Source organism: Muscardinus avellanarius (genome assembly GCF_963383645.1).
Source record: "Muscardinus avellanarius genome assembly, chromosome: 13".
Lineage (NCBI taxonomy): Eukaryota > Metazoa > Chordata > Mammalia > Rodentia > Gliridae > Muscardinus > Muscardinus avellanarius.
In genome coordinates this window covers 86,289,474-86,433,652 of record NC_137799.1, presented here as the reverse complement: position 1 = coordinate 86,433,652, position 144,179 = coordinate 86,289,474, and the positions used below count along the sequence as shown (strand labels likewise).

At 40.6% G+C, this 144,179-nt stretch overlaps 1 protein-coding gene across 2 annotated transcripts; it reads left to right on the top strand.

Moving 5' to 3' along the window:
• Positions 1 to 70,557: 70,557 nt before the first annotated feature.
• CEP78 (centrosomal protein 78) lies at positions 70,558 to 130,206 on the top strand (the record flags this gene model as incomplete). 2 transcript variants are annotated; one of them, XM_080708542.1, is made up of 16 exons in its annotated part: positions 70,558 to 70,810; positions 76,026 to 76,198; positions 76,297 to 76,369; positions 77,631 to 77,734; positions 82,961 to 83,135; positions 86,505 to 86,618; positions 88,251 to 88,315; positions 88,593 to 88,704; positions 98,486 to 98,621; positions 99,669 to 99,714; positions 101,510 to 101,638; positions 119,397 to 119,474; positions 122,937 to 123,103; positions 128,328 to 128,499; positions 129,080 to 129,127; positions 129,655 to 130,206. In XM_080708542.1, the coding sequence occupies 16 exons, from the start codon at positions 70,558 to 70,560 to the stop codon at positions 130,204 to 130,206; spliced, it is 2,397 nt and encodes a 798-aa protein (XP_080564668.1). The 2 variants fall into 2 exon arrangements, with proteins under 2 accessions (XP_080564668.1, XP_080564669.1); XM_080708543.1 differs by lacking the exon at positions 129,080 to 129,127.
• Between the last annotated feature and the right edge of the window lie 13,973 nt (positions 130,207 to 144,179).

Here is a 144,179-nt window from a genome sequence, read left to right as displayed (position 1 = left end):
CTATTCCTTCCCCAGGTTTTCTATAATCTGCCAGGACTCTATTAATGCTGGCCAGCACAAAATTTGCCCATATTCTTTCCCACCATAACTGCCAATACATCCGCTCACCTACCTGGCACACAAATTTAGAACCTGGGGTCAATGAAATGGTCACTTTTATTTTTCTTTCCAAGCTGTTATATTTAGTTATCTCCAGCTCTATTGCAACATGCAACAGATGCACCCTGCAAAGTGACCAGTCTTTACCAGCTCACCTATGCTGAGGGTCCCTAATTCATCCTTATTTTTAATCATTCCTTTGACTCAGACACTACTCTTCAGCCCCATTTGGGAAGCCCAGTGGGAAAACAGCAGAGACCCTCTCTCTCTGATACCACTCCTCATGCAGTCCTTCCATGTAGAATCATGGCTTCTACAATCACCTCCATTATACTACTCAGAGACTCTTCAATATCATCTTCCATGTCTGCCATTGGCATTGATGACATGGATATAATATCTTCTTGCAAACTCTCACCTTAAAAATTCCTTCTGTCTACAAGGACAATAACATTCAATTTGACATTGTGTTTTCTGGTACTGGGAATCTATAACCCAGCAGTAGCATTACTTCAGCCTGAATATCCACTATCTTGTGACCATAAGTTCTGGAACTAATCACAACTTTCAACCATTCTCTTAGTAGATTGAAAATCCACATTTTGGGCACCTAATCAAGTTTTATGTTAGATATTTTTTCTCTTTGGGGAACCCAGCAATCCCAGCACCAGCTATGGCCTTAATTCTTCTATAGCCCAACCACTCAATGGCAGCATAATGAGAGCAAGACCTGTGGGTAGAGCCTCACTCTGTTTCACATTTGGCCATTGAGTCAGCACCAAGACAGTCCTTGATAAGAACCTAGATGCTTACACACTGCTACACTCACAACTTCTGGCTCCAAATTTCCTACCAGGATGACCATTTCTTGGGACTGTACATCATTTTTGCTATTATCAATCCTAGGCCAGTGGTGGTCATGGAACCTTAGCTCCTATTATGGAAGGGATTTGTGTTGATGGGCCAAACTGTGTCAGTCACAGTTTCATTTCTATGACTAAAATGCCTGACAAGAACAACCTAGAAGAGGAAAGGTTTATTTATTTTGGCCACAATTTTAGAGATTCAGACCATGGTCAGTAGGTGGCAAGGCAGGAACATTATGGAAGAATAGCATAGCAGAGAAAAGCAGTGAGAAAGCATTGATAGAGGAAGCGACCAGGGACAAGATAAACCCTCCCAGAGCATACTCCAGTGACCCACTTCCTCCATCTAGATCCTACCTCCTGCTAGTCCATTCAACTATCAACTATCAAATGATTAATCCATTCAGTGGTCTAATCCTTGAGGACCATGAGGTTAATACATTATGATCTGATCATTGCCTAAAAGGCTCACCTCTGAGTCTTGATGTATTAGAGATCATGCTTTCAATGCTTGAGCTTTAAAGGACATTCAAGACCAAACCATAACAACCAAAGGCCCCCATTCAAAGAGCAGGGTACTTAACTTCAGAGTAGATTGATGTAGAAAGACAGAACCACTCTTCTTCCTCCTTTTGTGGCACCTATAGTCACAGAAAGTCTTCTAAAGTTGGAGAGGTCATCTCCATCTCTGTATTTGAACATGCTTCCAGCATTATCTATATTCTGGTCACCTAGAGCTCACTTTTCTAGAACCCAGGTAGTGCTGTGAAAGGGGATGACACAGTAGTAAAGATTATATACTACTTCTCCTGCTGTTTATCACTGAATCAGGAAGACAGAAGTACAGAAAAAAACTTTCAACACTTAATGGAACAACCATCATGTTCAAGAAACACCATGTCTGTTTCTGCCCTTCACTGTAGCTTTTAGGGATCACTTGCCTGTACCATGTCTTTGTTGTTGCCAAAACTATCACACACTCCTCTATGGATTGCGCCTACAGTGTTACTTTTATTGCAGGCACCCGGGCGCCACACACCCAGAACACCAGGAGTGCCATAATCCTTATTGTATGCCCATATCCTCTTGCTATTCTTCAGTGGACCTTAGAATAATACAAAAGAAAAACAAACAGAAAAATCCTAATTTCTTCGAGAAGCTACCACCATGGCCAGGAAATACATAAGAAGACATATTTGGTTTCAGATCCATTGTATCATCATGGCTCACCTGGTCATACCACTTCTTTGTGGCTTCACATACCAGCACCAACCCTGTATTGGGAAACACTTCCAGCTCTACTTTTATTCTATCTGGAGACCACCTGCTAATAACATAGGAAGGACTAGAATAGGGAATGGTGTTATACTTCTGGTTGTAAAATTTCTCTTCCTGTTCATCAGTACACCTGTATATATCTGAATGAATAAAAATTCTTTATCCCCTAGAGAAGCCATCTCCATGGCCTGGAAATGTATTTTAGGAGATATATTTAGTTCCATCTTCTATCATAGAAACCGGGCCTCATCAAGCCATTCTTCAAGTGACATTGCAAATATAAGCATCATCCCTGTGTTGGGACACAATTTTAGTGCCACCTTCATTTTAGGCACCTTGGACCCAGATAACAGGAAATGCCAAAGGAAGAAATAACACCATATCTATGATTATAAGCCCTTTCTAAGGCAATTGAAACTTTCAGCCTCTAGAGTAATTGCCTTAAGGCCAGAAAATGTGCCATAGGACATATGTCTGGTTTTGCATTCCACACTACACCTGAAGCTCACCTGGTCACACTGTGAGAACATAAGGCTGAAAGTACCAGCCTTATGTTCTTACGTTATGATAAGTCCTGTATCAGGACAAAATAAAATCCAGAAACATAGGACTCACCTTCAAAAAACACTGGTAATGCATGTGAAGAAATGTTAATTATAACACTTGTCCAAACTTTTACACCTTACTCTAATGCACATAAAAGCTTTAAGCTAAACCCAATGCAAACCCTAACCCTAAGTCTAACTGAAACTAAGAGCTCACTAAACTGGAACATCCCTTACTAATAGCAATGATAATTAAAACACTTGGCCAAAATTTACACCCAGCCCTAACTCTAACACACATGATAGCTTTAAATTGAACTCCATGCAAACCCCAACTGTAATCCTACACCTAACCTATGTCTAATTGAATCTCTAAAAGCAAACTAAACCTGAACATTTTTTGCTAATACCAATAATAATTATAGCAACTTATCCAAACTTTTACACCTTGTCCCAACTCTAACACAAATAAAAGCTTTGAGCTAAATCCCATGGAAATCCTAACCCTAATCCTAATTCTAATTGAATGTCTAACATCACACTGAATCTGAATATCTTTTGCTAATACCAATGATAATTATAAGACTTGTTCAAACTTTTAAACCTTGCCCCAACTCTCAAATACATAATAGCTTTAAGCTAAACCCCATGAAAACCCTAATTCTAAGCCTAACCCTAACCCTAACTCTAACCGAATCCTTAACAGTACACAGTCCAAACACTTGTCCAAAATTTACACCTTGCCCTCACTCTAATGCACCTGGAATCTTTTGCTAATAGCAATGCCATTTGTAACACTTACTCAAACTTTTACACCTAGCTTTAATTGTAGCACACATAAAAGCTTGAGACTAAACCCCATGCAAAACCTAACCCTTGCCGGGCGTGGTGGTACACGCTTGTAATCCCCATGCTTGGGAGGCAGAGACAGGAGGATCGCACAGGTTCGAAGTCAGCCTCGCTGGCTTAAGAGACCCTGTTTCCAAATATAAAATATGTCTGGGAGTGTAGCCCGGACATAGAAGGGCTTCCAGGAACCCCAGTACCACACAAAAAAAAAAACCCTAACCCTAGTCCTAACCCTAACTCTAAACCTAACATTAACATCTCCTTTTGTTCACAACAATAATTTTAACAATGGTCCAAACTTTTACACCAAGCACTAAGCAGAACTCAGACAAAATCTTTAAGCTAAACTCCATGCAAACACTAATCCTAAACCTAATCTTAATTCTCTTACCCTAACACTGACATTGAATGTGAACATATGCTTTTCCTAAAAACAATGATAATTCTAACAGTGGTCCAAACTTTTACACCCAGCACTAAACATAATATATACAAAAGTTTTAAACTAAAACCCACACAAAACAATCCTAAACCCTAACTCTAACTCTAACCCTAACTGAAATTCTAACAGCACATTTAACCTGAACATCTTTTGCTAATAACAATGATAATTAAAACACTTTTCCAAAATTTTATACGTAGCCCTAACACTAATGCACATAAAAGCTTTAGGATAAACCCCATGCAAAACATAACCCTAACCCTAAACCTAATTCTAACATAAAGATTGAACATGAGGACTTCCGGGAAGATGGCGACCAAGAAAAGCGGGGCTTAAGAGTCCCGCTAACAACCAATCTCCATTACCACAAAATCAGCGCCTTTCATAGCCAGAAAACACCATCACAAGAGAAACAAAAAAATCACCAGGCTCCAGAGAGAAAGTGGACTGAGAACAGAGCTCAAAGACATAGAGGAGATACACCGACTTCACGCCCGAGGACGCGGCAGCAGCGTCATACTGCCGGTGGCAACGGCAAATTCACCGGACAGCTACAGCAAGCCGAGGTGAGCTGCTGCAGAACAGCCAGGCGGGATTTCTCACCGCAGGTAAAATCTAAAGCTCCCAGTGGCTGAGCTCAGCACACGCCTCAGGGATTCAGAGTGGAAATCAAAACCAAGAAGAAATACGCCAGCCTCACGGCCGAGGGCGTAGCAGCAGCACCATATTGCCACCGGCGGCAGCAGCAGAGAATTCACCGAATCCAGTACAGCTACATCTGCATACTCAAGAACAGTGAGTCAAATTGCGGGCCACAGAGGAGAAATTCCAGTACTGTACTCCCTGGGACTTGACCCAGTGGGGGAGGGGTGATGGCAGAGATAGCACACCATAGGAGAATGTGCAACCTGGCACCCCCCACAGTCTAAAGCAGCCTCTATCGACTCTCTGGGTCGGAGACTCTGTGATAAAACCCAGTAAAGGAGTAGTGGGGTCTGAGATACTACTGACTCGAGATCCAGAACACCTTAAGTGAAGTCATAGTGACCCAAGGGAAGAACCCAGAGAAGGCACAAACTTCCGAAATCATGGGAAAGAGGAATAATACTGGAGCAATGAATGCCCACAACCCCACAACATCAGAACACGATAAAACTGAAAATCAGAGATATCTAGAAGATCAAATCAGGAAAATAACTATAGAAATAATAGAGGTGCTTCGAAAAGAACTCAGAGAGAGCCAAAAAGAGATAAAGAATGCGATTAATGAAGTAAAGGCCTCAATTCAAAGCACAAACAACCAATTAGAACACATGGAGAACAGAATCTCGCTCCTAGAAGATGATCATTTCAAAAATGAACGCATAGTTTCTAATCTAGGAAAAAATATCCGACAGCAGGAATCTGATATTGAAGAAATATGGGCCCATTTTAAGAGAGCTAACCTAAGAATAATTGGAATAGAGGAGGGAAAAGAAAGTGAAACCAAAGGGATCAACAATCTCTTCAAGGAAGTAATAGCAGAAAATTTTCCAAATATAGAGCAAGAGGTCGATACGCAGGTCCAGGAAACTTATAGAACTCCCTTTAGACAGGATCAGAGAAGAGGATCTCCATGCCACATAATTGTCAAAATGACCAATGTGGAAGCCAAGCAGAGAATCTTAAAGGCAACAAAAACAAAGGACCAAGTGACATTCAGAGGCAAACCAATTAGAATCACTCCAGACTTCCCAAACCAAGTCATGAGAGCCAGAAGGGCTTGGAGTAACATATTCCAAACTCTGAAAGAAAACAACTTCCAGCCAAAAATTTCCTACCCAGCAAAACTTTCTATCAAATTAGATGGAGAAATAAGAAGCTTCCATGACAAACAGAAACTGAAGGAATTTATGTCTTCAAAACCAGCGCTAGAGAAAATACTCAAAGAGATTAACTACAAAGAAGAAATAGGTAACACTCACCAGAACCAGAGAAACAAGAGTTTCCATCCAACAGACAACTAAGATTGGTTATCTGTGGAGATTCATTATTTATGTTAGTCTTTTACCTATCTCTAAATGGTATTGTTTGCCTTTATTGTTGTTAATTTTTAGGATTTCTAGTTGGAATATTAATTTACCTTCAGATATAGCATTTGGAAATATTTTATCCCATTCTATTAGTAACTTTTAACTCTGTTTACATTGTCTTTGGATATACAATATTTTTTTTAATTTTTAGGGAGTTTGTATACTCTTCTGTTGCCTGTGCCATTGAAATCATATCCAAGAAATCACTGCCAATTTCAATGTTGTGAGGTTTTATGACCCAGATTTTCACCTAAAAGTTTATAGTCTTAAGATTTATATTTAGGTCTTTTATCTATTTTGAGTTAATATTTGTATATGGGATTAGGTAAGGGTCCAACTTTATTCTTTTCCATGTAATTAATATTTTTCAACAATATTTAGTTAAAAGATTATTATTTTCACCACCAAATGTTCATGGAAACCTTGTCAAAAATAACTTGACAATATAGGGAAAAATTTAGCTCTAGGCTTCTATTTAACTCCAATGGTTTATATATCTGCCTTTAGAATAGTACTACACTGTTTCAGTTATTGTAGCTTTATATGGTTTGAAATCAGAAAATATATATCTTCTAGCTTTGTTCTTTTTCAAGATCATTTTGGGTATCTAGAGTCCATATTCCATATTAGGATAGATTTTTTTCTGAAAAATAAATATATAAATATATGATAGTTTCACCTAAAAAATAGAAAAAAAATATTCTCTGGTAAGAAAGAAAGTAAAAAGAAATATTGAAATGTTATCTTTAAGTCATCAAAAGCTTGGTATCAGACAAATGAAACTGTTATGTGAGATTATCATTTTTAATTTTGGATAAATTGCTATAATACTAGATCTCAACTACTAAGCCAAGCATGGGAGGGAGGGATGGGGAGAGAATGGGGTGGGGATCGGGTGGGGGCTGACTGGGCAATGTGTGCATGTATGTCTACAAAAGTTTGTATCCCACTATGATGTATGAATACAGTGCACATATATATATATATATATATATATATATATATATATATATATATATATATTCATGTTTATTTTCTTAAAAAAAAGGTTTAAACTCTTTAGACTATCTTGAAAATTTTTCATTATTAAATAATGTAGTAAATACTCTACATGGTTCTGTAATAAGAATTAAGAAAACCCATTTTCTATGCCTTATGTGATTCAGCAACATATTTAGTTAAAATCTTCGAGCTAGAATTATTTAAAAAATTTTCATAGAAAAACTTAATAAAGGCCCATATTTAGAAAAAAAAGATTGAACATGAATATCTCCCTTTAATCAAAGCAACAATAATTTTAACACTGGTCCAAACTTTTACACCTAGCACTAAGCAGAACACATGCAAAAGCTTTAAACTAAACCCCACACAAACACTAACCCTAAACTTAACTCTAAGTCTAACTCTAATTCTAACCTTGATATTGAACATGAACATCTGCTTTTTTTAACAACAACAATTTTAATCATAATCCAAATATTTACATCCAGCCCAAAGCATAATGTACACTAAAGTTTTAAGCTTAACCCCACACAAACCCAAACCATGACCCTAACCCTAAGTCTAAACAAAACTCTAATAGCACACTGACCTGAACATCATTTGCATTAACAATAATAATTATAACACTTGTCCAAACTTATAAACCTAGTCCTAACTTAATGCATAAAATGCATTAAGTTAAACCTCATGCAAACACTAAACATAACCCTGACCCTAATTCTAAACAAATCTCTAACATCACACTGAAACTAAATACCTTTGCTAATAGAAATAATTCTAAAACTTGTCTAAACTTTCACACCTTGCCCTAACTCTAATGTACATAAAAGCTTTAAGCAAAAAACCATTCAAACCCTAACCCTAACACAACCCTAACACTAAGTCTTACAGTATCTAACAGCACACTAAACCTGAACATCTTTGCTAAAAGCAATGATGATTATAACATATGTCCAAACTTTTACACCTTGCCCTAACTCTAATGCATGTAAAAGCTTTAAGCTAAGCCTCATGCAAACACTAACCCTAATGCTAATGCTAACCCTAATTCTAAATGCATCTCTAACAGCACACTGAACCTGAACACCTGTGCTAAAAGCAATGATAATTATAAAATTTGTCCAAACTTTTACTCCTTGCCCTAACTCTAATGCATCTAAACGCTTTAAGCTAAACCCTATACAAACCCTAAGTCTAACTGAAATTCTAACAGCGCACAAAATTTAAACATCTTTTGCTACTAGCAATGATAATTAAACACTTGCCCAAATTTTACACCTAGCCCTTACTCTTATACAAATAACAGCTTTAACCTAATTCCCATGCAAACCCTAAACCTAACTCTAACCCTAATATAAATACTGAACATGAGCATCTTTTTTTTACAACAACAATTATTTTAACACTGGTCCTAACTTTTACACATAGATCTAAGCAGAATGCACACAAAATCTTTAAGCTAAATCCCATGCAAAAGATGAATCTAATTCTAATTTTAAATCTAACTCTAATCTGAACCTTGACATTGAACATGAACATCTGCTTTTATTAACAAAATGATAATTTTAACATAGTCCAATCATTTACACCCAGCATTAAGCACAATGTACACAAAAGTTTTAAGCAAAACTTCACAGAAACCATAACTCTAACCCTAAATCTAACTGAAACTTATCAGCACACTGAACCTGAACACCTTTTGCTAATAGCAATGATAATTATAACCACTTGTACAAACATTTACACCTAGCCTTAACTTTAATGCACAAAAATGCTTTAAGCTAAACCCCATAAAAACCCTAACACTAACCTGAGCCCAAATTTTAAGTCTATGTGAAACTCCACTGAACCTGAAAATCTTTTTAATATCAATGATAATTATAACACTTGACCAAACTTTTACACCTAGCTCTAACTCTAATGCACATAGAAGCTTGGGCTAAGACTTCATGCAAAACCTAATCCTATTCCTAACCCTAACCCTAAGTCTAACTGAATCTCTAACAGCACAGTGAAACAACTTCTTTTACTAATAGCAATGATAATGAAAACATTTGACCAAACATAAGACTGAACATGAACATCTCCTTTTTCTCAAAACAACAGTAATTTTAACACTGATTCAAAATTTACACCTAGCACTAAGCAGAATGCACACAAAAGCTTTAAGATAAACCCCATGCAAATGCTAACCCTAACCCTTAACTCTAATATAAGACTGAACATGAATATATCCTTTTCCTCAAAACAACAATATCAACACTGACCCAAACTTTTACACTTATCAATAAGCAGAATGCATGCAAAAACTTTAAGTGAAGTCCCATGCAAACGCTAGCCCTAACTCTAATCTTAGGTCTAACTCTAATCCTAACATTGACATTGAACGTGAAAATCTGCATTTCCTAACAACAACAATAATTGTAACAGTGGTCCAAACTTTTACACCCAGCACTAAATATAATGTACAAAAAAGCTTTAAGCTAAACCCCACAGAAACACAAACCCTAACCCTAAGTCTAATTGAAACGCTAACAGCACACTACACCTGATCATCATTTGCAATTAGCAATAATAACACTTGACCAAATTTATAAACCTAGCCCTAATTCTAATGCACAAAAATACTTTAAGCTAAAACCCATTCAAACCTTACTCTAACCCTAAGTCTAACTGAAACTCTAACATCACACTGAACCTAAACATATTTTGAATGTAACAATGATAATTATAACACTTATCTAAACTTATAAACCTAGCCCTAACTCAAATGCACAAAAAAATGCTTTGAGTTAAAGGTTAGGTTTTGTGTGTCATTTAGCCTAAAGCTTTTATGTGCATTAGAGTTAGAGCTAGGTGTAAAAGCTTGGACAAGTGTTTTAATTATCAGTGTTATTAGCAAAAGATATTCAGGTTCAGTTTGCTGTTAGATATTCAGTAAGAAATTGGATTATAGTTAGTGTTAGGGTTAGGCTTTGCATGGGTTTTAACCCAAAGCTTTTATGAGCTTTAAAGTTAGGACTAGGTGTAAAAGTTTGGACAAGTGTTATAATTATCATTGTTAATAGAAAATATGTTCAGGTTTATTGTACTGTTAGATATTCGGTTACAGTTAGGGTTAGGGTTAAGGGTAGGTCTAAACCCTGTTTGCATATGGTTTAGACCAAAGCTTTTATGTGCTGTAAAGTTAGGACAATACTTGTTTGGACAAGTATTATAATTATCAGTGCTATTAGAAAAGATATTCAGGTGCAGTGTGCTGTTAGAGATTCAGTTAGAATTAGGTTTAGAGTTAGGGTTAGGGTTTCCATGAGGTTTAGCTTAAAGTATTATATGTGTTAGAGTTAGGGTAAAGTATAAAAGTTTGGACAAGTGTTATAATTATCATGGCTATTTGCAAAATGTATTCAGGTTCAGCTTGCTTATAAAAATTTGCTTAGAATTTGGGTTATGGGTAGGGTTAGTGTTTGTGTTTGCATGGGATTTAGACCAAAAGTTTTATGTGTTAGAGTTAGGGCTAGGTGTTAAAGTTTGGACAGTTCTATAATTCTCATTGTAATAAAAAAAAAAAGGTGTTCAGGTTCAGTGTGCTGTTAGATATTTGGTTAGAATTAGGGTAAGGGTTATGGTAAGGGTTAGGGTTAGGGTTTCCATGGAGTTTAGCATAAAACTATTCTTTGCAGTACTATTAGTGCTAGGTGTAAAAGTTTGAACAAGTGTTATAATTCTAATTGCTATGAGACCAAGATGTTCAGATATGATATGTGGTGAGAGCTTTAGTTAACAATAACCTTAAATATAACTGAAACACTAACAAAATACTGAAACTGAACATCTTTGCAAATAGATACAAGTATAACACTATTCAAAACCTTAAGACTTAGAGGTAATTCTAATGCAAATAAAAGCTTTAAGGTAAACTTTATGCAAAATCTAACTCTAACTCTAACCCTAACCTTAACCCTAACTCTAATACAAACCCTGAAAGTAACCCTTACCCCAACTCCAATCCTAACACTAATCCTAACCCCTGAGACTAACCCCAAATTTAACCCTAATCCCTAACTCTTACCCAAACCCTAACCTATGTATAACTGAAACTCTAATGAAACACTGAAACTGAACATCTTTGCAAATAGATATGACAAGTATAACACTATTCCAAACTTTTACAGAAAGAGGAACTCTAATGCACATAAAAGCTTTAAGCTAAAGCTTATTCTATGCTTAACCCTAACCCTATCTGTATTGCTATCCTTGAATATAACTGGAACTCTGACAAAACACTGAAACTGAACATCTTTGCAAATAGATATGACAAATATAACACTATTCCAAACTTTTACAATTAGTGGTAACTCTAATGTTCATAAAAACTTTAAGGTAAACCATATGCAGAAATTAACCCTGACCCTAAACCTAACCCTAACCCTACCACTAGCCTTAAATCTAACCCTAATCCTTACCCCTAACCATAAGCCTAACATTAACCCTAAGTGTAACTGAAACACTAACAAAACGCTAAAACTGAACATCTTTAAAAATAGATATGACAAGTATATCACTATTCCAAACTTTTACACTTAGCTGTAAATTTAAAGCACATAAGAAGATTAAGCTAACACTGGTGCAAAGCCTAACCTTAACCCTAAACGTAACCCCTAACCATAACCTCTAATCATAACCCTAACACTAACCCTAACCCTAAGTATAACTGAAACTCTAAAAAAAAAAAAAACACAGACAAGTATAACACTATTCCAAACTTTTACACTTACAAGTAACACTAAATCACATAAGAGCATTAAGTTAAAATGTATGCAATGCCTAACCCTAACCCTAACCTAACCCCTAACCCTCACCCTAATCCCAGTCTCTAACACTAACCCTAACCCTAACTGAAACCCTAACCCTAACATTTAACCCTAAGCCTAACACCTAATCCTAACACTAACACTAATTCTAACCCTAAGTATAACAGAAAATCTAATAAAAAGCTGAAACTGAAAATCTTTCCAAATATATATGGCAAGTATAAATATATTCCAAACTTTTACAGTTAGTGATAACTCTAAAGCACATAAGAGCTTTAAGCTAAACTTATGCAATGCCTAACACTAACCCTAAACCTAATCCTAACTCCTAACATTAACCCTAATAAATAACCCTAGCCCCAATCCTAACCCCTAACCCTAACCTTAACCCTAAGTATAACTGAAATTCTAACAAAACACTGAAACTGAACATCTTTACAAATAGATATGTGATGTGTCCAGCTCGTCAGCGGTGGGGCTTAGCAGGAAGGTGGGTGCTGATGGCCTGAACAGAACCACACGAGCCAGGAGACGTGTCAAGCAGGATCACAGGGCCACCCCATCCTTTTATTAAGGATCTCTCTTGCCTTACCTGGGTCACAAAATCCTTGTATACCATACCTTATTTGTACTAATAGGATCAGACTGATGAGGATTTTCATCTCCATTTTGTATCTCTCTATTTGCAATTAAGAAGAGAGAGCTAATCTCAGGGATCTCTTTTTCCCTGGAATCACAATTATTAGTGCATGGCAGAAGATATTTAATGTCCCTTGCTGGAACCCACAGGGGTCTTTTTTCATCTGGAGGGAAGATGCATCCAAATCCCCTTCCCGCTGTAATCAATGGGTTTGGCCCTCTCCATATGCCTGTGAGTGGGTCTTTCCATTTCACCAAGACAGATGTATATGTGATAGAGGATGACCAATGTTTCTGCAATGGTGAGAGTTCTGGGCTGTATTTTGAAATTTTTAATATATCTAAAGTAAGTAATGCTTTTCTAAGCTGATCATGTGGGGGTAATGAATCCCCCCTTTGTTTTTGTAATTCAACCTTTAAGGTATGATTAAATCTTTATATAATGGCCTATCCTCTAGGATTATATGGAATGTCCATAGTATGGGAGATATTCCAGGTTTGGAGGAAAACAGCAAAGGCCTTGCCCATAAAACATGGTCCGTTATCTGTTTTTATCTGGTCAGGCAACCTGAGAGTGGCAAAACATTGTAGCATATGACTAATAGCATGTTTGGTCTATTCTCCTGTATAGGCTGAGGCCCAGGACACTCGAGAGTAGGTATCAACTGATACAAAAATGTATTTTAATTTACCAAAGGGGGAATAATGAGTTACATCAATTTGCCAAAGATTCTTGGGGCACAATCCTTGAGGGTTGCTGCCTGAGATTTGTAGGGGGATATTTGAAGGAAGAGTTGGCAGGATCAACAGGTCCACACGATTTTTTTTAGATCTGTTATTGGTATGTGTGAATATTTGTGTTTTAACCCCCTCCAGTTTGTATGAGTAAGATGATGGAATTTGGTAGCCTCGGTAACAGAGAAAATAGAGGAGGCTAATTTGTCTGCAGTTTGATTGCCTTTAAAGAGAAGGCCCGGTAGATTTTGGTGGCCTCGCAAATGTTGTAAAAATATAGGATGTATTTGTTGTTTTAAAATTGTTTGTGTTTGAATCATTAGAAGGGTAATAGGATTGAAATCTGGTTTAATATGGGCCTCCATCAATAAAGGTAACAGATTAGCCACATATTGGCTATCTGAAAATAAATTGATGGGTTCATGAATGGCATTTAACACTAATACTATTGTAAATAATTCCTTGAACTGGGGGGAGCCTTCTATTGGATGGGATATTGTTTGAATTGGCTGTGGATCTTGTCTGTTGACAAATGAAGGATATATAACCACGGCTGCCCCCATATGCCCCCCCATCGGTAAATACCATCAGGAAATTTGGATTAGGCTCTTGGATAAAGTTTTTGGGGGCCTCCACACCAATGTAGTAAAAGAGCTCATCCACTTATAGGGACAGGGACCATAATGACAATCAATGTTACCCAAAATCTCTCTAATGTTATTACCACTCTTTTATTATTTTTTGTAACCAGGTGAAATCAGATAATTGGTAGGGGATAATTATATCTTGAGGGTCCATTCTAAAAAGCCTATTTGCTATGTCTCTTCCTTTAATAATGCAATCTGCTACTTGATCAATTATGGAATATACCCGGGATGCTCCTCCTATGGAGATGTGTATCAAACGAATGGGCTCTCACATCTGGGACAAAAGAGCCAAGCATAGGGTGCTTCCCATGAAAACACATAAAATTAAAGGCAGCGTGGGATTAAATTGCCTTAAGGATGTCTCATTAATTGACTTTTGTATTTTTGGTTTTTGGGTTATCCCAGCGATAGGGGCTTCAGTAGGCCCTACATCTAATTTCCTCCACACTGTCAAAGTAGCTGTGCGTACCTGGTCTTGGTAGGGGGTGTGGGGTGTAAGGCAGCCTGTTGGAGGCCAGTGGTGAATTGATCACCTATATTAGAGAGCATGTCATAATTTAGAGGTATAACAGGCTGAGCAGCTTGATTCTGTTCACCCTGGATTTTACACTTCTCCTGAAAATAAGCTGTCCACTTAAGAAAAAGAGTCCCAGGGAGCACAGCCTTAGTGAGGTCTCTCCAGTTGTGTGGGACAAGCACCTGGTGGGCTAATGCTTCTATAAGGGTGTCTGCCCAAGGTGATTTAGGCCTGTCCTCTGCCACAGCCTGTCTAAGCACATTTAGGTCTTGTGGTTCCCAGGGGTACCAGGCTGTAGGGCGGTTTTCTCCCGGGTTGACATTGGCAGAAAAGAGGCCCACAGTTTCTCTGGCTCCCCCTTCACCGGCATATGGTGGCAGAGCCAAAGGTATAGAGAAGGAATTGGCTGGGGAAAGGGACTGTGGGGAGCCCTTACCGGGCCATGGAGCATCCCTAAAGGGATCAAAGGAGGGATTGGGAGGTTTCTTAGGGGCTTCAGGACCGGAGGAGGGTGTATGCTCAGTGGCCCCTTTCACTGACCTGGCTTGGGGCCACGGTCAGTGATCTCCCCACCATCTCCCCTTGCTCTGTCTAGGCTCGCCTAACCAGTCCCTCAACTTGATCCCAGGTATCCCAATCAAAAAGATGACTTTTGGGGAGCCATGGGGCAGATTTTAAAAGGTACCCCCAGGCCCGAGTGGCTTGGTTATCAGTGAGATCAAGTCCTCGGTTCTTGAGAAAGAGTCAAAGGGATTCTAGGGCAGGGTCAGGTTTAGAACTGGACTTCCCCATAATTTATGAGGGGACACTCACCCACGGACCAATTGGCCTGTCAGCATTTCCTCGAGGAAGAAGTCCTCACATGGGGCACCAGACTGACAGGTCCAGCCCTTCAGCAGTGGGGCTGAGAAAGAAGGTGGGTGCCAATGGCCTGAACAGAACCACATGAGCCGGGAGATGTGTCAAGCAGGATCTCGTTTATTTCTCTCAGGCTACCCAATTTAAAACAAAAAAACGCAAGGGGGATTTCCAACAGGAAACTATTCTAACCTATCAAGCTAAAGGTCACCCTTGCATGTGCAAAGCACATAACTTGCAGCCAATCATTATTCAATGCACGAGGGGTTCATGAGCACGGAAGCATTATTTGAGCCAATAAGGCTCAACATTACCAAATTGGGCTAGCAGGGGCAAGGAGAGTAGTTATGCCCTCCATATCTGCTCAGTGCTACCTGTTGCCGATTCATTCATTGGAAGTTCAGGCGGTTGTGCAGACCTGCACTCGATGCTACATGTAGCTGATTCATCGGAAGTTCTGTCGGGCGGTTGTGCAGACACCAACGTGCTTGGCACTACATGTAGCTAATTCATCAGAAGTTCTGTCAGGCAGTTAAGCAGATCCTAACAGATATGACCAGTATAATATTATTCTATAATTTTACACTTAGTGGTAATTCTAAATCACATAAAAGCTTTAAGCTAAACCTTATGCAAAGCCTAATATTAACCATTACTCTAACCCTAACCATAACCTTAAGTATAACTGAAATTCTAACAAAACACTGAAACTGAACATTTTGCATATATATATATATATATATATATATATATATATATATATATATATATATATATCAAGTATCACACTATTCCATACTTTTACGTTTAGTGGTAATTCTAAAATACATAAAAACTTTAAGCTAAACCTAATGAAAAACTTAACCCTAACACTAACCCTAAGCATAATCATAACACTAACAACTAACATTAATCTTTTCCCTTACCCTAACCCCTAAACCTATCCCTTACCCAAGCCCTAAATTTAACCCTAACCTTAACCCCTAACTCTAACCCTAACCCTAACCCTAACAATAAGTATAACTGAAACTCTAACAAAACACTGAATATAAACATCTTTGCAAATAGCTATGACAAGCATAACACTATTTCAAACTTTTACAGATAGCAGTAATACTAACATATAAAGATGCTTTAAGATAAACCTTATGCAAAGCCTAACCCTAAACCTAACAGTAATGCTAATTATAACTGAATCTCTAACAATAGCACATAAGAGCATTAATATCTTAAATCTTAATATCTTAAATTAAATAAAATTAAAAACTGAATCTTTTCAAATATATATGACAAGTATATTTCTATTTCTAATGTTAACACTTAACGATAACTTTAATGCACATAAAATGTCGTGTCCTTCGACCAGCGATTAAGACACGACACGAAGCTCTTCTTGCAAGCCGTTTATTCAGGATACTCGTAATAACGGAATGGCGAAGATCTGCCTCGCGCAGGGCATTATAAACATTAACTCCCCCAATCACTTCTTGCCACATCTCACTCACTCACTGGCTCACGCTCGTCAGGTCACCACCACGTCATGTGTTACGCAACCCTAGCCTCCAAATATGGAGTTGCTTCCTGCACAGCCATGTGCCTAATCAAGCTCAGAGGCAGGAAGCCGGCGCCATCTTTCAATGGCGGCTCACCACAATTCCCCCTTTTTGTTTTTATAGGCAACAGGTAAGAGCAGAGGTTTGACCCCTATTAATCACTGGCACCTTTTTCTAGGGACGGGTACTTGGGTGCCTAACCCGTGTGCAGTCAAGCGTACTCTTCCTGAGGACCAAACTTGTGCCCTCAGCTGCAGTGCTTTGTCTTGCAACCTGAGCCACTATGCCTTAGCTGCCGCGAGCCAGGCTTGGGGTGATTGTCCTGCCTCGATAGCCACACAGGCCTGTATAAACATGGCTGTATTATGATTAAAACTTTGGCGAAGACGAGCAATGCACCAGACACAAAACAACACAGCCACAACCAATAATCCCATCAAGGCCCCCAATCCAGCCCATTCCTTTAGATGATTCATGGCACGAGTTATCCAAGATGACAGTCCTTCAGCCAAACTGATATCCACACGAGTCAAGTTGACGGTGACCACGGCAGTGCGTAATCTCTCTAGTTGGGTTTCAAATTCTCCCGTCCAGTTGCCTAAAAGATAAATTGACAACTACCGAGATAGGTTAGCGGCTTTTGTAAAGTTTTCATATTGAACGCTGGTAACACAGAGACCAGGATATCTCCATTCACATCCAAGCTGAGCAAGCTGCCATAATACCTCAACTTGTTCTTAATTTTGGTTAGATTACCAGCAGATTCCCCTGAGCTTTTAAGGGATTTCCATGCTCTAATAGCACAAAAATTTATTTGATTATAAACTTCCAAAGGAAGTCGGGTTTGGTTTTGGGCATGTAGCCCTTGTCCTAAAATCATATCTCTATCCCATTGAGGATTTCCAGCAAGAGCATTAGTAGCAGCCTGATCAGAGGCATATTCTATGTTAAAGGCCTTCCATTCCAAAAATTGTCCAGGGGTGAGGCACGCTCGTGTTAATCCATTCCAGTCCCCTGGCGTCATGCAGTTTCTAGCCAGAGCTTCCACTTGGGCTAATGTAAAGGAAGCTGTGACCCCATACATGCGAACTGATTCTGCTAATGCCTTAATGACCTTAAAATCAAGGGGTTCATAAAAACAAGCACCCTGTGTATCTTGAAAAATAGGAAAGGCCAACGGGAGCTCAGTTCTAACACGTGACCAAACTTGAGGGCAAAAGGAATTATGAGATCCCTGAGTGGAGGATGGCGGTGGCCCAGGAGGAGGATCTTGTAAACCTGAGGGCATAGGAAAGTCCGGATCTAATTTAGGCAAACGAGATTTTTTCGAGGCTGAATGAATTGACACACAGGCCATTTGTTTCTTTAACGAACCCTTTTCTTCATCAGAAGAATCAGAAGAGGAGTCTGGCCCTTTAAATTCAGACAAATTCGGATAGAGTGAGGAACGGACAGGTTCCTTTGCTTCACTAACTGCCCGTTCTGACTTATGCTTTTCAGATTTCTGTTCTTTGAGTAACTCGAGGGCGGTTTGCCCTTCCTTAATAGCATCATCATATTTTTGATCTTCTAAACAACCTCTGACCAATTTCCAAATAGGTAGAACACAGGGATTAAGGCTTCCCTGTTGCTTGGCATATTCAAGATCTCGACCAAGCTTTTCCCAACTAGGAACTGTCAGGTTACCTGAGACAGCAAACCATGGAGCGGCTCTGTCACAATCATTTAAAAATTTCTCTAAAGTAGACTCTCTAAATTCTAAACTTCTAGAATAAAGTAGCTCCTGGAGAGCCAAAAAAAATTGGATGAGACTGCGAAGCCCCCATCCCAAAACTAAGCTCAAAATGAAATTCAAAAATGGTCCGCCTTGATCGCGGCTTTACCTTCGCGTTCCCGCGTCTGCTTTGACCGCAACTCCACTTTCACTTTTTCGCGTCTGCTTTAACCGCAACTCCACTTTCACTTTCCCGCGTCTGCTTGACCGGGGCTCTACTTCCACTTTCCCGGTCTGCTTTGATCGCAGCTCTACTGTCACTTTCCCGCGTCTGCTTTGATCGCAGCTCTACTGTCACTTTCCCGTCTGCTTTGATCGTAGCTCTACTGTCACTTTCCCATCTGCTTTGATCGCAGCTCTACTGGATTTGCTCTCCCCTTATCCACAGGTGAGAGCGGTTACCCGCATTTTTCGCGGACCCCCCAACTTACCAGGTGACTTACCGGTGCACCTTCCCTGACTACAGCAAGTTCTGAGCTTCATGCACGGGAGCTGTTTTTTTCCCCGTACGGGCCACCAGTTGTCGCGTCCCTTGACCAGCGATTAAGACACGACACGAAGCTCTTCTTGCAAGCCGTTTATTCAGGATGCTCGTAATAACGGAATGGCGAAGATCTGCCTCGCGCAGGGCATTATAAACATTAACTCCCCCAATCACTTCTTGCCACATCTCACTCACTCACTGGCTCACGCTCGTCAGGTCACCACCACGTCATGTGTTACGCAACCCTAGCCTCCAAATATGGAGTTGCTTCCTGCACAGCCATGTGCCTAATCAAGCTCAGAGGCAGGAAGCCGGCGCCATCTTTCAATGGCGGCTCACCACAATAAAAGATTTAAGCTAAGCTAATTCAAAGCCTAACCCTAACCCAAGCCCTAAATGTAAGTATAACTGAAAATCTAACAAAACACTGAAACTGAACATCTTTCCAAATAGATACAAGTATAACACTATTCTAATTTTTAATCTTAGCAGTAACTCTAAAACAGATAAGAGCTTTAAGCTAAATTTTATGCAAATCCTAGCCCTAACCCTAACACTACCCTAACAGCTAACCATAAACTTAACTGTAAGCCTAATCCTAAACCTTATGCTTATGGTAACCCTAAACCTAACCCTAACTCTAACCCCCAATGTAACGCTAAAAACAAACCTAACCCTAACCATAACCCTAAGTATCACTGAAACTCTAACAAAACACTGAAACTGAACATCTTTGCAAATAGGTATGACAAGTATAACACTATTCCAAAATTTTACACTTAGTGGTAACACTAAAGAACATAAGAGCAGTAAATTAAAACTTATACAATGCCTAACCCTAATCCTAACCCTAACCCTAATCCTAACCCTAACCTGAACCCTCAGTATAACTGAAACTCAACCAAAATACTGAAACTGAACATCTTTGCAAATGGATATGACAAATATAACATTTTTCCAAACTTTTAAAATTAGCGGTAACTCTAATACATATAAAAACTTTAATCTGAACCTTATCCAAAGCCTAACCCTTACCATAACCCTAACTCTAACCTTAATGTAACTGAAACTCTAACAAAACATCAAAACTGAACATCTTTCCAAATAGATACAAGTATAACACTATTCCAAACTTTTACACTTAGCAGCAACTGTAATGCCAAAAAGAGCTTTAAGCTAAAACTGCAACGCCAAGCCGAGGTGAGCCGCTGCGGAACAGCCAGGCGGGATTTCTCGCCGCAGGTAAAATCTAAAGCTCCCAGTGGCTGAGCTCAGCAGATGCCGCAGGGATTCAGAGGGGAAATCAAAACCAAGAAGAAATACGCCAGCCTCATGGCCAAGGGCGTAGCAGCGGCACCATATTGCCACTGGCGGCAGCAGCAGAGAATTCACCAAATCCAGTACAGCTACATCTGCGTACTCAAGAACAGGAGTTTGTATACTCTTCTGTTGCCTGTGCCATTGAAATCATATCCAAGAAATCACTGCCAATTTCAATGTTGTGAGGTTTTATGACCCAGATTTTCTCCTAAAAGTTTATAGTCTTAAGATTTATATTTAGGTCTTTTATCTATTTTGAGTTAATATTTGTATATGGAATTAGGTAAGGGTCCAACTTTATTCTTTTCCATGTAATTATTATGTTTCAACAATATTTAGTTAAAAGATTATTATTTCCACCACCAAATGTTCGTGGAAACCTTGTCAAAAATAACTTGACAATATAGGGAAGAATTTAGCTCTAGGCTTTTATTTAACTCCAATGGTTTATATATCTGCCTTTAGAATAGTACTACACTGTTTCAATTATTGTAGATTTATATGGTATGAAATCAGAAAATATATATCTTCTAGCTTTGTTCTTTTTCAAGATCGTTTTGGGTATCTAGAGTCCATTTTCCATATTAGGATAGATTTTTTTCTGAAAAATAAATATATAAATATATGATAGTTTCACCTAAAAAAATAGAAAAAAAATTCTCTGGTAAGAAAGAAAGTAAAAAGAAATATTGAATGTTATCTTTAAGTCATCAAAAGCTTGGTATCAGACAAATGAAACTGTTATGTGAGATTATCATTTTTAATTTTGGATAAATTGCTATAATATTAGATGTCAACCACTAAGCCAAGCATGGGAGGGAGGGATGGGGAGAGAATGGGGTGGGGATCGGGTGGGGGCTGACTGGGCGATGTGTGCATGTATGTCTACAAAAGTATGTATCCCACTATGATGTATGAATACAGTGCACCAATAAAAAATAAAAAAATAAAAAATAAATAAAAAATAAAACTGCAAAGCCAAACACTAAGCCTAACCCTAACCCCTAAGCCTAACCATAATTCTAACCCTTACTGTAATACTAAACTAACCCTAACTTTAACCCTAAGTACCTGAAACTCTACAGAAAACTGAAACTGAACATCTTTGCATATAGATATCACAAGTATAACACTATTCCAAACTTTCACACTTAGCAGTAACTCTAAAGCACAAAAGAGGTTTAAGCTAAAGCTTATACAAAGCTAAACCCTAACCCTAACCACTAACCCTAACCCCAATTATAACCCTAACTATAACCCTGATCCTAACTCTAACCCTAAGCTTAACCTTATGCAAAGCCTAACCCTGTTTTAACAGTAATGCTAATTATAACTAAAACTCTAACAAAACACTGAAAGTGAATGTTTTGCCAATAGATATGACCAGTATAACACTATATCTAACTTTTAACCTTAGTGCTAACTCTAAAGCACATAAAATCTCTAAGGTAAAACTTATGCAATCCCTAACCCTAACCCTAACCATAACACTAATTATAACTCAAATTCTAACAAAACACTGAATCTGAACGAACATCTTTCTAAGTAGATACAACAAACATAACACTATTTCAAACTATTAGACTTACCAGTAACTTTAAAGCCCATAAGAGCTTTAAGCTAAACCGTATTCAAAGCCTAACCCTAATTCTAACTCTAATGCTAATTTTAAATAAAACTCTAACAAAACACTGAAACTGAATATCTTTGCAAATAGATATGACCAGTATAACACTACTCCAAACTTTTACACTTACTCTAAGGCACATTAAAACTTTAAGCTAAAGCTTATGCAAAGCCTAACTCTAGACCTAACTGTAACAGTAAATATAATTGAAACTCTAACACTGAAACGGAATATCTTTACAATGTATATTGAGTGTAACACTATTTCTAACCTTTACACTTAGCAGTAATTCTAATGCACATAAATGATTTAAACTAAAGCTTATTCAAAGCCTACCCTAACCCTAACCCTAACCCCTAGCCCTAACCCTAATTCTAACCTTAACTGTAACCCTAACTCTAACCCTAACATTAAGGCTAAGTATAACTGAAACTCTTAAATAACAATGAAACTGAATATCTTTACAAATAGATATGATGAGTATGACACTATTTTTAACTTTTATACTTAGTGGTAATTCTAAAGCACATAAATGATTTAAGCTAAAAATTTTACAAAGGCTAACACTAACCCTAACCCTAACTCTAACCCTAACCTTAACTTTAAGTATAACTGAATTTCTAAAAAAATACTGAGCCTGAACATCCTTCCAAATAGATATGACACATATAACACTATAACACTTAGTGGTAAATCTAAAGCACATAAAGCTATAAGCTAAACCTTATGTCAAGCCTAACCCTAAACCTAATACCTATCCCTACCCCTACCCCTAAATCCTAACCATAACCATAAACATAAACATAACTATAACCCTAACCCTTAATTTTAACCCTAACCCTAATTCTAAACCTAAATATAGCTGAAACTCTAACAAAACATGGAAGCTGAACATCTTTGCAAATACATATGACAAGTATAACACTATTCCAACCTTTTACACTTAGTGGTAACTCTAATGCACATAAAAATTTTAAGCTAAACTTTATGCAAAGCCTAACCCTAACCCTAATTCTAACCCTAACTGTAACCCTAACCCTAACACTAACACTCAGTATAACTGAAACTCTAAAATAACACTGAAACTGAACATCTTTGCAAATAGATATAAGTATAACACTATTCAAAACTTTTACATTTAGCAGTAACTCTAAAGCACATAATAGCTTTAAACTAAAACTTCTGCAAAACCTAACACTAACACTAATATGAGAGTAGTGAGATGCAGGCTCCTGCTTAAAAGGTTAACAAAGCAACTCTGGCTCCTGAGAAGCAGCTTCAAATGCCAGGGTGGGATGCAAGCATACTTCCTCTAATCAGTAAGCTACATGATTTGCCAAGTTCCCTTGAAGGTCAGGTAGCAGCTCCAGGCCTCTTTGCATGTCGTTCCCAGCCTAGACATCTCTACAAAAATGTTATTGGTATGATAAACAGCTTGAGATGTTATGAGCGGTCACAGGTATTCCCTGTTTCTATTTGTAAAACAAAGAGTTGTTTTAAGTTTGAGATTATATTGTTTGGCTTTACTTACACACATCCATTGTTGCTTTAAGATAACCTTGTAATATCTGAAATAGCTAACTTGTTAATATAATCTGTAGAAACTTTCTCTATAAAATTCTTATTGCTCTCTCAATAAAGCATGCAGTTGTACATGATACTCTGAATCCCCTGTGTCCTGTGTTCAATGCAGCTGTACAATTGGGTCTCCAGTGCAGTAGACACTGACACCCTAACATTAACCCTAACTCCTAACCCTAACTGTAACGCTAACCCTAATGCTAAGAATAACTGAAAATCTCTAACATTGAAAATGAATATCTTTACAATAGATATGATGAGTATAACACTATTTCTTACTTTTACACTTAGCGGTAATTCTAACACAATAAATGATTTAAGCTAAAGTTTATTCAAAGCCTAACCCTAACCCTAATCCTAACTTTAAGTATAACTGAATTTTTAAGAAAATGCTGAGCCTGAAAACCCTTCAAAAAAGATACAACATGTATAACACTATAAAAGTTAGCAGTAACTCTTTAAGCTAAACCTTATACAAAGCCTAACCCTAAACCTCACTCTAAACCTTATACCTAACCCTAAACAAAACCCTAATCCCTAACTTTAACCCTAGCCCTAACCCTAACCCTAACTTTAACCCTAACCCTAACCCTAATTCTCACCCTAAATATAGCTGAAACTCTAACAAAACATGGAAACCAAACATTTTTGCAAATAGACATGACAAATTTAACACTATTCCAACCTTTTCCTCTTAGTGGTAACTCTAATGCTACAAAAGCTTTAAGATAAACATTAGCGCACGCTTGTAATCCCCGCGCTTGGGAGGCGGAGACAGGAGGATCGCGCAGGTTCGAAGCCAGCCGCACGCTGGCTTAGGAGACCCTGTTTCCAAAATGAAAGTAAAAATAGGTCTGGGAGTATAGCCCCGAGGTAGAAGGGCTTCCAGGAACCCCAGTACCACCACCAAAAAAAAAAAAAAAGATAAACATTATGCAAAACCTAACCCTAAACTTAACCCTAATGGCAACCCTAATTCTAACCCTAACTGTAATCCTAACCCTAAACCTAATCCTAACCCTAAGGCTTAGTATAACTGAAACTCTAAAATAAAACTGAAACTGAATATCTTTACAAACAGATGTGATGAATATAACAGTATTTTAACTTTTACACTTAGTAATTCTAACGCACATAAATGATTTGAGCTAAAGCTTATTCAAAGCTTAACCCTAACCATAATTTTAAGTATAACTGAATTTTATTTTTGGTGTTACTGGGGTTCCTGGAAGCCCTTCTACCTCCGGGCTACACTCCCAGACCTATATTTTTATATTTTGAAACAGGGTCTCTTAAGCCAGCATGGCTAGCTTTGAACCTACACAGTCCTCCCATCTCTACCTCCCAAGCATGGGGATTACAAGCGTGTACCACCACGCCTGGCAAGTATAACTGAATTTTTAACAAAAACTGAGCCTGAACCTGAACATCCTTCCAAATAGATATGACACATATAACACTATAACATTTAGCGGTAACTCTAAATCACACAGAGCTTTAAGTTAAATCTTACGTAAAGCCTAACCTTAAACCTCACCCTAGCCAGGCATGGTGTCCCACGCTTATAATCGCCATGCTTGGGAGGCAGAGAGAGGAGGATTGCGCAAGTTCGAAGCCAGCCTTTCTGGCTTAAAAGACCCTGTGGGAACAAATCTAATATTTGATCCAGTAATACCACTTCTGAGTATCTAGCCAAAAGATAGGAAACCAAACTACCAAACTAATGCATATGTATCTATGTTCATAGCTGCACAATTCACCATAGCCAAACTATGGAACCAGCCAAGATGTTCATCAACGAATGAATGGATTACAAAACTGTGGGATATGTACACAATGGAATTTTACTCAGCCATTAAAAAAAAACTCAATTACATCATTTTAGGGAAATGGATGGAACTGGAGGACATTATGCTAAGTGAAATTAGTCAGTCACAAAAAATAAGAAATCAGATGCTTTCCCTAATATACGAGATCTAGGGAGAAACGGGTCATAGGAGGAACTCTAGATGAAAAAAGGAAATCCTATAGAGGAGCAAACAAGGCAACCTAAAGAAGGAGAAAGGAGGGAGGAAGAGGAAAATCTCTAAAACATACAATGTACTTAAACATATCAAAGTCAACCACTAAGCCAAGGAAGGGAAGGAGGGACAGGGAGGGAATGGGGTGGGAATTTGGTAGGGGTTAAATTGGTGATGTGTACATGTATATACACACAACCTGTTTACCCCAATATGATGTATGAATATAATGCACCAATAAAAAATTAAAAAAGAATAAAATATATAAAATAGATCTGGGAGTGTAGCCTAGAGGTAGAGGGTTAGGATTAGGTATTAGGTTTAGGTTTTTTGTTTGTTTGATTTTGTTTGTTTGTTTTGTTTTTGGTGGCACTGGCATTCCTGGAAACCCTATCTTAACAATAACACTAATTATAACTAAAACTCTAACAAAACACTGAAAGTGAATATTTTGCCACTATATATGACCAGTATAACACTATATCTATCTTTTATCCTAGCTTTAACTTTAAAGTACATAAAAATTTTAAACTAAACCTTATGAAAACCCTAACCTTAACCCTAACAGTAATGCTAATTATAACTCAAACTCTAACAAAACACTGAATCTGAACATCTTTCTAAATAGATATGACTAATATAACACTATTCCAAATTTTTACACTTAGTGGTACCTCTAAAGAACATAAGAGCCTTAGGCTAAAAGTTCTGCAAAGCCAAACCCTAAACTTAATCCATAACCTCAACCCTAATTCTAACCCTAACTTTAACCCTAACCCTAACTTTAACCCTAAATTTAACCCTAACCCTAAGTATAACTCAAACTCTAACAAAACACTGAAACTGTACATCTTTGCAAATAGATATAACAACAATAACACTATTCCAAACTTTTACACTTAATGATAACTCTAATGCACATAAAGGCTTTAAGCTCAACCTTATGCAAAGCCTAACCCTATCTTAACGGAACACAAATTATAACTGAAACTCTAACAAAAACTGAAAGTGAATGTTTTGCCAATAGATATGACCACTATAACACTATATCTAACTTTTACCCTTATCATTACCTCTACTGCACATAAAATCTTTGAGTTAAACCTTATGCAAATCCTAACCCTAACCATAATGCTAGTTATAACTCAAATTCTAAGAAAACACTGAAAAGCCTAACTTTAATGGTAACTCTAGAGACTTCCGGGAAGATGGCGACCGAGAAGAGCGGGGCTTAAGAGCCCCGCTAACAACCAATCTCCATTACCACAAAATCAGCGCCTTTCATAGCCAGAAAACACCATCACCAGTGAAACAAAAAATCACCAGGCTCCAGAGAGAAAGCGGACTGAGAACACAGCCACAGAGGAGATAATCGGCCTCACGCCCGAGGACGTGGCAGACGCGGCAGCAGCGCCATACTGCTGGCGGCACCAGCGAATTCACGGGACGGCTACAGCAAGCCGAGGTGAGCCACTGCGGAACAGCCAGGCGGGATTTCTCCGCGCAGAGAGCATCTAAAGCTCCCAGTGGCCGAGCTCAGCACACACTGCAGGGATTCAGAGTGGAAATCAAAACCAAGAAGAAAAACACCAGCCCCACAGCCGAGGGCGTAGCAGCGGTGCCATATTGCCACCGGCGGCAGCAGCACCGAATTCAGCGAGGCCAGTACAGCTACATCTGCGTACTCAAGAACAGTGAGTCAAATTGCGGGCCACAGAGGAGAAATCCCAGTACTGTACTCCCTGGGACTTGACCCAGTGGGGGAGGGGCGGTGGCAGAGATATCACACCACAGGAGAACGTGCAACCTGGCACCCCCCACAGTCTAAAGCAGCCTCTATCGACTCTCTGGGTCAGAGACTCTGTGATAAAACCCAGTAAAGGAGTAGTGGGGTCTGAGATACTACTGACTCGAGATCCAGAACACCTTAAGTGAAGTCATAGTGACCCAAGGGAAGAACCCAGAGAAGGCACAAACATCCGAAATCATGGGAAAGAGGAATAATACTGGAGCAATAAATGCCCACAACCCCACAACATCAGAACCCGATAAAACTGAAAATCAGAGATTTCTAGATCAAATCAAGAAAATAACTGTAGAAAAAATAGAGGTGCTTCGAAAAGAACTCAGAGAGAGCCAAAAAGAGATAAAGGATGCAATTAATGAAGTAAAGGCCTCAATTCAAAGCACAAACAACCAATTAGAACACATGGAGAACAGAATCTCGCTCTTAGAAGATGAGCAACCCAAAAATGAACGCATAGTTTATAATCTAGAAAAAAATATCCGACAGCAGAAATCTGACATTGAAGAAATATGGGCCCATTTTAAGAGAGCTAACCTAAGAATAATTGGAATAGAGGAGGGAAAAGAAAGTGAAACCAAAGGGATCAACAATCTCTTCAAGGAAGTAATAGCAGAAAATTTTCCAGACATAGAGCAAGAGGTCGATACACAGGTCCAGGAAACTTATAGAACTCCCTTTAGACAGGATCGGAGAAGAGGATCTCCACACCACATAATTGTCAAAATGACCAATGTGGAAGCCAAGCAGAGAATCTTAAAGGCAACAAAAGCAAAGGGCCAAGTGACATTCAGAGGCAAACCAATTAGAATCACTCCAGACTTCCCAAACCAAGTCATGAGAGCCAGAAGGGCTTGGAGTAACATATTCCAAACTCTGAAAGAAAACAACTTCCAGCCAAAAATTTCCTACCCAGCAAAACTTTCTATCAAATTAGATGGAGAAATAAAAAGCTTCCATGACAAACAGAAACTGAAGGAATTTATGTCTTCAAACCCAGCACTAGAGAAAATACTCAAAGAGATTAACTACAAAGAAGAAATAGGTAACACACTCCAGAACTAGAGAAACAAGATTTTCCATCCAACAGACAACTAAGATTGGTTATCTGTGGAGATGCATTATTTATGTTGGTCTTTTACCTATCTCTAAAGGGTATTGTTTGCCTTTATTGTTGTTAATTTCTAGGATTTCTAGTTGGAATATTAATATACCTTCAGATATAGCATTTGGAAATATTTTATCCCATTCTATTAGTAACTGTTAACTCTGTTTACATTGTCTTTGGATATACAATTTTTTTTTATTTTTTAGGGAATTTGTATACTCCTCTGTTGCCTGTGCCATTGAATTCATAACCAAGAAATCACTGCCAATTTCAATGTTGTGAGCTTTAATGACCCAGATTTTCTCCTAAAAGTTTATAGTTTTAATATTTATATTTAGGTCTATTATCTATTTTGAGTTAATATTTGTATATGGGATTGGGTAAGGGTCCAATTTTATTCTTTTCCATGTAATTATTATTTTTTAACAATATTTAGTTAAAAGATTAATATTTCCACCACCAAATGTTTGTGGAAACCTTGTCAAAAATAATTTGACAATATAGGGAAGAATTTAGCTCTAGGCTTTTATTTAACTCCAATGGTTTATATATCTGCCTTTAGAATAGTACTACACTGTTTCAATTATTGTAGCTTTATATGGTTTGAAATCAGAAAATATATATCTTCTAGCTTTGTTCTTTTTCAAGATTGCTTTGGGTATCTAGAGTCCATATTCCATATTAGGATAGATTTTTTTCTGAAAAATAAATATATAAATATATGATAGTTTCACCTAAAAAATAGAAAAAAAAATATTCTCTGGTAAGAAAGAAAGCAAAAAGAAATATTGAAATGTTATCTTTAAGTCATCAAAAGCTTGGTATCAGACAAATGAAACTGTTATGTGAGATTATCATTTTTAATTTTAGATAAATTGCCATAATACTAGATGTCAACTACTAAACCAAGCATGGGAGGGAGGGATAGGGAGAGAATGGGGTGGGGATTGGGTGGGGGCTGACTGGGAAAAGTGAGCGTGTATGTCTACAAAAGTATGTATTCTACTATGATGTATGAATACAGTGCACCAATAAAAATAAATAAATAATTAAATAAATAAATATGGTAACTCTAACCATATATATGACTGAAACTCAAACAAAACACTGAAACTGAACATATTTTCAAATAAATATGACAGTCATAACACTATTCAAAGCTTTTGCACTTAGTGGTAACTCTAATACACGTAAAAGCATTGAGCTAAATGTTATTAAAAAAAAAAACTAATCCTAACCATAAATTTAACTGTGATAATAGCTTATGTTTGTACAAAATGATGAAATTGAACATCTTTGTGAATAAATATGTCAAGTATAACACTATTCCAAAATTTACACTTAGTGGTAATTTTTTTTTCTTTTGGTGGTACTGGGGTTCCTGGAAGCCCTTCTACCTCCGGGCTACACTCTCAGACCTATTTTTACATTTTTATTTGGAAACAGGGTCTCCTAAGCCAGCGCACGTGGCTGGCTTCGAACCTGCGCAATCCTCCTGTCTCTGCCTCACAAGCACGGGGATTACAAGCGTGCACCACCACGCCCAACACACTTAGTGGTAATTCTAATGCACATAAAAGCTTTATGCTAAATCTTATGCAATGCTAACCATAAACCTAACTCTATACCTAAATATAACTGAAACTAAAAAACATTGAAGCAGAACAATTTTGCAAATAGTTATGACCAATATAACAGTATTCTAAGCTTTTACACTTAGCTGTAATTCTAATGGACATAGAAGCATTGAGCTAAATGTTATGCAAAGCCTAACCCTAACAGAAACTCTAATTCCAACCCCACCCCTAATCCTAAACTTAACCCTAATCCCAACCCTAAACATGACCCTAACCCTAACCCTAATTCCAACCCTAACCCTAACCCTAAAACTAATGTCCAACCTAATGCTAACTTTAACCATAAATATAACAGATACTCAAACAAAACACTAAAACTGAACATCTTTACAAATAGATACGACAAGTAAATCATTATTTCAAGCTTTTGCACTTAGCTGTAACTCTAACACACATAAAAGCGTTGAGCTACTTGTTATATAAAGCCTAACCCTAACCCTAACCATAAATATAACTGATACTAAAAAAACACTGAAACTGAATATCTTTGCAAATAGATATGTGAGTATAACACTATTCCAAGCTCTAACACTTATACCAAATAAAATTTTGAGAAAAACCTTACAAAAGCTTAATTTTAATGGTATCCCTAATCATAATTATAATGGAAATTCAAACAAAATACTGAAATTGAACATCTTCACAAACATATATGACAAGTATAACACTATTTCAAGCTTTTACACTTAGCTATCACTTAGAAGTATTGATCTAATGTTATGCAAAGGAGGTTCCAAGAGGGCGATGGAGAGACACAGCGTCCCTCAGTAGCTGAAGAAAATTAAGTTCAACTACTGAGACAGAAGTGTCTTATTAAAGAAAAAATTAAATGTATGATCCAAAACAGACTTGTGGAGTACAAAAGAAAAAATCTAGCAACTGAACTGCAAGATTCACCACAACACACTAAGAAAGCAGTGAGCTGAAGACTCAGCTGCCGGCGGAGTGCAGGTGCAGGTGCAGTCGGCCTCAGCGCCACTCAGCGCCACTGGCCCAAACGGGATTTTTGGGTCTTTAACATTCCCAGAGAAGCTCTAAAGTCTGAAAGTGACCAGAGAGTTCCAATACCTGAAGTTGCTAGCTATCTGGAGCTCCTGAGTGGCTCTGTTCACCCAACAAAGGCGGCCCCGCAGACACGCCTGGAGATCCACAGGGACCAGGAAGTGGACCTGCTCACCACGGGAGCGAAAAGTCAGCAGGATACGGGAGAGCTGCCAGAGCTTCAGAGCCACAGATTGGACTGCCAGCGTGAATTCAGAGGAGCCACAGACCCAGCGAGCACACAATGAGTACGATATATGTGAGTGCGAGTGTGCGTAAAGTGGGCCAATTCAACTCCAGGACCAAAGAAGAGTGCTTAAGGTGCAATACCTGCACGGGGCCACAAGGGGACACTCCAAGCAAATACAAGATTCACCATATATCGGAAACAGAGTAGGACTGTTATCTCTCTCTCTCTCTCTCTCTCTCTCTCTCTCTCTCTCTCTCTCTCTCTCTCTTTTACTATTTTTTATCCTTTTATATTTTATTTTTTACTATTGCGGTTTGGTATTGTTTGTTTTACTTTTTGGGTCTTTGGGTGTGCTTTGGTTTTTGGTTTTCTGGGGGGATAAGTTTTTTTTTTTTTTTCCCTGGGGGGATAAGTCTTTTCTAAAGTCCTAATACAAAGACTGGCCTAAAAATAATACCCACTAATGATGGGAAGGCAGCAGAAAAGCAGACATGAGAACTCTGAAAGTTTGAGAACTAGGAATAATGGAGAAATGACAGAAATCACTAATACTGACCTACAAGAAATGCAAGAAGGGGAGTTCCAAATCTTGATCTATAGTATGATGAAAGGATTTAAAACAAGTTTAGAAGAGATGAGAGATGAGTTAGAAATACTAAAAAAGAATCAGAAAGAGGCTTAGAATGAAATGAAAGAGTCAATAAATGAAATGAAGTCAGCAATAGAAAGAAATTCTGGAAGATTAGATGAAATGGAAAGTAGAATATCACTGTTAGAAGACAGTTCATCCAACACTGAAAACACAGTCAATAGTAAGCAGAAGTCATTACAGCAACAAAACCTAAACATACAGCAAATTTGGGACAACATGAAACGCCCTAACTTACAGATAAATGGCATTGAAGAAGGGATAGATGTACAGACCAGGGGCATCTGTAATCTCTTCACAGAAATAATTTTGGAGAATTTCCCAAACATGGAATGAGAGATAGATCTTCATGTTCAAGAGACATACAGAACACCATTAAGACAAGATCAAAGAAGAACCTCTCCACGCAACATAATAGTCAAAATGAATAACATAGAGGCCAAGGAAAAGATCTTAAAAGCAATGAGAACAAAAGGTCGGGTGACATACAGAGGCAAAACAATAAGAATCACCCCAGACTATACAACCCAGGTCATGAATGCCAGGAGAGACTGGTATGACGTGATCCAGACATTGGAAGAAAATAACTTCCAACTGAAACTGCTCTATCCAGCAAAACTACTATTCAAAGTCGACGGCGAAATAAAAGTGTTTCAAGATAAACAAAATCTCAAAAAAATTATGAATTCAAAGCCAACACTAGAGAAACTACTTAAAGAAATAAACCATAAAGAAGAAAAAAGAAGCAGACTTCAGAACCAGAGAAGAGAGGAAAGTGATCAGAGGGGCTTCTAAGTAAGGAAGAAAGAAAAAGCTACCAAACAGATGACAGAACACAAAATGACAGAAAACAAAAATTATATTTCAGTAATAACTCTTAACATCAGAGGACTTAACTCACCAATCAAAAGACATAGATTGGCAATATGGATCAAAAAACACAACCCAAATATAAGCTGTTTGCAAGAAACTCACCTAAGAGCCAAAGACACTCACAGACTGAAAGTGAAAGGATAGAAAAAGATATACCATGCTACTGGAGAACAAAAAAGGGCAGGGGTAGCAATCCTGATATCCAACAAAACAGATTTTAAACTAAGACACATCAGAAGAGACAAATCAGGTCACTTCCTTTTATTAAAAGGAACAATACAACAAGATGATATAATCATAGTAAATGTTTATGCTCCAAATGTGAATGCAACCACATTTGTAAAACAAACCCTTCAGGACATCAGATCTCGAATAGACCCAAATACAATAATTCTGGGAGACTTCAATACACCTCTCACACCACTGGATCGATCTTCAAGGCAAAAGATAAGTAAAGACTCTTTAGAACTAAGGAAAACTATAAACCAAATGGACCTAATAGACATATACAGAACATTTCATCCAGAAATTACAGAATACACATTCTTCTCATCAGCCCATGGAACCTTCTCCAAAATAGATCACATCCTGGTACACAAAGAAAGCACCAGCAAATTCAAAAGATGTAATATAATTCCTTGCATCTTTTCAGACCATAATGGAATTAAAGTAGAAATCAACAACAGGAAACTCAAAAGAAACTATGCAAATACGTGGAAATTGAATGATACACTATTGAATGATGAATGGGTAAGAGCAGAAATTAGGGAAGAAATAAAGAAATTTTTGGAAATAAATCAAAACAGAGACACAACTTACCAAAATCTCTGGGAAACTATGAAGGCAGTATTAAGAGGAAAGTTTATTGCATTGAGTGCCCACATAAGAAGGACTCAGAATCACCAAGTTCAGACACTATTGGCACAACTCAAGGACCTAGAGAGACTGCAACAGTCCAACCCCAAAGCCAGCAGAAGACAGGAAATTATTAAAATTCGAGCTGAAATAAATGAAATAGAGAAAAAAAATTCAAAGAATCAACAAAACAAAAAGCTGGTTCTTTGAAAAGGTTAATAGAATTGATAAACCCCTGGCCAACCTAACCAAAGAAAAAGAGAATCAATGCAAATTCCTAAAATCAGAAATGAAAAAGGAGACATCACCACAGATAGTGAAGAAATTCAAAGGATTATCAAAAACTACTTTAAAAATTTATACTCCAACAGACAAGAAAACATGGAAGAAATTGATAGATTTTTAAACACAGTTAACCTACCTAAACTGAACCAAGAGGACATAGCAAGCCTAAACCAACCAATAGCAAACAATGAAATAGAAATGGCAATAAAAATTCTTCCATCAAAGAAAAGCCCAGGCCCAGATGGGTTTCCAGCTGAATTCTACAAAGCCTTCAGTAAAGAACTAATGCCAATAATTCATAACTTATTCCAGGAAATTTAAAGAGATGGAACTCTCCCAAATTCCTTCTACAAGGCCAGTATCACATTAATCCCCAAGCCAAATAAAGATACCTCAAGAAAGGAAAACTACGGACCAATATCTTTAATGAACATAGATGCAAAAATTCTAAACAAAATACTAGCCATACGCATTCAAAACCATATCAAGAGAATAATACACCATGACCAAGTTGGTTTCATGCCGGAAAAACAAGGTTGGTTCATACGCAAATTAATACATGTCATCCACCACATAAATAGAATCAAGAATAAAAACCACATCATCATAGCAATAGATACTGAAAAAGCCTTCGACAAAATCCAACACCCATTCATGTTAAAAAAAAAAAACACTACAGAAAATTGGAATAAAAGAACATACCTCAAATCATTAAGGCAATATACAACAAACCCAAAGCCAACATTATACTGAATGGGGAAAAACTGCGAGAATTTCCCCTAAAATCAGGAACAAGACAAGGATGTCCACTATCACCACTCCTCTTCAATATAGTCCTTGAAACTCTTGCCACAGCAATAAGACAAGAGAAGGAAATCAAAGGAATTCAAATAGGAAGAGAGGAATTAAAATTATCCTTATTTGCAGATGACATGATCATTTACCTAGAAGACCCTAAGAACTCAACCAGAAGACTTCTGGAGTTAATTAACAAATTCAGTAAAGTTTCAGGATACAAAATCAACCTAAAGAAATCAGAGGCTTTTCTTTATACCAACAATGAATCCACAATGAAAGAAATAAAACAATCAATTCCATTCACTATAACCTCAAAACCAATAAAATACCTAGGAATAAACCTAACCCAAGATGTAAAAGACCTCTACAACAAAAACTATAAAACATTAAAGAAAGAAATTGAAGAAGACCTTGAAAGATGGAAAGACCTCCCATGCTCGTGGATAGGCAAAATAAATATCATCAAAATGGCCATTCTGCCAAAAATGATTTGTAGATTCAATGCAATTCCAATTAAAATACCAACTACATTCTTCACAGACCTAGAAAAATCAATCATGAACTTTATATGGAGAAAGAGAAGACCCAGAATAGCCAAAGCAATTCTCAGCAATGAGAATCACGCAGGAGGCATCACATTCCCAGACTTCAAACTATACTATAGATCAATAGTAGTAAAAACAGCATGGTACTGGCACAATAACAGGTACACTGACCAGTGGAACAGAATAGAAGATACAGAAACAAATCCACACACCTACAGTCAATTAATCTTTGACAAAGGGGCCAAACTCATAGCTGGAGAAAAGACAGCCTTTTCAACAAATGGTGCTGGGAGAACTGGCTATCCATTTGTAGAAAGATGGAACTAAACCCTATATCTCACCATGGACAGGAATCAACTCAAGATGGATCAAAGACTTAGAAATTAGACCTGAGACTGTGAAGTTATTAGAGGAGAGAATAGGCTCAACACTACAACATATTGGCACAGGCAGTAACTTTCTCAACAAAACCTCCAAAGCTCAGGAAAATAAAGCAAGAATTAGCCAGATGTGGTGGCACACACTTGTAATTCCTGCGCTTGGGAGGCAGAGACAGGAGGATTGCGCAGGTTCAAAGCCAGCTGCGCTGGCTTAAGAGACCCTGTTTCCAAAAATAAAAAAAAATAGGTCTGGGAGTATAGCCTGGATATAGAAGGGCTTTCAGGAATCCCAGTACCACCAAAAGAAAGAAAGAAGAAAAGAGAGAGAGAGGGGGGGGATTAACAAGTGGGATAGCATCAAACTAAAAAGTTTTCTCTCATCAAAAGAAACCATCAGTAACCTAAAGAGGAAGCCTACAGAATGGGAAACGATCTTTACCAGCCACCACTCTGATAGGGGGCTATTATCCAGAATATACAAAGAGCTCAAAAGACTCTTTACTAGCAAAACAAACAACCCAATCAAGAAATGGGCAAATGAACTGAATAGACACTTCACAAAAGAAGAGATACAAAGGGCCAATAGATACATGAAAAGATGTTCTACATCACTGGCCATCAGGGTAATGCAAATCAAAACTACACTGCGATTCCATCTAACCCCAGTCAGAGTGGCAAGCATAAAGAAATCAAATAACAACAAATGCTGGTGAGGATGTGGGGAAAGAGGAACTCTTTTACACTGTTGGTGGGAATGCAAACTAGTTCAGCCACTATGGAGATTCCTAAGAAAGGTTTGAATAGATCTACCATATGATCTAGCTCTACCACTCCTGGGTATCTTTCCCAAGGGGTTGAATTCAGAGAACTACAGCAACATATGCATACCTATGTTCACAGCAGCACAATTTGTAATAGCCAAAAGATGGAACCAACCCAGAGATCCATCAACAGATGAATGGATAGCAAAACTTTGGGAAATACACACAATGGAATTCTATTCAGCAATAAAGAAGAACAAAAGTATATCATTTGCAAGAAGATGGAAAGCCCTGGAGAACATTATGTTAAGTGAGATCAGCCAAGCACAGAAGGAGAAGGTACATATGTTTCCTCTAATATGCCCAAACTAGGGAACACAGAGGATACCAGTGGGACTCCAGATAATGGAGGGGAAATATCAGCAAAGTTTGAATGGAAAGATAGGAGAGGAGGGAGGCTGATCTTGATTAAAGAGGGTCTACATCTGAATATGTGTAAAATTATGAATATGACATGGTTACCCTGGACAACCATTGGTGGGAGGGGGGAAGGGAAAATGGGGTCAGGGGGAGAGGGCACCAAATATAGTTTAAATGTATACCATTTATGTTCAATTAAAAAAATTGTTTAAAAAATAGATCTGGGAGTATAGACTGGAGGAAGAAAGCCTCTGGGTTCCACCCGCAGTACCACCAAAAAAAAAAAAAAAAGTTAATCTAAGCAAAGCATATGAGCATATGAGGAAAATACACCTTTGTTATGCAGGAAGGTGTTCAGATGCTCACACATAAATATCCTATTGTTTTGAACTTTAATTTTCACTAGTACTAATGTAAGTCTCTTTTTCTCCTAAATGATAGAAGGCTCTGAGATTCCTTTCTGGCTCCTGTACTTCTGAGGAAAATAAATAAATAAATAAATAAATAAATAAATAAATAAATAAATAAATAAATAAAATCCTGGGGCAGTGTTGCACGTTCCCCAATAAAAATAGCCTGAGAATGTTTATGATTAGGTCTCCTGTGATAGACAATTTCCATTTTTATTCTTGACATTTATTCCTAAAATATCAATCTGGGGTGTTGGTACATCAACCATTTCTAAGCTGCTCCTACTATTGATTTTTGGAATTTGAGCATGAGATATCTTGAAAGTCATCTCCCCACCTATGATCTGGAGACAGAGAGAATAAGCCACGAAGCACTGTGTCTGAATTACAATTTCCAATACTATAAAAAAAAAGAGAGGCCACATCAGTGGGAGAGAGCACAGAGGAAAATGGCCTCGTGGGAGCAATGCTGAGACTCATTAATGTGCCTTATCATTGATTCCAAAACAGAACCAGCGGGAATCTTCCTAGCTCCCTGTCTAGGAGCAAATAATTATTCACTGCAAAAGGTAATTTAAATGTGGCTCTTATAGAAAACAAATTAGCATAGGAAAGTCATAATATTAGATTAAAAAACCTTGGGAACAAAACGAATAAAATCTAGAATAAAACATGTGAGCTACGATGATATAAATTTCCCCATTTTCCTTTGCTTGTTTTCTCCTTCTGATTCCAAAATTACCTCTAAACTAATGGTGGAAGTGACAAGCATCACAAATCAAAGTAACATGAAAGGAACCCTTGTTCATGTTTACAAATATATAAAACACTGAGGATTATAAAGAATACCAATTATCTTGAAATATAGCTGGCTAACACATCTGTTGCTGGTGTATGGCTGCCTTAGAAGGAGAAGCTTTAAGGGTGCCCCAGACCACTCAGTCCTTCCTGCAGGGTTTCTGAACCTTTGATGGGGTCCTGACTATGGACTCTTTTGAGGGTGCAACCCATCATTAAAGGTACCTTGAGACATCTCATAAAATAAGCCTGAAGACTCTTGCAATCTGGTGACCAAAACTCAGTGCCAACTGGAAGTTGCCTCTTGTCGGGGCCCACTTGGCTAGACCAGGATGGGGCGGTGGCTCAAGATGGCACCTAGGCATGTTGCCAAGTCACGAGGCTCACAAGGCTGGAGGTGCCCTGAGCCTGTGCAGTGAGCCCTATCAGATGCCCTACGGATGATCAGTGACGCAGCGCCTCGTGCTACCACCAGCCCGCCTATGAGAGGGTTAGAAATGTGCATGCCCTAGCTGTGGGAAGCTTGGGGTTGGTGGAGTGATGAGGGAGGGGTTATGAGACTGATATATATTTGCCTGCTGTGTGCATTGGAGGGGAAGCATTAAAGAGGAAGCATCATCATCAGACTTGGCATTTGTGTCTTCTTTCCTAGGGCTCTGCAGGACAGAGCCTTAGGGACGTGACAGCCTCTGAATTTAAAGACCTTTGCAATTCTGACTTGTGACTATAAGAGAGCCAGGGCTGCTGCAGTGATTTTACTTGCAGTTATTCTTGCCACACAAAAAAAATAAACTAGTCAGGGAGTCGGAGAATGTGCAGCAGGCCTCGTGAGGACAAGGGATCCAACCTTTTCCCATCATCATTATGCAGTTGTAGACATTCCTCCAATATAAACCCCCAAGTAGAGTCTTCCCTTATATGTTAATGCACGTGGGGGGGTTACCGGAGATTTGGGGATTGACCCCAGGTGCATTCTATCTCTGAGTTACACCACTGGACCTATTTTTTACTTTGAAATAGGGTCTCAATATGTTGCTGAGGGTCTCACTAAGTTGCTGAGGCTGGCCTTGAACCTATGATTCTCCTGCCTCAGCTTCCCAAGTACTAGGAATACAGGCAAGCACCACCACACCTGGCAATACATTTGACTATTATTTATTCCCAATGGATTATAGAACCCTTTCTCCAAGATTTAACCAACCACAACTACAGAAAGAGTGTGAAGAACAAGTGTTTAATTGTTTGAGGAGATAAGCCAAATGGTGACCATATTGAGCAGTTTTCCTAGTATTATATGTCTGTGGATGAGTCAGGAAATTTATGAAAGAGGCTGAAGCACTAGTCCCTACTTTCAAAGAAGGTAACAGTGCCCACACTAATGTGGAGTAAAACAAGTACATGGTTTTCGTGGGACCATCAGTGAATGCTACCAAAAGACGTCACATGCACACTCTACAGGTTTATGGCTGGCGTGAAATGATGATTGTGTGACAAGAACAAATACCTCTTTTTTCTTGCAATGGTTTGCCACTCAGAGGCCACCTTTAATTAATTAACTAATTAACTAACTTATGTAGGTACTAAGAATTGAACCCAGGGGCATTCTATTTCAGAGCTACACCCCAACCCCTTTTTATTTTTATTTTGAAACAAGGTCTCATTAAGTTGCTGAGACTGGCCTAGAACTGCAATCCTCCTGTCTCTGCTTCCACATACTAGGATTACAGGTGTGCACCAACACACCCAGCTAGGAACAAGTATTTCTTAATGTAATAGGCAGTTCCTTGAAAGTTTTGACTGAGAAAATTAGATACAATATATTGCATTTCAAAGGGAGCTACCAAATACAAATTTAAATTGAAATATAAATTTTCAAAAATAAAAATCATAAAAACTGATGAACTCATCTCTCACATATATTGAAAATATGAAGTAAGCTGGGCATGGTGGCACACACTTGTAGGGAGGCTGAGACAGGACGATCACAAGGGTCAAGGACAGCCTTAGCAAGTAATGAGACTTTCATCAACCTAGGGAGATCCTGTTTCAAAATAAGAATAAAAGAGGGATAGGAGTATAGCTTGGAGGTAGGGTACCTTGAGTTCAATCCCCAGAACCACTATATATATAAAAGATTAAGAACATGGCATTTGAAGGAGAAGCAGGGAAGAATTTTGGAGATGGATGTTGGAGAAGGATTTTGGAGTGCTGAATCCTTCCACAAGGGAGAGAACAGAAGATACGTCCCCTTAGTCTCAAGTGAAGAGATGGTTTTACGCAGCTTACATAGAGAACTTAAGAGGTGCCACACTCCACTTATGGGACTATCCTAGTGTCTGATTCCCACTAAAAATTCAAACATAGCCAGGCACTGTAGCACATGCCAATAATCCCAGTAGGTAGGAGGCTGAGACAAGAAGATTGCAGGTTTGCATTCAGCCTCAGCAACTTAGCAAGCCCCTCAGCAACTTAGTGAGACTCTATTTCAAAAACAGGGAGGAGGCTGTGGGTGTAGTACAGAGTAGAATGTCCTGGGTTCAATTCCCAGAACCCCTCCCCAAAAAAATTCAAACATAAAAACAGATATGCGTGGAAACTGACTGGTGAGCTAGCAGAGGTGGCTATATAAAAAGGAAGTGTGTTCCCCAAGGATGACACTTGTGCCTGGAAGCACCAGGAGTCTAGAAGACTATGAACCTTAGCAGAGGGAAACGACTAGTGGACCACTGGATGCTTGGGGTTGAAGGAAGAGTTGCAAGTGACTAGCTAGGGGAGACATCCAGTCACCTCTGTTGAGGAACTGGAAAGAGAAGGATGCCCATCAATGGCAGTTCTCACGAGAGCCAGCAAACGTATACCCAAGAGAAAAAGGCAACCTGCCAAAGCCATCCATTGATGATACCAACAAATAAGAACTTCGTCACTCTCATCCCTTCCTCTTCCACATCCAGCCCCAAGGGAAACAAGACAGTCCTGATGGCAGAAAAAGTAAGTGCCATGAGGTAGCAGGGAGATGGTGATGTGTCTTGAAATGAGACCATGTTAGGAGAGGCAAAAAGGTTTACCTTTGAGTGAACATTTAAAAGTTTTTGTTTGTTTTGCTGTGCTGGGGATGGAACTCACAAGCTACACCCCCAGCCCCATTTTTTATTCTTATTTTGAAATAGGGAGAGTCTCACTAAGTTGGAGAGGGCCTCACTAAGTGTCTGAGGCTGGCCGAGAACCCAAGAGCCTCCTGTCTCAGCTTCCCAAGTACTTGGATTGCAAGCATGCACCAGCACTCCTGGCTTCATATGAGAGTTTTGATTCTAGTGGGGGGGGGGTGTCTGCAGGAATTTTCAATCAGGAGAGAGGAAGAATAGAAGATTAAGGTTTACAATGAGATCATAGGAGCTGTGTTTATTTCAACCTACTGGCTATACACAAGAGGGTCTTCCACCCATCACTCTCCATGGAGAAGAGATCCTGCAAAGGCGTGTTGCTGGGCAACAGTTTCCATTTCATTGTTTTTGAGGTAGAAGATGATCATCTTTTCTCGGGGAATGTTACTCTGAGGCTTTCTTAGACAACCCCAATGAAGGAGGAAGACTCCATTATCCTATGATTAATGCACAAAAACTTTTATCTTCAGAGAGAAAGTGGACCAATACTTCCTCAACATCAGCCTTCCCTCATGAATTAAAGGTATCCACAGAAGTATACAGGGCCGGTAGCAGGCTAGCCAGTTGAGTTGTTAAAATAAATTGATCATAGTATGTCTCAAGAAGTGGTCATAGCTATAAACCTTAAGTGCTGGTCAGCAAATGCACAAGTCTGAAACTCAGGCCAGTTCCAGCCCTGGGAAGACAATGTAGTAGGATGGTCTTCCTTTATAAAAAAGCAGAGGTGATGGAAGTGGGCAAAAATTGCTCATCAGTTGAGAATCAGACCTAAAATGAGAACCTCTGTCTTAACAACCATCTTTAAGTGTATGATTCCACTATTTTTGTATAAGTACAATATTTCTTCTTTCCTGCAATATGTCTCATTGCAATCCTTCTCTTCCTTCATATGATTTGATTAACATTTAAGATGACCTCTCTGTGGTTCAAAATCAGTTCTCCCCTGGTGTGGTGGCACTTCTGTAATCCCAGGACTTGGGTGGCTGAGACAGGAGGATCACAGGCTAGAAGCCAGCCTCAGCAATTTAGTGAGGTCCCTATCAACCTACTGAGACCCTGTTTCCAAATAAAAAATTTAAATAGAGCTTTGGATGTAGCTCAGAGGTAGAATGCCCCTGAGTTCAATTCCTAGCAACACACACACACACACACACACACACACACACACACACACATATTCTCTCTCTCTCTCTCTCTCTCTCTCTCTCTCTCTCTCTCTCTTCATATATATATATATATATATATATATATATATATATATATATATATATATATGCAGGAACAGGTTCTGACTCAGATATTTTCAGTTAAAAAACAAATGCTTTTTTAGTACAGTTGTCTCTTGGTATCCATAGGGCTTGCTTTCAAAACTGTCCCTCTTACCACTCCCATCCCTAGAGAACCCAAAATTCATGGATGCCCCAGTCTCTTTCTTATATAAAATGACCTAGTATTTGCATATAACCTATGCACATCTTTCCACATACTTTAAATCACCCAATTATTAGGCACATCAAATACAGATGTTTAGTAACCACAATGCAAGAGCCATTTAGCCAGAAATAAAGTTAATGTTCTGCTGCCAATCATTGGGCAGGTAAGATTGTCTCGCTTCTTTATTAGGGTCTGACATTGACTACAGTCCCTGTCAAGAGAGGCTTTTCTCAGTTGCTGGAAGCAACCATGCAAATTGACCAGTTTTGCAACTGACGGTGGCCAGCAGGAAGAACTCTTTGTTCTAAGCACCGTAGTCTCACAATTGCTATCTGCTGTTGCTGATGTATCTTTGTAGGCTGAAACCAGGAAGTCTGGCTAAAATGCAGCTAATGAAGAGGTAGTAAGGCCATGTTTTCCTTTCTGTTTAAGAAGGGACTCTCAGATTCTAAGGACCATGCCTTTGGTAAAGGAACATTGCCATCTAGCAACATGATGGAGTATTTCCCCCTGGCTCCAGGATTTGACTCCAACTACACACTTCCAAGTACATAGATTTGCATGTTTCAGTTTTGGTTGCTTCCCAGTTACCATTTAGAGTCTGAAAACTTTAGTGGGTTGCTGGGAGAAAAACCCATTTACCAGTAGAGCCTAGGTTTGTAAAAGCCAAGTGGGAAAGATGTCTTAAAAAGGACAGAAATATATGGGAAGAATGGATTACTTTAGTAGATATGATAAGTATGAGACTAAAACAAATAAAACTAAGTGGATTTTGTTGAAAGAAACTTCTTTCTGCCAAAAGCTATATGGATGAAGGTCACTTATATTTTGCATTCACAAAATTTCCAAGTTTCTGATACATGCTCAAAGCTGAATAAAAATTTCCAGTAAACACAACCATCCTAAAGCTTAGTGGATTAAGAGTAACTACACACTCGCAGAGTCAGGCTCCAGAGAGGAGGGGGACTCAAATGGAGGTCAGAACCGGAGAGGAGATACGCCGGCCTCACGGCCTGGACACGGCAGCAGTGCCATACTGCAGCTGGCAGCGGAGAATTTACCAGAGGGCTCCAGACCAGCGCACTCAACCAGCCACCAGGATCCAGAGAGGAGGGGCGGACAGCAAGCTGAGGTGAGCAGCTGCGGAACAGCCGGGTGTAATTCAGCAGTTTTGTTAGTTCAAGGAGCATCTAAATCTCCCAGGGGCTGGGCTCATCACACCCTCCAGGAACTGAGAGTAGAGCTCAAAACCAGAAAAGAAATACGCCAGCCTCACGGCCAAGGGTGTGGCATCAGTGCCATATTGCCTTTGGTGGCAACAGCAAGGTACTGTTTGTTGTCATTTTGTGAAGTAGAGAAACAAAATGTTGGTGTTCATGGTTCCTGATTTCTGACCCCTGCTACTTCACCATCACCTAACCCTCACCACTTGAAAAAATACTGTTTACCTGTTTACCTGTTAACTCTTCTAAATCCATACTACTAAGATTGGACTATACACAATACCTAAAATCAATGGGAAGACAGCAGAAGAACAGGCCTGAGAACATTGAAAATATGAGAACCAGTAATAGTGGAGAAATGACAGAAGTCACAAATACTGACCTACAAAAAATGCAAGAAGGGGAGTTCCAAATCTTGATTTACAATATGATAAAAGGATTTACAACAAGTCTAGAAGAGATGAAAGATGAGTTCAAAACACTAAGAAAGAATCAGAAAGAGGTCTGGAATGAAATGAAAGAATTAATAAGTGAAATAAAGACAGCAATAGAAAGAAATTCTGGAAGATTAGATGAAATGGAAAACAGAATATCAATGTTACAAGACAGTACATCCAAAACTGAAAACATGGTCAGCGATATACAGAAACCTTTACAGCAACAAAACCTAAACATCCAGCAAATATGGGATAATATGAAGCATCCTAACTTACAGATAATAGGCATTGAAGAAGGGATAGAGGTACAGACCAAGGGCATCCGTAATCTCTTCAAAGAAATAATTTCAGAGAATTTTCCAAACATGGAAAGAGACTTGGATCTTCATGTCCAGGAGGCATACAGAACACCATTGAGACAGGACCAAAGAAGGACCTCCCCACACCACATAATAGCCAAAATGACCAACATAGAGGCCATGGAAGGAATCTTAAAAGCAGTTAGAACAAAAGGACGGGTGACATATAGAGGCAAAATAATAAGATCACCCCAGACTATACAACCCAGGTCAGGAATGCTAGGAGAGACTGGTATGATGTGATTCAGACCCTGGAAGAAAATAACTTCAAACCAAAACTATGCTATCCGGCAAAACTACTACTCCAAATCAGTGGGGAAACAAAAGTATTTCAGGATAAACAGAATCTTAAAAAATTCATGAATTCAAAGCCAACACTAGAGAAAATTCTTAAAGAAATAAACCATAAAGAAGAAAAAAGAAGCAGACTTCAGAACCAGAGAAGAGAGGAAGTCCATAAGTGGGCCATTTAAGTAAAGAAGAAAGACAAAACCACCCAATAGTGGACAGAACACAAAATGGCAGAAAACAAAAATCATATTTCAATAATATCTCTTAACGTCAAAGGACTTAACTCACCAATCAAAAGACATAGACTGGCAACGTGGATTAAAAAACATTATCCAAATATATGCTGTCTGCAAGAAACTCATCTTATAGCCAAAGACATTCACAGACTGAAAGTGAAAGAATGGAAAAAGATATACCATGCTACTGGAGAACAAAAATGAGCAGGGGTAGCAACCCTGATATCCAACAAAACAGACTTTAAACTAAAACACATCAGAAGAGACAAACCAGGGCACTTCCTTTTATTAAAAGAAACAATACGCCAAGAAGATATAATGATAGTAAATATTTATGCCCCAAACGTGAGTGCAACCACATTCATAAAAAAAAAAAAACCCTTCTGGACAACAGATCCCAAATAGACCCAAATACAATAATTCTGGGAGACTTTAGTACGCCTCTCACACTGGATCGATCTTCAAGGCAAAAGACGAGTAAAGACTCCTTAGAACTAAAGAAAACCATAAACCAAATGGACCTAATGGACATTTACAGAATATTTCAGCCAGGAACTACACAATACACATTCTTCTCAGCAGTCCATGGAACACTCTTCAAAATAGACCACATCCTGGGTCACCAAGAAAGCGCCTGAAAATGCAAAAAACGTAATATAATTCCTTGCATCTTTTCAGACCATAATGGAATAAAATTAGAAATCAACAGCAGGAAACTCAAAAGAAATTATTCAAATGCATGGAGATTGAATGATACACTATTGAATGATGAATGAGTAAGAGTGGAAATTAGGGAAGAAATAAAGAAATTTATGGAAACAAATGAAAACAGAGACACAACTTACCAAAATCTATGGGACACTATGAAGGATGTATTAAGAGGAAAGTTTATTGCATTGAGTGCCCACATAAGAAGGACAGAGAATCACCAAGTAAAGAACCTAATGACACAACTAAAGGACCTAGAAGACTGCAATAGTCTATTCCCAAAGCCAGCAGAAGGCAAGAAATTATTAAAATTAGAGCAGAAATAAATGAAATAGAGAACAAAAAACAATTCAAAGAATCAATAAAACAAAAAGCTGGAGCCAGGCATGGTGGCGCACGCTTGTAATCCCTGCGCTTGGGAGGCTGAGACAGGAGGATTGCACAGGTTCGAAGCCAGCCTCAGCTACTTAGTGAGGCTTTCAGCAACTTAATGAGACCCTGTTTCCAAATAAAATATTAAAAAAAGGTCTAGGAGTATAGCCCAGAGGTAGAAAGCCTCTGGGTTCCACCCCCAGTACCAAAAAAAAAAAAAAAAAGTTGGTTCTTTGAAAAGATTAATAGAAGGCCCTGGGCCAGACCGTGCAGAGCATGCCAGACTGCCAGACCTCTGGAAAAACCAGGGCCCAGTCGCAAGGCCCTTGGTCCCAGGCAGGGTCAGGCGAGGCACGCCAGAGCCCAGAAGAGCCAGGGCCCGGGTCGCAGGACTCTGGGCCCAGGCCAGACTGCGCAGAGCATGGCAAAGCCCTGGAGAAACCTGGGCCCGGTCACAAGGCCCTGGGTCCTGGGAGGGGTCAGGCGGGGCACGCCAGAGCCCGGAAGAGCCAGGGCCCAGGTTGCAGGACTCTGGGCCCCAGGCCGGACCGTGCAGAGCACGCCAGACCCCTGGAGAAAACAGGGCCCAGTCGCTAGACCCTGGGCCCCAGGCGGGGGTCAGGTGGGGCACTCCGGAGCCCAGAAGAGCCAGAGCCCGGTTTTCAGGACTCTGGGCCCCAGGCCAGACCGTGCAGAGCATGCGAGACCCCTGGAGAAACTGGAGCCTGGTCGCAAGGCCCAGGGCCTCAGGTGGGGGTCATGTGTGGCACACCGGACCCCCTGAGAAAGCGGGGCTGGGTTCACCACATAAATAAAACCAAGAACAAAAACCACATCATCATAGCAATAGATGCTGAAAAAGCATTCGACAAAATCCAACACCCATTTATGTTAAAAAAAAAAAAAACACTGCAGAAAATTGGGATAGAAGGAACGTGCTTCAACATCATTAAGGCAATATACTGTAAACCCAAAGCCAACATTATATTGAGTGGGGAAAAACTGCAAGAATTTCCTCTAAAATCAGGAAAAAGACAAGGATGCCCACTATCACCACTCCTTTTCAGTATAGTCCTTTAGAACCTTGCCACAGCAATAAGACAAGAGAAGGAAATCAAAGGAATCCACATAGGAAGAGAGGAATTAAAATTATCGTTATTTGCAGATGACATGATCCTTTATCTGGAAGACCCAAAGAACTTAACCAAAAGACTTCTGGAGCTGATTGACAAATTCAGCAAAGTCGCAGAATACAAAATCAACCTAAAGAAATCAGTGGCTTTTCTTTATGCCAACAATAAATCCACAATGAAAGAAATAAAACAATCAATTCCATTCACTATAACCTCAAAACCAATAAAATACCTAGGAATAAACCTAACCCAAGATGTAAAAGACCTCTACAACAAAAACTATAAAACATTAAAGAAAGAAATTGAAGAAGACCTTGGAAGATGGAAAGACCTCCCATGCTCATGGATAGGCAGAATAAATATCATCAAAATGGCCATTCTGCCAAAAGTAATCTATAGATTCAATACAATTCCTGTTAAAATATCAGCGACTTTCTTCAGAGACCTAGAAAAATCAATCATGAACTTTATATGGAGAAAGAAAAGACCCAGAATAGCCAAAGCAATTCTCAGCAATAAAAAACATGCAGGAGGCATCACAATCCCAGACTTCAAATTATACTATAGAGTAATAGTAGTAAAAACAGCATGATAGTGGCACAGTAATAGATATACTGACCAGTGGATTAGAATAGAAGATACAGAAACAAATCCACACATCTTTAGTCAATTAATCTTTGACAAAAGGGCCAAACTCATACGCTGGAGAAGAGACAGCCTTTTCAACAAACGGTGCTGGGAGAACTGGCTATCCATTTGTAGAAAGATGGAAGCAAACCCCTATATCTCACCATGCAGAGGAATCAACTCAAGATGGATCAAAGACTTAGAAATTAGACCTGAGACTGTGAAGTTATTAGAGGAGAGCATAGGTTCAACACTACAACATATTGGCACAGGCAGTCACTTTCTCAACAAAACCTCCAAAGCTCAGGAAATTAAAGCAAGAATTAACAAGGAAGGGAGGGACGGGGAGGGAATGGGGTGGTATTTGGGTAGGGGTTAAATCAGCGATGAGTACATGTTTATACACACAAGTTTTTTACCCCAATAAGTTGTATGAATATAATGCACCAATAAAAAAATAAATTAAAAAAAAGTGGGATAGCATCAAACTAAAAAGTTTCCTCTCATCAAAGAAAACCATCAGTAACCTAAAGAGGAAGCCTACAGAATGGGAAACGATCTTTACCAGCCACCACTCTGATAGGGGGCTATTATCCAGAATATACAAAGAGCTCAAAAGACTCTACAGTGGCAAAACAAACAACCCAATCAAGAAATGGGCAAATGAACTGAATAGACACTTCACAAAAGTAGAGATACAAAGGGCCAATAGATACATGAAAAGATGTTCTACATCACTGGCCATCAGGGAGATGCAAATCAAAACTACACTGAGATTCCTCCTAACCCCAGTCAGAGTGGCAAGCATAAAGAAACCAAATAACAACAAATGCTGGTGAGGATGTGGGGAAAGAGGAACTCTTTTACACTGTTGGTGGGAATGCAAACTAGTTCAGCCACTATGGAATCTGTGTGGAGATTCCTAAGAAAGGTGGGAATAGATCCAGCATATGATCCAGCTATACCACTCCTGGGTATCTTTCCCAAGGGGTGGAATTCAGAAAACTACAGCAACATATGCATGCCTATGTTCGTAGCAGCACAATTTGTAATAGCTAAAAGATGGAACCAACCCAGATCTCCATCAACAGATGAATGGATAGCAAAACTTTGGGAAATACACACAATGAAATTCTATTCAGCAATAAAGAAGAACAAAAGTATAACATTTGCAAGAAGATGGAAAGCCCTGGATGCCAAGACATCCTGCTGCCTCGGCATCTATGTGTTGAGACCCCACTCCACATAGTTAATTCGGCAAAAAGCCCCGAGAAGGAGGTGTTGTCTCTGGCCAAAGTACCCCCCACTTTTACTATTATTCTTTTAACTCTCTACACGAATTGCTCCAATGATGTGAAATCAGGACTATGAAAGAAATTGAGTCTGAGGAAATAAATTCTCTAATAATTTGTCTAAACATCCTTGGCTCTGCTCAATAATAATAAAAACTGGCCAGAACTCAGATGCTGTGATAAGCATTCCAGCTGCAGCAATCACAAAGGGTCTCTGACCCTCACTCCTATCACTAGGTTAAGCTATTAACTCCGGTAACCGGTAGCTCAGTTTAAGGAAACTTTGCTTACCCCTGAGATCCTGCCTAGAGACAGAGAAGATAAAATTTTGTGTGTGACTTCGAAGCAATTTAGTTGATGAACAACTTAGTTGCCCAAATACAATAGAGCCAAGGAAAAAGATTGTTGACTTTTACGCCCAGTGTAAATATTCCTGAAGAAAAAAGGCATTTTTGCATGAAGAAGAGCTTATCATAAGAAAGTCCCAACTGGGAAAGAAAGGAATTAGAAGGTTAAGAGCAGGTTGCAGAGGGCTTGTGACAGGGAAATGGATTATTAAAGATGGTTAGACTTTTAATAGGCTCGTTGTCTAAAGAAGAGTGTTCAGCAGTTAAGGAAATACATCTGACAGTTAAAACCAAGAACTTTGTGGTGTTGTTTGTGGTATTTTGTCTACCAAACTGTGTTGTGAGTTTGCTTAAGCTTTCAGATTTAGAAGGTAAAATGCCAACACCTGGAGAAACTCTATCACATCCACCTGAATCACCACATCTCCCCACACTTGCTATATGGAACTGAGCACAAAAGATGGAAAGTTCCAGGAAAGTTAAAGAAGATTCCCCGAGAAGCCTCCAAGCCTTGGGTGTGCCCGTTTTCTTCTGAAAGATTGCCCTTTGGAACTGCTTGACTGCAAGATCTGGGAGAGATCCGGAGTTAATCCCTTGAAAACCAAAAGCCAGCTGAAAACCGGACTAGTTTTTTTACCTCTGTTTACGTGTCATTCACTATTGTTTCACAGTGATTACATTCACTTCCTTTCCTCTTACTATTAACTTTACTGGTGAAGGGTATAAATTTCTTGGGGTTTTTGTAATAAAGTGTCATTGGCTCAAGAAGCCTTTGTCCATCTCAGGTTCTTTCCAAAGCGTCGTACCTAAAAACTTAGGGAATTCATAGAGGGGAAAGAATCGCTGCAGATAAGTTTCTGCAGAACTCCACCTGCCTTTTGCCCCATCTTTCTGAGGATTTGACCGGGAGCTGACAATAACGACCCAACTGAGATTAGTCGGCAACACCTGGAGAACATTATGTTAAGTGAGATCAGCCAAGCACAGAAGGAGAAGGTACATATGTTTCCTCTAATATGCCCAAACTAGGGAACACAGAGGATACCAGTGGGACTCCAGATAATGGAGGGGAGATATCAGCAAAGTTTGAATGGAAAGATAGGAGAGGAGGAAGGCTGATCTTGATTAATGAGGGTCTACATCTGAACATGTGTAAAATTATGAATAAGACATGGTTAACCTGGACAACCATTGGTGGGAGGGAGGAAGGGAAAATGGGGTCAGGGGGAGAGGGCACCAAATATAGTTTAAATGTATACCATTTACGTTCAATAAAAAATTTGTTTATAAAAAAGAAATTGAAAAAATAAAGAGTAACTACACAACTCAGTGGGAGAGCACTTACTTAGCATGCTTGAATCCCTGTGTTCCATCCCCAGAAACACACACACAAAGACACTCAAAACAACAACAACAACAACACAATACAACACAGTAAATTATACCTAGAATCTCATATTTGAAAGTAACATGAAGCTGGGCACAGTGGTATACAACTATAATCTCAGTACTTAGGAGGCTAAGACAGGAGGATCACAGATTTGAGGCCAGCCTTAGCAACTTAGCAAGACCCTCAGGGACTTAGCAAGACCCTGTTTCAAAAATAAAAAAACAGAGCCAGGCGTGGTGGTGCATGCTTGTAATCCCAGCATTTGGGAGGTTGAGACAGGAGGACTGAGGTTCTGGGACATCCTCAGCTACTATTTATGTCCTTTGCAACTCAGTGAGACACTGTTTCAAAATAAAGAATTAAAAATAGGGCTGGAGGTTTAGCTTGGAGGTATAATGCCCCTGGATTTCATTTTCAGTACTGAAAAAAAAGAAAAAGAAAAAGAAAAAGAAAACCGAGCATGGTGGCTCACACTTGTAAACTCAGTACTTGGGAGGCTGATACAGGAGGATCACAGGTTTACATCCAGTCTCAGCTATTTAGTGAGACCCTGTTTTAAAATAAAAGAATAAAAAAATGGGTCTAAAGGTATAGCTTGTAGGTAGAATGTCCCTGGGTTCAATCCCCAGTACCACAAAAATAAATAAATAAATAAATAAATAAATAAATAAATAAGTCTCTAGAGGTGTCACTCAGCAATAGAATGCCCCTGTTCAGTCCTTAATACCAATAATTAATAATAAATAAATAAATAAATAAATAAATAAATAAAAGCAACATGACTCAGAAGCATCAAGCTTGGCTTCTGTTTGAGATTCCCAGATCAGCTTTGTGCTCCCTAAATCTAATTAATTCTATGGTTTTCAAACTCATCCCAGCAAAATTCTCAACATCTCATCATCTCACATGTGTTTCCAAGCATCTGATGTAGATTTTTTGGGGAGGGAGAGGGGTCTTCTTTTGCTTTGCAAGCAGGCTGTGAGAAAATTATTTTCAACTTGTCAAATTAACAATCACTCTTGGCTAAGTGCCACCTATTTTAATAAATATTCCCTTGTGAGCTATGATAAGGAGTATTATGTTGCTATTAAAAATATTTATTGCCACCGGGCATGGTGGCACACGCTTGTAATCCCCACACTTGGGAGGCAGAGACAGGAGGATCACTCAGGTTTGAAGCCAGCAGTGCTGGCTTAAGAGACCCTGTTTCCAACTAGGTCTGGGAGTATAGCCCGGAGGTAGAAGGGCTTGTAATCCCAGCATTCTGGAGGCTGAGACAGGAGGATCTGGGTTCGTGGAGAGCCTCAGCTACTACTTAGTGAGGCTCTTTACAACTCAGTGAGACCTTATTTCAAAATAAAAATAAATAATAATAATAATTATTATTATTATTATTATTAGTTTAAAAGTGTGCACATAGTATGTTTATATTTGGACTGCTCTTCATATAACATATGAAAATGTAGCGTATTTGACAATAAACCCTAAACCCAAAAGTGACGGTGAGAATTAAGAAGTAATTTGGATTCCAATAGAATGCTCCTGGGTTCATTTCCCAGTACAAAAAAAAAAAAAAAAAAAAAAGGAACTACTAACAGAACCAAAGGGAGAAATAGAAATAGATAATACAACATTAGTTAGTGACTTCAATATCTCACTGTCTATAATGGATAAAACAACTAAGCAGAAGATCAACAGGATATAAAAGCCTTGGGCATACTGTACATTAATTAGATATAACAAGCACCAATACAACACTCAACACCAACAAAATACATATTCTTCTCAAATGCATATCAGACTTTCTCCAGGCTAGATCATATCATAGGGCAAAAGGCAAGAAATAGAAATCATACATTGCTGATGGGAATGCAAAATGGTGCAGCCATTTTACAAAACATTTTAACAGTTTCTCAAAATATTAAACATGAGCCGGACATGGTGGTGCACACCTACAATCCAGTACCTGGGAGATCACAGGTTCAAGGACAGCCTAGGCAAGTAATGAGGCTCTCATCAACCTAGTGAAACTGTGTTTAAAAATAAAAAATAAAATAGGGCTGGGGGTGTAGCTCAAAGGTATAATGACTTTGGGTTTAATCTTCAGTACCACACATACACACACACATAAAAATATTAACATGGAGTTACCCTATGTCCCAGCAATTCCAAAAGAAATAAAATCTTATGTTCATAAAAATGCAATTGTATTAAAATCTGGAAATAACCCAAATGGCAATCTACAGATGAATAAATAAAATAAAAATTATAAGTAGGATGTTATTCAGCCATTAAAAAGAAATGAAATGTTGATAGGTGTTACAACATGGATGAACTATGAAAACATTATGCAAAGTGAATGCAAGTTGACACGCTGCTTTTTTTTTTTTTTTTTTTTTTTTTTGCCTTAAAAAGGATTGAACCCAGGGACATTCTACCTTCAAGCTATACCCCCAGCCCTACTTTTTATTCAAATCCCCCAAAATAAAACAAAGCAAAGAACACTGACTAAAATAATTGTGTATATAATTATAATATAACATATTTATAATACATATAATATATTTATAATATATAATAATATATAATTATAATATATAATTATATGTTCTTTGCTTTGTTTTATTTTGGGAGATTTGAATTTCTGTCTGCTATCATTTGAAGAACTCCATGAGTATTTCTTGTGAAGCCGATCTTCTGGCCACAAATTCCTCTAGTTTCTTTGTCTATCTGTTCTAGTACAACATGGATGGTTAACATGTAACATGAAATGCTATCATGTGATGCACTGCATTAGGTAAGTGTTGCCTAACGGATTTAAATTTTTGTGTGTATATTTGGTGGTAGGGATTAAACCCAGGGGTATTCTATCTTCGAGTTACATCCCTGGCCCTTTTTATTTTTTATTTTGAAATAGGATGTTGTTAGGTGTTGAGGGTGACTTCGAACCTGCAGTCCTCCTGTCTCACCCTCCCAAGTACTGGGATTATAGCCATGTGCCACCATGTTCAACTTAAAATGTTTTATGATAGGAATTAGAGAAAACTACTGTTTTTATAGTTCTCTACGAATATTAGTTCTCTACTAGTATGCTTGGTGTTACTGAAGATTTCGTGAATCTCAAAGTTTTAGTTTGTATTTGACTTTTAGTTTATATTGTATCACCACCAATTCTTCTCCCAACATTGTAATGATAATAGTTGAGTATGCCTTTTCTTTTTTCTTTTTTTTTTTTTTTTTTTTTTTTTTTTGCAGTACTGGGGATAGAACCCACAGGCATCCTACCTCTGAACTCTACCCTCAGCCCTATTTTTTATTCTTTATTTTGAAACAGGATATCACTAAGTTGTGGAGAGCCTCACTAAGTAGTTGAGGCTGGCAGTTGTCGGGGCTCGCTCGGCTAGACCGGGATGGGGCAGTGGCTCAAGATGGCGCCTAGGCATGTTGCCAAGTCACAAGGCTCACGAGGCTGGCGGTGCCCTGAGCCTGCGCAGTGTGCCCTATCAGGTGCCCTACGGATGATCAGTGATGCAGCGCCTCGTGCTACCACCAGCCCGCCTATGAGAGGGTTAGAAATGTGCATGCCCTAGCTGTGGGAAGCTCGGGGTTGGTGGAGTGATGAGGGAGGGGTTATGATACTGATATATATTTGCTTGCTGTGCACATTAAAGGAAGGAAGCATCATCAACAGACTCGGCATTTGTGTGTTCTTTCCCAGGGCTCTGTAGGACGGAGCCTTAGGGACGCGACAGGCAGTGAACCTGTGATCCTCCTGTCTCAGCCTCCCAAGTACTGGGATTACCAACAGGTGCCACTATGCCTGGTTTGTCTTCCTCCTTTCAAAAAAGCCTTTGAAAATATTAATGTCCAAGAGGCAGTACTCTTCTGTGAGTCTACCCAACATGAACTATCTGCACAGTGAAGAGAGGATCTTATCGTGTAGGTGGCTGCTGCTATGCCTACATGAGAAGCAGATGTGTGTTCAAGATTTTTGAGAATCCCAAAACTTTTGGTATCTACCTCTCCAACACATTCACATGGCTAAAATTTCCCCACTAAATTTTGTAATGTACCATAAAAACGTCTTTCTGGACTTTTATTAAATATAAAGCAAAGTTATTTGATTCAATTTCTTTTTTGTATGCAACGAGAATGATGTTTTTTAGTGACTCTAAATAGATTTTAAAAAAATGTACCAGAACTTCCTTGTAAATAGTGGTTAATCCCAGGAGACAATTACAGCCAATATGGGAATTTCTCTGAGTATAGGACCCTGCTGAAAGCCAGTGAACAAAGGCATTTAAATAGTGGGTCTTTCTCTCTCCACTTGAGAGGAAGAACAAGCTGTTCTAAAGAGATTCAGGGTTGCTCCCTGCAACTCTGAGCCTGTGTTAACTGTGAAACAGCACTTTGTCTAAACACAGTCCTAACTATGACAACTTCAAAGTGGAAAAAGAAAGAGCCAGAGAACACATTCTCATAGAAACTCATTCATTCACCAAATATTTACCGACCAGGTCGGCCATGTGAACGATACTGTGATGGGGACTCACAGAACAGAAATTCCAGGTCCTGGGAGTTTAGATTCCAGAGGGAGAGATAAGAAAGAGACACCTCTGGTGGTTTCAGATGTGTCCTGTGGAACCATTTGCAAGTTCAGAGGAGAGAAGCAAGTCATATTTTGCTTGGATTTTCAGTGAAGTTTTCCCAGAGAAGGGGGTATCTGGGTAATGGCTGAAATAATATGTATTTCAGTATATACGTGTGTGTGTGTGTGTGTGTGTGTGTGTGTGTGTGTGTGTTACTAGGGTTCCTGGAAGCCCTTCTACCTCTGGGTTACACTCCCAGACCTATTTTATATTTTTGAAACAGGGTCTCTTACGCCAGCGTGGCTGGCTTTGAACCTGCGTGATCCTCCTGTCTCCGCCTCCCAAGCACGGGGATTACAATCGTGCGCCACCACACCAGGCTTATATACATATTTTTAATAGATACATTCTGGAAGGTGGAAAAATGTAGAGACAATTAGGCCTACAAAAAAATGGAAAAGTGAGATTATGAAGGGTCTTGGATGTCAATCTTTTTTTTTTTTTTATTGGTGATGGAACCCAGGGGCATTCTATCTGAGTTACATCCCTGCTCCCCCTTCTTTTTTGCAGTACTGGGGATGGAACCCAGAGGCATTCTACCTTCGAGCTACACCCCCAGCCTTATTTATTATTCTTTATTTTGAAACAGGGTCTCACTGAGTTGCAAAGGGCCTCACTAAGTAGCTGAGGCTGTCTGCAAACCACAATCCTCTGGTCTCAGCATCCCGAATGCTAGGAATACAAGCTGTGCCACCATGCCTGGCTCCTTTTCATTTTTTATTTTGTAGAAGGTCTTGATAAGTTTCTGAGACCTCACTAAATTGCTAAGGCTGGCCTTGAACCTGCAATCCTGCTGTCAGTCTTAAGAGTTTGGCTTACATTCTGTCAGTGTCATGGGAAGTTTTATAACACAGAGTAATGGCATAATCAAGAAAACTGGGGAAGTGTGGTAAAGGATGTAAGGATAGAAGGGAAAGAGGAAGACATTCTATTCTCTGAAGCAATAATTGTAATTTAGGGGTAAAATAATAAATGCTAGAACTAAAGTAATAGCAATTTGACTAGAAGGAAGGGAGTAATCAGATAAACTATTGAGTCTTGGCCATTAACTAGATATGTCCATTTAATCACTTAACAGATACTATACCTGTGCTAGCTTCTGGGGATGCAAGAGCAAGCAAGAATACACTTGATCCAAAGTCCTCTGGACAATATAGTAAATATTTATCTTTTATCTTTTGTTTTGTTTTGTTTTGCAGTACTGAGATTGAACTCAGGGACTCAGGGGCATTCTACCTCTAAGCTACACTCCCAGCCCTATTTTTTTTATTCTTTATTTTGAAACAGAATCTCACTAGGTTATGGAGGGCCTCACTAAGTAGCTGAGTCTGGCCACAAACCTGTGCAATCCTCCTGTCTCAGTACTGGGATCACAGGCATTCATCGCCATGCCTAGCTTAAATATTTATCTTAAAAAGGAGCCGGGCGTGGTAGCGCACGCTTGTAATCCCTGCACTTGGGAGACAGAGACAGGAGGATCGCGCAGGTTCAAAACCAGCCGTGCTGGCTTAAGAGACCCTGTTTCCAAATAAAAAATATAAAATAGGTCTGGGAGTGTAGCCCGGAAGTAGAAGGGCTTCCAGGAACCTCAGTACCACCAAAAAAAAAAAAAAAAAAAAAGTTGTGAAACAGGATGAATATATGAGTGAGAGTTACATGCTGCTGTGAGAGCTTGTGGCAGGGGATTTGATGCATCAGGGAGGAAAGGCAGGAATGTGCCTTGAGGAGAGTGAGTGGAGATGCGCAGGATGTGGAGGCGTTGACTGGGTGCAGATGGAAAGGAAGAACATTTCCTGGCAGAGGAAGTAAGCAGGGCTGAGCGAGGTCACTGTGTGTCGGGAATCCAGCCTGACAGCTGACAGGGCTTGACGAGATGATGAGTACCGAACGACTCGAACACAAACCCACGAGCCGGGAGTCAAGTCAAGCGAGATCTCATTTATTTCTCTCCAAGCCATCCTTTATATAGTACCAAGCCACGAGGGGAATTTCCATGAGAAATAGCCTAGCCTATCCGGGATAAAGATCACTAGCACGTAGTTTACAGCCAATCCCAGGCCAGTACATGAGCCATTCATGTGTGCGGAAGCTCCTTTAAAGGTAGAAAGGGAAAAACCGCTCAGTCTCCCCACCCATAATGAATGGGGAAGCCACGCCTTCCTAGCTTCCTCCAGGTGCCATCTTGACCCTTTTTTGCTGAATCACTTTACTTAAAGTTTTGCCTTAGGCCTTTGGCCGCTCAGGCCAAATCTCCTTAGGCACTGTATAGACACACCCCATCAACTGTGGGCTGGACTTCTGAGAGTGGAAGGGGCTGGGTGCAAGATGAGGCTGTAAGGATCATGCCCCATCCTGTCCTGAGGATGCAGCACCCCAAACATGAGTGCTGCTCTGTGTGCCAGAGCACAGTGAAGTGAGGAGCTTGTTCTAAAATGCGAGTCAGCACACTGCTTTTTTTTTTTTTTTTTTTTTTTTTTGCCTTACTGGGGATTGAACCCAGGGACATTCTACCTTCAAGCTATACCCCCCAGCCCTAATTTTTATTCTTTATTTTGAAACAGGGTCTCACTAAGTTGTGGAGGACCTCACTATAGCTAGGCTGGCCCCAAACCCAGACCCTCCTGTCTCAGCCTCCCAAATTCCGGGATTAAAAGCATGTGCCATTATGCCTGGCTATCACACTGCTTCTTTAATCAAGAAAAAAAAGATTGAGGGAAAAATCACTTGCTTAACTTCACTACTGTAAATGTGATTTACACTCTGAAGTATGCTCCATGTATGTGTGTGTGTGTGTGTGTGTGTGTGTGTTTGTGCACGCACACGTGCACATGTGCATACAGGAGGGTATTTGGGATTGAACTCAAGGGTGTTCTCCTTTGAGTTGCATCCCCAGCCCTTTTTAATTTAATTTAATTTAATTTTGTTTTGAAACGGGCTCTCACTAGTTTGATGAGGGTCATGCCAAGTTGCTAAGTCTGGCCGCAAATGTGCAATCCTCCTGGCTTAGCCTCCTAAATACTGAGACAACAAGCATGTCTTACCACACCCAGCTGTCAGCTCCTTATTTTATGAGAACTAAAAGTTCCCAACTAGTCTGTGGCCAAACTGTGGCCTCCACATTGAGCAAAGACCATTATGAATTTTGTTTTATCCTGAGGATGATGGGACCTTTCAGAAGGGTTTGAAGAGGAGATAGAGGTGTGATCGAACATGTCTTGGAAGGCAACCAGATTCAGAGGAGGAAAGACAAGGAAGGTTGTGTCCTATCAAAATGAGAGGCCAGGATGCAAAAGGGAGTCTAGTGAGGAGACTGGGAATAGGAGAAGAAAAAAAGCAACGTGCCTGCCAGTTAAAATAAGCAGCTTGCATGATTACCAGGTTGGCATTCCCTGAGACTGGAGCCAGGAAACTGGTTGGCCGCCCTGGAGCAGATGTGGAGAGGGTCTGTCTCAGAGGAGAGCAGATGCTGTGTGCATGGCATTCCCGGGAAAGAGTGGCTAGGAAGTGGGTGCCAGGTGGCTCAGGATTGAACAGGAGTAGAGTACAGTTCATAAGAGGCACAGCAAACCATCCAAGCGACAGTCACACAGCAGCTCCCTGAAAGAGGAGAGGAGTGTGAACCTCACACGGCCTGTGGCACCCCACTCCCATGCCCGACCCGTGCAGGGAGACCGAGTCATTTCGTCTTGGGCCGGGTGTGAGCCTGTCTTGTCCAAGTGTCCTGGAGATGACGTGGTGTTCAGGGAAGCATGGGAGTGGCCCTACCAGATGCCAAAAAGAGAGCTGAAACAGATAAGAAGCTGTCATTTGTTTGAAGTAGAGAAGAGGTGGCCAGGCAGTCCTCGAAAGAAAGCTTGTCGCACTGAAAATAAGTGACTTCAGGAAAAATCAATTTCTACATTAAAATGTTAAATGATTAGTTAATGTGATGAGGGCCCCCCTGTGCTGTGTCCAGAGGCAGAAGCTCTAAGGTGATAATGACAATTTGTAGGAAGGAAAGAGGAGACTGTTTCAATAACTAGTCATAGCTGGGCATGGTGGCACACACTTGCAATCCCAGTACTTTGAGAGGCTGAGACAGGAGGATCACAGGTTCGTGGCCAGCCTCATCTACTTAGTGAGGCCCTCCGCAATTTAGTGAGATCTTGTTTCCAAATAAAAAATAAATTAAGGCTGGGGATGTACCTCAGAGGTAGAATTCTCCTGGGTTCCATCCCTAGTAACTAATACACACACACACACACACACACACACACACACACACACACGACAAGGTGCTAGGTAGGCTTAGGGAATTTAAGCATGAATAAGACATGGTCCTTGACTACACAAGGAAAAGCATCTGAAGAGATGCTTATAACTGGATATACCAAATGTTATGATACAGGGCTGTCAGGGAGCGAAGTGGTGAGACAGTAAACAAGCAAGGGAGTAAACAAGCAAGAGTAAACAAGTAAACTTGCTTGACAGTAAACAAGCAAGAGATGAGGGTTAGGAGGAAAAGCCTCCTTGGGACAGGCAGCAAGCCATGATTGGGAGAAAAAATTGACAATAGCTCCCTAAGGAAAGGAGTAGCATATAAAAAGGCCCAGGTGGGAATGATGAATATCAGAATCTTTTCAAGCAGTTCTGTGAGTCTAAAGACAGCAGGAGAAGTAGTAGTAAGAAATAAGACAGCAGATGTACCCTGCTATGAAGGCACACAAGTGCCAAGCTCAGGAATGCAGAGCTGATCCTAGTGGAACAAGGAAGCTTTGCGTTCCAAAGACAGTGCATGGAGAGAGAGATATCTTGTCAGAAGCCATTAGTGTCGAGAAGAAGGTAAAATGGAGCTGGAGGTAAGATCAGAGAAACTGAAATGTCAGGAGAGATGGAACCTGAAGAACACCATCATTCAAACTGGGTAAGCAAGAGAAGACTAAGAGGGAGACTAAGGGAAAATCAGAGAGATCTAAGATCATTAGATCTGCTTCACAGAAAACAGAGAAGAGGGAGCTTTAAGAAGATAAAGGATAACTACATTAAATGATGCTGGAAATGTTTTTGTTTTTTTTTTTAATGGTGTAACTTGTACCAGTATTGGAATGGCCTAGGAATGGGAGACCGGGAAGGTCACTGTAGGGGTGCTGGAAAGCAGGTTGGAAGAAGCGCTCCCCCCGCCCCCAGCATGAGAAGTTAACTAGAGAAGTCTTCTCCCATATTAGGATTAGAAATAAGATACTAGAATATAGAGTTAAGATATAGAAGTAAGGTAGGATTAGAAACAGAATGAAGATCCGTAAGCCCAGCTGCCCAGGTTGCAGGATTCAAGGACCAGGGCAGGGGACCCACCAGGTCAAAGCCTCTAATCTCCAGCTTGCCAGCCAAGGTCTTTGAACATGGGCCCCATCCCCATATCTCTGAGCCGGATCAGCAAACAAAGCCATGCTAATCTGCTCTCCAGGCAGAGTCCTCAGCGCAGAGATAAGCCTGGCCCAGCCAAGGTGGGTGGAAAAGGCAGCCCTAGGGAACAAACACATACCAAAAGGGAGATAAGCAGTCTTTAGCAGGCTCTGACGTGTGTGGATGCATGTTTTAAAATTATTGGTTGTACTTGTTTGTCCTTGTATCTGATTGTTGTATTCTAAGGTTGGTGGGCTCAGACTTTTGATGGGCTCTGGCGTTGTAACCACTCCCTCCTGGGGTTATAAATCCAGACTATGGAGTGAGCCCGGGGTCGAAACTCGACCCCTGGCTAGCTGGGACAGAGCTGCAGCACAATAAACCTCACTTGCATTTTACATCTCTTGTGAGTCCTTCGTTATTTGGGTTGGTGGGCTATTCTCAGACCCTTCATATAGGGGTGCGTCCGGGATAAGCCCCTTCCCCATTTAGCGAATGGCACCAAGGGGCAGAGGGGCTCTCAGGCCACGAGACATCATTGTAAGTCCTAGGATGAGACAAGGGAAAAGGCTCGGGCATCAGGACGCTGTGTTAGGCCCTTGTGACCCTTGATCGAGTCTGGAGGCGATGGCCTCAGACGGGGGAAAAGGCTCAGGTGGCAGGACACTGTGGTAAGGCCCTTGTAAGCCCCTGGGCTGGAGGAACAGGCTTGAGTATAAAGTCCCTTGTGACCTCCAGTGGTGGTGCGGAGCCCGAAGGCACCACCCAGGCCCCGACGCCGGGACGCCGGGTCGGAAGTTGGAGGAAGACCCCAGGAGCAGTGCGACGGCACGTAAGACCAGTGACCTCCAATAGGAGGCTCTTGGTGGAAGTCTCTCTGTGAGAGGGGGAGCTCCATTCTTGAGTTTCTTCATGAGAAGGGAGTTAGAGCTGTTTTGGAATTTTTTTAGAGGAACAGTGTCCTCTGTGCTCGAGCAAAGAAGGTTTTGAGAGAGGAACAGTGTCCTCTGTGCTCGAGCAAAGGTTTTGAGAGAGGAACAGTGTCCTCTGTGCTCGAGCAAAGAAGGAATCTTGGCACCCAATGAAGAAGTAATCGAGTTGGTCCATCTGCCACCGGTGAAGTGGACTCCATTCAGCCACATCAAGGATCCTAACTGTGAGTGCATGAGTGTGAAAAGGATCGGTCCGTATGATTGGAAAAAGTGGAGTGAATGGAAATAACTGGGATATGTGATTGGATTTGCAATTTTGTTGTTTTTGTTGTATGTTATTTTGGAATATTGGTACCAGTAAATGTCTTATAATCAGTGGTTAATTATAATTTTTCTAAATTTAGAAATTGCTCTTTTAGTGATAGTGATAATTTGCATGCTTAAGTTTTTATGATATCCATTCAATATTCATTGATTGCGATTCTAAGGTATTTGGCTAGGGAAACAGCCAATTTGGGGTGGGGTTGAGCAACGACATCTGTTAAAAATAAATTCTAACAGTCCGCCAGGGGAGTGCACATAAGGGGTGGTCGCCTGGCACTCCAGACTAGCCTACCTCTGCTAGAGAGGGCAGGTTTGCCTGAGACATCGTGGAGGCATATGGCATCAGGATAACAACCTTGTAAAGTCCCCTCCTTAATACAGCACACTTACAGACCTGAAACACTAGGAGAGCCCATCCCAGACTCTGGTCTAGGTGAAGGACTTCTACCAGTTGCCCAGGTGGCTTTCCGACCACCTGTAGCCCTTAAGGACTGGGGGGAGCAATTCGGGATGAAGGACTAGCTACCAGAGTTCTAAAATCATACCCCTAGACTTATAACTCCCCCATCCCACTCAGCTGAGAATAATAAGGATTGTGGTTATAAAGCTTTGTAAATACAATATTAAGTGGTTTTAAGAGAAAATATAGAATAAGTTGTTTAATTTTAACAATGGGACAAGCACACGTAACTCCCAAAGGTCTCGTCCTCTCCCACTTTTCTGAGGTACAGAAGGAGGCTCGGGAAATGGGCCTGGCTATCAAGAAGGGTAAGTTTGACCCTCTGTTCAGCTGAGTGGCCATCCTTTGGATAGGTGTTGGCATTCTTAAATCTTTACCTGGTAGAGCGGAAGGCCATCCTCAGACTGCAGGCTGCCAATTTGGTTTAGTAAGGACTTGAAAAGGGAAAGAGATGGACAAAAGCTATGTAAGAACTCTGGCTGAGCACAGAAACCTAGGCTCAAGTCTGCTTAAGGATGGAAAGCAAGGGCATCACTGGAGTAATGCTCTCAACCAGGAGGTCTGGCTCACGGTGCAAAGGGGGACCATTAAATGGCTGAGCGCCCCTAATTCCGAAGGGAAATGGGGTCCCCAGAAACTAGGTTCCCAGTAAATTACTACCACCTGAGTTGACTAAAAGAGCCTTAGGCGATCATGCAGTGAGATCTCAGAGGCCAGTTCTAAGGTGTTGCCCTTCTTTCCTGACCCAAGATCCAAAATCTTAGCCAGGGTGGGGAGGGCTTAACAGGCCAGCCCTGAGCCATCTCTTTACTCAAGATTTAGCCTGTGGCATCCAGAATGACCTTCTCCATTCTACCATTCTTGGCCACACCAGAGAATTGGGTGGCAGCCACAGGGAACGTTTTCCCAGACCTAATTTCTAAGGACAAGGCCATCATTACTCGTTCTGGTAACCAGGGCCATCCTGATCAGTTTCCATACATTTTAGTTTGGGAGGATTTAGTCCAGAAGCCCCATCCTGGCTTAGGCCTTTGGTACAAGCTGGTGGCACTCCAGCATTGGTAGAGAAAAAGGGACCCCCAGGTGTCTTTAATACTTATGGAGAAAAGTCTTCTGCCCCAGTGCTTCCAGAAAGTTCATCTCTATATCCTTCTCTACTAGATTTTGAGACAGTTAGGCCACCTCCATATGCCCAAGCAGGTCGAGTAGCTGGGGCAGCTGCCCAGGCAGACCAAGCACCTAGTGCCACAGTTAGGCCAGTGTCTTCAACGACTGGGGGGCAAGAAAGAGGACATAGACCAAGGACTAGAGGGCTTCAGAGAACAGGAGCCCATCTCCTCAACTCCAGAGGAAGACATCCCAGTCTTCCCAGTTCGTGCTATAGGACAGGGGGGACCAAAGGGGGAGCAACATTACCAATATTGGCCTTTTTTTTTTTCCTCCAGTGATCTCTATAACTGGAAAACCCAAAACCCCCCTTTTCTCTGAAGATCCTAAGTGTCTTATAGGATTATTAGAGTCCATCATGCATACCCATTGCCCAACCTGGGACGACTGCCAGCAGCTGCTAAAGACGCTTTTCACCACAGAAGAAAGGGAGCGTATCCTCAACGAGGCCAGAATGTCTGTCCTCAGCGAAAACGGGAGACCCACCACACTTCAGAATGAAATCGATGATGCCTTCCCACTCACACGTCCAGATTGGGACTTTAGGGATGCACGAGGTAGGGAGCATCTCCGAGTGTACCGCCAGACTCTAATGACCGGTCTCCAGGCGACTGCTAGACAGCCTACAAATTTTTCTAAGGTAAAGGCTGTTGTTCAAGGATAAACAGAAAGCCTGGCCGCATTTTTAGAATGCTTGTATGATGCTTATAGGCATACCCAATAGACCCAAAGGCAGATGTACACTAGTCAGCTGTTATACTTTCTTTTATTAGGCAGCCCCCGATATCAGGAAGACTGAGAGGGTCGGGGCTCAGCTCCCCTCCCCTGAGTCTTGGGTAACTTTAATGATGGAGGGGAAACCAATGGGATTCATGGTGGGTATTGGAGCACAATTCTTGGTGCTAAACCAGCCTTTGGGAATGCTAAATAAGCAGAGAACAAGCATAGTCCAGGGGGCTACAGGATCAAAACTTTGCTCCTGGACAAGTGAGCATGCTGTTAATTTAGGAAAACACCAGGTCACTCATTCCTTCCTGGTGGTTCCTGGAAGCCCAGCTCCATTATTGGGAAGAAACTTGCTCACTAAAGTAAAGGCTCATATCCACTTTGAACCAGAAGGAATTAGAGTTACTGATGGTGAAGGACAACCATTACATATATTGACTCTATCACTGAATGATTAATACCGTTTATTTAAAGAGCAAAGAAAAGAACTAAAAGAAAAAGAGGAAATGACTGTATGGCTAGAACATTACCCCAACACCTGGGCTGAAATAACAGACATAGGACTGGCCAAATATATGGCTCCAATAGTCATAGAGCTAAAAGCTACCGCCCAACCTATACGGGTTAAGCAATATCCAATGCCCGAGGAAGCACGACGGGGGATAGCACCTCATATCCATAGACTGTTGGAAGCTGGAGTCCTCAGGCCCTGCCATTCGGCATGGAACACCCCTCTCCTCCCAGTCAAAAAGCCAGGAGGAACAGATTATCGGCCAGTGCAGGATCTTAGAAAGATCAATGAAAGAACTGAAGACATACACCCAATAGTGCCTAATCCCTACACAATCTTAAGCCATCTTTCCCCAACACTAATTCGGTTAAGATTGGCTGAAGTCAGCCAACCATTGTTTGCTTTTGAGGGGCAAGAAGAAAAAGGGGGAAAGATAGGCCAATTAACATGGACCAGGCTTCCCCAGGGATTCAAGAATTCCCCAACTCTTTTTAATGAGGCCCTTAGCATTCCCTGGACCTGGAGCATTCCCAACAGACTCATCTTCACGTGACTCTGCTACAGTATGTTGATGATTTGCTGTTAGCGGCAGCCACTAGAAAAGGAATGCTTGAAAGCAACAGGCCAGCTGCTTGAGGAGTTGGGGACCCTGAGGTATTGTGCCAGTGCTAAAAAGGCACAGATTTGCCAACAGACTGTCACCTACCTGGGATACAAATTAAGGGATGGAGCACCATGGCTAACTGATGAAATGAAGAAGACTGTTCTTCATATTCCAACACCTACCACCACTCGGAAGGTGAAAGAATTCTTGGGTTCTGCAGGGTTTTGCCAACTATGGATACCAAATTTTGCAGAGGTGGCTAGGCCCCTCTATGAGGCCACCAAAGAGACTAAAAAGTGGCAATAAACTGGGGAACATCAACAGGCCTTTGATCATCTTAAGAGAGCCCTGTTGCAGGCGCCTGCTCTAACCCTGCCTGATCCCCTGAAACCCTTCACTCTGTTTGTGGATGAGAGAGAAGGAGTAGCTAAAGGGGTGTTAACCCAGCAGCTAGGACCATAGAAAAGTCCAGTAGCCTATTTGTCAAAAAGACTGTATGCAGTAGCGGCAGGATGGCCCCTGTGCCTCCGCATCATTGCAGCCATAGCTGTGCTTGTCAAAGATGCAGATAAATTGACTTTTGGGCAAAATCTGCAAATTACGGCTCCCCATCTGGTGGAGGGAGTCCTAAGACAGCCGCCAGGCAAATGGATGACAAATACCAGATTAACTCATTACCAGGGACTGTTACTGGACTCGCCTAGGATTACCTTCACAGATTCAGTGATTCTGAATCCAACCACCCTGCTGCCAGCACCGGACCTGCAATAGCCTCTTCATGACTGTGCAGAAATCCTGTCTGAAGTCTCCCAGGTGCGAGCTGATCTGCAGGATGTTCCACTGCCTAACTGTGAGTTGAACTGGTACACGGATGGCAGCAGCTTCGTACAGAATGGACAACAGTGAGCGGGGGCAGCAGTGGTGAATCAAGAAGGAGAGGTAGTCTGGAGCAGTGCCCTACCCCCCTGGAACGTCAGCCCAAAAGGCTGAGCTGGTAGCACTAGCCAAGGCTCTTGAACGGGCTGAGGAAAAATGCGTCAACGTGTATACCGACAGCAGATACGCGTTTGGAACTGTACATGTGCAAGGCACCATCTACCGGGAATGGGGGTTTCGCACATCAGAAGGCAGAGAACTTGCACATTCCAGGACATCAATCTGCCAACACCTCAGAAGCAATCAGTAATCGAGCAGACACAGAGGCCCAGAAGAGTGGCAGCAGAAAGCCAGGAAACATCATCACTGTGGCCACTATGAGTCTGCCCCTACCAGAGATGCCCGCATTGCCGCCACAGCCAAACTACTCCTCAGAGGATTTGAATTGGATAAAAACTCACCTATGAGTTTATGGACCTATAAATTCCAACGAATGGCAAAGAGACTGTGAAAAAGGCTAATTTTGCCACAAGAATTAGGACTCTTTCTTCTCACCAATCTTCATCAAACTTCCCACTTGGGCTGGAAGAAATTATTGACTTTGTTTTCTGCAGCACAGATCCGGTTTCCCCACCAAAATACCATCGCATAGCAGGTAGTAGAACAGTGTGTGAGCTGTGCCACGATGAGGCCAGCTTTACAAAAAAGTCTGCATACAGGTACTCGGGTATCGGGAAGGTCTCCAGGACAGAGTTGGGAGGTGGACTTCACTGAGGTAAAGCCTGGCAAGTTTGGGTATCGATATTTATTAGTGTTAGTAGATACTTTCTCTGGGTTGGGTAGAAGCTTTTCCTACAAAAAGGGAAACAAGTCAGGTGGTAGCCAAAGCCTTACTAGAAGAAATAATTCCCCGATACGGGGTCCCAGAGACAATAGGGTCTGATAACGGTCCGGCTTTCATTAGTAAAGTCCTCCAAGGACTGGCCTGAGCAATGGGGTTGGATTGGAAATTGCATTGTGAGTATAACCCCCAAAGCTCTGGGCAGGGAGAAAGGATGAATCGGACTCTAAAGGAGATCTTAACTAAATTGGTAATAGAGACTGGTGGTGACTGGGTGACACTCCTCCCTCTAGCCATTTTTCAGGTTTGGAATTCTCTATATATTCATGGCCTAACTCCTTTCGAAATTTTGTATGGAGCACCTCCCCACATCATCCAGCGTGCTGTAGCACCACCAGGGGAGGAAAAGCTGTCCTCAAATTACCTAACTATGTTGCAGGCTCTGTTCAGGGTCCAGCAAACAATTTGGCCCTTAATTCAGGCCTATCATGAAAAGAATACAGAACCAAACCCAAAACATGGTACCATTCCAGGGGATATGGTCTGGGTCAAGAGACACCAGTCAAAGACTTTAGAACCTCGGTGGAAAGGGCCTTATGTTGTCTTGTTAGCTACCCCTACTGCTCTGAAGGTTGATGGTATTGGACCTTGGGTACACTTTTCCCATGTGAGGAAAGCACAACCTGGTGAGGCAAGAACAACCGACGAGTGGACTGTCCGACGACATCTCTCCAATCCACTGAAGTTACACCTAACTAGAAAGAAAAATGCTCTTAACTTCATAAGGTTGAAAGTAACACTTAAGTCTTGTAAATGGGTTTCTTTAACTGCTGGTATATGAACAACATTATTAAATGGTATTTTTTTTTAGGCTTTCTTGTACATAACAACAAAAGACATATTTAGAGAGACTATAGATTTATTTCTTTATATGTTGATAAATACAGAGAAAGGAAATGTTGTGAGACTAAGAAAGCATGTTATAATGTTGCAGGGGATAGGTTGGGGGGGAAAGGTGTGTGGTGTGAAATAATCCCCCCCCACCACCAGACACACAGAGACAAACAGAAAAACCGTGGATTCTTGTCCTAAGCTAAGAATAAGTATTCATCGCTTGGACAGCTGCTGCAGATTTAAAGAAGTTTATTAAAAAGATAGAAATATAGAGATAGTTACAGCCCTGTGCCGGAGCAAGGCACAAGGGGGCAATTTGAACGAAAATGCCAACGAACTCCAGTTTACTGAATTTTTATCCTGTCTAAGTCCAGCAGGTCCCTCTGATTTTGGAGATCATGTTACCCCTTCTCTCCAACCCCGGCTCTGCTTCTGTTATCTCTCCAGCCGAATTTATGGCCTAAAGGGGGAGACATCTCTGTCTCCAAACACAGGCCCAGATTTATGGCCTGAGAGGGAGGCATCTCTGTCTCCAGACACAGGCTTTTACCTTTCGTCTTCTCCCCCAAAATGTGTTAAATTGTTCTTAGGAATGCAAGGACATGTTAGCTTAACCCTGGCTTTCTTAGTAAATAAGACATATTTCAAGATTGGACATCTTTCCCAGTATTGACACATTAATACATTTTTAAACTCTCTTCCCAATACCAGTACAATAAGGTTTATCCTGATTGTCCCAAATGGGAAACAAGGACCAGGATAGAAAAATCAGAAGGTTAAAGTAAGTTGTAAAGCATTGGTGGAATTGTAAGTTTTATCCTAAGATTGTCCCAAATGGGAAAGAAAGGACCAGGAAAAAAAAAAATTAAGAGGGTTAAAGCACCCCTACAGTAGCTGAGGCTGTCTGCGAAACACAATGCTCTGGTCTCAGCCTCCCAAACATTGGGCACCACACCCGGCCTAAACCATGTTTTAAAAATATGCTGCTAGGCGGTTGTAGAGGCGTGTACATGTAACCCCATCACTTGAAAGGCTGGGGAAAAAGCCCAGACTGGTGGCAAACGTTTGTAATCCCAGTATTTGGGAGGCTGAGACAGGAGGCTCACAGGTGTGCAGCAAGCCTCATCTATTTAGAGAGACCCTGTTTCAAAAACAAAAAATAAAATATAGGGCTAGGGGTGTAGCTTGGAGGTAGTATGCCCCTGGGTTCCATCCCCAGTACCAAAAAAAAAAAAAAAAAAAAAAAAAAGGCTGAGGATCCCAGGTTTGAGGACAACCTAAGCAATGTAGCAAGACTGTCAGTAACCTTAACTTAGGCCAGGTTTCAAAACAAAAAATAAACTGGACATGGTGGTGCACGCTTGTAATCCCAGCATTGGAGAGGCGGAGGATCTGTTCGGGGATACAGCCTCAGCTATTTAGCGAGGCCCCTCTTAATTCAGTGAAACCCTGTTTCAAAATAAAGAATAAAAAACAGGGCAGGGGGTGTAGCTCGGAGGTCGAATGCCCCCAGAACCACACACACAAAACAGGGCGGGAGGCCTAGGGTGTAGCTCAGAAGTAGAAGGCTCCTAGGTTTAATCCGCAGTACAACAACCAACCCTGCAGGCGCGCCTCATTATCATTCAGATCAGTTAGCCTTTGTTGCTAGGGCCACATTCCCTGTCCTCAACTCGCACCGCCAGGCCCCGCCCACTCGGGGGCGTGGTCGCGTGCTGACGTACGCGGCGTGCTGACGTCGCCTCCCCCGCCGCCCGCGCCGCGCAGGGATGGGGCTGGCGCCAACGGCCGGGGGCGGGCGCGGGCGGCGGCGCGGGAGCGCGGCGGCGGGGGGCGGCCTAGCGGGGCACGAGGCTCCCGCCCGGCACACCGGCGCGGCGCCGGGCTCGGTGGGCGCGGCGGCCATGATCGACTCGGTGAAGCTGCGGCGCGACAGCGCGGCCGACTTCTCGTCGCACTACGAGTACCTGTGCGCGCTGCAGGACTCCGTGCCGCTGCCCGCCGTGCGCGCCTGCCTGCGGGAGGGCATGCTGGACCTGAACGCCGACCGCCTGCGCCTGGCCGACTGGGCGCCGCTGCTCAGCACCCTCAAGATCAATAAAGACCTGCCGCTGGTCTCCGTCAAGAGCTGCTTCCAGCCCTGGCTCGGGGAGACAGGTTAGTCAGGGACTCGGAGGGGGCCCGGCCTCGGGGTCGTCATCTGCCACACGGACTTAGCAGGAGGTCTGCCTCCTGTGATTGCAAGGATCCCCGAAGTTTAACAGTGCTTGGGGAACTTTAGTTAAATACTTGGGTAGCCGGGCGGGTTGGCGCACGTCTGTAATTACAGTACTTCGGAGGCTGAGACTGGAGGATCGCAGGTTCGAGGACAGCCCAGCAACGTAACAAGAGTCAAAGCAAGTAGCTCTTATTTTTTATACTTTTATTGGTACATTATAGTCTTATAGGCTCATAATGTAGTTTGTATAAGAAAATCTTTTGGTTTTGTTGCGCCTGTTTCAAAATCAAAATGAACTAAAATAAAGGGCTGGGGATGTACCTCGCAGGTAGAATGCCCCTGGGTTCAATCCCTAGTAACCCCCCACACACACACAAGAAAAAGGACAGATGTTACTTTTCATCGAATGGCTTTATTATTCTCCTGATACAGAAGTAAGTGATTAGGAAATACTCTTCAGCCTTTAAATTTTTTTTTTTTTTTTTTTTTTTTTTTTTGCTCGTGTGAAAGCACTTCGTAAAGCCCCTACAAACACAAGCCATTTACAAATGCAGGGTAGTAAAATTGGGGCTCCAAGCCCTATTATTCAGAAAGAACGTAAATCATGACGTGACAAAAATATGTTATTTCTTCTAGGACTTAACACAAACTTTAGTACCTTTTAGGGACTTAGATCATACTTGCTAAATTAAACTGAAAGAGAATCACATCTAGCAAGGAGTAATCCCAGTGTTTGGGAATCTGAGACAGGAAGGTCCCATTCTGTTGGCTCTCGATTGAGGTTCTTCACAGTTTTCTTTGCTGAACATAAGTTCTTCAGTTTCATGCAATCCCACGTATTGATTTGCCTTTTACTTTGTTGTGCCTTTGGGGTTTTGTTGAGAAAGTGTTTATCTGTGCCTATGTGTTGCAGTGTTGGACCTATGCCCTCTTCAAGGAGCTTCAAGGTCTCTGGTTTAATTTCCAAGTCTTTGATCCTTCTTGAATTGACTTTTGTACAGGGTGAGAAAGTGGGATTAATTTCCAATTTTCTGCATATAGCTAACCAGTTTTGCCAACACCATTTGTTGAACAGGCTATCTTTTTTCCAGTGTATATTTTTGGCCCCTTTGTCAAAAATCAATTGGCTGAAAGTGTGTGGACTTGTTTCTGGGTCTTCTATTCTGCTCCATTGGTCTATGTATCTGTTTTTGTGCCAGTACCATGCTGTTTTTATTACAGTGGCTTTGTAGTATAGTTTAAAGTCAGGTATTGTGATTCCTTCTGCATGGTTTTTGTTGCTGAGAACTACCTTGGCTATTCTGGGCTTTTTGTTATTCCAAATAAATTTAAGGACTGATTTTTCTTTGTCTGTGAGGAATGATCTTGGTAGTTTAATGGGCATTGCATTAAATCTGTAGATCACTTTTTGAAGGATGGCCATTTTAATGATATTTATTCTGCCAATCCATGAACGTGGAAGATCCTTCCATCTTCTAAGATCTTTTTTGATTTCTTTTTTCAGTGTTTTATAATTTTCTTTGTAGAGATCTTTTACCTCCTTGATCAAGTTTATTCCTAAGTATTTTATTTTTTTGTGGGAGATCCTGAGTGGAAGTGTTTTTGGAATTTCTTTCTCAGTGGATTTATGATTGGTGTACAGGAAAGCGTCTGATTATTTAAGATTGATTTTGTATCCAGATACTTTGCTGAATTTGTTGATCAGTTCTATAAACCTTTTGGTTGAGTTTGTTGGGTTTTCCAAATATATTATCATGTCATCTGCAAATAGTGAAAGTTTGAGTTCTTTTCCTATTTGTACTCCTTTGATTTCCTTTTCTTGCCTTATTGCTCTGGCTAGAGTCTCTAGTACTATATTGAAGAGAAGTGGTGATAATGGATATCCTTGTCTCGTTCCTGTTTTTAGGAGGAATTATTGAAGTTTTTCCCCATTTAATATGATGTTGGCGGTGGGCTTATTGTAGATTGCTTAATAATGTTGAGATATGTTCCTTCTATTCCAATTCTCTGCAGTGTTTTTATCATAAATGGATGTTGAATTTTATCAAATGCTTTTTCAGCGTCTATTGAAATGATCATGTGATTTTTGTCTTTGATTCTGTTTATATGATGAATTACATGGAATGATTTTGATGAAAGGCAATCTTAGAGCCGGGTGTGGTGGCACAGCTTGTAATCCCAGCATTCGGGAGGCTGAGACCAGAGAGGATCACGGTTCGCAGACAGCCTCAGCTACTTAATGAGGCCCTCCACAACTCAGTGAGACCCGGTTTCAAAATAGGGCAGGGGGTGTAGCTCGGAAGTCGAATGCCCCTGGCTTCCATCCCCAGACCCGGGGGGGGGGGGGGGGGGCGGCAATCCTTCACCTATCATTCAAGGACTTTTTTTTTTAATGGTACTGGGGATGAAACCCAGAGTCTCATTGAGTTGCAAAAGGCTTCACTAAGTAGATGAGGCTATCCACGAACCTGGATCCTCCTGTCTCAGCCTCCCAAATGCTGGGATTACAAATGTGCCCCACCACACCAAGCATGTCTTCTTAAAACAAACAAACAAAAAACCACAAATTTTGTTTTAAAAAAAAAAAATTCTAAAGAGCACTCACTGTCAAATGAGAGAAGTACCCAAGTAGCCAAACATGATGCTATTCTCTAGTCCAAGTACTTGCTAGACTGAGACAGGAGGATAGCAGGTTCACAGCTAAGTTGCTGAGACCCTGGTTCAATTTTAAAAATTAAATTGGAGGCAGTGGGGGTATAGAAGTTCTCAGGTGTTGGCAGCCTAGGGTTTGAACTCCCTGGTTTACAATCTGTGGGATCTGGGACTAGTTAACTTTTTGAACTACAATTCTCACACTTATAAAAAGGAATTAAAAGAGTTCTGACGGTGGATTCTAAGGATGAAGGAGGATTCTGGGGGAGGCAGCAAGTGAGCATGAGCACCAGTATTAGTGATACCCTGTTTCAGAATAAAAAATAAAGTAGGGCTAAAAGTATTGTTCAGAGGTAAAGTGCCTCTGGGTGGTTCAATCCCCAGTCTCACACACACACACACACACACACACACACACACACACACACACACCATCCGTATTTGTCTCCTTTAAGCAGGTCTGGGCCCAAAAGTATAGTTCAGAAGTAGAATGCCCCTGGGTTCAATCCCCAGTGATGCACATATCCACATACATACACACACACACACACACACACACACACACACACACACAACATCCATGTGTCTAAGTTAAGCAGGTCTAGGCCCAAAAATATAGTTCAGAGGTAGAGTGCCTCAGGGTTCTGTCCCCAGTGCCCCCACACACACACACACACACATGATATACATATGTGTCTCTGTTAAGCAGCTTTGGCCCAAGATACAGATACAGTTTGGGCTTCGTGAAAGACATGTTTGTGAAGACAGACCTAAGTTACCCACAGAGAAGGCAGAAAATTATAGACCTGAAAGATGTTTTTTAATGAATGGACATGAATGTGTTTAAAAGCAGAGAGAAAGTAGCCAGCTGAGAGGGAGGGTATGAAGATCTAGGAGAGGAAGTGGTTGTTGTTTATTTAAAAACCTGACCGTTTGCTGTGTGCATGACCCTTTTCAAGGCTTTGAAGTTAGTACCATCTACAATCTTTTCTGCAAAGACAGTTCAACACATCTGCTGCTGAAGAGAAGCACATTATTCTCTGCACCTCATTCAGGTGTTGGAACTATTCTGTACCTCTGAAGAGACTTAACCAAAGTAATAACAAATCAGAAGAAATGATAGATTAGAGGGACCTCTAGTCAAGGGTAGCATACTTGATCTTGCTTGGTATTTTACAATGAATGTAAGAAAAATGTATTACAGAACATTTCTCTTTAGATATCCTTTGCTGAATCTTCATCACTTGCATCCTGTGGGTCTAGATTTTAAGCACCTAGCTTTTTCGCTGCCCCTGAACTCAGTTTTTCTCAGTTCTTCCTACTTTGATTTGAGTGATATTAATTATATGCTTAAAATAATGTATAAAGTGACTTGCTCACACAGGACCAGTGAGTGCTGGCTGCACAGCTTGCTCTTCACAAAGGCCCTGGGATCCAAGCTGTGCTCTCCCTCATGGGGCTTGTTAGCCTCAGGAGCGAGTGTTTTCCTAACCTGTCAGAAGTAGGTACCTTTTTCTAGTCATTTTCTTTCATTGATCCTCCACGTTTTTCTGACCTGCCAGGGGCACCCTTAGTGTGCCAGTAATAGCCCTGGTCCTCATCACTTGTGAGATAAACCTCAACTTTTTCAGGCTTGCTTCAGCCTCCTCTCTCAAATTTCCATCTCTTCTTTTCTACCCTGTAGGGTAGTCATCCCACCTGCACTACTTACAGTGCCCAGCAGGTGGCAGGCCTGTGTGATCTTCTACTCCCTCTTACTAGTCATATGACTAATAAGTCATAGAGGGAGTAGAAAATCATGCACACACTCCCCCTTTTTTTCGTTGTTACTGAGGATTGACGATTGAACCCAGGGGGCATTCTGTTTCCAAGTTATGCTCTCAGCCTTTTATTTTTACAATTTTGAAACAAGGTCTTGTCAAGTTGCTAAAAGTCTTGCTAAGTGCCAAGGCTGGCCTTTAACCTGGGTTCCTCCTGTCTCAGCCTCCCAAGTACTGGACTTACAGGTGTGCACTACCACCCTCAGCTTTCAAGGTTCTCTTGAGGTGTCATCCCTTAAGCCCTTACGTACAACTTCTTTGTGTGTGTGGTGTGTGTTTGTGTGTGTGTGTTTTACTGAGATTTCAACCCAGGGATATTCTACCTCTGAGCTACATCCCCAGCCCTATTCTATTTTTTATTTTGAAACAGAGTTTCACTAAGTTGCTGAGGGCCTTGTTAAATTGCTATGGCTGTCCTATATCATGTGATCCTCCTGTCTCAGTCTCCCAAGTACTGGGACTATAGGCACTGCCATGTCTGGCTTTAGGTACAACTTCTCTGCCTCCATAAGAACCTGTGTGTACATGGTTTGTATTTGTGTAGGTCATGTGGCCTTTAGGTCTCATGTGTCTTTCCTTAAAAAAGGTCTTTATGGCCATGTTTGATTTCACACTGAGCAGATGATTTTTAATGATAAATTGTATTATTGATATCACTAATTTTACAACAACTTTGTTTTAGGTTCTGATAGAAATAAAATTTGCAGAAGTCGTGTTCCTGCGATAATATCCAAAGACGTGACCTTCCAGTTATGTAAAGCTCTTAAAGGTTGTTTAAGTGCATCGAGTGTGCTAAGGAACCTGGAGCTAAATGGACTAGTTCTGAGAGAAAGAGATTTGACTATTTTAACAAAGGTAAGCCTTCTCCAGTGTGGCCTCCAAACATTTGATAGTTGTGTTGGGGCAGAGGAGATACTTAATAAATTTTTTAACTTTTACTCCTATTTATTCAGGGACTGAATAAATCAGCTTCTTTGGTACACCTGTCTCTTGCAAACTGTCCAATTGGGGATGGAGGCTTGGAAAGTGAGTTTAAGTCTTATTTAACTCTCATCCTATCAAATTGGTGTCATGTTTGTGTACCTGCCGTGTTAATTAATCTGTCCGTGCCCCCTCCTGGCTATTGCCTCCTGTCCTGCTTCAACCCTTGATCCATTCTCATTTCTCCCATGAAAGCTCGTAATGCTGAATATTTTCAGAACTGACTTAAGGGAGGTCCCAGATCACACGAAATGTATACTCTGTTGATATTCTCTGTGTTTTGAGTTTGTTCACCTTCTAAGGTTTTTCTTTAGGAAATATTGTTGGGAAAGGGCAAAAGCAAGATGTAAACAGAAAAAAATCATAATCTTTAAATAGGTAAAACATCTGTAATGCAGTTTTTGTGTGCTGTGTTATGTGCTAAAATCAATAATAAATGCAGAATGCTATGGAAACATACAACAGAACAACAGCCTCTTTGCAGGGGATGGTTACAGAGATCATCACAGAGGGTGGCTGTTGATCAGGGTCCTGAAGAATTAGTGTGTGCTCATTGTGTGAAATTATGGTCTGGAGAAGTAAGGATGCCTGCATTTCAATTGTTCTGGTGTATTAGATGCTCTGATATAGCACCTCGTATGTAGTTGACACTTAAATTACTGATTGATGATCCAAGCATGTCATTGGAAATGAAAACAAGAATCATACCTTTAAGGCTTTTATTCTTTCAAATATCTCAAAAAGTATACTTCACTGTGCTTTCAAGAATAAATTTGTAATAACAGAATATTCATTTTTTCATCTAAACAATTATACTATTGCTAAAAGCTGAATTACGTTTCTGATACATTTTAGAATGCACCAATCCTCAGTTGTTTGGGAAGATTATAGAAAGTGATCTTAAAAATACAACTATAAGCCGGGCGTGGTGGCGCATGCTTGTAATCCCTGCGCTTGGGAGGCTGAGACAGGAGGATCACGCAGGTTCGAAGCCAGCCTCAGCTGGTTTAAGAGACCCTGTTTCCAAATAAAAATATAAAATAGGTCTGGGAGTGTAGCCCTGAGGTAGAAGGCCCCTGGGTTCCATCCCCAGTACCACCAAAACTAAATAAATAAGTAAGTAAATAAATAAATAAATAAATACTTTTGTGAGGCTCTCAGCAACTTAGCGAGACCGTTTCCAAATAAAATATTTTAAAAAATACAACTATAAAGTAGAATAGACTCAAGAAAGCTGATAGTCAAAATTGACCAGGTTAATTAGGTGCTTTATCTTATATGTGTGCTTTTTTTCTTTCCCCTTTAGTTATTTGTCAAGGTATAAAGAACTCTGTCACTCTTAAGACAGTCAACTTCACGGGGTGTAGCCTGACATGGCAGGGAGCAGATCACATGGCCAAGATCTTAAAGGTGATTTTATATTTAAGTAGTTTTGTGAAAATGTGTTATGTGAGATGGGAAGATGGAAGGTTCTTGGCCAGCCTCAGCTACTTAGTGAGGCCCTTTGCAACTTAGTGAGACGCTGTTTCAAAATAAAGACTAAAAAAATAGAGCTGGGGTTGTATCTCAGAGGTAGAATGCCTCTGGGTTCAATTCCCCAGTACTGCAAAAAAAAAAAAAAAATTATATATATATATATATAGATATAGATATAGATATAGATTCAAACATATTAATACTTTGACATGAGGTATTAGTTATTTTTGCCTTTTGATTCATATGGTGATTGTAGCTTATCTTATTGAAAGAATGTGACTGGCATTTAGTAAAGGTATATAAATACTTAATCTTAGAAATAAGGGATTTAAAGTATAATTCGGCTGGGCATAATGGCATGCCTGTAATTCCAGCACTTGGGAGGCTGAGGCGGGATTGTAGGTTCGAGACCAGCCTTGACAACTTGGCGAGACTCTCAGCAATTTAGCAAGACACGGCGTTAAAACAAAAATTAAAGTGGTTGGGCATGGTGGTGCACGCTTGTAATCCCAGCATTGGGGAGGCTGAGACAGGAAGATCATGATTCAAGGACAGCCTCAGCTACTTAGTGAGGCCCTCCGCAACTCAGCGAGACCCTGTTTCAAAATAAAGAATAAAATATAGGACTGGTAGCTCGGAGGTAGAATGTCCCTGGGTTCCATCCAAGTACTGTAAAAATGAATAAATAAATACTAAAATAGGAGTGAGGGTAGAGCTCAGAAGTAGAATGCCCCAGGTTCAATTCCCAGTACCACACACACACACACACACAAAGCATAATTTATTATGAATGATACTTTTGTGTATTTTTAGCTAATGAAAATGTTTGTTGTGGCACTTAAAGAACCTTTGTGCTGCTCGTGTAGTGGCGCACACCTATAGTCCCAGTACTTGGGAGGCCGAGATAGGAGGATTGCAGTTTCAAGAATAGCCTCAGCAAAGTAGTGATAATTTCAGCAACCTAATGAGACCTTGTTTCCAAACAAAAAAATTAAGAGTTGGGGGTATAGCTCGGACGTAGAATGCCTCTAGGCCCAATCCCCAGTACTTCAGAGGAAAAAAATAAAAGAACCTTTATGCTGTTACAGTATTAAAATTACTTAAATGATTCAAGTACTTATTAACTGCTATAATTTATAAATTAATAAAAAAACACTACAGTAACATTTTAGAAAGAGGGGTTTTTTTGTTTGTATTCTTGTTATTTTGAGTTTTTTATTTTATTTTATTTTTGCTGTACTGGGGATTGAACAGTCTCACCATACTGCCAAAACTGGACTCAAACTTATGGTCCTTTCTTAGCCTTCTAAGTTGTTGAAATTACAGGCATACACCATCATGTCTGGTTTATAAATAAAGTTTAAGCAAATAAGCCAGGCATGGTGGCATACACCTATAATCCCAGGACTTGAGAATTTAAGACAGAAGGATCATAGATTCAAAAACAGCCTCAGCAATGTAGCAAGTCCCTTTGCAACCTAGCGAGAGCATATTTTAAAAAAAAAATTTTTTTTTTTAAAGGGCTGGAAGCTGGACGTGGTGGTGCATGCTTTTAATCCCAGCATTTGGGAGACTGAGCCTGGAGGATCACAGTTCACATACAGCCTCAGATACTTAGCAAGGCCCTTTGCAACTCAGTGAGATCCTGTTTCAAAAAATTAAAAAGACTAAAAAAAAAAAATAAATAGTGCTGGGGTGTGGCTCAGAGGTAGTTCCATCCCCAGTAATGCAAAAAAAAAAAAAAAAAAGTGGGGAGGCTGGAGATGTATCTTGGAGCGTGTGTGCGCATGCTGGTCACACACATGGGTTATTTGTAGAAATTAACACTGGCCGTTTATGGTGGCACACGCCTATAATCCCAGTACTTGGGAGGCTGAGACAGGAGGACTGAAGGTATGAGACCAGCCTTACTACATAGTAAGATTTTCAGCAACTTAGCAAGATGCTGTCTCAAACATAGAAGCCTGGGGGTGTAGCTCAGAGCTAGAATGCCCTAAGTCCTAGTACCACACACAAAATATAGTAATTGTAGTAGTGCCTTAACAGCTTTATAGTGGTTGTAATTACTGTATTTAGCATTAAAATTACTTACCAATAATTTGTTATGAAATCCTTCTTGTAGTTTGATGGTATAGTTCAAAGATAGGCAAACTATGACCTGTGAGCCAAATGTATCACCTATTTTTATAAATAAAGCTTTTTTTTGTGTGTGTGGTACTGGGGTGGAACCCAGGGCCTTTTCTACCTCTGGGCTATACTCCCAAACCTATTTTATATTTTTTTTATTTGGAAACAGAGTTTCACTAAGTTGCTAAGAGCTCACTAAGTAGCTGAAGCTGGCTTCAAATCTGCAATCCTCTTGTCTCAGTCTCCCAAGCACTGAGATTCCAAGCGTGGGCCACCATACCCGGCTTAAATAAAGCTTTTTTGGAACACAGCCATGCCCATGTTGTTGAAATGGTAACTATGGCTACTTTTATCCTACACCAAGAGAGTTGGGTATTTGCAAAAAAATATCTTCTGTCCCATGAAGCTGAAAATGTTTACTTGTGGCCTTTACCAAACAAGCCCTCTGACCCTTAAGAGTATAGATTCTAAAGCCAGATGGCCTGGGTTAAAATCCTAGCTCTCACCAGGCATGGTGGCATGTGCCTGTAATCCTGGTATTAGGATGCTGAGATGGGAGAATTGAAGATTCAAGGCCATCCGTAGCAACTTGATGAGACCCTTACCAACTTAGTGACATCCTGTTTTAAAGTAAAATAAATAAGCTGGGCATGGTGCCACATGCTTGTAATTCCAGTGCTTGGGAGACTGAGACAGGAGGATCACAGGTTCATAGCCAGCCTCAGCTACTTAGTGAGACCCTATTTCAAAATAAAGAATATGAGCCGGGCATGGTGCCACACACTTAAAATCCCCGTGCTTGGGAGGCTGAGACAGGAGGATCGCACAGGTTCAAAGCCAGCCTTGGCTACTTAGGCTCTCAGCAACGTAGTGAGACCCTGTTTCCAAATAAAATATAAAATAGGTCTGAGAGTGTACCCCGGGGGTAGAAAGCCCCTCGGTTCCATCCCAGTACCGCAAAAAAAAAAAAAAAAGAAAAAAGAAAAAGAATATACCAGGCATGGTGGCACACACTTGTAATCCCAGCATTTGGGAGGCTGAGACAGAAGGATTGGGGTTAGAATGCCCCTGAGTTCCACCTCCAGTACCTCAAAAAAAAAAAAAAAAAGAATAAATAAAAATAGGGCTGGTGGTGTAGCTTGGCGGCAGAATATCCCTGTGTTCAATCCTTAGTACTAAAAAAAAAAAAAAAAAGTGAAATGGGCTGTACCTCTGAGGTAGAATGCCCCTGGGTTTGATCACTAGTACCAAAAAAGAAAAAAAATCCTAGCCCTGGAAAGAACCTGCTTCATTGATCATTAACTGAGATAATTTGTCTAAAACAGTTCTTGGTACATAAGGTTATGTAAATGTTTGCTATTATTTCTTCTTGTTCCTTTTTTTTTTTTTTTTTGGTGGTGGTGGTACTGGGAATGGAACTCTTCTACCTCCGGGCTACACTCCCAGATCTGTTTTATAGTTTTTTATTTGGAAACAGGGTTTCTTAAGCCAGCAAGGCTGACTTCGAACCTGCAGGATCTTCCTGTCTTGGCCTCCCAAGTGCGGGGATTACAAGCGTGCACCACCACGCCCAACCTTCTTGTTACTTTTTATGCAATTATTCTTAATAGAAAAATGATATTAACAGAACTTTGAGTCTTTTGTAATTCAAGAACATAGTAAGTTTTTTGGAGGGTTTTTTTTTTTTTTTTTTGTGGTGGTGGTTTTGTGCTTCCTGGAAACCCTTCTACTTCCGGGCTACACTCCCAGACCTATTTTTATACATTTTTATTTGGAAACAGGCTCTCACTAAGTTGCTGAGAGCCTCACTAAGTAGCTGAGGCTGGCTTTGAACCTGTGCCAAACTCCTGTCTCTGCCTCCCAAGCGCAGGGATTACAAACGTGCACCACCACGCCCAGCTTGGAGGGAATTTTTTTAAATCAGTATTCCCTGTTATCATAGTTTACTTTATGAATATAGAGAATGGATTATATCTTTTAAGAGAGCGCCTATAGTTAAAACCCAAACCATTCCTTTTCTAAGGCATATCAGACTGATTTTGCTTATTTTAGGCCTCTAAACTTGATGTGTATGTTCTAAGAAGGATTTGAGGTTCATTGGGTTAAGAGAAATATATAAGCCTCCATATTTTTGTATTATTTTAAAGATATTCAAGCCAAGTGTAGTTGTGCACACTTGTATTTCCCACTATTTGGGAGACTGAGGCAAGAGGATGGCAAGCTCTGGGTCAGTCTCTGCAGTTTAATGAGACCCTGTCTCAAAAATGAAAAGGGCTGGGGATAAAACTTAGTAGTAGAGAAGCACTGTGTTCAGTCTCCAGTACTGCAAACAAAACAAAACCTTGTTTCTGCATAATTTTTAGTGTACATAAAATATGTATATGGAACTTTATGTGTATAATTTATTAACAGATAATTTGTTTAAAATGTTTACCTGTGGGATGCCCAGTCAAGTGTTGGGAGACCATTAGAGAGGACAGAATGATAGAATTTGTAAACTTAGCAGTGTTAGAATTTAAAATTAGTTTAATTTGTCCCATAAGGAAAATAAAATCCTTAAAAGTTAATTGTAGCAGGGTGTGGTGGCACACACTCTTGTAATCCCAGCATTTGGGAGGCTGAGACAGGAGGGTCACTATTGAGTGAGGCCCTTTGCAACTCAGTGAGACCCTGTTTCAAAAAAAATAAAGAATAAAAAATAGGGTTGAAGGTGATAGAGCTCAGAGGTAGAATGCTCCTGGGTTCTATCCCCAGTACTGCAAAAAAAAAAAGTTAATTGTCAGTTTATATGACTAATCAGCAGCAGGTTACCCAGGGGCTAGAGTCACACAGCTAATCAGTGGTAGACTGTATTACTGGACTAAACCAGAATCTACTGTTTAATATACTAAAGGCAGAATGACTCTTGAAGCATATATTCTTGGGGTGTGTGTATATATAAAGCACTGACATAATCGGTCATACACTTGGTTTCCTTGTAGCATTCTGTCTTCTCATTCAAGCTTCCTAATCCATGCTGTTAAATCTTTGAAGTATCAGACCATAAGAAGGCATGAAGAAACCTGGGCTGAGAGTCTTCGCTACAGGAGACCCGATCTTGACTGCATGGCTGGCTTAAGGCGCATCACATTGAATGGAAACACGCTTGTTGGTGACGTGGGTGCTCGTGCTTTTGCAGACTCTCTTAGTGAGGATTTATGGCTCAGAGGTAAGTGAAGTAAACTTCAAAAATTAAAAATAGTGAGTTTTTGAAGATCAAATGTTTATCTCGGCATCATAATGCCTGTGTGTGTGTGTGTGTGTGTGTGTGTGTGTGTGTGTGTGTGTGTGTGTGTCTGTGGATGGAACCCCAGGGGCATTCTACCTCTGAGCTACACCCTTAGCCCTATTTTTTATTTTTTATTTAGAACAGGGTCTCACTGAGTTGCAGAGGGCCTAAGTAGGTGAGGCTGTCCGTGAACCACGATCCTCTGGTCTCTGCCTCCCAAATGCTGGGATTACAAGCGTGCATCACCACATCCGGCCATAATATCATATTTTTAAAGGCAGCTTTTTTCTGATAGCATTTATTGTGCTTATAAACTTTTATAAACACTGGACTGTGTCAGTTTTTAAACTTTATAACTTCTTTTCACTCAACATATGTTGAGCATTTTACTAAATCAGTAAACTTAAATCTACCAGAACATTGTTAGTGACTGTTCAGAGTTCCATTATACTGCTATATAGTACACTTGGATCATTCCTTCCTTTTAGATATATAAGCTGTTCCTAGTATTGTGCTATTATACATAGTACTTTGATACTCATCCTTGTGCATATTTCTTGATTATTTCCTTTGGATAAATTCTTAAAAAGAGAACCACTGGACTGAGTATGCACATTTTATGCTGTGGACGTAGCTCACTGGTGGATTGCTTGCCAACATGTGCAAGGCCCTAGGTTTAATCCCCAGCCCCCTCCCCACACACAGTATGTACATTTTAAAAGCTTTTATTATGTGGTCTTCACCTGGCCTAATGTGGAGGGACAAAAGCCACATTTCATTGCCATATTCTGTATTCATTTCGTTTACTAGTGAGATTTACTGGCTATTATGAATTTGGCTGGTAGGATGATCACATCCTGTTTCTGTGTGTCAGGGGGTATCTTAGGGAGTTTGAGCTGTTACACAGTACCATAGACTAGGTGGCTTCGACAACAGACATTTATTTCTCAGTTTTGGAGACTGGGAAGTTTTAGGTACCGGCAGGTCCCAGTGTCTGGTGTAGGCACTCATCCTAGTTTGTGGAAGGCTATCTTTTATCTCATGACAGAGAAACTGTTCTGCATAGAAGAGCTCTGGTTTGTTCTGTAAGGCCACAAATCCCATCTTGGGGGCTCTGTACTTTCAGACTCATCTGAACCATCCATACCTTCCCAAGGCCCACTTCCTAATACCATGCCACTGGTGCCTAGGCACGGAATTTGTGTGTGTGTGGGGGGGGGGGGGTTACAAGCATGGTTTATAGCATGGGGTTTTAATAGACTTGTTATTTTAGTGTAATGGTATACTTTTTTTTTTGGTGGTGGTGGTGATGGTACTCTGGGGTTCCTGGAAGCCCTTCTACCTCCGGGCTATACTCCCAGACCTATTTCATATATATATATATATATATATATAATTTTTTTTTTAAACAGGGTCTCTTAAGCCAGCGTGGCTGGCGTCAGACCTGCATGATCCTCATGTCTCTGCCTCCCAAGTGTGGGGATTACAAGTGTGTGACACCATGCCCGACACCACAATGATTTTTTAAAAGGATCTCAGGCTGGGCACAGTGGCCTATACCTATAATCTCAGAGTTTGGGAGGCTAGAACAGGAGAATAACAAGTTTGAGGCCAGCCTTAGCAATTTAGCAAGACTTGCAGCAACTTAGCAAGACCCTGTTTCAAAGTAAGATATATGAATGGTACTGTAGATTATTTGTATTCCCTTATGCTTTTTTTGTCATTCTTTTTTTTTTATGGCGATACTGGGGATTGAACCTAAAAGTACTCTACTTCTGAGCTACATCTCCAACCTTTTTATTTTTAAGACTGGGTCTTATTAAGTTGATGAGGCTTGCTGGGTGTGGTGGTACATGTTTGTAATCCAGTACTTGGGAGGCTGAGTAGGAGGATCACAGTTCAAGGACAAGCCTCAGCTACTTAGTGAGGCCCTTTTGCAGCTTAGTGAGACCCTGTTTCAAAATAAAAAATAGGGCTTGGAGGTATAGTTTAAAGGTAGAATGCCCCTGGGTTCCATCCCCAGTACTGCAATAATAATGATGATGATGATAATAATAATGATGATGATGATATTACTGAGATTGGCCTCAAACTTGTAATCCTCCTGCCTCAGCCTTTTGAATGGCTATAAGATTATAGGTGTGCACCACCACATCTGATCTTTTTTTTGAGATTTATTAGTAGTTAAGCTTATGATCAAAAGAATATAGTAAAACCAGGTGACAATCATATACCTGTAAACCCAATACTTGGGAGGCTGAGACAGGAGGATCACAGGTCTGAGATCAGTCTCAGCTATTTAGCAAGATTCTCAGGGACCAGAAGAGGTGGTACACGCTTGTAATCCCAGCATTTGGGAGGCCAAGACAGGAGGAATGAGCTTTGCCGACAGCCTCAGCTACTTAGTAAGACCCTCTGCAACTCAATGAGACTGTTTCAAAATAAAAAAAAAAAAAAAAGAGGGTTGGGGTATAGCTCGGAGATAGAATGCCCCTGGGTTCTATCCCCAGTACTGGGGAAGAAAAAAAAATTCTCAGCAACCTCGCAAGACAGTATTTCAAAACAAAAAAATGAAATTGAGCCCCTGAGCTCAGTCCCCAGTACCACATACAGGCAAAAAAGAATGCAGTGTAATTTCTGAGCTTTGTTCAGTATTTGCCAGTGATGTTTTCACTGCCACTACCGTTCTTGATAATTATGAACTTATATTTATAATGTGATTTTTCTCCCTCTCATAGATTATGTAGTTACTTTCCAACTCTGTAATTATAAAATATATTGGGTGATTTATTAGTACTAAAGGGAATATAATGAATAGCATATCCAAGAAGAGTTTTTTTGTTTTTTGGGTTTTTTTATTTTTATTTTGTTTTTGTTTTTGTTTTGGTGGTACTGGGGGTGGAACCCAGGGGCTTTTCTACCTCCAGGCTATACTCCCAGACCTATTTTATACTTTATTTGGAAACAGGGTCTCACTAAGTAGCTGAGAGCCTCACTAAGTAGTTAAGGCTTACTTTGAACCTGTGCGATCCTCCTGTCTCAGCCTCCCAAGCATGGGGATTACAAGCGTGCGCCACCACGCTCAGCTCAGGGTTTTTTGTTTGTTTGTTTGTTTGGTGGGTTTTTCTTTTAGAGTTTGTTTATGGATTATGGGTTTGCATATACTTTTCTACTTTTATTTTTGAATATCCAAGATTAAAAACCTTCCATGACTAGTCTAGTTTAGGAATCTCCCAGACATAAATGAGAGTTGTCTGGATGTTAAACCTGTATAGAGTTGGCAAGTGACCTTCTGTCTTTCATCAAAAGCCCTTGACCTGCAGCAGTGTGGCCTCACCAATGAGGGGGCCAAGGCTTTACTAGAGGCCCTGGAAACCAATAGAACTCTGGTCATTCTGGATATAAGAAGAAACCCACTTATCGGTAGGTTACCACATTTTTGTTATTATTATTAAATAATAACAGAAGGATTTTTTTTCATGTATTGACCTAAAATTTAATGTGTTTACTTTCCTTATCTTAAACTTTTTAAAACTTGTACTTCCTCGTGTTTCTAGCAGGTAGTTTACTGATTAAAATGAGTTATACTTAGGAATTGCTCTTGATTGCTACTCTGAATAGAGGTAAACTCAGATGATTAGTCTGCTTCCACCTAACAGAATTATTTCCTTTTTTGTGGAATCTGAATTCTTGGAAAGAACATTTCATTCACTTGCTGGTTTAACCAGAAATATCTGAATACTTCTGTGTGCTACACACTGGTTTAGGCACTAGGCATATAGCACGAATTAGCTGGACGAAATACTGGCTTCGTGGAGTTTACATTCTAGTGGGAGAGTTCAAATATAAATGAATAAATAGATTGGTGGAAAGTCAAACTGCCTTAAAGTAAGAAAGCAGGTAGGGGCAGCTGAGACTAGGTTCATTAGGGGATGGCTGCTCTGGAGAAGTGACGTTTAAGCAGAGACCTCAGTAAAGAGAGGAGCAAGCCATGGATGTTCAAGAAGTACATTCCAGAACAAAGAAACATTGAACATGTAGGTGCAAGGTGGCAGGATGGATGGAGTATTGAAGGAAAACCAAGGAGGCCCACATGATTGGAGCACTAAGTAAGGAGAAGCTGGTATCCTCTGAGCTAAAAATGCTAGCCACAGCCTAATACTATAAGGTCTTACAGAGCCAGGCTTGGTGGTGCACGCTTGTAATCCCGGCGCTTGGGAGGCCAAGACAGGAGGATCGCACAGGTTCGAAGCCAGCCTCAGCTTCTTAGTGAGGCTCTCAGCAACTTAGTGAGACCCTGTTTCCAAATAAAGTATAAAATAGGTCTGGGAGTGGCCCGGAGGTAGAAAAGCTCCTAGGTTCCACCCCAAAAAAAGGCCAGGGTAAGGACATGAGCAATTCTTATGAACAGAAAGCCATGGGAAGAGATATGAGGGAGAAAGGGCTTAGTCCCAGTAAATTTCAGTCAAACAAAATGTGGAGAATAATCTTGAAGGCAGGATAAAAAAGGAAGCAGGAGGTTGTCACTGTCACAGTGGCCCACCTGAGGGGTGGCTGTGGCGTGACTTAGGCAGTAGGGTAAATAGTTGGAACAAGGCATAGCTGAGAAGACTTGCAGCCAGATTAGATGTGCCTAGGCAATTATGTAGACAACTAAATGGTACAATTTACTGTACAATTTACTGAGAAAAGTAGGCTCGGAGATGAACAGCTTCACGGGTGCGTCACACCATTTAGGTGTCTAAGTGTCTGGACAGTGTGTTGGCTCTCAGGTTTCTACCCCAAGATAGAAAGCCACTTTAGATCCACAGGGTTTAAATTTGATCTTTACTGTTGTGAAAATTGTAGCCAGTAAGAGACAATATGCAAGGAAGCAAACTTATGTTTTGAGGGAAAAGTTAGAATATTCAAAGGAGGAAAAATAGGTAATGTAATTAAATATTGTGTTTCCTATTTAATTTTATAGAAAAGGCAATAGTTAGCTTTTGTTTTAAAATGAAACTAGCTACTCACTGAAAACCATTTACTATAAATTCAATTTTCATTTTACTTTAGATCATTCGATGATGAAAGCAGTTATCAAAAAAGTTCTCCAGAATGGAAGGAGTGCTAAGTCAGAGGTATAATATATTCTAGTGCTCTAGAAAAAAAATGTTCTTTAATTGCTGTTTTTCTTCTGCTTTTATAACAAAATTGTCAAGGTACTTTTCCTGCCACCTTGTGTTTTTAGTCAAATTAGGTGACTTTTCTGTTTTTGAAAATATTGTTTGATTCTTTAACTTGGAGTCCCAGAATGGCAAATTGAAAACCTTTTATTACCTAGACTATCCTAGTACGTTCCAATTAATGTCAAATTCTCATAAATTACCAATAACTAAAATTTCCTTTATCTTCCAGTACCAGTGGATAACTTCTCCATCAGTGAAAGAGCCATCCAAAACTGCTAAGCAGAAAAAGAAAACAATAATTCTAGGAAGTAGTCGAAAAGGAAAAGCTACTATTAGAATTGGTAACCCTTTCTGTCTTGGCTTTTAATACTGCTGAAACTTACATCCTCCATGTGTTTCACTGTGGTTAGAATTAAAATCTTCTCATCAGTTACAGGCAGTATTGACTGCCTGCATATTATGAGAGCCAAAATTGTTCTGAAACGGATTAAGAGAATTTGTGAAATGGAGAAATAGTAATAGTAGTTACAATAGGAAAGTGGTTATTTCAAGTTTTTAATTATTTATCATTACTGTTTTTCATAAAATGCTTATTTTAAATATGTTTCCTGGTTGATGATTACTTTCTTTACTTTGCAATTGAAATTTGGGATGTTCTTTGCAACATTTAGCAGTGATTTTTTTTTTTTTTTTTTTTTGAGGTACTGGATATGAACCCAGCCTTGAACATGCTAGACACGTGCTTTACCACTGAGTCACATACCCAGCCTGGTTGGACATTCATTCATTCATTCATTCATTTTGTGATGCTGGGGTTGAACCCAAGGGCATTCTACCTCTGGGCTCCCCTCCAGCCCCTGCATGCTCTTTTTTTAAATTTATTTATTTTTTTGTGGTGCTGGGGATGGAACCCAGGGGCTTTCTACCTCCGGGCTATACTCTCAGACCTATTTTATATTTTATTTGGAAACAGGGTCTCTTAAGCTAGCTGAGGCTGGCTTCAAACCCACCTGATCTTCCTGTCTCAGCCTCCCAAGCGCGGGGATTACAAGCGTGCGCCATCACGTCTGGCTTCCAGCCCTACTTCTTTTATTCTTTATTTTAAAACAAGATCTCACTGACTTGCCAAGGGCCTCACTAAGTAGCTGAGGCTGGCCAAGAACCCGAATCCTCCTGTCTCAATTTTCCAAATGCTGGGATTACAAGAGTATGCCACCAGGCCCGGCTTGATTATTTTCTTAAATAAAGAACTTATTCTTTCTTAAAGCTATAGGAAACAATTTCTTTCCAGTTTTGGTTTTCCTGTTCCTCCTTGTTCCTTGTAGACTCCTACTAATGAATGGGAATCAGATAATCAGGTTATCAATCAGATATTTGCAGTAATGAAGAAAAAGTAAAAATACATACAGTCCTTATAAAACAAGGCTGCAGGCCAGTCCATTGGCACATACCTATAGTCCCAGTATTTGAGAGGCTGAGACAGGAGGATCACAGGTTGGAAGCCAGTGTGCAGTGACTTAGCAAGACCCTGTTTCAAAATAAAAAAGCTGGAGTTGTAATCCCAGTCCTTAGGAGGCTGAGATACAAGAATCACCGTTTTGAGACCAGCCTTAGCAACTTAGACCCTGCTTCAAAACTAAAAAGGGCTAGGGATCTAGCTCAGAGGTAGAACACCTTTGAGTTCAATTCCCAGTATCACAAAAACAAGGGACAGGGGAGACTGGGGATGTAGTTAGAGGTAGAACATTCCAGGACTCAATCCCTAATCCCCACTACCACATAAATAATAAATAGTAATTAGATTAAGTAGCAATGGTACAGACGTTTATTGACCCTAGGTGAAACAGTAGGAAAATATTTTCTTAATTTTTATTATAATGTGTATTAAATCTTCCAAATAATAGCTAATCCAGAATCTAAGTTTTAGTCCATAGTTTTGTGCCTACCTGGAAGAAAAGGTTATTATACTTTTGTGTGTGTGGTACTTAGAATTGAACTCAGATGTTCTGCCTCAGAGTTAAACCTCCAGTCCTTTTGTTTTTTATTTTTGAGCAGGGTCTCACTAAGTTGCGGAGACTAGCCTCAAATCCACAATTTTCCTTTCTCATCCTCCCAAGTATTGGGATAAGTGTGTGCCACTGCACCCAGCAAGAAAAATCTTTTCAATAAAACGTTTTAAGCTGAGTGCTGTGGCACACACCTATAAACCCAGTATTTGGGAGGTTGACTCAAGAATTGTAGGTTTGAGGACAACCTCAGCAACTTCATGAGACCTTTCTTCAAAATAAAAAATAAACCATAAAAGTCTATTTGCATTCTATTGAATATGTAAGCTAGATCTAATTTCTAATATTTTTGTGTTTCTAAAGAGTCCTTTTATTTTTTAGAATTATCGTTAGCACAATTAAACTTTTTGTGATAAAAATGAATGGTAAGTGTAATAGGTTAATCTAAATTTAATAGGAAATTGTAATAATTTTGAATTTTGAGACAGTAAAGCCATAAGGCCTAATAGAGCAGAAACAAAATAAATTTTATGTTTATTTTTTGCAGTATTAGGGATTGAACCCAGGGGCATTCTGCTTCCAAGCTTCACCCCCAGCCCTATTTTGTATTCTTTATTTTGAAATAGGGTCTCACTAAGTTGCCAGCAGCTTCACTAAGTAGCTGAGCCTGGCCGTGAACATGCAACCCTTCTGTCTCAGACTCCCAAGTACTGGGATTACAAGTATGTACAACCATGCCCAGCAAATTTTATAATCTGCCAATTTTTTTATAAAATGTTGTAATGCTTTTAGTTATATACCAGATATTTCAAGATCACTGAGCAATTAATGGTAATCTTTTATTTTGATTCTACCTGAAATTTTAGTTTTTTGACTTAATACTATTAAGCCACATGCTTAAAATGGTTAATATGGAAAGTTTTGTTAAGGTGTATCCCAGCACAATTTTAGAAATATGTTTTATTTGAAGAGTTTTGTTGAGATTCTATAAAGGTATTAACATAGCAATGGAAATAAAAATTAAAACTGCTTTCAACTCCATTATCCTTTCACATAATATTTACATTTTTTCTCTTCCTGTTGTCTAGCAGTTTAATTTCATGTAGCTTAAATACAATTTGGCTTTTTCCCCCTTCATATTAAATTGAAATTTTATATGAATTATAGGTGTGTGTGTGTGTGTGTGTGTGTGTGTGTGTGTGTTAGTTAATTAGTTAGTTACTGGGTAGTGAGCCCAGGGACATTTTACGTCTGAGTTATACTTCCAGCCCTGTTTTGTTTTATTTATTTATTTATTTATTTATTTATTTATTTATTTTTGGTGGTACTGGGGTTCCTGGAAGCCCTTCTTTATCTGAGCTACACTCCCAGACCTATTTTTTTTTTTATTTTTGTAAACAGGGTCTCTTAAGCCAGCGCAATCCTCCTGTCTCTGCCTCCCAAGTGCGGGGATTACAAACGTGCGCCACCATGCCCTGCTTATTTTTTATTTTGAAACAGGTTCTCACTAGGTTGATGAGTCTCACTACCTGCTGATGCTGTCCTCAAACTTAAAATACTCCTGTCTCGGCCTCCCAAATACTGGAATTACAGGCATGCGCCACTACACTGGTTTATAATTATACTTTTTAGCACACTTACAATCCTAGCATTTGGGAGGCTAAGACAGGAGGATCGTGGACAGCCTCAGCTATTTAGTGAGGCCGTTTGCAACTCAGTATGACCCTGAGTTCTTTATTCTTTATTTCAAAATAAAGAATAAAAAATTGGGCTGGTGTTGTAGCTCATAGGTAGAATGCCCCTGGGTTCTATCCCAGTACCACACACACAAACAAAAAAAAATTGTACTTTTTAATGCATCATAAGCATTCATTGGGTCAGTATTTTATTTTATTTATTTATTTTAATTTGTTTTATTTCTTGGTGGTACTGGGGGTGGGACCCAGGGGCATTTCTACCTCTGGCTTATATTCCCAGACATATTTTATATTTTATTTGGGAACAGAGTCTCACTAAGTTGCTGAGAGCCTCACTAAGTAGCTGAGGCTGGCTTTGAACCTGTGTGATCCTCCTGTCTCAGCCTCCCAAGCCCTGGGATTACAAGCATGCACCACCATGCCCGGCTTGGGTCAGTATTTTAAACTGGTAAGAAATTAGAGAAAATTTAAATATTAATTTTTTATTTTATTTTATTTTTTTGTGGTACTGGGATTCCTGGAAGCCCTTCCATCTCCGGGCTACACTCCCAGACCTATTTTATACTTTTTTTATTTTTGGAAACAGGGTCTCTTAAACCAGCGCGGCTGGCTTCGAACCTGCACAATCCTCCTGTCTCCGTCTCCCAAGGGCGGGGATTACAATCCTGCGCCACCATGCCCGGCAATATTAAACTTTTTTAATGTTAGCTTAAACATCTTCATAAATAAAGCTTCTTTGAATTATAACTACTTTCTGTTACTTTGAAATTTATAATGATTTAATGGAAAATAAATATGGAAGGATTGTTTTATCGTAAATGTGAAACCATAACTAAATGAAAGATAATATAACTTTTTTATTATTAAAAGATGGGTATAAGCTGGGTATGGTGGCCCACGCTTGTAATTTCAGCAGTTGGGAGGCTGAGATATGAGGATCACAGTTCTTGGCCAACCTCAGCTACTTAGTGAGGCCCTTTACAACTCAGTGAGACCCTGTTTCAAAATAAAGAATAAAAAATAGGGCTTGGGCTGGGTGTGGTGGCGCACGCTTGTAATTCCCACGCTTGGGAGGCGGAGACAGGAGGATCGTGCTGGTTCGAAGCCAGCCTCACTGGCTTAAGAGACCCTGTTTCCAAATAAAAAGGTTAAAAAAAAATAGGTCTGGGAGTGTAGCCCGTGGGAGTGTAGCCCGGAGGTAGAAGGGCATCCAGGAACCCCAGTACCACCAAAAAAAAAAAAAATAGGGCTTGGGGTATAGCTTGGGGATAGAATACCCTTGGATTCCATTCCTAGTATTGCAAAAAGAAAAAAAAAAAATGGGTATATTGGATTCACCATTAGCCAGTTTATTTGTAGTAAATGTATTAAGTTGTGGTTGAGTGGTTATTAAATCAAGTAGTTCAGGATTTATCTACCAATTCTTTTTTCAGAACAGTGGTATTTTAGTAGTGTTGTATACAAGTAGAGATTAGGGACATTTCGCTAATTATATGTTATTAAAAGTATATACCATATATGACATCTTTAAAAATATTCCATTTGATGTTTTAATAAATTAGAAATAGAAAAAAATATATAAATCTGTATAAAACATGTTAGAAATAGTAGCTAGTAGCCAGGCATGGTGGCACATGCTTGTAATTACAGTACTTGGGAGGCTTAGAGAGGATAATTGAGGTTTATGGACAGCCTCAGCTACTTAGTGAGGCCCTCTGCAACTTAGTGAGATCCTGTTCCAAAATACAGGATAAAAAATGGGGCTGGGGTGTGGCTCGGAAATAGAATGCTCCTGGGTTCCATCCTGAGTTCCACAAAAAAAAAAGAAAGAAAGAAAGAAAGAAAGAAAGAAAGAAAGAAAGAAAGAAAGAAAGAAAGGAAGGAAGGAAGGAAGGAAGGAGAAATAGTAGCTAGTGATAGGTAACCAGACAACATAGGATGAAAATTTTAAAAAAGTTTCTAGGCGTGATTTTAAAAAGTAGAAATATGGCTGAAGTTTATAAGCTCACTGAGCTATTTTAAGAGTAAATTTTTTCTTGGGCTTTTAAAAAAAATTTTTTTATTTGCCTCTGTTATTTGGAGACATAGAAGTGAGCCACATCAGTGTCTTGGCTGTATAGTTAGATTTTGGCGAGAACAGGGGTTGAATATTTGTTAATATTGTCACATACTTATTGTAATTATGTGTGCAGCGAGAAGATGAGAACTTTTATTAGAATTGTTTTCATCTCCTAACAATAAGTGTGAATTATTTTGATTTTATTTAAAAGTGTGGCCAGGCATGGTGGTGCATGCCTGTAATCCTAGCACTTGGGAGGCTGAGACAGGAGGATCATGGTTGGATAACAGCCCCAGCAACTTAGTGAAACCCTATTTTAAAATAAAAATAAAGTAGGGCTGGGGTACTGTAGTTTTTTTTTTTGGGGGGGGGGTTGTTTGTTTGTTTGTTTTTGTTTTTTAATGGTACTGGGATTCCTGGGAGCCCTTCTACCTCCGGGCTACACTCCCAGACCTTTTTTTTTTTTTTTTAACAAAATTTTTATTGAACATAAATGGTATACTTTTAAACTATATTTGGTGCCCTCTCCCCCCTGACCCCACTTTCCCTTCCCCCCTCCCACCAATGGTTGTCCAGGGTATCCATATCATATTCATAATTTTACACATGTTCAGATGTAGACCCTCATTAATCAAGATCAGCCTTCCTCCTCTCCTATCTTTCCATTCAAACTTTGCTGATATTTCCCCTCCATTATCTGGAGTCCCACTGGTATCTTCTGTGTTCCCTAGTTTGGGCATATTAGAGGAAACATATGTACCTTCTCCTTCTGTGCTTGGCTGATCTCACTTAACATAATGTTCTCCAGGGCTTTCCATCTTCTTGCAAATGATATAATTTTGTTCTTCTTTATTGCTGAATAGAATTCCATTGTGTGTATTTCCCAAAGTTTTGCTACCCATTCATCTGTTGATGGAGATCTGGGTTGGTTCCATCTTTTGGCTATTACAAATTGTGCTGCTATGAACATAGGTATGCAATGTTGCTGTAGTTCTCTGAATTCAATCCCTTTGGAAAGATACCCAGGAGTGGTATAGCTGGATCATATGGTGGATCTATTCCCACCTTTCTTAGGAATCTCCACACAGATTCCATAGTGGCTGAACTAGTTTGCATTCCCACCAACAGTGTAAGAGTTCCTCTTTCCCCACATCCTGGCCAGCATTTGTTGTTATTTGGTTTCTTTATGCTTGCCACTCTGACTGGGGTTAGATGGAATCTCAGTGTAGTTTTGATTTGCATCTCCCTGATGGCCAGTGATGTAGAACATCTTTTCATGTATCTATTGGCCCTTTGTATCTCTTCTTTTGTGAAGTGTCCAGACCTATTTTATACTTTTTTTTTAAATTTGGAAACAAGGTCTCTTTAAACCAGCACAGCTGGCTTTGAACCTGCACAATCCTCCTGTCTCCGCCTCCCATGTGGGGGGATTACAAGCGTGCATGACCACGCTTGGCTGGAGATAGAAATTTTTTGTGTTCAACTTCCAGTACTTCCCCTTCAAAAAAAAAGGGGAAGGAGACTGGGTATGCAGCTTAGAAGTAGAATATCCCTGGGTTTGTGCCCCTATAATACACACAGGTGTTTGCATTCTTTTCTGAAAGTGAAGAAAATGGGATATACACATAAGCAATAAACAGAAATACTTTATGTGAAGGTAATTAGGTTGAAAAACAAAAATAGAAAAACTACAAGCTGAATAACTTCTGTGTATTTTTAGAGACATATAAATATATCCAGAGAAATCACATAGGGCTGAGAGGTGATTATCAATAAGTTACACTATATATGTGAAATATTTGTCTTATATTATTGCATAATTTGTGTTTTGTTTTGTTTGTGTGTGGGGAGAATACTAGGGATGGAACCCAGGGGCATTCTACCTCCTAGCTATATCCCAGCCCTATTTCATTTTTTATTTTGAAACAGGGTCTCACTAAGTTGTGGGATCCTCACTAAGTTGCTAAGGCTATAAATTGCTGAGGCTGGCCACGAACTTGTGATCCTTCTGTCTCAGCTTCCCAAGTACTGGAATTACAGGTGTGGGCCACATCACCTGACTTAAACTGTGTTTTAGAGGCCATACTAATGCTACTCAAGTTAGTATAGTAGAATAGATTGGGGTGATAAATGTGGCCATTCCTTCTTGGTAATATTTGAGACAGACATTTAAATGTGAATTTTAATATATTGTTTTAGTAAAATGCTAATCTATCTAGCTTTTGCTACCAAACATTTCATATACAGATACTTAAAGCCAGAGGTGGTGGCACATGCTTTCAACCCAGCTCTTGGGAAGCTGAGACAGGCAGATCACAAGTTTGAGGTCAGCACATACTGCATCTTAGTGAGATCCTATTTCAAAATTAAAAATAAAAAGAGATGGAGTTGTAGCTTAGTGGTAGAATGCCACTATATTCAATCCTTAATACCACACACACACACACAAATGCATACTTGATTGTTTAGTGTTGAAATTTAGAATATGCCTTCTTATTTGTTTTATTTTGTTTGTTTTGTTTTGATTTTTGTGGGTATGGAGATGGAACCCAGAGACATTCAACCTCCAAGCTACACCCCCTGTCCTATTTTTTATTCTTTATTTTGAAACCAGGTCTCACTGAGTTGCAAAGGGCCTCACTAAGTAGCTGAGGCTGTCTGTGAACCACCATCTTCCGGTCTCAGCCTCCCAAATGCTGGGATTACAAGCGTGCGCCACCACGACTGGCTTCTTATTTATTTATTTAAAATTTTTATGGTCTGGGAATTGAACTCAGGATCATTTACCTCCAAGCTGCACCTCCAGTCTTCCTTTATTTTTTATTTGGAAACCAGGTCTCACTAAGTTTCTGAGTTTGCTGAGGCTAGCTTCAAACCTGTGATCCTTCTGTCTTAGCTTCTCAATTTCTGGGATTATAAGCATATACCACCATGCCAGGTGTAAGTCTTCTCATTTTATGATTTTACCCAATAGATTTTGTATTTTTTATATAATCAGATTTTTATATAACCAAATGAGCACTGAAGGTCAACCTACTTAGTGGGTAACATTTGGCTTACCTACTACCCAGCAACCTTCTGTCTTGTAACTTTAGTAGTTTTTACATAGTAAAATTAATCTTCAGTTGGATTCTATTTATTTATTTATTTATTTATTTATTTATTTATTTATTTATTTATTTTGTGATACTGGGGATGGAACCCAGGGACATTCTACCTCCGAGATACACCCCTAGCCCTATATTTTTATTCTTTATTTTGAAACAGGTTTTCACTGAGTTGCGAAAGGCTCCACTAACTAGCTGAGGCTGTCCACAAACCGCGATCCTCTTATCTTAGCCTCCTGAATGCTGGGATTACAAGCATGCTCCACCACGCCTGGCTCTTCAGTTGGATTTTTTTATCTAATAAAGGTTACATTTGGCTGGAGTCATGGGTGTATCTATAGTGATTCGACCTTGAAATTAAGAAATGCCAGAATGTTCTAAGAGTCAATAAACTGGATTTTTCTTATGATAACCTGATCTCTGATTCTTTAGAATGCATTTTTTATTTACTTTTGCATGTTATACATATCTCATATACTTATATTTTTAAAACATTGCTGGCCTGTTTTAATAATAATTTTTACAAATTGGTACTGTTTTAGCCAGGCCTGGTAGCACACACTTGTAATCTCAGTACTTGGAAGGCTGAGACAGGAGGATCACGCAGTTTCAAAACCAGCTTCAGCTACTTTGTGAAGCTGTCAGGAACATAGTGAAACCCTGTTTCCAAATAAAATATAAATTAGGTCTGGGAGTGTAGCTCAGAGATAGAAGGCCCCTAGCTTCCCTCCCCAGTACCACAAAAAGAAAAAAAGAAAAAATTGGTCCTGTTTTATTGGCCTGTATTTTGTTGTCAGCTATTCATTTATATTCTTTTTAAAGTATGTATATGCCAGGTGTGGTGGCATACACTTGTAATCCCCACACTTGGGAAGCTTGAGACAGGAGGATTGCACAGGTTTGAAGCCAGCCTCAGTTACTTAGTGAGGCTTTCAGCAACTCAGTGAGACCCTGTTTCCAAATAAAGTATAAATGGGTCTGGAAGTGTAGCCCAGAGGTAGAAAGCCTCTGGGTTCCACCCCCAGTGCCACAAAAAAAAAAAAAAAAAAAGTATGTACATGAGCAAGACATGGTGATGCATGCTTATAATCCTAGTAGTACTTGAGAAGCTGAGACAGGAGGATCACAAGTTCACAGCCAGCCTCAGCAATTTAGTGAGGCCATCTGCAACTTAGACCTGTTTCAAAAAAAAAAAAAGAAGAAATAATCTATAGCCCTTTTAGTATCTGGATTTAATACTTTCTCAAACATAGGATTGGCTTCGAAGAAACCTATAAGTAATGGAAGAAAACACGCCCTTTGTAAAGAATACTATGCTCCAGAACCTCTGCCACCTGGTGTGTCTGGTTTCTTGCCATGGCGTACTGCAGAACGTGCGAAAAGGAACAGGTAGGATATTTTTATCATTCACAAGTCTTTATTTTGAAGCTTCTGTTATATGAGAGTTCTCTGGTTGTTACTGTCGGGGATAAAATGACTCACATATGGCTTCTGCCTAATGAATCCTTAAAGGAAGAAAAACAAAAGTAATTGTAATTAGGTGTTTCAAATTGTAACCCTGTGGGGAGTCAGTAGGAGACTGAAAGTACCTTTAGTTGTGCAGGTGACAGACACAGGCTTCAGTAGGTGCATATGTAGTTGAGCCAGATCCTACAGGGCAGAAGTAGGAATTTGGATGTGTAGGAAATACAAAGAGAGCATTATAGGCTTGGGAAATAGTTTAGTACAAAATGGAGAAGAAATACAGACTGATGCCAGGGATGTACCTTTGACAGAGCATTTGCCTAGCGAGTGCAAGGCCCTGGATTCAATTTCCAGTACCATTTTTTTAAAAGGAAGTATGGATTAAATTTACTTAGTCAGCTAGCCTAACTCATTTTAATGAATCAAACTAGATCTAACCAGTTTTAGCCAATCACTTACCAAAGGCATAGATGTTCATGGTAACTTTTGTCAAAGAAAATTTTAAAAATTGTTGTACTAAGTTGGGCATGGTGACACATGCTTGTAATCCCAGCACTTGGGAAGCTGAGACAGAAAGATCACAGATTCACAGCCTCAGCAACTTAATGAGGCCCTTGAAATTTAGTAAAACCCTGTTTCAAAATAAAATAGGGCTGGAGTGTAGCTGAAGAGGGAGGTAGATACTCCTGGGTTCCATTCCTAGTACCACACATACACAAAAAGAGATTAAACTGCAAATTTCAATCATCCTGAAGTAGATTCTGAATGTGTCTCAGAGAATTATCACAAAACCATTATGCTACAGTATGTTCGATTTTCTCCATAGCAAAGCCTTCCAGGTCCTTATTTTAAGGTTATTTCTTTCTACATAGTTTATGTTATTAATGTATGTAATACTATTAAGTTTGATTATTTGGTGTTAACTCCTAGTATATTGACATCAAATATAACTTAATTTGTTTATCCTTTTAGGGGTTTTCCATTAATCAAAACTCGTGATATATCTAATCAGCTGCAGGTATGTGTTTATAATATGTAGGGGTTTGGAGTGAGAAAAGTGGAGGGGCCTTCTCTTTATTTTTTTTTTATTTATTTTTTTTTTTTTTGGGTGGTACTAGGGGTGGAACCCAGAGGCTTTCTACCTCCGGGCTATACTCCCAGACCCATTTTCTATTTTATTTGGAAACAGGGTCTCGCTAAGTTGCTGAGAGCCTCACTAAGTAGCTGAGGCTGGCTTCAAACCTGTGTGATCCTCCTGTCTCAGCCTCCCAAGCGCGGGGATTACAAGCGTGCGCCACTACGCCTGGCTTTCTCTTTATTTTTAAACTGAATAAAGCCTAACTGGGAGTGGTGGTGCACGCTTATAATCCCTGTGCTTGGGAGGCAGAGACAGGAGGATCATGCACGTTCGAAGCCAGCCGTGTTGGCTTAAGAGACCCTGTTTCCAAATAAAAAAGTATAAAAAATAGGTCTGGGGGTGTAACCCAGAGGTAGAAGGGTTTCCAGCAACCCCAGTACCACCAAAACATTTAAAAAAAAAAAAAAAAGCTGAATAAAGCCTTATGAAAAGCATTTTCCTTTCTGAAGTAAATTTATTTAGCTTTCTAGATTGCTCTCCAATGCCATGGTATAGATATGTGGATATGGAACACACTGGGGCCTTGTGATTTCATCTGTAGACAAGAAGCGATTTATCCAGTCCACAGATGAGCTGTTGCTCAGTGAAATGAATTCAGCCACCATTTTTTACCTGCTACATGGAGCCGTCATACTCAGAATGCCCTTTAGTTTCCAGGAAATGTGGGGATATGAATGTCTGTATATGAATTTTAGATCCTGAAGCCAGAACAAAGCAGCAGGTGCTAGAGCTTTTGCTTTCTCACAACATTGCTTCTCTCACCAGGGTCCACACATTCCCTGTCCTGCTGCCTCACAGTCTTAGAGCTCGCTCATCTGTCAGAGTTTCAGGTTCTCCTCCCTGGTCATCCTGGGAGACTGTAGAAGTTCTAGAAAAGATAGCCCTACTGAGATTGAGAAAGGAGCACCCTGGGTATCAGTACTGTTCCCCCCACCCTATGCACACAGGGTGCGCACCTAATCCTGACATTGAGGATTTTCATATGCTGTGTGATTCATTACATGTGGCAGAAATTACACTGAGCAATTTGTTTTCCATACAATTATATAGTCTCCTTACTCTTAATTTGGATATACAGATTTTGATGGAGTAATGACCAGGTCAGCTTTTAAATGATGGGGAGTGTCCAAGTTCGTAACATTTCAGTGGCAGTGAAACTCGACAGGAGAAGTGTGGTGTTCTTACACTGATTTGGTTAAGGATGAGGAGAAAGGTTTGTGTTGGGTCAGTTTTAGTGAATATGTATATATGGCTTATTACCAAAACTTTCTAGGGCTTATTAATTATAGTTTAGCCTATTGATTCTCTAATTATTCTTGTAAAGATAGGTTTTCCTTCTAAAAATTTTACTTCCAGACTCTATTTGAGGATGGAGAATAAATTTCTCATCTACTATATAAAATTGACTTTAAAAAAAAGTTTATCCTGGCTCCTCACAAGATTTATGTGAAAAAAGGTGTTAATCATAACCATTTTGATAGAATTCTATATATAACCCGGCAAGGATACGTTAGTGGTGTTTCACTACGTTACAGATTGTTTTAGGCTAAGGAGTAAAGACATTTTTAGAAAATGACTCAGTATTTTAGAAAGAGCACTTTAATTAGATGGCCTCTGTTTGGTATTTGGTTTAATTTATTTATTACTTATACAATCTTGTCCTCTTTATTTTAAGCCATCAGATTTTCCTGTGACTGTGACAGTAGAGAGTCCTTCATCCTCAGACATTGAAGAGGTTGACGATTCTTCAGAAAGTGTTCATGAAGTGCCTGAGAAAACCAGTTTAAAACAAGAAGCCTTACAGGTGCAAAGCTTATTACTCAAGATATAGAGAAAATGATTTCTCACTCTAGTTGGTTCTTAGTGGAGCCAGATTGCAAGATGACCCACAGTTGCCTGGGGACTCTCTCTGTCCTCTTCGAATTCGTATCACCATGAATGGTTCCTGTTCTTAGAGTAAGGTCAGAGAAAGATGTGTGAACTCCAAGAAATGTAAACCAAAACATGTCACCAATAATATATATTTTTCTTAGAATCATAGAACATTACATTTAAGGAGAACCTGAATGATCATAAGATAAACTTTTAAAAAAAGAACTTTCTTATAAGAGGAAAATATAACTTCAGATTTTGTTTTGTTTGTGATACCGGGAATTGAACCCATAGGCATTCTACCTCAGCGCTACACCCCCAACCTTTTTAACTGTTTGTTTGTTTGTTTGTTTGTTTGTTTGTTTGTTTTGCAGTACTGGAGATGGAACCCAGTACTAGAGATGGTATAATGCCCGTGGAGGGGCATTCTAACTCCAAGCTACACACCCAACCCTGGTTTTTATTCTTTATTTTGAAACAGGGTCTCACTGAGATGCTGAGGCCTGCATCATCCTCCCATCTCAACCTCCCAAATGCTGGGATTACAAGCGTGTGCCACCACACCCGGCTTGCTGAGACTCTTAGTTGTTGAGGCTTTTCTTGAACCTATTATCCTTATGTCTTAGCTTCTCAAAGTACTGGAATTACAGGCATGTGCCACTACACCTAGCTAACTTTTTGTTATTGTTGTTTTGTTTTGATTCTTTTTCCTTCTTTTTTTTTTTTTTTTTTTTTTTTTGGCAGTACTATGGATGGAACCCAGGGCCATTCTACCTCTGAGCTACACCCCCAGCCGTAATTTTATTCTTTATTTTGAAACAGGGTCTCACTGAGTTGCAAAGGGCCTCACTAAGTAGCTGAGGCTGTCCGCAAACCGCAGTCCTCCTGTCTCAGCCTCCCAAATGCTGGGATTACAAGTGTGTGCCACCACGCCCGGCTAACTTTGTTTTTTAATAAAAATAAAGTTGGACGTAAGGCTTACCACAACTTAGTGAGACCCTGTTTCCAAATAAAGAGTAAAAAATAGGGCTGAGCTTGTAGCTCAGAGGTAGAATGCCCATGGGTTCAATTCCCAGTGCTATAGAAAAAATAAAAAATAAAAAAATAAAGTTGGAGTTGGGCATTCTGTTTATTTGACAGAAAAAATTGATTTTTATAATGTATTTATACTTCAAAAATATTGTACTTTATTTTAATTCAAAGTATACCTGATCATTTATAGTAAAGGGAGCCTAGCATGTTGGCACATGCCTATAATCCCAGTACTTGGGAGACTGAGAGGGGAGGATGGCAAATTCAAGGCTAGCTTCAGCAACTTAGTGAGGCTGTCAGCAATTTAGCAAGACCCTGTCTCAAAATAAAAAATATTTAATAAGGTTGAGGTATAGCTTAGAGGTGGAATGTTTCTAAGTTTGATCCCCAGTGCCACTAAAATAAATAAATAAATAAATAAATAAATAAATAAATAAATAAATAAATAAATATAATTTAAAAATTGTAGTAAGGGGCTTGTAATCCCAGTACTTGGAAGGCTGAGAAAGGAGGATCACAGGTTCAAAGCTGGACTCCACAATTTATTGAGGCTCTCAGCAACCTAGTGAGACCCTGTTTCCAAATAAGTTAAAAAATCAGGCTGGGAGTGTAACTTGGAATTAGAATGCCTCTGGGTTCTATCCTAGTGCAAAAATAAAATAAAATAAAAAATATTGTAGTAAGGGAGCCACCATTTGGGGAGGTCTTATCTTTTGTTGTGTGTACTACAAAGTCTGCATTTAATTGGTGCTAGGAATTAAATCCAGGGCTTTGTGTATGCTGAGCCACTTAGCTATACTCTTTGCCCCGTACATTAATTTGTAAAAATTATTATCATTTTGCTGGGTGTGGTGGTACATACCTGTAATTTTAGTACTTGGGAGGCTGATGTAGGAAGATCACAGGTTCAAGAGCAGCCTCTGCAATTTAGTGAAACTCTCAGCAGCCTGCTTCAAAACAAAACAAAAAAAGAGCTATGTATTTCCAAGGAATGTAGCTTGGAAATAGAATGCTTTTGGGTTCAATCCAAAACAAAATATGATTTGATTTTTGAACAAAATTTACAAATATAGAAAGAATTAACCCTTTTGTTTATTCATTTGGCCTATAACCAACAGAATTTGTTTTTCAGTTCTGTTATGTAGGGAGTCCAAGGTGAGGATTCTGGCTGATGTAGTATCTGGAAAGGCCCTGTTTTCTGGTTCACAAATGGCACCTTCCTGTCGTGTTCTCCTATGGTTGAAGGGCTATTGCCCCATTTTTATATGACTGTGGAGATCAGTATTTGATTTAAAAAAAATTAGAAGGCCAGCTCAGTAATAGAGTGTTTGTCAAGGCACACACAAGGCCCTGGGTTCAGTCCCCAAAGTACAAAAGAAAAATATTTATTTAGAATTTTGTTTTGTTTTGCAGTACTGGGGATGAAACCCAGGGGCATTTTACCTCCTAGCTACATCCCCAGACTTATTTTTTATTCATTCATTCATTTATTTATTTTGTGGGTCTGGGGATGGAACCCAGGGGCATTTGACCTCCAAGCTACACCCCCTTCCCCATTTTTTATTCTTTATTTTGAAACAGGGTCTCACTAAGTTGCAGAGGGTACTAAGTAGCTGAGGCCGTCCACAAACTACGATCCTCCAGTCTCAGCCTCCCAAATGCTGAGATTACAAGCGTGCGCCACCACGCCCAGCTTATTCTTTATTTTGAAACAGGGCCTCACTAAGTAGCTGAGTGTCGTGCGCAGTGACGACTCTTACACGATCTTCCTCAAGCAGTTTTATTACCCCTCCCCGTACGGGCCACCATTTGTCGTGCGCAGTGACGACTCTTACACGATCTTCCTCAAGCAGTTTTATTACCCCAGTTTCAATGCTCTCTCAACGCCCTCTCAGGTAAAACAACATCAGTCTTCTATCTTCTCCCTCATCACTCCACCAACCCTCCTCCGTGGCACTCTACGTCTCTGCTGCAGCACACACCGGTCACAATGGTGGCTTTGTGAACATGTCCGTCCCAGCTCGGAGCCCGGAGCAGTCCGCCAAGGAACTGCTCTTCCTGTCCACCAACCCTCTTAGCTCCTTCTCCTTCCTCCCGCTAGGGCATGCACGCTTTTTAACCTTCTCCTGGGCGGGCAGGTGGTAGCACGAGGCGTTGCGTCACTAATTATCCGTAAGGTGCCTGATAGGGCTCACTGCGCAGGCTCAGGGCACCGCCAGCCTCGTGAGCCTCGTGACTTGGCTGCAAGCCCAGGCGCCATCTTGAGTCCACGCTGGCAACAAGCCTGGGTGCCACCTCGGTCCTGCCGAGTGGGCCCCAACATATCTCCCTTTTTGTTTTATTAAAATAAGGCTCGGGATCGTGCCTGTCTTAGGTTGCCGACCCTCAAGGACCATTCTTACCCGTCATTGGGAGAACAATAGCATGATTGTTTCCCTGTCTTAGGTTGAAAGGTCCCGGGGACGATCTTACCCGTCACTGACTACCGATCCAGCATACTGAGCCGTACATGGGGAGATAAGCCAGCTTCAAGGGCTGCCAGAGCTTGCACCAATATGCGCTGTTGTTGCAGTGTGCGTTGTCGAGTTCGCCTGATATATCCAACCATGAAACATCATGCTACCACCAGCAAGAATGCCCAGAACGCCATGCCACCCCAGTCTTTTAAAAAGCCCAATGTTCCATGTATCAAGTCCATCTATTGTTGTACTGCAGCGACTTCTACGCGGGTAGGATTAATTGCAGCGATGGACGCTCGTAGCTCAATCATGGTGTGTTCAAATTCACGGCTCCAAGTTCCTAGAAGCGTCTTGCTTAATTGACGAAACAAATTGCCTGCATGGGAGAAATTCTGATACTGCACATACGTTATACATATAGTCCAGATAATTGAGCTTGCTGAGCCATGCCAGCAGCCACATGTGAGGATAGAGCATTCATAGTGGCTGCAATAGCTGCCACGGCCACAGAGGCCACAATTACAGCAATAAGAGCAGAAATTCCAAAGTCTCCAAGGATGCATAGAAGCATAGCAGAAAGTCAGAAAACAGGTATCAATAAAACAACCTAAACTATCATTAACCAAGGTAAAGGAAGAGGGAAAGTAGAAATAATTCCCCAAAGATCTTAAAGAAAACAACTCATCTCTACGGTACCGAGCAGCAGTTTACAACTCTTACGTTAGGAACTAATCTTCTGACCTATCCTTTACACATTAGGCGCCTTTTCCAACTAACCTCAGGTGTCTTCCATCTATGGTGGCGGATTAGGAGAGGGAGTCGAATCAGGACCAGCCCGATTCTCTAACTTGCTTACACTAAAAAATATCCTCCTTAATGGAGCCCCCTTTGATCGGGGAAAATATCCTCCTTAATGGAGCCCCCTTTGATCGGGGAAATAACTTGCTTACACTAAAAAATATCCTCCTTAATGGAGCCCCCTTTGATCGGGGAAAATACAGCGCTGTCCCTCGCTTTTCCGCGAGCCTCGCTTATCCGCGAGCCTTATTTACTAAATATCCTCCTTAATGGAGCCCCCTTTGATCGGGGAAAATACAGCGCTGTCCCTCGCTTTTCCGCGAGCCTCGCTTATCCGCGAGCCTTATTTACTAAATATCCTCCTTAATGGAGCCCCCTTTGATCGGGGAAAACACTAAAAAATATCCTCCTTAATGGAGCCTCCTTTGATCGGGGAAAATATCCTCCTTAATGGAGCCCCCTTTGATCGGGGAAATAACTTGCTTACACTAAAAAATATCCTCCTTAATGGAGCCCCCTTTGATCGGGGAAAATACAGCGCTGTCCCTCGCTTTTCCGCGAGCCTCGCTTATCCGCGAGCCTTATTTACTAAATATCCTCCTTAATGGAGCCCCCTTTGATCGGGGAAAATATCCTCCTTAATGGAGCCTCCTCCTCCCTTTTCGGAGTCAAAGGAGTACTTACCAGCCGGCTGCCCGGGACTGCCGAGGTTCTGATCAAAGCGAAGTTCCCCGTACGGGCCACCATTTGTCGTGCGCAGTGACGACTCTTACACGATCTTCCTCAAGCAGTTTTATTACCCCTCCCCGTACGGGCCACCATTTGTCGTGCGCAGTGACGACTCTTACACGATCTTCCTCAAGCAGTTTTATTACCCCAGTTTCAATGCTCTCTCAACGCCCTCTCAGGTAAAACAACATCAGTCTTCTATCTTCTCCCTCATCACTCCACCAACCCTCCTCCGTGGCACTCTACGTCTCTGCTGCAGCACACACCGGTCACAATGGTGGCTTTGTGAACATGTCCGTCCCAGCTCGGAGCCCGGAGCAGTCCGCCAAGGAACTGCTCTTCCTGTCCACCAACCCTCTTAGCTCCTTCTCCTTCCTCCCGCTAGGGCATGCACGCTTTTTAACCTTCTCCTGGGCGGGCAGGTGGTAGCACGAGGCGTTGCGTCACTAATTATCCGTAAGGCGCCTGATAGGGCTCACTGCGCAGGCTCAGGGCACCGCCAGCCTCGTGAGCCTCGTGACTTGGCTGCAAGCCCAGGCGCCATCTTGAGTCCACGCTGGCAACAAGCCTGGGTGCCACCTCGGTCCTGCCGAGTGGGCCCCAACAGCTGAGGCTATTCATAAACCGTGATCCTCCTTTCTCAGCCTCTCAAATGCTGGTATTACAAGCATGTGGCACCACTCCCAGCTTATATAGAGAAATTTTAAGATAAGTATTTAACAGAATAGCAGATTACTAGAAAGGTAGGAACCTATAGACAATATAGAATTATCCTCTTTCATATATTAGCATCTACAGTTTTTAACATATTTGAGTGGGTTTTGGGGGGTTTGTTTTGTGTGTGGTGGTGGGGGTACTGGGAATGGAATCCAAGGGGCATTCTACCTCCAAAGTACACCCTCAGCCCTATTTTTTATTTTGAAACAGGGTCTCACTGAGTTGCAAAGGGCCTCACTAAGTAGCTGAGGCTGTCCGCAAACCGCAGTCCTCCTGTCTCAGCCTTCCAAATGTTGGGATTACAAGCATGAGCCACCATGCCCGGCTTGAGTGGGTTATTACTAAATTGTAAACTCCTTGATCATCTAATCCTCATATGTTGTTGTTTTAAATATGTTGTGTTCATCATCTTCACTGGGGGACCAGGAGATTGTATTTCCAAGAGTAAATATAGCCATTGGGAAAGATCAAGGTTAGGAGCTGTAACTACAGAATTTCTGAGTGAAGATACTCTGAGGACCCCACTCACTTCGTTTGAGAACCCACTAAAATGTGTGTGTGTGTGTGTGTGTGTGTGTGTGTGTGTGTGTGTGTGGTATGTGTGTGTGTGTTACTGAGGATTGAACTCTGGGCATTCTACCTCTGAACTGTACCCCCATGCCACGGACCAGCTCGGCCAGCACTGAAACCGCTGGGACTTCGTTCTCAGAAGGTGGGCAAAGGGTTCAACTTAGTTCTGCAGAGGCTTTTCTGCAGTGATTCCTCCCACTTAACAACTAGAACTTATTCAAGTCCTTGTTCATGGCCCAAACTGTAAAGATCAGTCTCCAGGACTTGGAAGGGAGAAATCTGAAATAATTTGACACGGACAACTGCCTCTTGTGCAATTGACAGGTTTATTTCCAAAAACCAAGATTTTTATATCCTTTTCCCAGTGAGATTCCTAGTAGAAGAATGTAAACACCAAAGAACAATAGTGAAACATTAAGTGTAAACAAGATAAAAGGAAGACCTGTGGGGTCACAGGTTAAGATCTGTCTGGGACCTTGTGATTAAAATCAGCCCCCTTGGCTTTGTGATTAAGATCAGATTTTTGGCCTCATAGGTGGGCCTTGGGGGGCAAAGTCCGGAAAGGCTGGAGTCACACCCAGAGTCTTTTGGAGAATTCAGCCTTTAGAGTCTCCTTTAACCCTTTCAGAGCCTTCCGTTCCTTTGGGCTTTGTCCATGTCCTCCTCTGCTCTAGTAACTTCTTTGAGCTGGACAGGGACGAGGTTGGGGGTCCCAGCTTTAGGGTAACAATCATGCATGTAGTTGGCATGGGGGAATCCAATGGGTCCATGTCGTGTGCGTCTATAATGATCCAAAGGACTGCAGTGGATGTCTGTCCGGTTCTGTCTGTAACACCATCTGATGTCTGAAAGCTTCAGTCCTATGAGACAACACTCACAATACAGTTAGCAGACAGGGCCAAAAAGCATCATGACACAGGCGAGTTGATTCCTATAACTGTTCTCTGATAAATAACCTTGAAGCCAGTTTGTTATTGCAGACTTTGGGATCTCTAGATTTGTTAGAAGTACTTCTCTAGCCCCTACTATTCTGCTGCTGAGTCACAAATGGTAGGCTTTTGTTAGGCCAAAGCCAGGGAAGGGGTTTCTTTACATTTCTAAAGGAGAAGCAAATGGCCTAAGAGAAATCTAAAGAATTCCCAGATCCCAGAGAAACTATTTCACACCTCTTGGGGGATGAAACAAAAGGTAGAAGCCTGTGCTTGGAAGCAGGGCAAATCTGCATGGAGATAAAATTACTGCAGCCCCTTCCCTACCTAAATGTTTACACAGCATCTAAGCTCTGACTATGTTACATCTTTGAGATTACCAAAGCAATTTTCCAGTACCAGCACATTAATATTATAGCTTGGAGCAAGGCAGGGGAAGTCTGAGGGCTCAGTCATATTACCAGAAAGTTTATCTTCCACGGACTCAGTTTCTCCCATAGTCCTGATTTTACATCACCGGAGCAAGTTGTGTGGAAAGTTAATAGAATCATCACCTAAAGAACAGTAGCTATGAAAGAACATCTAAGAGCAAGGAGTAGTTTGACCAGCGACCACGCCTCCCTCGGCTTGCTTGCTTTAAGCACGTGCCACATCATGTGTGCAGGGTCACGCACACAGACTCCGAGGGAGGCAGGCCGTGGCACCCCCAGCCCTATTTTATTTTTAGCTTGAAACAGTCTTACTGAGTTACTGAGAGTCTCACTACTTGCTGAGGCTGTGATCCTACTGACTCCACCTCTCAGATACTGGGAACACAGGCGTGCACCACCAAGCCCTTGGCTGGGGAAAATTTCTTATGGCTTAAAAAATAATTTCCTTCCCTGCATTTTTTCTGTTCTCTCTGAGATTTTTAATATAGGTTGAACATCCATAATCTAAAATTTGAAATTTTTCAAAGACTGAAACTTTCTGAGTGCAGACATGAGGCTACTGATAAGTAAAATAAAAAATTAAATGCGAGTAAAATAAAAATAATGTGCGTATGGCGGAGTGTGAAAAACACGAGAGAGGTCCGGTACACATGGCATGTAAAGTTTTAATGGCACGGCTCTCCCGGGGATCAGGGCGAGGCACTGTGGGGCCCGCGCGCCTGTCCGAAGCTAGAGGACGCGGGCTCTCCTTTTAAAGGCATGCATCTCGCAAGATGGGGGTTTTACTCGTGGGAACGCCCAATTCTCGCGGGGGTTTCAGCCCCTCCCTTGCCCTGCAGAGGTCATGTGACACAAAGTCACATGGCTGCGGGCTCTCAGCAGAGCGCGGGGCTGAAAAGATGGCCGCGAGCTCTCAGCAGAGCTCGGGGCTGGAAAGATGGCCGCGAGCTCTCAGCAGAGCCCGGGGCGGGAAGAAGGCCGCCGGCTCTCCTGGAGAGCGCGGGGCTGGAAAGACGGCCGTGAGCTCTCAGCAGAGCGCGGGGCCAAAAAGATGGCCGTGAGCTCTCAGCAGAGCTCGTGGCTGGAAAGATGGCCGCGAGCTCTCAGCAGAGCCCGGGGCGGGAAGAAGGCTGCCGGCTCTCAGCAGAGCGCGGGGCTGAAAAGATGGCCGTGAGCTCTCAGCAGAGCTCGGGGCCGGAAAGATGGCCGCAGACTCTCAGCAGAGCCCGGGGCGGGAAGAAGGCCGCCGGCTCTCCCGGAGAGCGCGGGGCTGGGGAAGAAGGCTTACGGTCCAGGCAGGCATGGGGCGGCAGCGGCGGCAGTGGTGGGAGCAATGCCTGCAAGCGGAGCGCTGGTGTGGGACCTCACAGTTGAGCTGCTGGCGGGTCGGAGAGTCCGGGGCTCAAAAAGAGAGTAAAAATAAAAAGAGAAAACAGAAAAAAAAAAGGAAAAAAATGGGGAGGGACCCAAGAGTTCTCCCGGGTTTCGGCACCAAATGATAAGTAAAATAAAAAATTAAATGCGAGTAAAATAAAAATAATGTGCGTATGGCGGAGTGTGAAAAACACGAGAGAGGTCCGGTACACATGGCATGTAAAGTTTTAATGGCGCGGCTCTCCCGGGGATCAGGGCGAGGCACCGTGGGGCCCGCGCGCCTGTCCGAAGCTAGAGGACGCGGGCTCTCCTTTTAAAGGCATGCATCTCGCAAGATGGGGGTTTTACTCGTGGGAACGCCCAATTCTCGCGGGGGTTTCAGCCCCTCCCTTGCCCTGCAGAGGTCATGTGACACAAAGTCACATGAGTGCAGGACCCAACTTAACAGCTACAAGTAAAAAATTCCCAGCCCTGAGTGAGGGGCTGCAGTCAAGCACAGGGAATGTAAATGAACTTCGTGTTTAGGTTTGAGGCCAGCCTCAGCAACTTAGTCCCTGTTTCAAAACAAAAGATAAAAAGGGCTGGGGGTATAACTCAAATAGAATGTCCCTGGGCTCTATCTCCATTACTAAAAAAGAAAAAAAAACTTATTTTTAGCCAAGAGCAAGCATCGGGCCTCATGTTGAAAAGTCCCACCCATTTGTTGAACATGATGAAGATAAACATATAACTAGACACTCTTCATTGTGAGATTTCAAGATATCGAGAGAAAGGATGAATTTGAGAAAGAAAAATACTGGTCAGTTTTGTAAAAATGAATAAAAATCAGGCTGTAATCAGTATTTCTTTTTTTTTTTTTTTTTTTTTTTTGCAGTACTGGGGATGGAAGCAAGGAGCATCCTACCTCTGAGCTACATCCCTAACCCTATTTTTTATTCTTTATTTTTGAAACAGAGTCTCGTTGAGTTGCAAAGGACCTAAGTAGTAGCTGAGGCTGTCCTTGAACCATGATCCTCCTATTTCAGCCTCCCAAATACTGGATTACAAGTATGCTCCACCACGCCTGACTACTGGATTACAAGTATGCTCCACCACGCCTGGCTTTTAATCCGTATTTCTAATCAGCTACCATATATCCTGAAACTGATTGGAGAGATACTTCAAAGTTTTGGAGGCTGATAATATTGTACCTGAGATTTCATATGTAGCTAAACCATCATCATAGGTGGGGACTGAATAGAATATTTGTACATTAATAAATATGATAGCTAGATACAGTGGCATAGCTGGGCGTGGTGGCGCACGCTTGTAATCCCCGCGCTTGGGAGGCAGAGACAGGAGGATCGCATAGGTTCAAAGCCAGCCATGTAGGAGACCCTGTTTCCAAATAAAAATGTAAAAATAGGTCTGGGAGTGTAGCCCAGAGGTAGAAGGGCTTCCAGGAACCCCAGTACCACCAAAAATAAATAAATAGATACAGTGGCACATGACTGTAATCCCAGTACTTGGGGATCTGAGAAAGGAGGATCACAGGTTCACAATCTCAGCAACTTCGTTGAGGCTCTCAGCAACTCATTGAGACACCCTGTTTCCAAATAAAAAATAAAATGGGGCTGTGGGTATAGCTCAGAGGTCATTGCCCCTGAATTCAATCCCCAGTACCACAAAAATAAGCTAATGAATTTAAAAGTTTACCTAAAATGCTGCAATTTTTCTTGTTTGAAGATGTAATCCAAGCCGGGCGTGGTGGCGCATGCTTGTAATCTCAACATTTGGGAGGTTGAGACAGGAGGATCACAGTTCGTAGACAGCCTCAGCTACTTAGTGAGGCCCTTTGCAACTTAGTGAAACCCTGTATCAGAATAAAGAATAAAAAATAGGGCTGGGGATGTAGCTTGGAGGTAGAATGCCCCTGGGTTCCATTCCCAGTACTGCCAAAAAAAAAATAGAGAACTTAACTCTGCATATAGAACAGGATACATATGCATAATATTAACTTGGACATTGTAAAAGATGAGTTAGAACAAGGACAATGAAAGTCTTTATTTATTATTGGAAGGGGAACTGGGGATTGAAACTAGGGGCATTCTGTCTCTGAGCTACACCCCAGCTCTATTTTACTTTTTTGTTTTGTTTTGGTGATACTGAGGGTGGAACCCAAGGGCTTTCCTACCTCCCGGCTATACTTCCAGACCTTATTTTTGGTGGTACTGGGATTCCTGGAAACCCTTCTACCTCCGGGCTCCACTCCCAGACCTATTCATGTGTGTGTGTGTATATATATGTATATATGTGTGTGTGTGTGTGTGTGTGTGTGTGTGTGTGTGTATACAAATCATTAGATTAAGTACATTAATGATTGTACTTACATCATTAGAAGTTGAAGAAATTGTTGCCAATAAGAAAACTAATGCTGAGATAACTTTAATGAGAGGAATAGCAGTAAGAAAGTGTGTAAACAAACTAAATGCTTATGTAGTAAAAGGAAGTTAATAGAAAATGTCCAAAATTTAGTCATGCCATACTTGCATAAATATGTTATTTAGAAATAAAATAACTGGGCACAGTGCAAACAAGTGTAATTCTAGTACTTGGAAGGTTGAAACAAAAACATCGCAGGTTCGAAGCCAGCCTCAGCAATTTAGCAAGGCCCTCTGTAATTTAGTGTCACCCTGTTTCAAAATAAGCCAGGCATGGTGGTGCACACTTGTAATCCCAGTACTTGGGAAACTGAGACAGGACGACCCGGGTTCTTAGCCAGCCTCAGCTACTTAATGAGGCCCTCTGCAACTTAGTGAGACCCTTTTTCAAAATAAAGATAAAAAATTGGGCTGGGGGTATACCTCAGATGTAGAATACCCCTGGGTTCATTTCCCAGTGCCACAAAAAAAAAATTTTTTTTTAAATAAGATAGGGTTGGAGATAAAGCTCAGAGGTAGAGTGCTTCTGGGTTCAGTCCCAAAACCACAGAAAAAGAGGAGAGAAGAGAGATCCAGGAGTTGTGACATATGCTTGTAATTCCAATATTTGGGAGGCTATTACAGGAGGATCATAGGTTCTAGGCCAGCCTCAGCAATTTACTGAGGCCCTGTGCAACTTAGTTAGACCCTGTTTCAAAATAAAAATAGAGCTGTGCAACTTAGTTAGACCCTGTTTCAAAATAAAAATAGAGCTGAGAGTATAGCTCAGAAGTAGAATGCCCCTGTGTTCAATTACCAGTACCACCAAGAGAGAGAGAGAGAGAGAGAGAGAGAGAGAGAGAGAGAGAGAGAGAGAGAGAGAGAGAGAGAAGAAAAGCAGGGTTAGAGAGAGAGAGAGAGAATGGAGCTGGGCATTGTGGTACATACCTGGAAACCTACTGCTCAGAGGCTGAGTGAGACAAGAGGATCACAGGTTTTAAGGCCTGCCTCAGCAACCTTGTGAGATTCTTTTTCAAAATAAATAAAGTAGGGCTTAGGATAGCTAGGAGTAGAATATCTCTGAGTTCAGTCTTCAGTTCCAAAATAAATAATAGTTGACTTAAACTTTATTTAAAAAAATAGTTCATGTAGCCAGTAAACATGAAAAAATTGTTCAGTTGTATGGGTAATCAGGACACAGACACACACACACACACACACACACACACACACACAAGATGTTACTGCACTCCTATTGATTGGTTTAAAAAAAAAAAAGCCTGGAGCCCGGCATGGTGATGCATGCCTATAATCTACTTGGAAGGCTGAGATGGGAGGATCATAGGTTTGAGCCCTACCTCAGCAACTTAATGAGACCCTGTTTGAAAATTTAAAAAAATAGGCTGGACTCAAAAAATAGGCGTGGTGGGACATGCTTGTAATCCTAGCATTTGGGAGGCTGAGAGAGGAGAATCACAGTTCACAGACAGCCTCTGCTACTTAGGCCCTTTACAACTCAGCGAGACCATTTCAAAATAAATAATAAAAATTAGGGCTGGGAGTGTAGCTCGGAGGTTGAATAGCCCCTGGGTTCTATCCCCAGTACAGAAAGAAAGAAAGAAAGACAAGACAAGAAAGAAAGACAAGAAAAGAAATAGAGTAGGACTGGAGGTGTAGCTCAGAGGTAGAATGTCCCTGAGTTCATTCCCCAGCACCACCAAAAATAAATAAATAAATAAATAAATAAATAAATAAATAAATAAATAAATAAATAGAGTTTGCTTACTAGAAGTATTGTCGACTTGGAATGTGGTAAGAATCTCACACCCTGTTTATATGGAGCATAAGTCAGCACATCTACTTTGGAAAGGAATTCACATTGTCTGTCAATTGAAGGTATATAAATAACCAGTGATCTAACAGATAACCCCATGATGCATACACTAGAAAAACTGGTACAGCTGGATCCATGTGCACTACTTGTAATAGCCCAACATGAAAACAACCCCAAATGTTCACTAAGAATTAAAAATTAAATAGATTTTTTTTGTTCAGCAGGAAGGCAAAGTTAAATACAAGTAAAAAGCAGTAAAATTAGAGCAACAATGAATGAATATTAGAAATAATATTGAGTGAAAATTAAGATATAAAAGACTACATGAGCTATGTGAGTCCCCTTACATAAAGTCAGAAGCAGACAAAACCAAACTATATCGTTAGGGATTTATGCATACAGGGAAATTATTATCACGAAAATGAGGATGGTGTTTAACTCTTGGAAGAGAGGATCCTGTGTGAGGAGAAGATAAGGAGATGTTGGAAAGCTGTTGTAGACCTGGGTGGTGGGTATGTGTGTATTCCCTGACAGATTTTGTTCTATGCACTTTTCAGCATGTATATTGATATTTTACCTTTAAAAAACTGCTTAAAGAGATGGTTGCCCTTAGATGAATGTGTGACTGAAGAGGAAACTCAGATGGCTAGGCTTGGTGCACACCTGTAATCCCAGTAATTGGGAGACTGAGACAGAATCACAGGTTTAAGGACAGCCGCAGCAACATAGCAAGGCTCTTGTCAGCCTATGGAGATCTTGTTTCAAAACAAAATTTGCCGGGCGTGGTGGCACATACTTGTAATCCCTGCGCTGGGGAGGCTGAGACAGGAGGATCCCGCTGGTTCGGAGACTGTGTTTCCATATAAAAAAATATAAAATAGGTCTGGGAGTGTAGCCTGGCTGTAGAAGGGCTTCCAAGAACCCCGGTACCACCAAAAAAAAAAAAAAAAATTTAAAAAGGGCTGTGGGTATAACTCAAAGGTAGAATACCCCTGAGTTCAATCCCCAATACCACCACCACCCCCCAAAAAACTAAGATATATTGAACTACTAATTAGTAAGTAAAGAAAGGCAGATTCAAAGAAGAGATCAAACTTTCACTTATTCAGTTAGAGAAAAAACACCACCACATTCTTTCACACACATTAATCTAGAATTGGCAGGGACTTTCTTATTCAGTAGTTATTTATTACTTTACTAGGCACAGGAGGTTCTGGGGGTGAACACTTAATAAAATACACTCCCAAGCCAGACGTGCATACCTGCATTCCCAGTACTTGGGAGGCTGAGACAAGAGGTTCACAGGTTTGCGGCTAGACTCAGAAATTTAGCAAAACTCTTCCAAACAAAAATAAAATAGGGCTGGGGGTGTAGCTTAGAGGTAGAATGTCTCTGGTTTCAATCCCCAGTACCAAAAATAAATAAAAGCTGGGTGCAGTGGCACATGCCTGTAATCCCAGAACTTGGGAAGCTAAGACCAGAAGACTGCAAGTCCAAGGCCATCCCGGACAACTTCATGAGACCCTCTTTCAAAATAAGTAGAAGATAGTGGTATAGCTTGTTAGGTAGAAAGCCCCTGTGTTCAATCCTGAGTATCCCCCCCTAAAAAAAAAAAAAAAAGAAAATGCTTTCTCTTCCTTCAAATATATTGTACCTTAAGTAATAGGAAACAAGCCAATGGTTATAGTAGAGGTGAAAGATATGTCCAAGTAATAGTCTTTATTGCTGATAGCAGTTTGACATAGATTATCTCAGAGCCTTAAAAATCCTCTTGCACTGGGTGTGGTGGTACATACTTGAATTCCAGCACTTGGTAGGCTGAGGTAGTAGGATTGCAGGTTCTGGCCACCCTCAGCAACTTACTGAGGCCCTCCACAACTTAGTGAGACACTGTTTCAAATTAAGAATAAAAAAATAGGGCTGGGGTTATAACTCAGAGGTAGAATGCCCCTGGGTCCAATCAGCAGTACTGCAAAAAATAAATAAATGTATAAAGTAAGTAAGTAGGTAAGTTCCTTTGCTTTGTTAATCTTGTTTTGCTACAAACGTGGTAATTTTATCTATTTTGGTTGTAGTAAGGATTGAGCCAAGGGACATTCTGCCTCTGAACTAAATCCCAAACCCTATTTTTATTTTTTAATTAATTCATTTGTGGTGCCAGGTATGGAACCCAGGGTCATTTTACCTCCAAGCTATACCCCCATCCCTATTTTTTTTTTTTTTTGAAACAGGGTCTCACTGAGTTGCAAAGGTCCTCACTAAGTAGCTGAGGTTGACCAAGAACCGTGATCCTCCTGTCTCAACCTCCCAAAATCTGGAATTATAAGCATGCACCACCACGCCTGGCTTTTATTTTTAATTTGGAAATGGGGTCTTGCTAAGTTACCAAAAGCCAGGTTGCTTAGGCTGGCTTTGAACTTGTGATCCTCCTTTCTCAGCTTCTCAAATATTGGGATTACAGGCATGTGCCACCATGTTTAAAGCTTAAACAGTACCCTTTTATTAGAGCACAGTTCTGTACCTCATAAGTCAGGGCAGGATGTGACTGTGGTCTGCGCTCAGCGTCTCATACAGCTGTAACCAAGGCATCGACCAGGCCATTAGAAAGAATTCCCTTACAAGCTTAATCAGGGTGTTGGCATATTCAGTTCTCACTCAGGGAACCTCTTAGCTCCTGGAGTTCCCTCTCTGTGAATTCCTTGCCACAGCATTGTACCTTCCCTCTTCAGAGCCAGCGATGGAGAATTTCTCTTGTGTCTGGTCCCTTTTAATGGGTTGCTTGATTAGGTCATATCCCTCCAGGATAATCCTATCTAAGGTCAATTGCTTTGGGAACCTTAATTGCATCCTTCACAGCAACTCCTAGCTTAGTGTGATTGAATAATGAGATGGATAAGGTAACCTAGCAGGAGGGGAGGGAATACAAATGACAGGAAGGAAAATTACTCCAAAACTTTATTATGGTTGTATTTAAGCAGTACTTTATTTGTTGAGTGAGTTTACCTTGTAATTGTTTGTTTGCATATATCTTTTAAAGAGCATGCATTACTCTATTTTACGATTCTACATACTATAATTTTGACCCCAACTTTCAAGGACTTTAGAGTCTTAATTACCGAAAATAATAAGGAAGTTTACTCACATGCATTCTATTTTTTAACCTTGGTAAAAGGAGAGGTTAAGCTGGGTACTTGGGAAGCTGAGACAGGAGGAATGTGCAAGTTCGAAGCCAGCCTCAGCTACTTAGTGAAGCTCTCAGCAACTTAGTGAAACCTTGTTTTCAAACAGAATATAAAATAGGTCTGGGAGCTGGGCATGGTGGCACATGCTTGTAATCCCAGCATTCAGGATGCAGAGATTTGAGGATCACAGTTCCTGGACAGCCTCAGCTACTTATCATGAGGCCCTTCACAACTCAGTGAGACCCTGTTTCAAAAGTAAAAAGACTAAAAAATAGGGCTGGAGGTATAGCTCGGAGGTACAATGCCCCCGGGTTCCATCCTCAGAACCACAAAAAAATAAAATAAAATAAAATAGGTCTGGGAGTGTAGCCTGGAGGTAGAAGGCCCCTGGGTTCCATTCCCAGTAACATACATGCGCGCGCGCGCACACGCACACACACACACACACACACACACACACACACACACACACACGGAATATTACCACCTCTGTGACCAAGACTAGCATTCAACTTCTTGAATTCAAATCTGCCTACTTTTTACCTAATGATGCCACCTCAAGTATGCTACTCTACTACTCTCTGCCCTGTGTTTTTCATCTGTAAAATATCAGAGTAAATAATCAGATTTTTCCTTGTATGGTTTTTAATAGTTAATTTAGGTGATAACTAGAAAACTGTTAGGACAGTGCTTAACATATAATAAAGTGCTTTGGAAGTATTTACTTTTTTATAAATGTATTTTTGGGGAGGCTGAGAGGATCCCAGTTCACAGACAACCTCAGCTCTACTTAGGCCCTTTGCAACTCAGTGAGACCCTGTTTCAAAGAAAAAAAAAAAAATAAGGGTTGAGTGGAACTTGGAGGTAGAATGCCCCCTGGGTTCCATCTCCAGTACCACAAAAAAAAAATGTATATTTGTAATTACATATTCCAGGTGTATTAAGCATGTTAATGTGTTGTCCTATTATGAGGGACCCATAAATAAGAATAATATTTTCCTTTCGTGGCCTTAATTCTTATTTCTGACTTACTTTATTATATGTATGTCTTTTATGGTAAACCGCTTTGTGGCAGCTTACTATAAACTGCTAATTTAATGCATTTTCACAACTAATTTTACTACACTGATGTGATATCTAAGTTCACTCTGGCTCTGCTTCTAAAACCTTGATGGGATCTGTAGCTGGAGAGGTTTTGGGGGTCAGTGTGAGTTAGTTACATTTACTCTGTACCAGGGAAAGCTGGAGGAGTGCCTAAAGCAGTTGAAGGAGGAGAGAGTCATACGGCTTAAGGCTGATCAGCGAGTCAGCGAGGTAAGTAAAAGTTCTTTCTCATGTTCTGAGAGGTTTTTGTTTGTCTTTTGGGTGTTTAATCTTAAGCCGCATAGATACATACACACATCAAACTTTTGTAAATTTTAAAATGAGAAAATATGGCCAGGCGTGCTAGCGCACTCTTGTAATCCAACATTTGGGAGGCTGGAGGATCGTGGTTTACGATGGCCTCAGCCTCAGCTACGTAGTGAGGCTCTTGGCAACTCAGTGAGACACTGTTTCAAAATAAAGAATTAAAAATAGGGCTGGCAGTGTCACTTGGAGGTAGAATGCCCTGGGTTCCATTCCCAGTACTGCAAAAAAAAATTTTTTTTAAAGAAAATATTTCACATTTATTGCACTTTGTTAATCTTTGTATTTACTTTTTTCTTTCTCAGTAATAGGGATTGAACCCAGGGGCATTCTACCACCAAACTATACCCCCAATCATATTTATTCTTTATTTTTTTATATTTTTGGTCAGGAGCACTCTACCTCTAAGCTATACCCACAGCCATATTTTATATTCTTTCTTTTTTTGGTACTGGGGATGGAACCCAGAGGCATTATATTTCTAAGCTACATCCCAACCCCAGCCCTATTTTTTTGTCTTTTAATTTAATTTTTTTAATTAATTAATTATTTATTTTTGTGGTACTGGGGGTGGAACCCAGGGGCTTTCCTACCTCTGGGCAATACTCCCAGACCTGTTTTTTTATATTTTATTTGGAAACAGGGTCTCACTAAGTTGCTGAGATTCTAAGTAGCTGAGACTGGCTTTGAACCTGGGCAATCCTCCTGTCTCAGCCTCCCAAGCGCTGAGATTACAAGCGTGTGCCACCACGCCCGGCTCTTAGTCTTTTTATTTTTTTTTTTGAAACAGGATCTCACTGAGTTGCGAAGGGTCTCATTAAGTAGCTGAAGCTGTCCACGAACTGCTATCCTTTGGTCTCTGCTTCCCACCACGCCTGGCTTTATTTTTTATTTTGAAACAGGGTCTCACTGAGTTGCAGAGGGCCTCACTTAAGTAGCTGAGGCTATCCGTGAACCACAGTCCTCTGGTCTCAGCCTCCCGAATGCTGGGATTACAAGCGTGCACCACCATCCCTGGCCTATTCTTTTTTTTGTGTGTGTGTGTGGGGGGGTACTAGGGATGGAACCCAGAGGCTTTCTAACTCCGGGCTATACTGCCAGACCCATTTTATATTTTATTTGGAAACAGGGTCTCACTAAGTTGCTGAGAGCCTCACTAAGTAGCTGAGGCTGGCTTCAAACCTGTGCGATCCTCCTGTCTCAGCCTCCCAAGCACGGGGATTACAAATGTGCGCCACCACGCCCGGCCTATTCTTTATTTTAAAACAGGGTCTCACTAAGTTGCAGAAGGCCTCAAAAGTAGCTGGGGCTGGCTGTGAACCTATGATCCTCCTGTCTCAGCCTCCCACATACTGGGATTACAGTAGTGCACCACCATGCCTTGCTTTATTTACTTTTACTTAGTGACCTGTGGTTATATTCTGAAATGAACATTTTTTAAAAATGTAAGAATTATACTTGGGCATGGTGGCGCAATCCTGTATCCCATTAAGAGACAGGACGATTGAAGATTCAAGGGCAGCCTCAGCAACTTAGTTAAACCTGTCTCAAAATAAAAAACTATGGCCTGGGGTGTAGCTCAGATATAGACTATCTTCTGGGTCTAATAAAAAAGCTAAAAGATATAAGAATCATCTCAGCATAATGATGCACACCTGTAATCCTAGTACTTAGGAGGCTGAGACAGGAAGATTTCAGGATTTCAGCACAGCCTCTGCAATTTATCAAGACTCCATTTCAAAATAAAAAAGGGCTGGGTGTATAGTTCAGACATAGAATGCCCCTAGGTTCGATCCCCAGTACAAAAAATAAAAGGAAGAAATTTCTCCTCAGGCTTTTATATTACTGCAGCTTATTTTTTATTCATGAAATGTACAGAAATGGTTGATGAGAATGCCTACTGAATTGAATTAGAGAAGTAAGTAATTTAAATAAATGTAGCCAGGCAGAGTGACTCACACCTGTAATCCCAGTACTTAGGAGGCTGAGACAGGAAAATTGCAGGTCCACAGGCAGCCTCAGCAAATTAGTGAGGCCTTGTTACAAAATAAAAACTAAAAACAGAGCTGGGCGTGGTGGCGCACACTTGTAATCCCAGCATTCGGGAGTCTGAGACCAGAGGATCACAGTTCACAGACAGCCTCAGCTACTTAGGCCCTCTTTCAAAATAAAGAATAAAAATAGGGCTTGAGATGTAGTTCAAAGGTAGAATGCCCCTGGGGTCCATCCCCAGAACCACAAAAAATAAATTAATTAAATAAAAAGGTAAATAAGTAAGGCTGAGGGTGTAGCTCAGAGGCAAACCTGGGATTAGTTCCCTGTAACAGAAAAGAAAAAGATGAGCCCAGCAACCTAGTGAGACCCAAACAAAACAGGCTGTGATGGGGCGGGGGAGGGGGATAAACTCAAGAGATAGAATGCCCATGGGTATAATCTCTAGTACCACAAAAAAAGAAAAAAAATATGTTGATCACCTGACTGTGTAAGGCAAAAAGTCTATTGTGAATGAAATGGTCTTTGTAAAAAACGTTAGAGTTGGGCTTATGTAGGACTCTAGTTGGAGAAGATGAGGGTCCTAGGAGTATGCAGGTAGTAAGTGTTTTCAAGAAGCTAGGGATGGGTATTGGTAGTTACACAATTAATGAATTGGATATGATTTAGGACTTTCAAATGTGCATATTAAATATTATGCTTGCTAAAATCAGTCCTTAACATTTAGCAAAATACTTAACTCAAATAAAACTCTATACTTCATTTTCTAATTTAAGAGGAATCTTAGGCATCTAATTTTCTAATGTAAAATGATCCTGTATAAATTTAACCAGTTAGAAATGTGATCTTTTTTATTCATTTTTACTTATTATTTTTTGCGGTACTGGGGATGGAATCCAGGGGCATTCTACCTCCAAACAACACCACCAGCCCTATTTTTAATTCTTTATTTTAGTGGTACTGGAGTTCCTGGAAACCCGTCTACCTCCAAGCTAACTCCCAGACCTATTTTTTATATTTTTCTCAATTTTGAAACAGGGTCTCCTAAGCCAGCGAGGCTGACTTCAAACCTGCGTGATCCTCCTGTCTCCACCTCCCAAGCATGGGGATTACAAGCGTGCGCCACCACGCCCGGCTAATTCTTTATTTTGAAACAGGGTCCCACTGGGTTGCAGAGGGCCTCACTAAGTAGCTGAGGCTGTCCACAAACCGCAATCCACCTGTCTCAGCCTCCCAAATGCTGGGATTACAAGCATGTACTACCACGCCCGGCTAATTACATTTTAAAATGTTTTATTTTAGTTTGTTACTTAAAAACTCTTCTTTAAATGACAATGAGAGAAAATTGTGTCACCGGTTTTCAACCTTCTTTTGTAGCTGGAACATGAAAATGCCCAGTTAAGAAATATAAATTTCTCTTTGTCGGAAGCCCTTCACGCACAGTCGGTGACAAGCATGATTCTGGATGACGAAGGTGTTTTGGGCAGCATCGAGCATTCTTTTCAGAAGTTCCATGCTTTCTTGGATCTCCTTAAAGATGCTGGGTTAGTTTATTTTTTTCTGGGACATTCTATCCTCTTATAATTCTAATCATAGTTTTCTGAGTATTTCAGTGATTTCCATAGCTTCCATAAGCCATTTGTATCATGTAATTGTAAATAATATACTTGTTTTTTGTTGATGTATGTATGTGGTTTCTTTTACTGAGGGTGCATCCTAGGTGCATTCTATCTGGGCTATACTCACCCAGCCCTATTTTATTTTTTATTTTGGAAGAGTCTCACTAATTGATGAGAATCTCACTACTTGCTGAGACTGTCATCTAACCTGCAATCCCACATACTAACACACCTAGCTAATATATTTTTTTTTATTTTTTTATTGGTGCACTGTATTCATACATCATAATGGCATAAAAACTTGTGTAGACATACATGCACACATCGCCTAGTTAGCCCCTACCCAATCCCCACACCATTCCCTCCCCATCCCTCCTTCCCATGCTTGGCTTAGTGGTTGACATCTAATATTATAGCAATTTATCCAAAATTAACAATGATAATCTCACATAACAAACTCATTTGTCTGATATCAAACTTTTGATCACTTAGAGATAACATTTCAGTATTTCTTTTTTGCTTTCTTTCTTACCAGAGGATATTTTTTTCTTTTTTTGTAAGGTAAAACTATTGTGCATTTTTTTTTTCAGAAAAAAATCTATCCTAACATGAAATATTAACTCTAAATACCCAAAGCAATCTCGAAAAAGAACAAAGCTAGAAGATGTACATTTTCTGATTTCAAACCTTATAGAGCTACAATAATTGAAACAGTGTAGTACTGCTATAAAGGCAGATATATAAACCAGTGGAGTAAAATAAAAAGGCTAGAAATAAATTCTTCCATATATGGTCAAGTTGTTTTTGACAAAGTTTCCAAGAACATTTGGTGAAGGAAATAATAAATTTTTAACTAAATATTGTTGAAAAATAATAATTACATGAAAAAAAATAAAATTGGACCCTTACCTAACACCATATACAAATATTAACTCAAAATAAATAATAGACCTAAATGTAAATCTTAAGACTATAAACTTTTAGAAGAAAACCTGGGTCATAACACTTAACAATGTTGAAATTGGCAGTGATTTCTTGGATATGATTTCAAAGGTACAGGCAACAAAATAATACACAAACTTCCTAAAAAATAAAAAAAATATTGTACATCCAAAGACAATGTAAACAGAGTTAAGAGTTACTGATAGAACAGGATAAAATATTTCCAAATGCTATACCTGAAGGTATATTAATATTCCAAATAGAAATCCTAAAAATTAGCAACAATAAAAGCAAACAATACCATTTAGAAATACAATTTAGAAATAGGTAAAAGACTGACATAGGGCGTGGTGGTGCACGCTTGCGATCCCCGCCCTTGGGAGGCTGAGACAGGAGGATCACACAGGTTTGAAGCCAGCCTCAGCTACTGAGTGAGGCTCTCAGCAACTTAGTGAGACCCTGTTTCCAAATAAAGTATAGGTCTTGCTTTTATTGTTAATTTTTAGGATTTCTAGTTGGAATATTAATATACCTTAGATATAGCATTTGGAAATATTTTATCCCATTCTATCAGTAACTTTTAACTCTGTTTACATTGTCTTTGGATATACAATTTTTTTTATTCTTTAGGGAGTTTGTTTACCCTTCTGTTGCCTGTGCCATTGAAATCATATCCAAGAAATCACTGCCAATTTCAATGATGTGAGGTTTATGACCCAGATTTTCTTCTAAAAGTTTATAGTCTTAAAATTTATATTTAGGTCTTTTATCTATTTTGAGTTAATATTTGTATATGGGATTAGGTAAGGGTCCAATTTTATTCTTTTTCATGTAATTTTAATTTTTCAACAATATTTAGTTAAAAGATTACTATTTCCTCTACCAAATGTTCGTGGAAACCTTGTCAAATATAACTTGACAATATATGGAAGAATTTAGCTCTAGGCTTTTATTTAGCTCCAATAGTTTATATATCTGCCTTTAGAACAGTACTACACTGTTTCAATTATTGTAGCTTTATATGGTTTGAAATCAAAATATACATCTAACTTTATTCTTTTTCGAGATTGTTTTGGGTATCTAGAGTCCATATTCCATATTAGGATAGAATTTTTTCTGAAAAATAAATATATAAATATATGATAGTTTCACCGAAAAAAAAAAAAGAAAGAAAAAATATTCTCTGGTAAGAAAGAAAGCATAAAGAAATATTGAAATGTTATCTTTAAGTTATCAAAAGCTTGGTATCAGACAAATGAAACTGTTATGTGAGATTATAATTTTTAATTTTGGATAAATTGCTATAATACTAGATGTCAACCACTAAGCCAAGCATGGGAAGGAGGGATGGGGAGGGAATGGGGTGGGGATCGGGTGGAGGTTGACTGGCGATGTGTGCATATATGTCTACAAAAGTTTTTTTTGTATCCCACTATGATGTATGAATACAATGCACCAATAAAAAATTTTTAAAAAAAGAATGACATAAATAATGAATCTCCAAAGATTTTAACCTATAAACACATGAATATATTCTTCTTTGCTTAGTTGTCTGCTGGATAGAAAATCTTGTTTCTCTGGTTCTGGTGTGTATTACCTATTTCTTCTTTGTAGTTAATCTCTTTGAGTATTTTCTCTGGTGCTGGTTTTAAAGACATAAATACCTTCAGTTTCTGTTTGTCATGGAAGCTTCTTATTTCCCCATCTAATTTAATAAATAGTTTTGCTGGGTAGGAAATTTTTGGCTGGAAGTTGTTTTCTTTCAGAGTTTGGAATATGTTACTCCAAGCCCTTCTGGCTCTCATGACTTGGTTTGGGAAGTCTGGAGTGATTCTAATTCGTTTCCCTCTGAATGTCACTTGGCCTTTTGTTTCTGTTGCCTTTAAAATTCTCTGCTTGGCTTCCGCATTGGTCATTTTGACAATTATGTGGCATGGGGATCCTCTGATCCTGTCTAAAGGGAGTTCTGTATGTTTCCTGGACCTGTGTATCGACCTCTTGCTGTATGTTTGGGAAATTTTCTTCTATTATTTCTTTGAAGAGATTATTGATCCCGTTGGTTTCACCTTCTTTTCCCTCCTCTATTCCAATTATTCTTAGGTTAGCTCTCTTAAAATGGGCCCATATTGCGTGGTGGCGCACACTTGCAATCCCCGCGCTTGGGAGGCAAATACAGGAGGGTCGCGCAGGTTCAAAGCCAGCCGCACGTGCTGGCTTAGGAGACCCTGTTTCCAAATAAAAATGTAAAAATAGGTCTGGGAGTGTAGCCCGGAGGTAGAAGGGCTTCCAGGAACCCCAGTACCACCAAAATAAATAAATAAATAAATAAATAAATAAATAAATAAATAAATAAATAAATAAATAAATATAAAATAAAATGGGCCCATATTTCTTCAATGTCAGATGCCTGCTGTCTGATTTTTTTTTCTAAGTTAGAAATTATGCATTCGTTTTTGGAGTGATCATCTTCTAGGACCAAGATTCTATTCTCCATGTGGTCTAATTGATTGTTTATACTGTGAATTGAGGCCTTTACCTCAATGATTGCTTCCTTTATTTCTTTTAGACTCTCTCTAAATTCTTTTCAAAAGTCCTGTAATATTTCTACAGTTATATTCCTGATTTGATCTTCTGGAGATCTCTGAATTTCTGTTATCAGGTTCTAATAATATGGGGTTGTGGGCATTCATTGCTCTATTATTGTTCCTCTTTCCCATGATTTCAGAATTTTGTGCCTTCCCTGGGTCACTACGACTTCACTTAGGGTGCCCTGTATCTCGAGTCTCTTGTAATCTCAGCCGCCACTACTCCTTTTCTGGGTTGTATCACAAAATCTCATACCCAGGAAGTTAATCGAGGCTGAAGGGGTGATATTTTGTAGGTGAATGAATGGGTTGGTTCTGAGGAGTATGCACATTTTTGGAAATTAGGGGAAGGTAGTAAAATGCATGGGATGGAAATGAGAGGCATTAGGTGCTGTTTAAAAGAGAGGGGTGGAGCTGTGCGTGGTGGCGCACGCTTGTAATCCCAGCATTCGGGAGGCTGAGACCAGAGGATCATGGTTCACAGACAGCCTCAGCTACTTAGTGAGGCCCTCTGCAACTCAGTGAGACCCAGTTTCAAAATAAAGAATAAAAAAATAGGGCAGGGGGTGTAGATCAGAGGTCAAATGCCCCTGGGTTTCATCCCCAGACTCACCAAAAAAAAAAAAAAGGTTAATTAATTAAATTAAATAGAGGGGTAGGCCGGGCATGGTGGCATACCCTTGTGATCCCAGTAGATGGGAGGCTGAAACAGGATCCAGGTTTTCAGCCAGCCTCAACTACTTAGTGAGGCTCTCCACAACTTAGTAAGGTAGAATGCGCCTGGGTTCCATCTCCAGTACTACTAAAATAAAATAGAGGGGTGGAGGAACATGTCTGTAATCTCAGTGACTCAGGAGGCTAAGGCAGGAAGCAGGAGGATTTCAAGTTCAAGTACAGCCTGGGCAAATTAGGAAGGCTCTATCTCAAAACAAAAAGGGGCAGGGCTGTGTCTTAGTAGTAAAGTACCCTTGGGTCCAATGCCGTGTGTGTGTGTGTGTGTGTGTGTGTGTGTGTGTGTGTGTGTGTGTGTGTGAATGAATGAACAGGGTGGTTCTAAGGAAATAAAATCAAAGTGATAATGTAGTATATTTTGGGGAGAATAGGGAGTACTGAAAGGATCGAGTGATGTGGTTCCTCAGCATGAATATGGAAAGAGCTTAGAAACGGGTAGGGGAGGTGTGTGGTCTGGTATAGGATATTGACTTCTAAGTTTTTGGTTTTGTTTTTGTTCTTTTGGTTTTTTTTGTTTGTTTGTTTTTTGGGATTTTTGGGGAGTTTTTTGTTTTTGTTTTTGCATTGCTGGGAATGGAACCCAAGGACATTCTACCTTCAAGCTACACCCTCAGCCCTATTTTTTATTCTCTTTATTTTGAAACAGGGTCTCACTGAGTTGTGGAGGGCCTCACTAAGGAGTAGCTGAGGTTGGCCGTGAACCACAATCCTCTTGTCTCAGCCTATCAAATGCAGGGATTATAAGTATACACCATTACGCCCGGCTCAACTTCTAGGATTTTCAAATATTAATATTCATATATACAAGTATGTCATGCTTATAGGTACAGGAAAATCTAAGGTGGTGTTTCTTTCAGGATTATAACAGTTCTTTTCCTTTTCTTGTGCAGGCTTGGGCAGCTTGCCACAATGGCTGGTATAGACCAGTCAGATTTTCATTTACTAGGTCGTCCCCAGATGAATTCTACTGTTAGTAGTCCACCCAAAGAAGAAAAGAAGGCACTTGAAGACGTAAAAACAGACTCAAAGCAGAATGCCCTTGGACAAATAAAAAATATCCAAGTAAGTGGGCAGAACTGAACATATGATTAAGAGAGAGAGAGAGAGAGAGAGAGAGAGAGAGAGAGAGAGTGTGTGTGTGTGTGTGTGTGTGTGTGTGTGTGTGTGTGTTACTGGGGGTGGAACCCAGGGGCTTTTCTACCTCCGGGCTATACTCTCAGACCTATTTTATACTTTACTTGGAAACAGGGTCTCACTAACTTGCTGAGAGCCTCACTAAGTAGCTGAGGCTGGCTTTGAACCTGTGTGATTCTCCTATCTCAGCCTCCTAAGTGCTGGGATTACAAGCGTGCGCCACCACGCCCAGCAAGATCGAATATTTTTTTAAAAATGGAATTATTGAGTCAGAGAGAAAATAGAACAGAACTATTTCTAATAGTTCTCGTGCCTGAGGGCCAGAATCTCTTCCTTAGTTTTGAGACAAGTTTGTTCCTATTTCTTAATATTGTATTGTTGAAAAATAGGAAAACTTACTTGGACAGTTTAAGGCAAATAATCTCAGTAAAGAAATAAATGAAAGATGAAAGAAAATATTCCAAGTTTTAAATTTTGTAAATGTCTATTGTATTCATATTTTATCTAGGTTTCTATTTGTATGCAGTCAGCTTACAATGAAGGAACACTAATGAAGGTACAAGTACTGATACCAATAATTTTTTAAAATAAGTAGCTCAGATATAACAGGCAATGTGTCCTTGAGAGCCACCAGTTACAGGTGTGGGAAGGAGCCCTGCCAGCCGCAGGGCTCCCTGCTATTTTTCCTTGTCTTACCTGGAGCCCTACCTTTCATCAGCCAGGCTCAGACTGGTCTCTGGAACTGACACCTCGAGTCACATATTGGATACTGCTTACATTTGTATAGAGGATAGAAAAAATTAATTTTGGGGGGACAAGGTTTTATTATTTTTTTAATGAGGGAAATGGGGCAACAATTACCCAAAACACAAAAGTCTAAAAATATGGTGGACCTATCTCTGAATATAGCTAAATTTTGAGTTGAGAATCACTTGGGAAGATATAATTAGGGGAAAAAAGTGACCCTAGAACCTTCTGTGTAATCAGCTGACTGCTTAATAAGATCACAGAGTAATGTTGACACTTTGAACTCTTTTTAATGGTTACCTTTTGCTTGACTGAACATTTTGTTTTTCCCTTCAGTTTCAGAAAATCACAGGTGATACTAGAATTCCTTTGCCTCTGGACTCCTTACACATTTCTACTCAAGAGACCTCAGTGATTTCCAGAGATGCCCTGGGAGTCCCAGCCCCTGAGAAGCAGCAGGAATCTCTCGAAGGATTCATTGCTAGAACATGTTCTCCTTTAGCAGATATGATTCCTGGAACTGGAAGTCAAAGAGAGGAAGAGGAGTTGTCTAGAAATAGCAAATCATCTTCAGAGAAAATGACCAAAACAGGTGAACATACCAGAAAACACTCTGCTAAGAAACAGCTTGGAAGGGACTTGCGTTCCTACTCTGATTCTTCTGCAAACCGAAAAAGCAGAGGAATTGGGGGAAATAGTTCTTTGGTTCACGAGCCGATTAAAAATGAGTCTTTGAAAAAATGCATTTCTGTCAAGAAAGAAATAGTGACTGTTTCATCCAATACAAATAAAAGTAAACCAGATTCCCTAGAACATTCTGAAAGTGATACTCTTGGGTCTGATTTTGAAATCCAAGAAAGCATCCATTCTCTATCACGCCTGACTTAGGTCTAGCCCCTTTGAAATTATGTTTTTGCCCTCAAATTTTAATAAATTTTCTTAAGTTTTTACTATGGCACATGGTGTCGTGTGTGTGTGTGTGTGTGTGTGTGTGTGTGTGTGTGTGTGTGTTTACTAGGGATTGAGCCCAAAAACGTTCTGTCTCCAAGATATTCCTTCTTTATTTTTTTATTTTTGAAATAGGGTCTCCCTAGATGAGAGTCTCACTACTTGCTGAGGCTGTCTTTGAACCTGCAATCCTCTATCTTAGCCTCTCAAATGCTGGAATTACAGTATTTGAGAAAGTTCCGGCCTGTACATTTTTCATAATGAAACTTTCAGCTGGGTGTGGTGGCGCACGCTTGTAATCACATTTGGGAGGCTGAGACAGGAGGATTTCATTTCACAGACAGCCTCAGCTACTTAGTAAGGCCTTTTGTAACTCAGTGAGACCCTGTTTCAAAATAAAGAGTAAAAATAGGGCTAGAGATTAGCTCAGAGGTAGAGTGCACCTGGGTTCCATCCCCAATATTGCAAATAAATAAATAAATAAATAAATAAATAAATAAATAAATAAAAATAAAATAGGAGAGAGGGTATAGTCCGGAGGTAGACTGCTCCCTGGTTTCAGTCCCCAGTACTACCAAAAATAAATAAATAAAATCTCATGGCCAGGAGCTATTTGACATAAAAATCAAAAACACAGCAGCAAATATCACCTAGCTGTTTACCATGTTATGGATTATAGTAACCCTATATGATAGGGAGTTTCTATGTCTATTTTATAGACAAACGTAATTGCAATTTAGTCTAAACAACCTAATGAGACTTTAAAAACAAAAAATAAAAAGGGCTGGGGGTATAGCTTGGAGATAAAATGCCTCTGTTCAATCCCCAGTGTCATCAAAAAAAAAAAAAGAAGAAATGTGAAACCCCCAGAAAAAAGAAACACGAATAGCCCTAAATTGCTATAAATAGGTAGGACGACTAAGTTTTTAGCTAGAACCAGTGCTCTCATTCAGCTATCCTGTTTCCCTGTTAAGAAAGGAGCAGTTTAAGCTGGACATAGTGGCACACGTCTGTGATCTCAGTACTTGGGAGGCTGTGAGTAAGGATGGTCACGGGTTTGACGCCAGCCTCAGCAATTTAGCAAGACCTCCTTTCTAATTTAAAAGGGGGTGTGGGGAGGGGATGCAGCTCAGAGGTAGAATATCCCTGGGTTCAGTGTCAGCAAGAGAGGGGAGCAGCTTAAAGTAGCTGCAAAGAGGAAAGCCATAAACATTAGAGGAGTAAAAGAGAGGCTGTTAAAAGGCTGTTCTACCTCAGCCAGGTAGAATTTTCTATTTTATTTTATTTTATTTTATGGTATCAGAGATTGAACTCAGGGGCATTCTACCTCTAAACTATACCTCTAACCCGATATTATTTTTTATTTTGAAACAGGGTCTTGCTAAATTGCTGAGGCTGATCTTGAACTTGTGGTCCTCCTGTTTCAGCCTCCTAAGTATTCAGATTACAGGCATGCATCATCCCGGTAGAATTTTTCAAAGGCATAGTATCTTAGAGTATGAAGACATATCTCGGGACTAAGTCATCCCTTCCTGGTGTTACACGCATAGATAATTCTTCAACACAACCAAACTATGACTTAGCTGTGAGACAGAAAAGCTGAGCATTGGATTTTCCTATACTACTTCTGCCTCATTGTTATGAAAGGGCACTACAATACTCTTGAGTTCAGTACTCATGGATTATATATTATGGGAATAAAAAAAATAAAGAAGATACAGTCTTAGCCCTTTAATAGAGTCGAGGGGAAGGTACTCTATCCAGTGTGTTAATACTGTGTGTTGCAGTCTGTATGGAAATACTGAGGAAACTTGAGTCAGCACATAGGGAAGTCGAGGTGTAGGACTGAGAAAGGTCATCTAAACAGGATAAAGGTTCTTTTATAAAAAGGAGAGGTCATTTCAATCCCTAAGTCTTAAAAACTGGTGAATAAGGAGCCGAAGGGTAGTCCAGGAGAGAGCAGCGTAAGCAGAAGTCAGCTGAGGGTGGAGTAGTTGAACTGTCAGCACAGGGGTTTAGAGTTACCAGACAATGGAGGTGCCACTCAAGCAGGGAGCCTGGAGGGTGATACTCAGTTTTATAGTCGGTGCTGCCAGAAGCTGGTTCTTTTCCTTAGGGAAAAGTGAGCTAATAGAGAATGGAGGTGACATGCTCAAGTTCCCGTAGTAGATCACTGACTCAGTGTGGAAGATGTATTAAAGATGCTTGCGATGAGTTTTTCACTTTGTATTTGGTACTGAGGATTGAGCCCTATGTAAATATGTCACTTCTCAAGTTTCTTGTGCCAAAGAGCAACCTGGCCATGCTGGGTAAACAAGGCAATGAAATACAGCCTTGCCACGTGCCAGAAGGAGAGAGAGAGAGAACCATATATGTCCAAACTACCAGGAAACAGGCATAGAACTTAAAAACCCACCAAAAGGTAGAAAAGCAGAAAAACAAAACCCATAGCTAGAAAGACCAAGTTCTTTTCTCATGGCAAGGTAAAGTTCTGCAATCCCTGAGTCAAAATACAATTGTACTATGTACCCCTTGCAAAGACAAATCTAAAACACTCCTCATTGGTTACCAAGAGACAGGCAGAAATACACCAGGCAGATGCCAGCAAAAGCAGATGTGACTGTTGGCTTCGGACTAAATAGAACCCAAGAAGAAAACCATTAAAGGAAACAAGATCTCCAAGTACAGTGGTATAGAAAGATTCTTGAAATGTATCTGCCATTTCAAAACTGCATTTCAGAATTATCAGGTGAAATTTTACAAATGCAAAGAAAAAAGGACAAATGAATATATAACGAGGCTTTAACACATCACTTCAAATTCAGTGGATCTGCCACTGCACTTGCTGGAACAGCTACGTAAACGCAGTGCTGGAGAGTATGCAGAACAACTGGCACTCGGCTAGTGAGTGCAGTGACTGGACGCTCACAAGAGCTCACCAGCGAGCCTGCAGTCCCTCCTGGGCATGTGCAGAGAACACCCGCGGTGACGACCTGTGTGGATGTTTATGGCAGCTCTGTTCATAATCACCAAGATGTCTTCCAACAACAGAATGGATGGAGCAGTACACTCAAGTGATGGAATTTCACAAAACAAAAAAAGGAATAAGTTATCAATGCATGTAGCAACTTGGATGAATCACAAAATTATATTCTGAATGAAAGAAGCCAGTCTGCAGAGGCTTTTTTTTTTTTTGAAACAGGTTCTCACTGAGTTGCAAAGGGCCTCACTGAGTAGCCGAGACTGTCTGTAAACTGTGATCATCCTATCTCAGCCTCTCAACTGTTGGGATTACAGGCGTGCGCCATCACACTCGGCTATGATATGGTTTATTTATGACTTTTTTTGGTACTGGGGATTGAACCCTGGGGCATTCTACCTCTGAACTACCCCTTTTACCCCTTGCCCTTTTTATTTTTACTTTTGAAACAGAGTTGGTCACTCTAGGTTGCTGAGAGGCTGGCCTCAAATCTTTGATCCTTTGTCTCAGCCTACCAACTGCTGGGATTACAGGTGTGCACCACCATGCCTAGCCATTTATACGGCATTCTTGAAAAGACATAACTATAGTGACAGAGAATAGATCAGCACCACACACACAGTGACAGAGAGCAGTACCACTGTGTGTGATACTGGAAACTGAGTCCAGAGGCATTCTTTCTCTCAGGTATCCTCAGCCCTTTTACTTTATTATTATTATTTTGTGTGTGGTACTGGGGATTGAATCCAGGGGCATTCTATCTCTGAGCTACACTCCCAGCCCTATTTTATTTTTATTTTGAAACAAAGTCTCACTGGATTTATGAGAGTTTCACTATGTGTTGAGGCTGCCGCTAACCTGCAGTCCTCTTTGTCACAGCTTCCCAAGTACTGGAATTATAAGTGTGCACCACCTGGCTTTTTTTTTTTTTTTTTTTTTGAAACAAGGTCTTGATAAGTTCCTCAGATCTGGGATCCTCCTGTCTCAGCCTCCCAAGTACTAGGATTACAGGTGTGCATTATTACACACAGGTTTCTTTTATTTTCTTGCAGTACTGGGGATGGAACCCAGGGGCATTCTACCTTTGAGTGACATCCCCAGCCCTGTTTTTTATTTAGTTTGAAACAGGGTCTCACAGAGTTGCAAAGGGCCTCACTAAGTAGCTGAGGCTGTCTGTGAACAGATCTTCCTGTCTCAGACTCTCAAATGCTAGGATTACAAGCGTGTACCACCACACCTGGCTGGTTTTTTTTTTTTTTTTAACTGTAACTCACTGTAACAATCATACTTTCTGCAAAGTAAAATATATGTATGTCTACTTGTATGCACATATGACAAATGACAAGTTTCATCAACAGTTGACTATACTTTTAGTGACTCTTTCTAGGCATTGTGTTCTGTTCTGTCTGGGTATGGTAGTGCAGGCCTGTAATCCCAGTACTTGGGAAGCTAAGACAGGAGGGTCACACGTTCAAGGCCAGCCTCAGCAATTAGGCAAGGTCCCTCCGCAACTTAGTGAGACCTTGTTTCAAAACAAAAAACAACAACAAATAAATAGGGCTGAGAATGTAGCTCGGTAGAATGTCTCTGGGTTCATCCTCCAGTATATGTATGTATGTATGTATGTATGTGTGTGTATATACATATAATGTTCTTTATTTTGTGCCATTAAATTCTGCTTGCAATTCATTGTTTCACAGTCCACTAACTGTCAGGTCCTATTATTTTGAAATACTGGCTAAAAGTTTCTGTTTGTTTTCATATTGAGGATTAAACCCAGAAGTATTTTACCTCAGAGTGGCACCCCAGGCCTATTTTCTTTTTTTTTTTTTTTTTTTTTTTTTTCGGAACAGGGTCTAAATTGCTAAGGCTGGTCTTGAACCTGTGATCCTCCTGTCTCAGCCTCCAACATACTGGCACTAGAGGCATGTGCCACCATGCTGGTTTTAAAGTTTTTTTGTTTGTTTCTTTCTTATTTTTTGCAGTAGTGGGGATGGAACCCAGAGGCATTCTACCTTTGAGCTACACCCGCAGCCCTATTTTTTATTCTTTATTTTGAAACGGTCTCTCTCACTGAGTTGCACAGGGCTTCACTAAGTATCTGAGGATGGCCGTAAACCTGCGATCCTCCTGTCTCAGCCTCTCAAGTACTGGGATTACAAGTGTACAACACCAAGCCCAGCTCTGGTTTAAATAATTTTTTTTGTGTGTATGTGTGTGTGTGATACTGGGGATGGAACCCAGGGGCATTCTACCTTCGAGCTACACCCCCAGCCCTATTTTTTATTCTTTATTTGGAGGGACTCACTAAGTAGCTGAGGCAGACTGCAAACCTGGATCGTCCTGTCTCCCAAATGCTGGGATTACAAGCGTGTGCCACCACGCCCGGCTTCTGGTTTAAACAGTTTTAAATACCTGCTCTGCCCGACCCTGATAGAGCTGTTCTTCATGGCATAGTCTTTCTCACACTTGCTTTATTTCTATATTTAGGTCTTCGCTGCAAAGTCAGCATTCTTGGCCTCTTTAACATTGGATAATCGTGTGGTAATTCTCGTTAGACTCCCTTTTCTTTGTTGCTTTTTGTTGGTTGGTTGGTTGTTACTGGGGGTTGAACCTTAAAAATGTGCACTGCCATGCCTGTCTACTTTTTATGTTTTTTTCTTTTCTTTTCAGTTTTTTTGTTTTTGTTTCTGTTTTGTTTTGTTTTTGGTGCTGAAGGTTGAACCCAGGGGCATTCTACCTCCAAACTATACCCCCAGCTCTACTCTATTTTTTGTTTTTTATTTTTTGGTGGTACTAGGGGTAGAACCCACGGGTTTTTCTACCTCTGGGCTATACTCCCAGCCCTATTCTTTTATACTTTATTTGTAAACAAGGTCTCACTAAGTAGCTGAGGCTGGCTTTGAACCTGTGCAATCCTCCTATCTCAGCCTCACAAGTGCTGGGATTACAAGCGTGCACCACCATGCCAGCTCTCTATTTTTATTTTGGAACAGGGTCTCACTAAATTGCCGAGGCTGGATATGAACCTGTGATCCTCCTGTCTCAGCCTCCCAAATACTGGGATTACAAGCATGCAGCAACACACCTATCTAATTTTTTATTTTGAAACAAGGTCTTGTTAAGTTCCTAAGGGTATCACTCAGTTGCTGAGGCTGTCCTTGAACCTACAATCCTCTTGTCTCGGTCTCCCAAATACTAGGATTACAGGCATGTGCCACCATACCTATCTAGATACCCTTTTTAAAAATATTTGCTGTAAAGGGGGCGTGGTGGTGTATGCTTGTAATCCCAGCATTTGGGAGGCTGAGACAGGAGGATCACAGTTTGTGGACAGCTTCATCTACTTAGTGAGGCCCTTTGCAACTCAGTAAGACCCTGTTTCAAAATAAAGAATAAAAAACAGGGCTTGGGCCGGGCCTGGTGGCGCACGCTTGTAATCCCCACGCTTGGGAGGCGGAGACAGGAGGATCGCGCTGGTTCGGAGCCAGCCTCTCTGGCTTAAGAGACCCTGTTTCCAAATAAAAAAATATATAAAATAGGTCTGGGAGTGTAGCCTGGAAGTAGAAGGGCTTCCAGGAACCCCAGTACCACAATAAATAAATAAATAAATAAATAAATAAATAAATAAATAAATAAAGCTTGGGGTGTAGCACTGAGGTAGAATGGCCCTGGACTCCATCCCCAATACCAAAAAAAAAAAAAAAAAAAAAGTATATTGAAAGCTTGAGTCTTCAAACTGACACATTTACCTGAGAATTTTCAAATATGATTTGGTCAAAAAGTTAAAACGAGCCAAGTGCAGTGATACTCACCTATAATTCCGGTCTTCGGGAGACTGAGACTCGAGGATCGCAGGTTGGAGGATAGCCTCAGCAATGTAAGGAGACTGTTTCAAAATAAAGTAAAAAGTGGCAGAATGCCCCTGGCATTCTAGAGTAGCACAAGAAAAAGAGACTTTGCCCTGAGATTTACAGTGCTCACTTGGTGATACACGTGGCCACACTGCTATTCCTTAGAGCTTGAAAGGGCTCGGCCTACTGCCAGCGTTCTCTTAGCATCGTCTGTAGTTTTTTATATTTTTGTGGTAATGGATATTTAACCCAGGGGCTTTATGTCTCTGAGCTATACTTTGAGTCCTGTTTTATTTTCAATTGGAAACAGGGTCTCACTAGGTTGCTGAGAATCTCATTACCTGCTGAGGCTGTCCTCCAAGCCTACAGTCCTCCTGTCTCAGCCTTCCAAGTCACTTGTAAATTTTAAACCAGTGTGAACTTAAAAGGAAAAGCAAAAACTCAGGTCATGCTGGATATGGTGATACATGTCTGGAATCCCAGTACTTGGGAGGCTGAGACAAGACAAGCGAAGGTTCAAGGCCAGCCTCAGTAATTTAAGGAAACGCTGTTTCAAAATAAAAAGGACTGAGTACACTTGTAGGTAGAATGTCCCTGAGTTCAAACCTCAGCACCAAAAAACAAAGCAAACAAAAAAGGATCCTTTAGAAATAGATAAAGCTGTTTCTAATGTAAATCAAATCATCATTAACTTTGTTCCAGAAAGGCCTATGGAGATTATTTGATTTATTTAATGTCTTAAAGAAAGAGAGTCCTCAAAACCCTTGAAACGTAGCAGACTTCATTTCTTAAAAAAAAAAAAAAGAAAGAAAGAAAGAAAGAAAGAAAGAAAGAAAGAAAGAAAGAAGGAAAAGAAAAAAGGAAGCCAGGCATGGTGGCGCACACTTGTAATATCATTACTTGGGAGGCTGAGACAGGAGGATCACGCAAGTTCGAAGCCAGCCTCAGCTACTTAGTGAGGCTCTCAGCAAGTTAGTGAGACCCTGTTTCCAAATAAAATATAAAATAGGTCTGGGAGTGTAGCCCAGAGGTAGAAAGCCCCTGGATTCCATCTTCAGTACCACACACACAAAAAAAAGAAAAATAATAAGCAGGCATAATTCTAGTACTTGTGAGGCTGAAGCAGGAGGATTGCAGTTTTAAGGCCAGCCTCAGCAATGTAGGAAAGCCTTCAGCAATTAAGCAAGACCCTGTTTTAAAATAAATAATAAAATAAGGTTTGAGAGGTTTGGGATATAGTTCAGGGGTAGAAAGTCCCTGGATCCAATCCCCAGTAAAAAAAAAAAAAAAAGATCTTGAAGCTAGATAATCCTAATTCAGAGTCTTAAAGTTTGAAAAAAAAATTGAGTAGGAGCAGGGTGGTAGTATATGCCAATAATCCCTGTAATTGAGAGTCTGAGACAAGAGGATCACAGGTTTGAGGACAGCTTCAGCAAGAAGTGAGACTCAAAAATCTAGCATAACCCTATTTCAAATAAAAAAAATAAAAAGTTCTAAGAGTATAGCTCAGAGGTAAAAAGCCCCTGGGTTCAATCCATAGTATCACAGTAAAATATTTAAATTTAAATTTTAAAAAATCTGAGTATGATTTGAAAACACTAAACTCAATTTGCTAAATAGCCCTAATTTTTATTAACCAAAGTCAAACTTTAACTAAGTGTTTTCTAAGAATCAAGTGCTGTTTAGCCGGGCATGGTGGCACATGCCTGTAATCCCAGTATTGGGGAGGCTGAGACAGGAGGATTGCAAGTTTGTGGACAGCCTCAGCAATTTATTGAGGTCTTGTTTCAAAATAAAAAATAAAATAAGACTGAGGGTGTAGTTCAGAAGTAGAGTTCCCTGGTTCAGTCCCCAGTACCAAGAACCAAGTGCCTTGTGCACCAGAGAAGGGACACTTCTACTCTTATATTATTTCAAATCTTTGTGTGTATGTGTGTGTGTGTGTTACTGGAGGTGAAACCCAGAGGCCTTCTACCTCCAGGCTATACTCCTAGACCTATTTTATATTTTATTTGGAAACAGGGTCTCGCTAAGTTGCTGAGAGCCTCACTAAGTAGCTGAGGCTGGCTTCGAACCTGTGCGATCCTCCTATCTCAGCCTCCCAAGTACTGAGATTACAAGCATGCGCACCAAGTCTGGCTATTGCTTCAAATCCTAAAAACCTCAGTCTTATCTTAAGGAAGGACAGAGGTCTGGACGGTATGGATTAGCTTTCGAGGCAGAAGCAGGATCTGTTACTTCCACACCTGTTTTCTTCCCACACCACACGGCCTTGTGCACTCACTCCTGCACATATATGTATCTTAAAACCATTCATTGTCACTAAAGAACAGAACCACGGGACAGAGCGGCTACAGGGCGACGCCTGGCCCCACTGTCGCCTCTGGTCGAGGGGGGAGCGCAGTAGACATGCTTGTTTTTCATAATGTTCTGTTCTTTTTCAGACACAGGCTTTAATCGTTTCTTGTAGTTGTTCTCTTTTCCTCAATCTGCTTAATATAATACTACAAGTCTAAATTGCATAATACCTCTAATGTTCTTCGTAGAGTTTTCCATTCATTTTTTACTTTTGTTGTTGTTGTTGTTGTTGTTGTTGGTGTTGTATTTTGTGGTACTAGGGATAGAACCCAAGGGCATTCTACCTCTGAACTACACCCCCAGCCCTATTTTATTATTTATTTTGAAACAGGGTTTCACTAAGTTGGGAAGGGCCTCATTAAGTAGCTGAGGCTGGCCGCAAACTTGGGATCCTCCTGTTTCAGCCTCCCAAGTACCAGGATTACGTAAAGTGTGCACCACCACACCCGGCTTGTTTTAAGAAATTAAATATATTTTTTTGGTACTGGAGATTGAGCCCAGGGGCATTCTACCTCCAAGTTACACTTCCATTCCTGTTTTATTTTTTGTTTTGAAATAAGAGTCTTGTTAGAAACCTTGCTGAGAGTCTAAGTTTCTGAGGCTAGTCTTGAATCTGCTCCTACTGTCTCAGCCTGCCAAGTACTGGAATTACAGGTGTGTGCCATCATACACAGCTATATTTTATTTTAAAACAGGGTCTCACTAAATTGCTGAGGGCCTTGCTAAGTTGCTGAGACTGGTCTAGAACCTGCAGTCCTTCTGTCTTAACCTCCCAAATATTGGGATTATAAACATGCACCATCATTGTGTCCAGCTAATTTTTTTTTTTTTTCAGTTCTGGGGATGGAACCCAGGGGCATTCTACCTCTGAGCTACACCCCCAACCCTATTTCTTATTCTTTATTTTGAAACATAGTCTCATTGAGTTGCGAAGGGCCTCACTAAGTAGCTGAGGCTGGCTGCAAACCTTGATCTGCCTGTCTCAGCCTCCTAAATGCTGGGATTACAAGCATGGGCCACCATGCCCGGCTCCCAGCTAAATTTTTTTAATTATTATCATTTTTTGCTGAAATAATATAGTGTGATGTCCATAGTCTTTAGTCTTTAAATTAAAAAAAAAAAAATTTTTTTTAGGTACCAGGGATGGAACCCAGGGGCATTCTACCTCCGAGCTACACCCCCTGCCCTTTTTTTTTTTTTTTTTTATTCTTTATTTTGAAACAGGGTCTCACTAAGTTGCGGAGGGCCTCACTAAGTAGCTGAGGCTGTCCATGAACCGCGATTCTCCTGTCTCAGCCTCCCAAATCCTGGGATTACAAGCATGTGCCACCACACCCAGCTAGTGATTGATTGCCTTTTTAAGAAAGACCATGTTATACTGGGCATGGTGATGCACGCTTGTATTCTTAGCTACTTGGGAGACTGAGGCAGGAGAATCACTAGTTCAAATCCAGCCTGGACAATTTCTCAGAACCTTGTCTCAAAATAAAATAAAAAGGGCTGTAGATGTAGCTCAGAGTTGGAGTGTTCCTGGGCCAATACCCAGTGCTGCAAAAATTAAAAAGGGCGATATTAAAGCTTTCTGTGAACCTAAGTTAAGGCATTGCATGACTTACAAATATTACGATCATTTAGGGTCTTTCCATTGCTCTATCTGGTCAGCTTGAGACCCATGTTTTCTACAATAAAAAGATCCTCTCTAAGTGGAACTCAGCCGGATGTGTCTGTGGTCCCTTCTGCTTCAGGGCAGCTTGGGCAACCTGGAGGTTGAGAACCCTTCTTGAAAAAATACATAGCAATAAAAAATAGTCTTCTCCTCCCTTCGTCTTCTCACTTCTCTCTAAGGAGGAAGTCTCACGGCCTTGGCCTTGAGTTGGAGAGTGGAGGCCGAGCCGGTCCTCGCCTGTGGGAGCCTGGAGTGGCCCCTGTGGGAAGAGGTTCTTGGGGAATTGAGAAACGAATTTGTTTCTTCAGGGACTTCAGAGTCCTTCATGGAAGAGGCAAAGTGGGTGAGCCCTGGCAGTCTTCCTCAAAACAGGCAGCGCTGCCTGCAGAGGTGTGGACTTCTCCTGAGGAGGGCCACCTGCAGCGAGGCAGTCCTCAGCCTGCTTGGGCCTTGCCAGGACTGCCTCACCGGACCACAGCCCGCCCACCAGGAAGCCAGGCTGCAGCCGGCGGGAGCAGCCAGGCTGCCACGACCCTGGTTGAGACCCTCTGACCCAGCCTACGCCTACAGAGTGGGCAGGAAATCACTGGGAGCTTAATTTCCTTCATCTTCAACCTCCAAGATTTGTAATACCTCCCTGAGAATATAATAACATGAAGTGCGCCGGGCATGGTGGTGCATGCTTGTAATCCCAGCATTCCTGAGGCTGAAACAGGAGGATCCGGGTTCGCGGACAGCCTCAACTACTGTATAGTGAGGCCCTTTGCAACTCAGTGAGACCCTGTTTCAAACTAAAGACTAGAAAATCGGGCTGAGGGTAGAATGCCCCTGGGTTCTATCAAACTAAAGAATAAAAAATAGGGTTCGGAGGTAGAATGCTCCTGTATTCTATCCCCAGTACCACAAATACATACATACATACATAAAATACATACATACATGCATGCATACATACATATTAAAAAGTAAAAAGACTAAAAAATAGAGCTGGGGGTGTAGCTTGGAGGTATAATGCCCCTGGGTTCCATCCCTAGTACTGAAAAAGAAAAAATGCCGGGCATTGTGACTCACACTTGTAATCCTAGCATTTGGGAGGCTGAGACAGGAGGAACACAGTTCGTGGCCACCCTCAGCTACTTAGTGAGGCCCTTTGCAATTCAGTGAGACCCTGTTTCAAAATAAAATAATAAAAAAAAATAGGGCTGGGGGTGTTACTCAGAGGTAGAATGTCCGTGGGTTCTATCCCCAGTACTGCAAAATAAATAAATAAATAAATAAATAAATAAATAAAACACATGTTTATTTTATTTTTTTTTTTTCTGTGTGTGTGGTACTAGGGATGGAACCCAGAGGAATTCTATCTCTGAGCTATAACCCCAGCCCTATTTTATTATTTTATTTTATTTTTTGGTGTTGAAGATAGACCCCAGGGGCATTTAACCACTGAGCTACACCCCCAGCCCTATTTTTTATTCTTTATTTTGAAACAGGGTTTTGGTTGCGAAAGGCCTAAGTAGCTGAGACTAGCCTTGAACCTGTGTTCCTCCTGTCCTGGCCTCCCAAGTACTGAGATTACAAACTTGCACCACTACCACCACACTCGGTTCTGAGGTAAACCTCTGGCCCCAGGCAGCACACAGTCTGGCCTCTGCTGGGCTCCTTTTCCTAGTCAATTCACCTCGACCTCCTCTGACTCTGGTACAGGTGGGCCAGAGCAGCCTGCCATCCTGAGCCAATTCCTTCTGCTGGGGGAGGGAAGGCTAGCCAGGACTTGGCTCCCAGTCAGTCTCCACCCCATCTTGACAAGTGCTGAAGGTCAACTAGCAGCGGGAAGTTCTGGTGTGCCATCACACAGGAAAGAGGGAAATTCTGCCGGGCATGGTGGCGCACGCTTGTAATCCCCGCGCTTGGGAGGCTGAGACAGGAAGATCGCACAGGTTCGAAGCCAGCCTTAGCTACTTAGTGAGGCTCTCAGTAACTTAGTGAGTCCCTGTTTCCAAATAAAATATAAAATAGGTCTGGGAGTATAGCCTGGAGGTAGAAAAGCCCCTGGGTTCCACCCCCAGTACCACCAAAAAGAAAGAGGGAGATTCTTACATAATACCGATGCACTGTACATTTCCAAAATCTTGATTTTGAAATTTTTAACTATAAAGGAGTTATAAATGAGAAAGGTATGTTTAATCTGATTAAACATTGCATAATGCATCACATGGCACCTCATTAATAGGCACAATATTTATGTTTCTATGTATCAGTTTAAAATAAATTTTTTTGTGTGTGTGGGTCTGAGAGTGGAACCCAGGAGCATTCAACCTCCGAGCTACACCCCCTGCCCTGTTTTTTATTCTTTATTTTGAGGCAGGGTCTCACTGAGTTGCAGAGGGCCTCACTAAGTAGCTGAGGCTGTCGCGAACCACGATCCTCAGGTCTCAGCCTCCTGAATGCTGGGATTACGAGCGTGCGCCACCACGCCCAGCTAGTTTAAAATAAATTTTATAAAGTAAAATCTTAACCTTACAGGTGGCAGCACTTCATTACTTGGGGGGCTAAGAAAGGTAGATTGCAGGTTGGAGGCCAAACTCAGCAACTTGGTGAGACTCTCAATAACTTAGTGAGACCCTATTTCTAAATTATAATAAATAAATAAATAAATAAATAAATAAATGTCTAGGTGTGTAGCTTGGAGGTAGAATGCCCCTGGATTCAATCTCCAGTATCACATAAAGGAAGGAGGAGGAAAAGGAGAAGGAAGAGGAAGAGGAGAAGGAAGAGGAAGAGGAGGAGGAAGAGGAAGAGGAGGAGGAGGAGGAAAGAAAACAAATGGGTTCGCATGAGTATATGAATATGAAGAAAGTGGAACCCTTGCACATTGTTGGTGGGAAGGTGAAATGGTACAGCCACTATGGAAAACAGTACGGTGGCTCCTCAACAAATTAAAAATTACAATTCTGAGGTGACCCAGCAATCACACTTCCATGTGTGTTCAAAAGAATTGAAGGGAAGGTGTTGAAGTTATTTGTTCTTAGCAGCATTATTTTCAGTAGAAAGAAAG